The following is a 144,179-nucleotide window of genomic DNA, read 5'->3' on the forward strand; positions in this document are numbered from 1 at the left end:
GCTAGTGCAGCTGTCTGAGATCAAACTGCAAGGCAGCAGTGAGGTGGGGGGAGGGGCATCCGCCACTGCTGAGGCTTGAGTACATAAACAAAGCAGCCAGGAAGCTCGAACTCGGTGGAGGCCACCGCAGCTCAAGGAGGCCTGCCTGCCATAGTCTCCATCTCTGGGGGCAGGGCATGAACAAAAGGCAGCAGAAACTTCTGCATACTTAAAAATCCCAGTCTGACAGCTTTGAAAAGAGTAGTGGTTCTCCCAGCACGGAGTCTGAGATCCGAGAATGGACAGACTGCCTCCTCAAGTGGGTCCCTGACCCCCGAGTAGCCTAACTGGGAGACAGCTCCCAGTGCGGCCGACTGACACCTCATACAGCTGGGTGCCCCTCTGAGACGAAGCTTCCAGAAGAAGGATCAGGCAGCAACATTTATCATTCTGCAATATTTGCTGTTCTGCAGCCTCCGCTGGTGATACCCAGGCAAAGAGGGTCTGGAGTGGACCTCCAGCAAATTCCAACCAACCTGCATCTGAGGGTCCTGACTGTTAGAAAGAAAAGTAACAAACAGAAAGGACATTCACACCAAAACCCCATCTGTAAATCACCATCATAAAAGACCAAAGATAGATAAAACCACAAAGATGGGGAGAAACCTGAGCAGAAAAGTTGAAAATTCTAAAACTCAGAGCACCTCTTCTCCTCCAAAGAAATGCAGCTCCTCACCAGCAATGGAACAAAGCTGGACTGAGAATGACTTTGATGAGTTGACAGAAGTAGGTTTCAGATGATCGGTAATAACAAACTTCTTGGAGCTAAAGGAGGATATTTGAACCCATTGCAAAGAAGCTAAAAACCTTGAAAAAAGATTACATGAATGGCTAACTAGATAGAGAAGACCTTAAATGACCTAATGGAGCTGAAAACCATGGCACAAGAACTACGTGATGCATGCACAAGCTTCAGTAGACGATTTGATCAAGTGGAAGAAAGGGTATCAGTGACTGAAGATCAAATGAATGAAATGAAGTGAGAAGGAAACTTTAGAGAAAAAGGAGTAACAAGAAACAAACAAAACCTCCAAGAAATATGGGACTATGTGAACAGGTCAAATCAACATCTGATTGGTGTACATGAAAGTGATGGGCAGAATGGAACCAAGTTGGAAAACACTCCAGGATATTATCCAGGAGAACTTCCCCAACCTAGCAAGGAAGGCCAACACTCAAATTCAGGAAATACAGAGAATACCACAAAGATACTCCTTGAGAAGAGCAACTCCAAGACACGTAAATGTCAGATTCACCAAAGTTGAAACGAAAGAAAAATGTTAAGGGCAGCCAATGAGAAAGGACAGGTTATCCACAAAGGGAAGCCCATCAGACTAAATAGCGGATCTCTCAGCAGAAACTCTACAAGACAGAAGAGACTGGGGGCCAATATTCAACATTCTTAAAGAAAAGAATTTTAAACCCAGAATTTCATATCCAGCCAAACTAAACTTCATAAGTGAAGGAGAAATAAAATACTTTACAGACAAGCAAATGCTGAGAGATTTTGTCACCACCAGGCTTATCTTACAAGAGCTCCTGAAGGAAGCATTAAACGTGGAAAGGAACAACCGGTACCAGTCACTGCAAAAACACACCAAATTGTAAAGACCATCGATGCTAGGAAGAAATTGCAACAACTAACAGGCAAAATAACCAGATAACATCATAATGACAGGATCAAATTCACACATAACAATACTAACCTTAAATGTAAATGGGCTAAATGCTCCAATTAAAAGACACAGACTGGCAAATTGGATCAAGAGTCAAGACCCATCAGTGTGCTGTATTCAGGAGACCCATCTCACGTGCAGAGACACATATGGACTCAAAATAAAGGGATGGAGGAAGATCTTCCAAGCAAATGGAAAACAAAAAGAAGCAGGGGTTGCAATTCTAGTCTCTGATAAAACAGACTTTCACCCAACAAAGTTCAAAAGAGACAAAGAAGGCCATTCCATAATGGTAAAGGGATCAATTCAATGAGAAGAGCTAACTATCCTAAATATATATGCACCCAATACAGGAGCACCCAGATTCATAAAGCAAGTCCTTAGAGACCTACAAAGACACTTAGACTCCCACAAAATAATAATAAGAAACTTTAACATGCCCTTGTCAACATCAGATAGATCACCGAGACAGAAAGTTACCAGGATATGTAGGAATTGAACTCAGCTCTGAACCAAGCTGACCTAATAGACATCTACAGAACTCTCTACCCCAAATCAACAGAATATACATTCTTCTCAGCACCACACACACTTATTCCAAAGTTGACCACTTAGTTGGAAGTAAAGCATTCCTCAGAAAATGTAAACAAACAGAAATTATAACAAACTGTCAGAACACAGTGCAATCAAATTAGAACTCAGGATTAAGAAACTCACTCAAAACCACACAACTACATGGAAACTGAACAATCTGCTTCTGAATGACTACTGGGTAAATAACGAAATGAAGGTAGAAATAAAGATGTTCTTTGAAACCAGTGAGAACAAAGACACAACATACCAGAATCTCTGGGACACATTTAAAGCAGTGTGTAGAGGGAAATTTAGAGCACTAAATGCCAACAAGAGAAAGCAGGAAAGATCTAAAATTGATACCCTAATATCACAATTAAAAGAACTAGAGAAGTAAGAGCAAACAAATTCAAAAACTAGCAGAAGGCAAGAAATAACTAAGATCAGAGCAGAACTGAAGGAGGTAGAGACACAAAAAACCCTTCAAAAAATCAATGAATCCAGGAGCTGATTTTTTGAAAAGATCAACAAAATTGATAGAACACCAGCAAGACCAAAAAAGCAGAAAAGAGAGAAGAATCAAATAGACACAATAAAAAATGATAAAGGGGATATCACCACCGATCCACAACTACCATCAGAGAATACTATAAACACCTCTACGCAAATAAACTGGAAAACCTAGAAGAAATGGATACATTCCTGGACACATACACCTTCCTAAGACTAAACCAGGAAGAAGTTGAATCCCTGAATAAACCAGTAACAGGCTCTGAAATTGAGGCAATAATTAATAGCCTACCAACCAAAAAAAGTCCAGGACCAGACAGATTCACAGCCAAATTCTACCAGAGGTACAAAGAGGAGCTGGTACCATTCCTTCTGAAACTATACCTATAAATAAAAAAAGAGGGAATCCTCCCTAACTCATCTTACAAGGCCAGCATCATCCTGATACCAAAGCCTGGCAGAGACACAACAAAAAACAGAAAACTTTAGACCAATATCCCTGATGAACATCGATGCAAAAATCCTCAATAAAATACTGACAAACTGAATCCAGCAGCACATTTAAAAGCTTATCCACCACAATCAAGTTGGCCTCATTCCTGGGATGCAAGGCTGGTTCAACATGTGCAAATCAAGAAACGTAATCCATCATATAAACAGAACCAAAGACAAAAACCACATGACTATCCCAATAGATGCAGAAAAGGCCTTCAACAAAATTCAACAGCCCTTCATGCTATAAAAACTCTCAATAAACTAGGTATTGATGGAACATATCTCAAAATCATAAGAGCTATTTATGACAAACCCACAGTCAATATCATACTGAATGGGAAAAAACTGGAAGCATTCCCTTTGAAAACTGGCACAAGACAGGGATGCCCTCTCTCACCACTCCTGTTCAACATAGTGTTGGAAGTTCTGGCCAGGGCAATCAGGCAGGAGAAAGAAATAAAGGGTATTCAATTAGGAAAAAAGGAAGTCAAATTGTCACTGTTGGCAGATGACATGATTGTATATTTAGAAAACCCCATCATCTCAGCTTAAAATCTCCTGAAGCTTATAAGCAACTTCAGCAAAGTCTCAGGACACAAAATCAATGTGCAAAAATCACAAACATTCCTATACACCAATAACAGACAGAGAGCCAAATATGAGTGAACTCCCATTCATAGTTGCTTCAAAGAGAATAAAATATCTAGGAATCCAACTTACAAGGGATGTCAAGGACCTCTTCAAGGAGAACTACAAACCACTGCTCAGTGAAATAAAAGAGGACACAAACAAATGGAAGAGCATTCCATGCTCAAGGGTTGGAAGAATCAATATCGTGAAAATGGCCACACTGCCCAAGGTAATTTATAGATTCAATGCCATCCCCATCAAGCTACCAAGGACTTTTTTCACAGAATTGGAAAAAACTACTTTAAAGTTCATATGGAACCAAAAAAGAGCCCACATAGCCAAGACAACCCTAAGCCAAAAGAACAAAGCTGGAGGCATCACGCTACCTGACTTCAAACTATACTACAAGGCTACAGTAACCAAAACAGCATGGTACTGGTACCAAAACAGAGATATAGACCAATGGAACAGAATAGAGCCCTAGGAAATTATACCACACATCTACAACCATCTGATCTTTGACAATCCTGACAAAAACAAGAAATAGGGAAAGGATTCCCTATGTAATAAATAGTGCTGGGAAAACTGGTTAGCCATATGTAGAAAGATGAAACTGGATCCCTTCCTTACACCTTATACAAAAATGAATTCAAGATGGATTAAAGACTTAAATGTTAGACCTAAAACCATAAAAATCCTAGAAGAAAATGTAGGCAATACCATTCAGGGCATAGGCATGGGCAAAGACTTCATGACTAAAACACCAAAAGCAATGGCAACAAAAGTCAAAAGAGACAAATGGGATCTAATTAAACTAAAGAGCTTCTGCACAGCAAAAGAAACTACCATCAGAGTGAACAGGCAACCTACAGAATGGGAGAAAATTTTTGCAATCTACTCATCTGACAGAGTGCTAATATCCAGAATCTACAAAGAACTTAAACAAATTTACAAGAAAAAAATCAAACAATCCCATCAAAAATAGGCAAAGGATATGAACAGACACCTCTCAAAAGAAGACATTTACACAGTCAACAGACACATGATAAAATGCTCATCATCACTGGCCATCAGAGAAATGTAAATCAAAACCACAATGAGATACCATCTCACACCAAGCAGAATGGCGATCATTAAAAAGTCAGGAAACAACAGGTGCTGGGGAGGATGTGGAGAAATAGGAACACTTTTACACTGTTGGTGGGACTGTAAACTAGTTCAACCATTGTGAAAGACAGCGTGGTGATTCCTCAAGGATCTAGAACTAGAAATACCATTTGACCCAGCCATCCCATTACTTGGTATATACCCAAAGGATTATAAATCATGCTGCTATAAAGACACATGCACATGTATGTTTATTGTGGCACTATTCACAATAGAAAACACTTGAAACCAACCCAAATGTCCATCAATGATAGACTGCATTAAGAAAATGTGGCACATATACACCATGGAATACTATGCAGCCATAAAAAAGGATGAGTTCTTGTCCTTTGTAGGGACATGGATGAAGGTGGAAACCATCATTCTGAGCAAACTATTGCAAGGACAGAAAACCAAACACTGCATGTTCTCACTCATAGTGGGATTTGAACAATGAGAACACTTGAACACAGGGTGGGAAACATCACACACTGGGTCCTGTCATAGGGTTGGGGAGGGGGTGGGATAGCATTAGGAGATATACCTAATGTAAATGACAAGTTAATGGGTGCAGCATACTAACATGGCACATGTATACATATGTAACAAACCTGCATGTTGTGCACATGTACCCTATAACTTAAAGTATAATAATAATTTAAAAAATGCAGGAGCAGGAGTAAGCAGGTGTGCTCAAGAACAGCAAAGTAGCCAGTGTGACCATAACTGAGTAGAAAGAGCAAATAGAAGATGCAGTCTGCGAGGGAGTGAGAGGCCAGACCCTGTATAACCTGGTATAGTATTACACTAATTAGACTTTTACTCTGTGTGGCGTAAAGAACTCATCACCGAGAATCTTAAGTGAAGAGATGACATAAACTGATCTGTTTTAACAAATCACTCGTATGAAGGACAGAAACAGAAAGACCAGGTGAGGGACTAATAATCCAAGCAAGAGATGAAAGTAACTCGGTCTAGAATAGTAGCATAGAGGTAGAAAGCAGAGATTGGATTTTGGATAAATTTTGAAATTAGAGCTAAGAAGATTTGTTGATAGACTGGGTCTAAGAGAGAGAAATAAATCAATAATGACTCAAAAGATTTTTACCTGAACAACAAAAATGATGGAGCTGCCAATGACTAAAATGGAAAACACAGTTTGGAAGATAGATTGGGGAAATAATCAGGAGGATCAACCTAGAATTACAGATTCAATAAAACAAGACTAAACTTCAAGTCAATAGATGTATCATGGCTAATACAGACATGATTGCTCAGAAAGCCATTGAGTCCTTTGGTGTGCTTGGAGTTAAGATGGCTGCTCTACAAGAAACTCACTTGCCTCAAATTCCAATGCCAATTTAATTTAGCCATAGGCATGTTGTCAATAACATAGATTATTACATGATACAGAAAATGAATAATACTCTTAGTTTTGTAAGCTATCTTGTGCAGCTTCTTTGAATCTATTTAAAATAGAAAGCTGATACTGTTCCAGTTTATTTGCATGACAAAAAGTGATGTGCAATAGATATCTTGAATATTTAAGTATCCACAAAAGATAAATGTTGAAGTCAGCTTAAAAATGCTAGAATGATTTTCTTAGTTTCCATAGAGGAAAATATAATCTTCAGTCTCTAAATACTAATCCAAATTTTGGATTGTATATGTAATTTTTCCCTACTTTCAGTATCAGATCTATATAAAGAGATCCTAGAAAACTGTATCCTACTAACTATCTTAAACAAGCTCTATTGTTGGGCTACATAATATTTGAACTATTTGTAATCATTTGTTTCACTATAGAACTGAAAAAAAAATCACAAATGGGAATACTAAATTACTAGTAGAATTATTTGTATATAAACAATTTAAATGACTCCTTCATCCAAACCAAATATATTTTTCTTTTTAGCAGACATCGTGGTTTTTTGGCCACACAAAAGAAGATGAGAAGATAGACTTTAACAGAAATGGAACACAAAGCACAAGTTAATACAAATGTACAAGTATTTCCTAGTGCAAGGTATACCCTTTTTTAGCCATGTTCTTCATGCTCTTTAATCACAATATTTATTAAATACTATAGTAACTATTGAAAAAAAGACTTTCCTGCATCTACTCTCCAACTCATGCTATGAGGTCAGAGTCATCTTGATACCAGAACCTGGCAGAGATGCAACAAAAAAAGAAAACTTCAGGTCAATATCCTCAATGAACATCAATGCAAAAACGCTCAACCAAATACTGGCAAACCAAACCCAGCAGCACATCATCAAGCTTATCCACCGTGATAAACCGTGATCAACCGTGATCAAGTAGGCTTTGTCCCTAGGATGTAAGATTGGTTCAACATACACAAAATTAATAAATGTGATTCATAACATAAACAGAACTAAAAACAAAAATCACATGATTATCTCAATAGATGCAGATTGTTAAGTTTATGTGATTGACTGTAGAGTATGTGCCATGTGGCAATGAGAAAAATGTATATTCTCTTGTTTTGGGGTGGAGAGTTCCATAAATGTCTATCAGTTCCATTTGTCTATCAGTTCCAAGTGCTGAGTTCAGGTCCTGAATATCTTCATTAATTTTCTGTCTTGATGATCTGTCTAATATTGCCAGTAAGGTGTTAAAGTCGCCCACTATTGTTATTATTATTGTTTAGGAATCTCTAAGAACTTGCTTTTATGAATCTGGGTGCTCCTGTGTTGGGTATATACATAGTTAGGACAGTTAGATTTTCTTGTTGAATTGAACCTTTCATTATTATGTAGTGCTTTTGTCTCTCTTCATCTTTGTTAGTTTAAAATCTATTGTGTCAGAAACTAGAATTGCAACATCTGCATTATTCTATTTTTCATTTGCTTGGTAGATTTTCCTTCATTCCTTTATTTTGAGCCTAGGCATGTCATTGCTTGTGAGATGGATCTCTTGAAGACAGCATACAAAATGGGTCTGGGTTCTTTATCTAGCTTGCTACTCTGTGCCTTTTAATTAGATCATATAGTCCTTTTTCATTCAAAGTCAGTATTGATATATGTGGATTTGATCCTGTCATCATGATGTTAGCTATTTTGCAGACTTGATTATACGATTGTTGTGTTGTATTGTGTCACTGGTCCGTGTACTTCAGTTTTTTTGTGTAGTGGCTTGTAATAGTCTTTTCTTTCCATATTTAGTGCCTCCTTCAGAAGCTCTTGTAAAGCAAGTCTGGTGGTAATGAATTTCCTCAGTATTTGCTTGTCTGAAAAGAATCTTATTTCTTCTTTGCCTATGAAACTTAGTTTGGCCAGATATGAAATTCTGGGTTGGAATTTCTTTTAAGAATGTTGAATATTGCCCACCCCAATCTCTTCTGGCTTGTAGGATTTCTACAGAGAGATTCGCTATTAGTCTGATGGACTTCCCTTTGTAGGTGATCTGACCTTTCTCTCTAGCTGTCTTTAATATTTTTTCCTTTCATTTTGACCTTGGATAATCTAATGATTATCTGTCTTGGGGACGTTCATCTTGTTAAGTATCTTACTGGGATTCTCTGCATTTCCTGAATTTGAATGTTGGCCTCTATCTAGGTTGGAGAAGTTCTCATGGATGATATCCTGAAGTATGTTTTCCAAGTTGGTTTCATTATCCCCACCTCTTTCAGGGACACCCATGATTCATAGATTTAATCTCTTTGCATAATTCCATGTTTCTCAGCGGTTTTGTTCATTTCTTCTCGTTTTTTTAAATATTCTTATCTGACTGTCTTGTTTCAGAAAGCCAGTCTTCGGGCTCTAAGATTCTTTCTTCTGCTTGGTCTAGTCTGCTATTAATTCTTGTAATTGCATGAAGAAATTTTTGTAGTGCATTTTTCAGCTCTATCAGGCCAGTTACATTCTTTTCTGTACTGGTTATTTTGCCTGTCACCTCCTACACTGTTTTAACATAATTCTTAGCTTCCTTGAATTGGGCTTCAATGTACTCCTGTTATTCAGTGATCTTCATTCCTATCCATATTCTGAATTCTATTTCTGTCACTTCATCCATCTCTACTCACTTCAGAGACCTTGCTGGAGAAGTGATGCAGTCATTTGGAGGAAATAAGGCACTCTGGCTTTTTGAGTTATCAGAGTTCTTGTGCTCATTCTTACTTATCTTTATGGATTTGTGTTCTTTCAATCTTTGAGGTTACTGACCTCTGGATGGATTGTTTTTTATTTCATCCTATTTGATGACCTTGAGGGTTTGACTGTGGTCTAAGGTGGATTCCGCCAATTGTATTTGTTTCTGGAAGATGTTAGGGGGCCAACGCTCAGCTCCCAACTTCTGAACTGTGTGCTCTAACTCTGGAAGACTTGTCGTGGTTCCTGACTTTGTTCTCTGGGCTTCTCATGTTTGGAACCCACTGCACTCAGGGGAAAGGAGGACAGGGAGTGAGTTGTGGCAGCTGTGGCAAAGTGCTAATGAATACCAAGTTGCCTGCCTCCCTGCAGGCATTCCGCACATGGCAGAGACAATCCAGCTGGGAGTGGGAAGTCCGTGGGGTCCCCTGCTGGAGAGACTGTGCAGTCACACTGGAGGTGGTACTGGCTCAGGGGCGAGGTGCTGGTGGGTGTGGGTCTGGGTGCCTTCTCTGTACCCTGCAAGCAGGAATAATCACTCAGGTTGAGGGAGGATCAACCATTCTCTACACTCACTAAGTTAGCACAATGGCAGAGTACTGGCATGGGTGAGGCTTGTTGACTCTGTGCTTGCCAAGGCCTTGTCTGCAATGTCAGTCAGCAGGGGGAATGACTGCAATGGCAGTCAGCAAGCAGTCAGCAGGGGGAGCAGACTGCACTCCCACACGCGGACGGGGCAAGGAAAGCAAAACCTGTCCACGCAGACATGTACCAGCAAAGTAACGTGACAAGTTGCCATGGGCTCCATGCAAAGCTACAGTATGGGGAGAGACTAGATGAGCTGGTGTGTGGCCACAGGGACCACCTTGCTGGAGCTCTCCACTGTTCAGGCATGGTCTGCCAATGCAGAAGCTATGGTGTGGGGCCCCAAGGCACCCAAGACTACCCTGCAAGCAGGCAATGTCTAGTTGGGGCCCGGGGAGAGGCCAGTCAACCAAGGGGCACTCAGGTTGGACCAGCCCTGTCTGATGGGCAAGACTGCCCTTCAGAAATTAGGTTGAACGGTTTCCCTAAGGCTAAAGTCTCCTACAGGAGCAAGTTGAGCCTAAAGGGGATGGCTGTCCCTGGCCATGCTCCACTACAGAATCCCCTGTATCAAACCCTCTGGGCTGCATATCAGCTAGCTTACCACTCCTACTATTTCTCTAAGCAGCTTTTCCTGCCAATTTGAGCATCTGTGGTCATCAAAGGGCCTTCTCCTACTGGTGTTCCAGAGACTTACGGTGAGAGTGAGTTGCTCCTTGCCAGTTCAACTCACCCATTCTCCTGGAGCTGTTGTGATCCAAAAATTAGTCCCCAGTATTTAGTAGACCTGCACAGGGTTTCTAACTTTCTCCTTCTTCAGCCCAGCTTCTACATCTCCCTCTACCCATTCTCAGTGCCTTCCTTCTCTCTTATCTTATTTAAAAGAGAATTGCATAAAGAAGTGATTTTAAATCTATGTTCATATGCATGCAGTGATAAAGATGTATTTTGTATGAAAATAGCACAAAAAGGGAAGAGAAAACAATTATATGGAAGTACATTTTTGTATATTATTGAAATTAAATTGGTATTAATCCGAACTAGATTGTTAAAATTTAAGATGTTAGTAGTAATCCCCAGGGAAGCCACTAGGAATGTAACTGGAAAATATATATTAAGAGAAATTATAACGAAATTTACTGGTACACTAAATGTATTAGTCCATTTTCATGCTACTGATAAAGATATACTTGAGACTAGGAAGCAAAAGAGGTTTAATTGGACTTAGAGTTCCACATGGCTGGGAAGCCTCAGAATCATAGTGGGAGGTGAAAGGCACTTCTTACATGCTGGTGGCAAGAGAAACTGAGGAATAAGCAAAAGTGGAAACCCCTGATAAACCCATCAGATCTTGTGAGACGTATTCACTATCACAAGAATAGCATGGGAAAGACCAGCCCCCATAATTCAATTACCACTCCTTTGGTCCCTCCCACAACACATGGGAATTCTGGGAGATAAAATTCAAGTTGGTATTTGGGTGCGGACACAGCCAAACCATATCACTAAATAAATGTTTATTTGACATGAAAGAAACCAGGAATGAAGGAAGAGAGGGAAAAACTATATATATATATATATATATATATATAAACTATATATATATATATAGTTTAAGGAAGCTAAAGATAGAATCCCAATCCCTAGGATTTCTGCTGAAAAATCTGCTGTTAATCTAATTTTTTTAAAATAGGTTACTTGATGCTTTTGCCTCACAGCTCTTAAAATTATTTCCTTCATCTTGACTTTAGATAACCTGATGACTATATGCCTAGGTGATAATCTTTTTGCGATGAATTTCACGGGTGTTCTTTGAGCTTCTTGTATTTGAATTTCTAGATTTCCAACAAGATCAGGGAAGTTTTTCTTGATTGCTTCCTCAAATAAGTTTTCCAAACTTTTAGATTTCTCTTCTTCCTCAGGAACACCAATTGTTCTTATGTTTGGTCACTTAACATAAGCCAAATTTCTTGGAGGCTTTATTCATTTTTAAAATTCTTTTTCGTTTATCTTTTTCAGATTGGGTTAATTTGAAAGCCTTGTCTTTGAGTTCTGAAGTTCTTTCTTCTACTTGTTTTATTCCATTGTTAAAATTTTCAATGTATTTTGCATTTCTCTAAGTATGTCTTTCATTTCCAGAGTTTTGATTGTCTTTTCTCTATGATATCTATTTCTCTGGATACTTTTTCATCCACATCCATTTTTTAAATTTCTTTAAGTTGGTTTTTACCTTTCCCTGGTACCTCCTTGAGTAGCTTAAAAATCAACCTTCTGAATTCTTTATCTGACAGTTCAGAAACTTCTCCTTGGTTTGGATTTATTCCTTGGTTTGGATCACAAAGATCCAAAGTGTGATCTTTGGGGGTGCTATAAATCTTGTTTTTGCATATTGCCAGAATTACTTTTCTGGTGCCTTCTCATATGAGTAGACTTTCAGTGAAAAGATATGGAACTCAAGGGCTGCTGTTCAGATTATTTTGTCTCATGGGGTGATCCCTTGAGGTGGTGCTCCCCTCCCCTAGGGATGGCACTTCCTGAGAGCCACACTGCAGTGATTGTTATTGCTCTTCTGGGTCTAGTTACCAAGCAGGCATACCAGGTTCTGGGCTGACACTGGGGAATGTCTGCAAAGAATCCTGTGATGTGATCCATCTTAAGATCTCTCAGCCATGGACCAGCATCTGCTCCAGTGGAGGTGACAGGAGTAAAGTGGGATCTGTGAGAATCCTTGATTGTAGTTTTGTTTAGCATGCTGGTTTCCTTGAATGTTTGTTATGCTATTATTGAAGTTGTCACATGGACAGACTCAAGACCACTGGTTAGCCAGGGTGTTACAGGCAGTGGAATTAGCTATTGTTTTCTCCTTTGGATCATGGTTGTTCTGTTCTGAGTTGCTGTAATGACTTCAGTTGATTGGTCTCCAGCCAGGAGGTGGTGTTTTCAAGAGAGCACAAGCTGTGGTAGTAGGAGGGAGATATAAGTTTGCTCTACATTGGCCAGGATAAGTAGTCACATTTCTCAGGCAATGGGCAGACCCATAGAGCTCCCAAGAGTTTGTCATTTGTCTTCAGCTACCAGGCAGATAGAGAAAAAATATCCAGTTGGGGCAGGGTTAGGCAGGTCTTAGCTCAGACCATCCTTGGGCAAGGTTTGCTGTGGTCACTGTGGGGGGTGGAAAATGGTTCTCAGGCCAATGGAGCTATGTCCCCAGGTGGATTATGGCTGCCTTTGCTGCATCATATAGGTCACCAGGGAAGTGGGGGAAAACCAGCAGTGACAGGCCTTAGCCAGCTCCCATGCAACCAGTAAGGCCACTCTCACTCCTGCTATGCCCCACCAATAGCACTGAGTTTATATCCAAGCAGCTGGTGAGCAAAGCTGAGATCTTGCACCAGGCTACAAGCCTCCCCACTGAGAAAGCAGTGCAACCCACCTGCCCATGCTGTGGGCTGTGGTTTCTGTGTTGGTATCTGTACTTCCCATTCACCCCACAACCCCCAGATTCTACTCAGGAAAATTTGTGTTCAGTCAAAATTATTACAAAGTTTAGCTATAGCTTTCTTAATCCTGTGGCCCCTCCCCAATTCTGCTGGCTGCTTTCCCCATAGACCCCTGTGAGATAAAGCCAGGAATGGCTTCCCTGGACTCAAGTTCAGAACTGAGAGTGCCTACAGGGCTTTTTTCTACTTTTTCTACTTTTATATTTCTCTCAGCTCTCTAAATTCATTTCAGCTCTAGGTAGGGTTAAATCCTTCTCCAATAATCTGGATTTTCAGGCTCCCCAATGGGGATGTGTGTTTGAAGGCGGGCTCTTCCCCACTTACACTTTAAGAACTCACAGTTTTTCAGCTGTCTCATGGAGTCTGTAGTGGCAAGCCACTTCTTTCAAAGGTCTGTGAATTCTTTTAGTTTTCCTACTATGTTCCTGCAGTGGTTCTTGGGGCAAAAGTTCACCGTGTGAGTCTCCACATGCTCTTCTGTCTGTCCAAGTGGGAGCCATACATTAGTCCTGTCTCCTTGATACCATTTTTTCAATATGAACAATTATGTGTCAACAAATTAGATGACCTAGATGAAATGGACAAATTTCTAGAAAAACACAAATTAACAAAACTGACTCAAGAGAGAATATAAATCTGAATAGACCTATAATAAGTAAAGATATTTAATTAGTAATCACAAACTTTGCACAAAGTAATGCACAGAGATGACTCCAGTGATAAATTCTACCAAAATGTTTAAAGAACGTTACTCCCTCATAAACTCTCTCAAAAAATAGAAGAGGATGGAACACTGTCTAATTTATACTATGAAATTGATATTACTCTAATACCAAAACCACACAAAGATATCACAAGAAAACTATGGACTAATATATTTTATGACATAGAGACAAAAATCCTCTGGAAAATACTAGTAAATTGAGTCTAGCAATATATAACAAGGATTATTCACCAAGATCAAGTGAGATTTATTCCAGAAATGCAAACTTTGTTCAACATACAAAAATTAATCAATGAGATATACCATATTAATGGAATAAAAGACAAAAATGACAAGATCATTTCAATTGACACTATGATGGTTAATTTTATATGTCAGCTGGAATGGACAATGAAGTACTCAGACTAAGCATTATTTCTTGGTGCATCTGTGAGGGTGTTTCCTGATGAAATTAACATTTGAATTGGAGGGCTCAGTAAAGTACATTGTTCTCCTAAATGTGGTTGGGTATCATTCAATCCATTGAGGGTCTAAATAGAACAAAAGGCAGAAGAAGGAGGAATCGGCCTCCTTTTTTCGTGCGTCACTGCTCCATCTGGGACATCTCACATCATCTTCTCCTGCCCTTGGACCAGGAGTTACATAATCAACTCCTGGTTCTCAGGCTTTGGCCTTGGACTAAATTACACCAATGGCTTTCCTGGGTCTGCAGGTTGTAGATAGAAGACCATGTGAGTTCTCAACCTCTATAATCTTGGGAGCCAATTCCTTACTATAGATAGATAGATGTTAGATAGATAAATAGATGGATAGATAGATAGATAATATAGATATAGTGTGATACTAGCATAGGGGTACATACATACAATGTGGTACTAGCATATATATATTTCATGCTCTCAAGTACACATTGTTGCACTAGGATAAGGGTAGACATATAGATCTGAAAGTCCATAAATAAACCTCTGTTTCATACTATATGCAAAAGCCAACTCAATATGAATCAAAAACCTAAATGCAAAAGATAAAATTATAAAACTTTCAGGAGAAAACATTGGGGAAAACCCTGAACTTGGATATGGCAATGATTTATTAAAAGTGACACTAAAAGCATAAGCACCCTTTCACCACAAAAAGATAATCTGTACTTCATCAAAATTAAAACTCTTGTGCTCCAAAGGACACTTTTTAAAAACAGCTTTAGGAGTAAAAGTGGTTTCTGGTTACATGGATGAATTGCGTGGTGGCGAAGTCCGGGATTTTAGTGCATCCATCACCCAAATAGTGTACATTGTACCCAATAGGTAGTTTTTCATCATTTACCTCCCAGCTTCCCCTCTTCTGAATCTCAAATATTTATTATACCACTCTGTATGCCTTTGCACACCCATAACTTACCTCCCACTTCTAAGTGAAAACATGTGGCATTTGCTTTTTGATTCCTGAGTTATCTCGCTTAGGATAATGGACTCCAGTTCCATCCAAGTTACTGCAAAAGAAATAATTTTATAAATTTTTATAGCTGAGAAGTATTCCACTGTGTGTGTGTATATATATATACACATATATATCACATTTTCCTTAACCACTTATTAGTTGTTGGGTACTTAGGTTGGTTTCATATGTTTGCAATTGGGAATTGTGTTGTGATAAACATATGCATGCAGGTATCTTTTTAATAGAGTGACTTATTTTCCTTTGGGTAGATACCCAGTAGTGGGATTGCTGGGTTGCATGGTAGATCTATTTTAGTTTTCTCAGAAATATTCATACTGTTTTGCATAGAGGCTGTACTAATTTACATTCTCACCAACAGTATATAAGCGTTCCCTTTTCAGCACATCCACGCCAACATCTATTTTTTTTTTACTTTTTAGTAATAGCCACTTTGGCTGTGGTAAGGTGGTATCTCATTGTGGTTTTTATTTGCATTTCCCTGATGATTAGTGATGTTGAACATTTTCTGATATGTTTGTTAGCCATGTGTGTATCTTCCTTTGAGAAATGTCTATTTGTGTCATTTGCCACTTTTTAATGATTTTTTCTTGCTGATATGTTTGAGTTCCTTGTAGACTCTGGATATTAGTCCTTTGTCAGATGCATAATTTATAAACATTTTCTCCCATTCCATAAGCTGCTGATCTAATCTGATAATTATTTCTTTCACTATGCAGAGCCTTTTTGCTTTAATTAGTTCCCATTTATTTGTTTTTGTTTTGATGCATTTGCTTTTAGGGTCTTAGTCATAAATCATTTGCCTAAGCCAATGTCCAGAAATGTTTTTCAAGGTTTTCTTATAGAATTTTTAGGTTTTAAGACTTAAAGTCTTTAATTCATCTTAAGTTAATTTTGGTATATGGTGAGAGATGGGGATAGTTTCATTTCTCCAATGTGGCTCTCCAATTTTTCCAGTACCATTTGTTGAATAGGAAATCTTTTCCCCAATTTATGTTTCTGTATTGCTTTTTCCAAGATCAGTTGGTTGTAACTATTTGGCTTTATTTATGTGTTCTCTATTCTGTTCCATTAGCCTAGTTATCTGCCTTTATACCAGTACCATGCTGTTTGGGTTACTGTAGCCTTGTAGTATAATTTGAAGTGGGCTAATGCAATGTCTCCAGATTTGTTCTTTTTGCACAGGATTGCTTTCCCTATTTGGGCTCTTTTTTGGTTCCATGTGAATCTTAGGATTCCTTTTTCTAATTCTGTGGAAAATGATGTTAGCATTATGATAGGAATTGCATTGAATCTATAGATGCTTTGGGCAGTGTGGTCATTTTTACAATATTGATTTTTCCAATCCATGTATTTGTGTTATCTATGATTTCTTCAGCAGTGTTTTGTAGTTCTCCTGTTAGACATCTTTCACCTCCTTGATTAAGTATATTCCTGGGTATTTTATTTTGTTTTGTTTTTGTAGCTATTGTATAAAGGATTGAGTTCTTGATTTCATTCTCTGCTTGATCATTGTTGGTGTGTAGCAGTGGTACTAATTCATAAACATATTAATCTTGTAACTTGAGACTTTACTAATTCATTTATCAGACCTAGGAGTCTTTTAGAGGAGTATTTAGGGTTTTCTAGATGTAAGATCATATCATCAGCAAACAGAGATAATTTGACTTCCTGTTTTCCAATTGGGGTGTCATTTATTTCTTGGCCTTGCCTGAATGCTTTGGCTAGGACTCTCCAAAGCACACTATTAAGAAAGTAAAAAGAAAACATACAGAAGAGCTCCCAGCGCGAGTGACACAGAAGACAGGTGATTTCTGCATTATCAACTGAGGTACTGGGTTCATCTCACTGGGGAGTGCTGGACAATCGGTGCTGGTCAGCTGTTGCAGCCTGACCAGCGAGAGCGGAAGCATGGTGAGGCATCCCCTCACCTGGGAAGTGCAAGGGGGAAGGGAATCCATTTTCCTAGCCAGGGGAACTGAGACACACAACACCTGGAAAATCGGGTAACTCCCACCCCAATACTGCGCTTTAAGCAAAAGGGCACACCAGGAGATTATATCCCACACCTCGCCAGGAGGGTCCCACGCCCACAGAGCCTTCCTCATTGCTAGCACAGCAGTCTGCGATCTAACCGCAAGGCAGCAGTGACGCTTGGGGAGGGGCGCCCGCCATTGCTGAGGCTTAAGTAGGTAAACAAAGCCCTGGGAAGATCGAACTGGGTGGAGCTCACAGCAGCTCAAGGAGGCCTGCCAGTCTCTGTAGACTCTACCTCTGGGGACAGGGCACAGCTAAACAACAACAACAACAACAACAACAAAAGCAGCAGAAACCTCTGCAGACGCAAGCAACTCTGTCTAACAGCTTTGAAGAGAGCAGTGAATCTCCCAACGCGGATGTTGAGATCTGAGAAGGGACAGACTGCCTGCTCAAGTGGGTCCCTGACCCCTGAGTAGCCTAACTGGGAGACATTCTCCACTAAGAGGCATACGGACACCCCACACCTCACACGGTGGAGTACACCCCTGAGAGGAAGCTTCCAAAGCAAGAATCAGACAGGTACACTCACTGTTCAGCAGTATTCTATCTTCTGCAGCCTCTGCTGCTGACACCCAGGCAAACAGGGTCTGGAGTGGACCTCAAGCAATCTCCAACAGACCTACAGCTGAGGGTCCTGACTGTTAGAAGGAAAACTAACAAACAGGAAGGACACCCACACCAAAACCCCATCAATACGTCACCATCATCAAAGACCAGAGGCAGATAAAACCACAAAGATGGGGAAAGCAGGGCAGAAAAGCTGGAAATTCAAAAATACATAATATCTCCTCCAAAGGAACGCGCGTGCGCAGCTCATCGCCAGCAAACGGATCAAAGCTGGACAGAGAATGACTTGACAAGATGAGAGAGAAGAGCTCTGTAGTCCATCAAACTTCTCAGGAGCCAAAAGGAGGAATTACATACCCAGTGCAAAGAAACTAAAAATCTTGGAAAAAAAGAGTGGAAGAATGATGCTAACCAGAATAATTAATGCAGAGAAGGCCATAAACAAACAGACAGAAATGAAAACCATGAAAACGAGAAATACGTGATTAAAATGCACACAAGCTTCCAGTAACCTGACTCGGACAACTGAAGAAAGAGACAAAGGATTAGGATCAGATGAATGAAATGAAGCGAGAAGAGAAATCTAAAGCAGCAAAGAAAGAATGAACAAACCCTGCAAGAAGTATGGGATTATGTAAAGTATGGGATTATGTAAAGACATAATCTACGTCTGATTAAAGTCTAAAGTGAGGAGGGAAAATGGAACCAAGTTGGAAGACACCTTCAGGATATCATCCAGGAGAGAACTTCCCCTAACCCAGTAGGGCAGGCCAACATTCAAATCTCGAAATACAGAGAATGCCACAAAGATACCCTCGAGAAGAGCAACCCAAGACACATAATTCGCCAGATTCACCACAGTTCAAATGAAGGAAATCTTAAGGGGCAGCCAGGAGAAAGGTCGGGTTACCTACAAGGGAAGCCCATCAGACTAACAGCAGACTGCAGAAACTCTACAAGCCAGAAGAGAGTGGGGGCCAATATTCAATATTCTTAAAGAAAAGAATTTAAAACCCAGAATTTCATATCCAGCCAAACTAAGTTTCAAGTGAAGGAGAAATAAAAATCCTTTACAGTTAAGCAATGCTTAGGAGATTTTGTCACCACTCAGGCCTGCCTTACAAGAGACCCTGAAGGAAGCACTAAACATGGAAAGGAACAACCGGTACCCAGCCATTGCAAAACATGCCAAAATGTAAAGACCATCGAGGCTAGGAAGAAATGCACCACAACCAAACTAGCAAAAATAACCAGTTAATAACATCATAAATGGCAGGATCAAGTTCACACACAACAATCTTAACCTAAATGTAAATGGACTAAATGCTCCAATGAAAAGACACAGACTGGCAAACTGATAAAGAGTCAAGACCCATCAGTCTGCTGTATTCAGAGACCCATCTCACACTTAGAGACATACATAGCTCAAATAAAGGGATGGAGGAAGATTTACCAAGCAAAATGGAGAACAAAAAAGCAGGGTTGCAATCCTAGTCTCTGATAAACAGACTTTAAACCATCAAAGATCAAAAGAGACAAAAGAAGCCATTACACAATGGTAAAGGGATCAATTCAACAGGAAGAGCTAACCATCCTAAATATATATGCACCCACACAGGAGCACCCAGATTCATAAAGCAAGTCCTTAGAGACTTACAAAGAGACCAGGACTCCCATACAATAATAATGGGAGACTTCAACACTCCACCGTCAACATTAGACAGATCAACAAGACAGAAAGTTAACAAGGATGTCCAGGAATTGAACTCATCTCTGCAGCAAGCAGACCTAATAGACATCTATAGAACTCTCCACCCCAAATCAACAGAATATACATTCTTCAGAGCACCATCGTACTTTACTCCAAATTGACCATATAATTGAAGTAAAGCACCTCGTTAAAATGTACAAGAACAGAAATTATAACAACTGTCTCAGACCAGTGCACCAAACTAGAACTCAGGACTAAGAAACCCAATCAAAACCGCTTCAACTACATGGAAACCGAACAACCTGCCCTGAATGACTACTGGCATACAAACGTAAATGAAGGCAGAAATAAAGCATGTTCTTGAAACCAATGAGAACAAAAGATACAACATACCAGAATCTCTGGGACACATTTAAAGCAGTGTGTAGAGGGGAAATTTATAGCACTAAAATGCCCACAAGAGAAAGCTGGAAAAGACCTAAATTGACACTCTAACATCACAATTAAAAGAACTAGAGAAGCAAGAGCAAAACATACTCAAAAGCCAGCAGAAGGCAAGAAATAACTAAGATCGAGCAGAACTGAAGGAGATAGAGACAAAACCCTCCAAAACATCAATGAATCCAGGAGCTGGTGTTTTCGAAAAGATCAACAAAATTGACAGACCGCTAGCAAGACTATTAATAAAGAAGAAAAAGAGAGAGAAGACCAAATAGACGAATAAAATGATAAAGGGATATCACCACCAGCCCCACAGAAATACACAAACTACCATCAGAGAATACTATCAACACCTCTAACAAATAAACTAGAAAAATCTAGAAGAAAATGGATAATTTCCTGACACTTACACTCTCCCAAGACTAAAACCAGGAAGAAGTTGAATCCCCTGAATAGACCAATAGCAGGCTCTGAAATTGAGGCATTAATTAATAGCCTACCAACCAAAAGCAGGACCAGATGGATTCACAGCCGAATTTAACAGAGGTACAAGGAGGAGCTGGTACCATCCCTTCTGAAAACCATTCCAATCAATCAGAAAAAGAGGGAATCCTCCCTAACTCATTTTATGAAGCCAACATCATCCTGATACCAAAGCCTGGCAGGAGACACAACAAAAAGAGAATTTTAGACCAATATCCCTGATGAACATCGACGAAAAATCTCAATAAAATACTGGCAAACCGATTCAGCAGTACATCAGTGCCATCCACTATGATAAAGTTGGCTTCATCCCTGGGATGCAAGGTTGGCTAACATAATGCGAAATCAATAAACGAATCCAGCATATATAAACAGAATCAAAGACAAAACCCCATGATTATCCTTCAATAGATGCAGAAAGGCCTTGACAAAATTCAACAGTCCTTCATGCTAAAACTCTCAATAAATCTCGTATTGATGGAACGTGATTCAAAATCATAAGAGCTATTTGTATGACAAACTCCACAGCGAATATCATACTGAATGGGCAAAAACTGGAAAAAATTCCTTTGAAAACTGGCACAAGACAGGGGATGCCTCTCACTCCTATTCCACATAGTGTTGGAAGTTCTACAGGGCAATCAGGCAAGAGAAAGAAATCAAGGGTATTCAATTAGGAAAAGAAGAAGTCAAATTTGTCTCGTTTAGGAGATGACAGGATTGTATATTTAGCAAATCCCATTGTCTCAGCCTCCAAATCTCCTTATTAATAAGAAACTTCAGCAAAGTCTCAGGATACAAAATTAATGTGCAAAATCACAAGCATTCTTATACACCAGTAACAGACAAACAGAGAGCCAAATCAGGAATGAACTTCCATTCACAATTGCTTCAAAGAGAATAAAATACCTAGGAATCCAACTTACAAGGGATGTAAAGGACCTCTTCAAGGAGAGAACTACAAACCACCGCTCAGTGAAATAAAAGAGGACATAAAACAAATGGAAGAACATACCATGCTCATGGATAGGAAGAATCATTATCGTGGAAAATGGCCATACCGCCCAAGGTAATTTATAGATTCAATGCCATCCCCATCAAGCTACCAATGAGTTTCTTCACAGAATTGGAAAAAACTGCTTTAAAGTTCATATGGAACCAAAAAAGAGCCCGCATCTCCAAGGCAATCCTAAGTCAAAAGAATAAAGCTAGAGGCATCACGCCACCTGACTTCAAACTATACTACAAGGCTACAGTAACCAAAACAGCATGGTACTGGTACCAAAACAGAGATATAGACCAATGGAACAGAATAGAGTCCTCAGAAATAATACCACACATCTACAGCCATCTGATCTTTGATAAACCTGAGAAAAACAAGAAATGGGGAAAGGATTCCCTATTTAATAAATGGTGCTGGGATAATTGGCTAGCCATAAGTAGAAAGCTGAAACTGGATCTTTTCCTTACTGCTTATATGAAAATTAATTCAAGATGGATTAAAGACTTAAATGTTAGACCTAATACCATAAAAACCCTAGAAGAAAACCTAGGTAATACCATTCAGGACATAGGCATGGGCAAGGACTTCATGTCTAAAACAGTAAAAGCAATGGCAAAAAAAGCCAAAATTGACAAATGGGATCTAATTAAACTAAAGAGCTTCTGCACAGCAAAAGAAACTACCATCAGAGTGAACAGGCAACCTACAGAATGGGAGAAAATTTTTGCAATCTACTCATCTGACAAAGGGCTAATATCCAGAACCTACAAAGAACTCAAACAAATTTACAAGAAAAAAACAAACAACCCCATCAAAAAGTGGGCAAAGAATATGAATAGACATTTCTCAAAAGAGGACATTCATACAGCCAACAGACACATGAAAAAATGCTCATCATCACCAGCCATCAGAGAAATGCAAATCAAAACCACAATGAGATACCATCTCACACCAGTTAGAATGGCGATCATTAAAAAGTCAGGAAACAACAGGTGCTGGAGAGGATGTGGAGAAATAGAAACACTTTTACACTGTTGGTGGGATTGTAAACTAGTTCAACCATTATGGAAAACAGTATGGCGATTCCTCAAGGATCTAGAACTAGAAGTACCATATGACCCAGCCATCCCATTACTGGGTATATACCCAAAGGATTATAAATCATGGTGCTATAAAGACACATGCACACGTATGTTTATTGTGGCACTATTCACAATAGCAAAGACTTGGAATCAACCCAAATGTCCATCAGAGACAGATTGGATTAAGAAAATGTGGCACATATACACCATGGAATACTATGCAGCCATAAAAAAGGATGAGTTTGTGTCCTTTGTAGGGACATGGATGCAGCTGGAAACCATCATTCTCAGCAAACTATCGCAAGAACAGAAAACCAAACACCGCATGTTCTCACTCATAGGTGGCAACTGAACAATGAGATCACTTGGACTCGGGAAGGGGAACATCACACACTGGGGCCTATCATGGGGAGGGCGGGGGGAGGGATTGCATTGGGAGTTATACCTGATGTAAATGATGCGTTGATGCATGCTGACGGGTTGATGGGTGCAGCACACTAACATGGCACAAGCATACATATGTAAGAAACCTGCACGTTATGCACATGTACCCTAGAACTTAAAGTATAATAAAAAAAAAAAAAAGAAAACATACAGAAAGGAATAAAATACGTGCAAATCATGTGTCCAATATAGGTCTGATTTATACTTAAAGAATTCTTTTGACTAAACATTAAAAAGACACCCCCATTTTTCAAATCAGCAAAGTATTTAAATAAATTTTCCCCGAAGAAAATATATAAATCATCAATAAGCACATGAAACTATGCTCAACATCACTGGTCATTAGGGAAAGGCAAATAAAACTAACAGTAAGATACCACTTTACACCCACTAGGATGGCTATAACCAAGAAAACAAATAATAACAAGTGTGTTGCTGAGGATGTAGAGTTTTAAAACCTTTATACATTCCTGATGAAAGTGTAAAATGATGCATCCTTGTAGAAGACAGTTTGGCACTTCCTTAAAACGTTAAACAGAGTTGACATGCAATCCAGCAATTCAACTGGAGGTATCTGCCCATGAGAATTGAAAACATAATGTTTACACAAAAACAGGTACTCAAATGTTCACGGTGTTGGGGCTCAATGTTTCCTTTACATTAGTCAAAGGTGAATTTTGACACTTGCAAAGAACGAACCCTAATAAAAACACTATATATAGTGTTAATATAATAACACCCAGTTTGAATACATGTACCTTTCTCTAAATGCTCTATTCTCACAGAGTAGACTCGTTGATATTTATCATATTAGTTGGCATCATAATTATTAACATATATAATTATGTTTGTTAAACAACTAATCAAAGGTCAAACAACTACTACATGTCAGAGGCAGAAATCCCACACAACCATTCAGCTCCAAGATTGATTCTACAGTTCACTTTGAAGAGGGCAAGGCTGTGGTCAGGAATAAGGGAGAGTGAGAGAGCACATTCTGAGCAAAGGATGAAGCTGTAAAAGCCAAGCCCTATCCACAAGGCCTAGAGCCCTTTACTGTTACGTGAAGCCTCAGAACCGATACGAGCTTCTTCAGATGTGATATTTCTGCTACTTAGATTAAGAATTAGTATTGTACACATTATTGTACATCAATGTACAATGTACATATTATTGTCCACTCATGTTCATAGTAGCATTATTCCCAATAGCCAAAAGGTGGAAACAACTCAACTGTCCCTCAGATAAATGGATAAACAAAATGTTTTATATAATGTTTTATGTGTGTGTGTCTAATGAAATGTTATTCAGCCAAAAGAATGGCATTCTAATATATGCTACATGTATTAGATGAGCCTTGGAAACATAATGCTAAGTGAAATAACACATATGAAAAGAATAAATATTGTATGATGTCACTTATATGAGGTAGATAGAATACTAAAATTCATACAGACAGAAAGTAGAATAGTGGTTACTAGGGGCTGGGAAAAGGAGGTAATGTTGGACCCAGCAGTGGAGCAGGATCCCCAGCACTGAAGGCCACACAGTGTCCTACACCTCAGAGAACAGGCAATTTAACCCACTGGGAGGCTGTTCCTAAAACAAAGGGAAGATAGCATATACTCCCTAGAGTTTAAAAGCTGCCTGCCTGGGTCGATTGCCAATGACTGCAACCTCACCCCACCAGCAGCAGGGCTGCTCTACACTGACATGCATTCTGAGGACAGGTTCTCCCCCAGGCCCACCCAGGCTGGAACTGCTTCCCAAGTACTCAAAAACACCCTTTGAGAGCCTGGGATCATCCCACCTCATCCACCATTGTTGTTATCCATGCATTTCTCCTTGGGGCTTGAGGATGGGCCCACCCGCCTGCCACTACCACCAGTGCCAGCAGTCCACTGGGGCCTGGATTGACCTGCTCAGCCCATTTCAGCCAGCACTAAAACCAGCATGTTCCACCTGGGAGCCCAAGGGTTGTTCTACCATCTGTACTGCCATCTCCCACACCATACATGCTACCCAGAGGCCCAAGCATTCATCCATTTTCCCAGTCCATCACTGGCACTGCCAGCACCTGAGAGAGAGCCTGGAGGCCCAGGAATCAGTATACCTGGACTTCCTAACACCAGTGCTCACAAATGTCATCCAGGCCCCCAAGGACACCCATGCTCAGCCCACTGCTGCCACCACTGGGTTCTGGAGAGAGGCCCATCTGTTGTCCTCATCCCAATAAAGCCTCACCACAGCCTCCACTAACAACTGCAGCCTAAGCCTCTGAAGAAATAACAGACACCACTAAGGCCATTTAGGGCCAAAGAAATTATACAAAGATGACACTGCTGCACACACCCAGAATCAAAGTTAAGCGGCCTACCCAACCAACACTGTAGATGCATTTTCAGGAAAAAGATTTCCTATGTAAAAGTTAATCCAGAAAAATGGAAGAAGTAGCCATTACATGACAGGAGCAGTCAGATATCAATGTAAAGAAACATAAAACATAAACATTACAGAAACAAGAAGCATGAACATTACAGATATTAATGTAAAAACACAAGAAATATGAAAAAGTAAGGGAATATAAAACCTCCAAAAGAACACAATAATTCTCCAGCAACAGATTCTAAGGAAACCAAAATGCATGAAATGCCTGAAAAAGAATTTGAAGTGATAATATCAAAGGAGCTCCATGAGATACAAGAGAACACAGACAAACATTACAACAATGTACAACAAAATCAGAAAAAAAAAATGCTTTCAGATACGAGTGAGAAATTCACCAAAGACATCATTTAAAGAGAACCAAACAAATCCTGAAACTGAAGAATGTAATCGATAATAGACTAGATCAAATGAAAAAACGAATTTCAGAACTTGAAGACAAGTCTTCTGAAATAACTCAGAAAAATAGAAAAAAATGAAGAACATTTATGTGACAAATGAGACACCAGAAAGAAACCCAAATTTTTAATTATGGGTATTCCAGAAGCTGAAGAAAAGCCCAAAGGCATAGAAAATCTATGTAACAAAATGATAGCTAAGAATGTCACAAGTCTAGCAAGAGATTTAGACATCTGAATACAGAAAACTCAGATTCCCAAGTAGATACAATCTAAAAAGGTCTCTCCATAGTACATTACATGAAAACTATCAAAAGTCAAAGACAAAGAAAGAATTCTAAGAACAGCAAGATGAGGATTCCCATAAATGTGACTAGACATTCAGTAACTAACAGCACTAAAGTGACTAAGATCTAGTCACATATAAGGGAGCCCCTCATCAGAATAACAGATTTCTCAGCAGAAATCTTACAGGCCAGAAGAGAATGGGATGAAATATTCAAAATACTAAAAGAAATAAATCTGCTCGCCAAAAATATTATACCCAGCATAATTATCCTTTATAAATGAAGGATAAATAAAGTATTTCCCAGACACGCAAAAACTGAGGGAATTTATCACCACTAGACCAGTTGCACAAGAAATGCCTAAGAAAAGCATACCCTTGGAAGGGAAAAAACAATATCTATCATTACAAAAGCACACAAAAGTATAAAACTTACTGGTAAAACAAACATACAAATGAGGAGGAGAAAGAACTCAAATGTTAATACTACAGAAAAACACAAAACTATAGTGACAATAAGAAAGAAATAACAAAGGATATACAAAACAACCAGAAAGCAATTACCAAAATGACAAAATGACAGGAATAAGAGTTCCCTCACATGTCAATAATAACCTTGAAAGCAAATAGATGAAATATTCTACTTAAAAGATATACAATGGGGTGGCTGGCAAGATAGCCGAATAGGAACAACTCTGGTCTGCAGCTCCCAGAGAGATCAAGGCAGAAGGCAGGTGATTTCTGCATTTCCAACTGAGGTACCTGGCTCATCTCACTGGGACTGGTTAGACAGTGGGCACAGTCCACAGAGGGCGAGCCAAAGAAGGGTGGGGCGTCGCCTCACCCGGGAAGTGCAAGGGATTGGGGAACTCCCTCCCATAGTGAACGGAAGTCTTGTGGGACTGTGCTGTGAGGAATGGTGCATTACAGCCTAGATACTATGCCTTTCCCACAGTCTTTGCAACACACAGCCCAGGAGATTCCCTTGGGTGACTACACCAGCAGTGCCCTGGATTTCAAGCACAAAACTGGGTGGCCATTTGGTCAGACACTGAGCTAGCTGCAGGAATTTTTTTTCTACCCCAGTGGTGCCAGGAACACAAGCAAGACAGAACCATTCCTTCCCCTGGAAAGGGGACAGAAGCCAGGGAGACAAGTAGTCTAGCTCAGTGGATCCCACTACCACGGAGCCCAGAAAGCTAAGATCCACTGGCTTGAAATTCTCACTGCCTAGAAGAAAACCAAGGCAATACCATTCAGGACATAGGCATGGGCAAGGACTTCATGTCTAAAACACCAAAAGCAATGGCAACAAAAGCCAAAATTGACAAATGGGATCTAACTAAACTAAAGAGCTTCTGCACAGCAAAACAAACTACCATCAGAGGGAACAGACAACCTACAGAATGGGAGAAAATTTTTGCTATCTACTCATCTGACAAAAGGCTAATATCCAGAACCTACAAAGAACTCAAATTTACAAGAAAAAAAAAATCCCATCAAAAAGTGGGAAAAGGATATGAACAGACACTTCTCAAAAGAAGACATTTATGCAGCCAACAGACACATGATAAAATGCTCATCATCACCAGCCATCAGACAAATGCAAATCAAAACCACAATGAGATACCATCTCACACCAGTTAGAATGGTGATCATTAAAAAGTCAGAAAACAACATGTGCTGGAGAGGATATGGAGAAATAGGAACACTTTTACACTGTTGGTGGGAGTGTAAACTAGTTCAATCATTGTGGATGACACAGTGGCGAGTCCTCAAGGATCTAGAACTAGAAATACCATCTGATCCAGCCATCCCATTACTGGGTATATACCCAAAGGATTATAAATCATGCTGCTATAAAGACACATGCCCATGTGTGTTTATTACGGCACTATTCACAATAGCAAAGACTTGGAACCAACCTAAATGTCCACCAATGACAGACTGGATTAAGAAATTGTGGCACATATACACCATGGAATACTATGCAGCCATAAAAAAGGATGAGTTCGTGTCCTTTGTTGGGACATGGATGCAGCTGGAAACCATCATTCTCAGCAAACTATCACAAGGACAGAAAACCAAACACCGCATGTTCTCACTCATAGGTGGCAATTGAACAATGAGATCACTTGGACACAGGAAGGGGAACATCACACACACTGGGGCCTCTCGTGGGGTGGGGGGAGGTGGGAGGGATAGCATTAGGAGATATACCTAATGTAAATGACAAGTTAATGGGTGCAGCACACCAACATGGCACATATATACATATGCAACAAACCTGCACATTGTGCACATGTACCCTAGAACATAAACTGTATTTAAAAAAAGAGAAAAGAAAAGAAATTCTCACTGCCAGCACAACAGTCTGAAGTCAAACTGAGATGCTAGAGCTTGGTGTGGGGAGGGACAGCCACCATTACTGAGGCTTGAGTATGCAGTTTTCCTCTCACAGTGTAAACTCGGACTGGTTGGAGCCCACCGCAGCACCGCAAAGCTGCTGTAATCAGACTGCCCCTCAAGATTCCTCCTGTCTGGGCAGGGCATCTCTGAAAGAAAGGAAGTGGCCCCAGTCAGGGGATTATAGATAGAACTCTCATCTCCCTGGGACGGAACACCTGGGGGAAGGGGCAGCTGTGGGCGCAGCTTCAGCAGACCTAAATGTTCCTGCCTGCCAGTTCTGAAGAGAGCAGAAGATCTCCCAGCACTGCGCTCGAGCTCTGCTAAGAAACAGACTGCCTCCTCAAGTGGGTACGTGACCCCTCTACCATATTGCGTAGAGTAATTTATAAATGCAATGCTACCCCCATCAAGCTACCATTTACTTTCTTCACAGAATTAGAAAAAAACTACTTTAAATTTCACATGGAACCAAAAAAGAGCCCTTGTAGCCAAGACGATCCTAAGCAAAAAACAAAGCTAGAGGCATCATGCTACCTGACTTCAAACTATACTACAAGGCTGTAGTACCAAAACAGATATATAGACCAATGGAACAGAACAGAAGCCTCAGAAATAATGTCACACATCTACAACCATCTGATCTTTGACAAACCTGACAAAAATAAGCAATGGGGAAAGGATTCCCTATTTAATAAATAGTGTTGGGAAAACTCACTAGCCATATGCAGAAAACTGAAACTAGATCTCTTCCTTACACAGTATACCAAAATTAACTCAAGATGGATTAAAGACTTAAACTTTAGGACCTAACACCATAAAAACCCTAGAAGAAAACCTAGGCAATACCATTCAGGACATAGGCATGGGCAAAGACTTCATGACTAAAACACGAAAAGCAATGGCAATAAAAGCCAAAATTGACAAATGGGATCTAATTAAACCAAAGAGCTTCTGCACAGCAAAAGAAACTATCATCAGAGTGAACAGGCAACCTACAGAATGGGAGAAAATTTTTACATTGTAGCCATCTGACAAAGGGCTAATATCCAGAATCTAGGAAGAACTTAAACAAACTTACAAGATAAAAACAAATAACTCCATTAAAAACTGGGCAAAGGATATGAACAGACACTTCTCAAAAGAAGACATTTATGCAGCCAACAGACACATGAAAAAATGCTCTTCATCACTGGTCATTAGAGAAATGCAAATCAAAACCACAGTGAGATACCATCTCATGCCAGTTAGAATGGTGATCATTAAAAAGTCAGGAAACAACAGATGCTGGAGAAGATGTGGAGAAACAGGAATGCTTTTACACTGTTGGTGGGAGAGTAAATTAGTTCAACCATTGCGGAAGACAATGTGGCAATTCCTCAAGGGTCTAAAACCAGAAATACATTTGACCCAGCCATCCCATTACTGGGTATATATCCAAAGGATTACAAATCATGCTGCTATAAAGACACATGCACACATATGTTTATTGCAGCACTATTCACAATAGCAAAGACTTGGAACCAACCCAAATGTCCATCAATGACAGACTGGATTAAGAAATTGTGGCACATATACACCATGGAATACTACACAGCCATAAAAAAGGATGAGTTCATGTCCTTTGCAGGGACATGGATGAAGGTGGAAACCATCATTCTCAGCAAGCTAACACAGGAACAGAAAACCAAACACTGCATGTTCTCACTTATAAGTGGGATTTGAACAATGAGAACTTATGGACACAGAGAGGGGATAATCACACACCGGGGCCTGCTGGTGGGTGGGGCAAAATGGGACGGATAGCATTAGGAGAAATGCCTAATGTAGGTGATGGGTTGATGGGTGCAGCAAACCACCATGGCACGTGCATACCTATGTAACAAACCTGCACGTTGTGCACATGTATTCCAGAACTTAAAGTATAATAATTTTTTTAAAAGTTGGAATGAACAACAGCAACAAAAAAGATAGACACTGGCTGAATAGATTTTTTTAAATAACCCAACTAGATGCTGCCTCTAAGAATCTCATCTCACATGTAAAGACATATAAATTGAACATAAAGGGATGGAAAAAGATATTCCACAAAACAAAAACCCAAAGTGAGCAGGAGTAGTTATGCCTATATCAGATAAAGCAGACTTTAAGTCAAAAACAGTAAAAACAGACAAAGTCATTATATAATGATAAAGGAATCCATTAAGCAAAAGGATATAACAATTTAAAATATATATGCACCCAACGCCCAAGCACCCAGATATATAAAGGAAATATTATTAGATCTAAATGGAGAGATAGGCTCCAAAACTATAATAGTTGGAAACTTCAACACCCCACTCTCAGCTTTATACAGATTATCTAGACAGAGAATTAACAAAAAACATTTACTTACTTTTTGTAATTTATTTAACTTTCAAGTCCAGGGGTACATGTGCAGGTTTTTTATATAGGTAAACTTGTATCATGGGGGCTTGTGGTACAGATAATTTTATCATCCAGGTATTAAGCCTAGTACCCATTAGTTATTTTTCCTGGTCCTCTCTCTCGTCCTACCTTCCACCCTCTAATAGAACCCAGTGTGTGTCATTCCCTTCTATGTGTTCATGTGTTGTCATCATTTAGCTCCCAATTAAAAGTGAGATCATGTAGTATGTATGGTTTTCTGTTTCTGTATCAGTTTGCTTAGGATAATGGCCTCCAGCTCCATCCATGTTTTTGCAAAGGACATGATCTCATTATTTTTTATGGCTGCATAGTATTCCATGGTGTATATGTACCACAGTTTATCCAGTCTATCATTCATGGGCTTTTAGGTTGATTCCATGTCACAAAGAAATATTTCATTTAAACTGCACTTTAGATCAAATGGACCTAACAGACATTTACAGAACATTCTATCCAGCAGCTACAACATATATATTATATTCATCAGATGTGGAACATATATGTCAGACCACAAAATACGTCTCAACAAATTTTTAAAACTGAAATCATATCAAGCATGTTTTCAGACCACAGTGCAATAAAACTAAGAGTCAATAACAAGAGGAACTTTGGAAACTATACAAATACATAGAAATTAAACAACATACTCTTGAACAACCATTGAGCAATGAAGAAATTAGAAAAGAAGTAAAAAATGTCTTGAAACAATTGAAAATAAAAACACAACATACGAAAATCTGTGAGCAATAGCAAAAGCAGTGCTAAGAGACAGATGTGGCTGGCACGGTGGCTCACACCTGTAATTCCAGCAGTTTGGGAGGCTGAGGCGGGTGGCTCACGATGTCAAGAGATTGAGACCATCCTGGCCCACATGGTGAAACCTCATCTCTACTAAAAATACAAAAATTAGCTGGGCATGGTGGTGCACACCAGTAGTCCCAACTACTCGGGAGGCTAAGGCAGGAGAATCGCTTGAACCCAGGAGGTGGAGGTTGCAGCGAGCTGAGATCGCACCACTGAACTCCAGCCTGGTGACAGAGCGAGAATTTAAAAAAAAAAAAAAAAAAAGAGGTGTATAGCAATACTTGCCTACATCAGAAAAGTAAAAAGTTTTCAAATAAACAATCTAATGAGTCACCTCAAAGAATTAGAAAAGCAAGCACAAACCAAACCCAAAATTAATAAAAGGAAAGAAATAATAAAGATCAGAGAAAAACTAAGCAAAACAGAAACTAAAAACTCAATACAAAGGATCAATGAAATTAAGTTTGTTTTTTGAAAAAATAAGCAAAATTGATAAACTACTAGCTAAACTAGCCAAGGGAGAAAAGACCCAAATGAACAAAATCAGAAATAAAAAAGGAGACATACAACTGATACCATAGCAATACAGATTATTATAAACAACTACACACTAACAAACTGAAAACCTAGAGGAAATCAATGTATTTGTGGACACATACAATCTACCAACATTAAAACAGGAAAAAAAAAATAAAAACCTGAACAGACTATTAAGGAGTAATGAGTTTGAATCAATAATAAAAAGTCTCCCGACAAGAAAAGCCCAGAACTGAATGGCTTTATTGCTGAATTCTGCAGAACTTTTAAAGAAGAACTAATACCAATTCTCCTCAAGCTATTCCAAAAAATTGAAGAAGAGAGAATTCTTCCTAGTACGTTCTACAAGGCCAGCATTACTCTGATAACAAAACCAGAGAAAACACACACACACACACAAAAGCTTCTTGATTAACATAGACACAAAAATCCTCATCAAAATATTAGCAAACTGAATCAAGTAAGATTTATCCCACGGATGCAAGGATGGCTTAATATATGTAAATCAGTAAATGAGAGACATCACATCAACAGAATAAAGGACAAAATTTATATAATCATCTCAATAGATGCAAAAAAGACATTTGATAAAAATTTAACATTTCTTCATGATAAAAATCTCAAGAAACTACGCATGAAAAGAACATACCCCAATACAATAAAAGCCATGTATGACAAACCCACAGCTAACACCATACTGAATGGAGAAAAGCTGAAAACCTTTCCTCTAAGAACTAGAACAAGACAAGGATGTCCACTTTCACTATTCCTATTGAAAATAGTACCAGAATTCTTAATCAGAGCAATCAGGTAAGAGAAAGAAACAAAAGACATCTAAATTGGAAAAGAAAAATCAAATTGTCCCTTTTTGCAGATGACATATTTCATGTTTAAAAAGATTGAAAACCTCCACCAGAAAATGCTTAGAACTGATAAATAAATTCAGTAAGGTCAAAGAATACAAAATCAACATATAAAAATTCAGTAGTATTTCTAATAATGAACTACCTGAAAAAGAAATAAAAAAGGCAATCTCATTTACAATAACACAAAAAAAATTAAAATATCTAGAAGTAAATATAACCAAGGAGGTGAAAGAAGACCACCACAAGGAAAACTACCAAACATAGATGAAAGAAATTGAAGAGAACACAAATGGAAAGATACCCTATATTCATGAATCAGAAGAAATTAATATTGTTAAACTGACCATGATACACAAAGGAATCTACAGATTCAATGCAATCCATATCAAAATACTAGTGACATTTTTCACAAAAATAGAAAAAAAATTCTAAAATTTGTGGGAAACCAAAAGAGAGCCCAAGTAGCCCAAGCAATCCTGAAAGAGCAAATCTAGGAGGATCACACTACCTGATTTCAAAATATAGTACAAGGCTATAGTAACCAAAGCAGCATAGTACTGGCATAAAAATAGATACAAAGAACATAGATACAAAAAATAGATACAATGGAACAAAATAGAGAAATCAGAAATAAATCCAGATATTCACAGCCAACTGATATTTGACAATGATACCAAGAACATATATTGGGGAAAGGACACCTTCTTCAGTAAATAGTGCTGGTAAACCTGGCTATCCATATGCAGAAGAATTAAACTAGACCCCTAAAATTCCCCATATACAAAAATCAATTCAAGATGGGTTAAAGACCAACATTAGACCCAAAATTATAAAACTACTTAAAAAAATAACATAGGGAAAACACTTCAAGACATCAGCGTAGGTAACAACATCATGAATAAGACCGTAAAAGCACAGGCAATTATAAAAAAAAAATAGACAAATGGGACTATAATAAACTCAAAAGCTTCTGCACAGCATTGGAAACACTCAACAGATGGAAGACACAACATGTTGAATGGGACAAAATGTTTGCAAACTATCCATCTGACAAGGGACTAATATCCAGAATATACAAAGAACTCAAACAACTCAAAAGAAATAAAATGCTACTAAAAAGTGGGCAAAGGACATGAATAGACATTTCCCAAAAGGAGACATAGAAATGGCCAAAAGGTCTATGAAAAAATTCTCAACATCACTAGTCATCAAGGAAATTCAAGTTAAAACCACAGTGAGTGAGGGACAAAAACTACACATTAAGTACAATGCACATAACTCCAGTGACAGGTACACTAAAATTTCAGACTTCACCTCTATAAAACTCATCCATGTAACCAAAACCAAAAACCACTCATACCCCTAAAGCTATAGGAATTAAAAAAAACAAAACAAAACAAAACAAAACAAAAAACCACAATGAGATATCATCTCATCCCAGCGGGAATGGCGATTATCAAAAAGACAAAAAATGACAAATGCTGGCAAGGGTGCTGAGTAAAGGGAATCCTTATGCACTGTTGGAGGGAATGTAAATTTGTATAGCTATTATGGAAGAGAGCATAGAAATTTCTTAAAAAACTAAAAATAGAACTACCATATGATTCAGCAATCCCATTACTGCATATTTATCCAAGGAATGGAAATCAGTATATCAAAGGGATACCTGCGCTCTCTTGTTTATTGCAGTACTATTCACAGTGACAAATATATGGAATCAACCTAGGTGTCCAACAATGAATAAACATAAAGGAAATGTGGTACATATACACAATGGTATACTATGTGGTCATATAAAGGAACGAGATCCTGTCATTTGCAGCAACATGGATGGAACTGGAGGTCACTATGTTAAGTGAAATAAGCCAGGCACAGAAATATAAATATTGTATATTCTCACTCATATATGGAAGCTAAAAATGTTGATCTTATGGAGGTAGGCAGTGGAAAGATAGATACCAGAGGCTGGGAAGGTTGGCGCAGGGGAGTAAAGAAAGTTTAGTTAATGGATACAAACATACAGTTAGATAAGAAGGAATAAGTTCTAATGTTCGAAGGCAGAGTGGGGTGACTATAGCTAACAACAAAAGAGCTAGAAGAGAGGACTTGAAATTTTCCCAACACATAGAAATAATAAATCCTCAAGGTGATGGACACCCTAAATGTGCTGACTTGATCATAATACATTCATTCTGTGCATGTAAAAATATTACACGTACCCCACAAATGCATACAAATATTATTTATCAAAAAAAATTTTTAGAGCATTATCCTTGTCCAGTGTGCCATCTCTTGCTCAGCTTTCCTGTGTAGTACTTCACACTCAGGTCAGCTCTCTTTTCCTGGGGCTAAGAGAAGCTACTGCCAGCTTCCACCTTCATTAGCTTTGCAGGTAGAAATCCCAGCATAAAGACAGGGCCCACAAAAAGTCCTGGAGGGTGTGCTCTATTGGTCAGGTTTGGGATTTGTGAACCAAATACTCAGGGTGTAGGAATGAAATAACCTGATTGACCAACTCAGGTCAACTAGTGGGCTGAGTCATGGACCTACTGCTAGAGCCACAGGGTGAATCTGTACCACCTGAATCGCATGGACTAAGAATGAGGAACCTTCCTCCTGAGAGATACTAGCATACAGTGGAATATGTATAATGTACTTCATTGCCCTGTGTACCTTCCCTCAACCCTCCTTGTTCGATGCAAGCATGAGTATTTAATGCAAGGAGTTTATATTTTCTACTTGAGAACTCTCTCTGGCTGTGGAGCAAGATAGACAGCTTACCAGGGAGGTGGAGTCCACAGGTACAGCTTTCAACTGGTGACGTGAAGTTGTTGAATACTACAACTGCTTCAACTCCTCAAGAGCGACAACCCTGAAGCATGTTCTAGACCCACTCCCAGGGAAGGTAATCCCAGTGAGGGGACCAGTGCAATTGAGCCCCAGGTCTCCACAATGGCAGCCTACTTTTCAGCTCAAGTTTTCTGCTTCACTCCTCCACCCTCCTACCTCAGTTACCTGGAATCACCTCCCAAATAACCTATGGACATTGCAATACCTGTCTGAGGGTCTGATTGTGTGGAAACTCAAATTAAGATAACATAAACATAATGGTTGGTGAATTCATACTGTTTTCTGTTCATTTCATGTGAAGAAAATTTGTAGGGAATGCTTTGGGTATTGTCTCTTTGTTTTCTTCATAAGAACAAGTATATTTGTCTGGACACATATTTGGTACTAAAAAAAGTATTCTAATAGTTCATTTAAATCTAGAGAAAATATTTATTTATCCAGAAAAATATAGCAAGGCATATGTAGACTTGCTAGTATGCTAGGGCTGCCATAACAAAGTACTACAGACTAGGTGACTGAAGCAACAGAAATGTGTTATCTCATGGTGAAAGCTGGAAGTCAGAGTTCAAGGTGTAAGCAGCGTTGATTTCTTCTGAGACCTTTCTCCCTGGCATGTAGATGGCCATCTTCTTCGTGTGTCTTCACATGGCCTTCCCTCTGTATCTCTTCTGACATGGATGCTAGTCTGCTTGCATTAGAGACCAGTCTAATGACCTTATTTTGACTTAATTACCTCTTTGAAGGCCCTGAAACCAAATACAGTCACCTTCTGAGGGACTGAGCGTTAAGATTTCAACATATAAATTTGGGTGAGATACAATTCAACCCATAACAGTGGATGTCTGTGTTTTCTGTCATTTTTGTCTTTAGAGGCGAAATGCTCTGTGAACAGATGATTTATTTGCCATCCGCCTCTCTACAGATTAGAACAATATGGACTACAGAATAGTGTGCTTTTTTAAAACTCAAGGTTCAGCATTGCTGAGTGGGCCTAGATGCCTCTCCCAAAATAAATAAGGGGAAGAAATTTTGAAAACAAGGAAGAACTATAACAGAAAGAAATCTGTGAGCCTCCTGAGTAACATAACCAGGTTCTTGACAAACAGTCCTCCCACAGTACGAACAATGAAAGGCATTCTGATCTGATTTTGAATCTCCACAAGAAACACCAGTCTTCAGCTCTGGTAGTCTTCACCTCATCACCACTGTAGATTTGATATGACAGGCTCACTTTGTATCTCAAGACTGCATTATGCATTTATTTCTCCATGAATTAAATAAGGACACTTGGGGGCCAATGAACAATGCTAGGCTCTCTTTATTCTGCAGATGGATAGGGAAAATGATGATTGGCTCCAAATGATTATAGAGTGTGATGATAGTATGATTTATGACCAGCAGTCCCAATGTGGTTATTATTCAGTGTTATGAATAAACTGAGAAAGATGTTCTCTTATGCCACATCACAAGCCAGTGTCATCTGAACAGCTTGGTGATGTCATGACCCAAGAATCAAGAAAGTATTTCATTGAGGAGATGGGTGGAATGTGAAGACATGAATGCAGTGATTAAAGAGGCAATGAAAATTGCTTATTTCTGCCTAACAAATGACTTGTCAGCTACAGAAACCATCTCCACTCAACTCTGCACCTTTTTGTATTTTGACACAACAGTTCCATCTTTCCTTACCACCGGAATTTTTGGCTTTTTGGGGCCTCCTTCCTACACATAGTTCATAACTCAGAGAGCATGCTAAAATACAGATAGAGATTTCTTGGTTCAGGAAACCAAGCCAAGTTCATTTGCTTCTTGATGCTTGTCACCAGGCCACAGGGTCTTTTAAAGAAATTTTTTTAATACAACTTTCTCTAGGCTTCTGATCTTTCAGAACCATGGCAATCTGGGGCCTGTTTCCTATTCCCCACATGCACTTTCAATTGTGGCCTTTCTCCAATAAATTTCCAGATGTTGTTGCTTATTCATTTTATTTTCAGCACATTTTATCCTTTCCTGAACTCCCACATAATCTTCTTCCATGCCACCCTTTCTTCCCATACCACTCCCTCAACGAGGCAAATTCCTAAACTCTGCTGCAATTACACCAAATTCAATTGGCTCTTCCATACCCCAGCTGACTGTGTCCTGACTCTTAAGACGAAAGAGATGATTGGACTTCAGGAAGAGCCTTTTCAGAATGAACTTCCAGCTGATGGCCAGATGCTGTTGAGGTCTGGGCTGCCTATTGTGTTAAGTCTCTGTAGAGAAAACAAACAAACAAAAAAAAAGTTCATTGGGGTCCTGAAGTACAAACCACAGTTTGTTTTAGAATCTTTTTTTTTTAAATGTCTTTGTGCAAATATAAAACCAGAAAGCCAGAAATGTTGTTTAAATTGTTATCGAACAATATAAAAATTGCAAAGAGGTCTTGGCTTTCTGTAGTACTTCACGCTTTTGGCACTATTTGGAAATGAGCTCTTCCACAAAGGGTTGATTTTTAAGACAATTGAAACATCTTTAAGACAATTGAAACATCTTTAACAATTGAAAATCTGTAAACATTTTTACATAAATCTTTCTAGCATGCATTACACTTTAGAGTGTGTTGAGCATAAGCTAATGTTTTCTGAATGATTCAGAACCAACATTAAGAATACGAGCAGCCATGCCATAGGATCTATATTTGTCTGCTTTTCCTCACATCCAGGTTTCCCAACCTTGGCATTATTGATATTTTGGGTCAGATAATCCTTTGTCGTGGGAGTATGGCCTATACAATGTAGGATGTTTAGCAGCATCCCTGGTCTGTACCTACTAGGTGCCAGTAGCACCATCCCTTCAGCTGTGACAACCAATAACATTTTAAGGGTGAGAATGTATACTATCACATGTTCTGAACATTGTACTGGAGGCCCTAGTCAGTGCAATAAGAAAGAAATAGGGGGGGAAAGTATAAGGATTGAAAAAAAGGGGAAAAATTTTCTTTATTTGCAAATAACATGACTATATACATGGAAAATTCAAAATAATCTCCAAACTGTTGGAATTAATAAAAGTGAATTTAGAGGATAATCAGTAATGAAATTGACACACAAAAACAAATTCTGTTTGGGAGGATGAGGCAGGGAGATCACCTGAGGTCAGGAGTTTGAGACCACCCTGCCCAACAGGGTGAAACCCCATCACTACTAAAAATACAAAAAATTAGCCAGACATGGTGGTGCACACCTGTAGCCCCAGCTACTATGGAGGCTGTGATGGCAGAGGATTGATTGAAATGGGAGGTGGAGGTTGTAGTGAGCCAAGATTGCACCACTGCACTCCAGCCTAGGCAACAGAGTGAGACCCTATGTCTTTAAAAAAATAATAAATTGTGTTTCTATGACTTTAAAAATATTGGAAAATAAAATTTTTTTAAAAACTACAATCTCATCAAGAAAATCAAATAATTAGAAATGAATCTAATCATATGAGCAAAAACTACAAAATATCGAAGAGACATTACCTAAATAAATCAAGAGACACAACACATACTCAAGATTACTAAGGTTTCTTGCCAGCAGTGGTGGTTCACACTTATAATCCCAGCCATTTGGGAGGCCAAGGTGGAAGAATTACTTGAGGCCAGAAGTTTGAGACCAGCCCGGGTAACACAGTAAGACACCATCTCTACTGAGTGTGGTGGTGCATGTCTGCAGTCCCAGCTAGTTGAGAGGCTAAGGCAGAAGGATAAAAAAAGAAAAAAAAAAAAAAGATTTCAATTATCTCAAAATTTATCTGTAGATTCAGTGAAATCCAAAACCAAATCCCAGCAAAGATTTTTTTAATTAAAACATAAATCTAAAATGTATATGAAAATTATAAGGACTTCAAAAGACAATCTTGGCCAAGCATGGTGGCTCACGCCTATAATCCCAGCACTTTGGGAGTCCGAGGTGGGCAGATCACCTGAGGTCAGGAGTTTGAGAACAGCCTGGCCAACATAGTGAAACCCCGTCTCTATTAAAAATTCAAAAATTAGCTGGGCGTGGTGGCGCACATCTGTAATTCCAGCTACTTGGGAGGCTGAGACAGGAGAATCACCTAAACCCAGGAGGTGGAGGTTGCAGTGAGCCAAGATTGCACCACTGCACTCCAACCTTGGTAACAGAGTGAGGCTCTGTCTCAAAAGAAAAACAAAATCTTGAAGTACAATAAATTTGTAGGAATAATACTGTGAATTTGCAAGACCTGTTATAAAGCTACAGTAATTAAGACAGTGTGATGTTGGACAAATGGAATAGAAAAATAGTACTTTTTTTTTTAACTTTTAGATTCAGCAGTATATGTGCAGGTTTGTTATATGGGTAAATTGCATGTCACAGGGGTTTTGTGTACAGATGATTTCATCACCCAGGTGATAAGCATGATACCTGACAGGTAGTTTTGCAATCCTCACCCTCCTCTCACTCTCCACCCTCAAGTAGGCTTTGATGCCTATTGTTTCCTTCTTTGTGTCCATGTGTACTCAATGTTTAGCTCCTACTTATAAGTAAGAATATGTGGTATTTGGTTTTCTGTTCCTGTGTTAGTTTGTTTATAGTAATGGCTTCCAGCTCCATCCATGCTGCTGCAAAAAGCATAATCTCATTCTTTTTATGGTTGCATAGTATTCCATGGCATATATGTACCACATTTTCTTTATCCAGTCTACCATTGATGGGCATTTAGGTTGATTTCATGTCTTTGCTATTGTGAATAGTGCTACATTGAACATACACATAGATGTGTCTTTATGGCAGAACAATTCATATTCCTTTTAGTATATATCCAATAATGAAATTGCTGAATTGAATAGTTCTTTTTTAAGTTCTTTGAGAAATCACCAGACTGCTTTCCACCATGACTGAAATAATTTACATCCCCACCAGCAGTGTGTAAGCATTCCCTTTTTCTCAGAGTCTCACCACTATTTGTTATTTTTTGACTTTTTAATGATAGTCATTCTGATTGCTGTAAGATGGTATCTCATTGTGGTTCTGATTTGTATTTCTCTAATGATTAGTGATGTTGAACATTTCTTCATATGCTTGTTGGCTGCATGGATGTCTTCTTTTGAAGTGTTTGTTTATGTCCTTTGTCCACCTTTTAACGGGGTTGTTTGTTTTCTGTTGGTTAATTTGTTCTTTATAAAATTCTTTATAGATTCTGGATATTAAACCTTTGTCAGATGAGTATCATATTTAGATGCATTCTTACATTGTCAAATGATTGAAAGAAAAGTTGCTACTAAAATTCTGTGGGGAGAAAAGATCATTTTAGTAAATGATGCTGTAACAATTGGGTTTCTATATGGAAAAAAATGAATCTTGATGCCTACATCATCCCATACATAAAAATTTAATTTGAGTTTATCATACACATAAATATAAATGGTAAAACTATAAAAAATGTTTTGAAAAAGTATAGAATATCTTCATGACTAATGTGAAAAGTACTAAATGTAAATTTTAAAATGTTAAATTGGATTTAATTAATCTTAAGAATTTCTCTTCATCACCATAAGATATATTAAGAGAGTCAAAAAAGAAGCCACAGAGTGGGAGAAGATGCTGGCAACATAATATTCAGCAAAGGAATATATACAGAATATATTTTTAAAAAACAATTTTTAAGTTGGATAAAAGACATGCCCAGAATTATTATAAAAGAAGATATACAAATGGCCAATAAATAAATGAGAAGGAATGCAAAATCATTACTCCTCAGGGATAGCAAATTTAAACCACAGATATCATCACACACCCAAAAGAATGGCTAAAATTGAAATAGTTGGCAATATCAAGTGTTAACAAGAATGTGGAACAACAGGATTGCTGGTGAAAGTGTAAATTGGTACAACCTGTTTGGAAAACTATTTGGCAGTACCTCATAAAGCTAAATATCTACCCACGTCATTGCCCAGCAATTACAGTTCTAAGTACATATTTAAGAGAAATAAATACATATCTACTTTAAAAAGACATAAGAACATGAACAAGAATGATCACACCAGTTCCATTCATGATAACAAAAGACTCCAAATAACTACATAAAAAAGATCGTGAATAAATAACAGTGTAAAAATTTATAGTGTATTGCTGTGTGGGGAATACTCACACAGCAATAAAAAAGAATAAACTACTGCAGTGGTAAACATTTAACAACTACCTCTCCAGCAAGGGAAAAAGTCCTGATTGGTAGCATTTCCTGATTTTTGTGGTATAAATACTCCCACCATGGCCATTTTCAAGTTACGAACATGAAGTCACAGAATGCAGCATTGAAAAGAAATGTGCACAACTGCAAGCTGTGTGAGCCAGCTTCAGCCCACTGCTGCATTACTAATACATGCAACAATATTGAGAAATCTCTCACACCCTATGCTGAGCAAAATAAGTCAGAAAGTAAAGAGTGCCCAGTTATTGCTTTTATATTAATTAGAAGGATAAGAAAAAATATTTGATGATGATAGAAGTCAGAAAAGAGGTTACTATGGAAAATTGGTCTTGATAGGAAAGCAGGACAAAAAAACGTGTCTAGGACATTTGAAATATTTTATATCTAACTTTACTCAGTGATTACACAGCAATATATATCTCATATCTCGACAGAGTTATATAAAAATTCATCAAGCTGTAAAGACAAAATTAGTGTGCTGTATATGCTTTACTGTATATATGTAATATGTGATTTTTTAAATTTTCAAGTAGGATAATGTTGAGTAAATGTAGCTAATTAAGCACAGATTGTTTTGGTTCATTTTGAAATCTGATTAAAGGAACAGAACTTTTTTAAGGCAAAGACCCATCAGAATGGGGCAAATAGGAGAGGAGACCACAAAATATTTGAAGCTAGAAAAACACTGGACAAGAGAAAATTACTAGTCTGAGAAAACTAAATCCTAAGCTACCATTGGAGAAGGCCAATACCAACATAGTTTACACCACAGATTCTCCAAGAAATTCACAAATCAATGCAGAAGTTATCACTAAAAACAAAAGCAGGGGAATGGTGCTAAAACAAGGAAGTTTGGTTGACAGCTTCCAGATGCGAAAAAAACAAGTCAAATATTAAAATTCAGTAATTAGAATGCCCTCCGAGTTTTCATAAGCAACAATGGACTCTAGAAGACAGTAGAGAAATATTTTTTCAAAATTATTAAGAAGATTTACAACCTGGACATATATATCCAAAGAAGTTATCAATCAAGTGTGAAAATAGACTAAAGAGTATTTTAGACATGCAAGAACTCATAAATTTTTCTCTCACAAATCCTTTCTCTGGAAGTTATTAGAAATTATATTCTACCAAACTGAAAGAGTAAACTCAGATGGAGGATTCTGGCAACAGGAAATCCAGAGTCAAAGGGAGGCCTAAACCGATGGTAGCAGTGATCCTAGAATGATCTCTCTTAATAGTAATAGGGAGGAACCTGCCCATGTGGGAAACTGTAAAAGGCTTAGAGAAATTTCTTCACAAGGATGAAATTGATAGAGTACCTAATATGTCTGAACATCTGAAGATGTTCAGTTAGCAATGTTTGAAGCCGGTCATGTTATTCCTAGAAAGTCAAGCAAATGACACCCTCTGCCCCTTCCCCACCCAAAAGAAAGGTATTACTTCAGGGAACATGAATATTTGTCATAGGTTGCTTCATAGTATTCTTAAAAATTACAATAACCAAAGCAATAAATAACTATAAAACTATGCTGAGAAATTATATTGAGAATAGAAAGTGCGTGCCTATGTATTTGGCATAGGAAGAGAAAAGATAATCAAACCCTCATCCTCCATGAAGGAAGTTGAATAGATAATGCCTAAACTGAGAATCGAGAAGTAGCAATACAGCATGCTATTCAGATATATAAAAACTGAATGAAAGAAGTAGCTAAAAAAAATAATTTTTTTGTGAATAGTAGGAACGTGAGACGGGAGGCAGGATCCAGCTATTATTTTCCTATAACAAGCTTTGGAGAATCATTTGATTCTTTATACTACACAAACGTATAATTTTGATATACATGGTTTTTAAAAAGTAGAAAAGTTTGAAAAAGTAATGTTCAGATGAAGACTATAAGAGGCAGATATTGGCAGGGTGCAGTGGCTCATGCCTGTAATCCCAGTATTCTGGGACGCCGAGGCAGGCGAATCACCTGAGGTCAGGAATTCAGGACCAGTCTGGCCAACATGGTCAAACCCCATCTCCACAAAAAGACAAAAATTAGTCAGGCATGATGGCAGGTGCCTGTAATCCCAGTTACTCTGGACGCTGAGGCAGGAGAATTGCTTGAACCTGGGAGGCAGAGGTTGCAGTAAGCTGAGATCGCGCCGTTGCACTCCAGCCTGGGTGACGGAGCAAGACTCCATCTCAAAAAAACCAATAATAAAATAAAATAAAAAAGAAGCAGATATTTAAAAATTAGAGATCTTGGAAATTAAATATATAATTATTGACATTTTTAAAAACTCTATAAATGCCCACGCATAGACAATTGGTTTTCAACAAAGGTATAAAGGGGATTGAGTGGACAAAAGACAGTTTTTCTGACAAATCATGGTGGGCCAAGTCAATGTTCATATTTACAAAAAATGAATCTTTGATCTATACTTTTCACCATATGCAAAAATTAAGTCAGTCACAATGGATCACAGATCTAAAGGAAAAACCTAAAAGAAAGACAGTCTACATGACTTTGGCTCAAGTAAATATTTTGTATATATGACACCTCAAGCACAATTCATAAATAAATAAATTGATAAATTGGGTTTCATCACAATTTAAAATTTCTACTCTCTGAACAACACTGTGAAGAGTATGAAAAAAACAAGCCAGAGGCTGGAAGAAAATATTTACAAAACATACGACTAAGAATGTACTTGAATCCAGGATATATAAAGAACTCCCAAAACTCAATTATAGGAAAACAAATGACACAACAACAAAAAAGGGGTAAAATATTTGAACAAACAACCCAAGAAATACAGGTGACAAATAAGTATATTTTAAAATGCTCAATATCTCTAGTCATCAGGGAAATGTAAATTTAAACTGCAATAGCATCCCCCTATACACTTATTTAAAGGTTTAAAATGTAAAAGATTGACCCCACCAAGTGTTGGCAAGGATGTGGAGAAACAGGAAATCTCATAAACTACTGGAGAAAATATAAAATAGTACAACCACTTTAGAAAACAGTTTAGCAGTTTTCTTAAATAGTTAAATACACATCTATCAAATGATCTAGACATTCCACTTCTATGTATTCATTTAAGAGAAAGAAAAGTATATGTCCATAGAAAGACTTGTGCAGGAATGTCCATGGCAACTTATTTATTTATTGAGACAGAGTCTACCTCTGTTGCCCAGGCTGGAGTGCAATGGTGTGATCTTGGCTCACTGCAATCTCTGCCTCCTGGGCTCAGGTGATCACCCTGCTTCAGCCGCCCGAGTAGCTGGGACTACAGGTGCAAGCCACCATGCCTGACTAATTTTTGTACTTTTTGTAGAGATGGGGTTTTGCCATGTTGCCCAGGCTGGTCTCGAACTCTCGGGCTCAAGCAATCTGCCTCCTTCTGCCCTTCTGCCCCCCAAAGTGCTGGGACTACAGGTTTGAACTGAGTTGAGGCTCAGCCTCAACTTTAATTTTAATGACCAAACACTAGGACCAACCCCAATGTCCATTAACAGATGGATATATATTCACAAACTAATGATGTAGCTGTACAAAAAAAATTCAGCAATAAAAAGGAATGAACTATTGATACAAACTGCAACATGAATGAACCTCAATATAATTATGCTGAGAGAAATAAGCTAGACAAAAAGAAGCACTTGCTGTATAATTCCACTTACATAAATTTCTAGAAAATTAAAGCAAATATAAAATGACAACCAGCATGGTGGCTCATGTCTGTAATCCCAGCTACTCAGGGGGCTGAGGCAGATGGGTCACTTGAGGCCAGGAGGTCAAGACAAGTCTGGGCAACATAGTGAGAAGTCAGCTCTAAAAGAAATAAAAAATAAAATCATAATCATTTTTTAAATTGACAAAAAGCAGATCAGTGGTTGCCAGGGGATATGAGGTGGAGAGAACAATAGGAAGAAATTCCAAAAAGCACAAGAAACCTTTGAAGAGAAATAGATACGTTCATTATCTTGACTGTGGTGATAGTTTCACAGATGCATATTCATTTGCCAAAATGTATCAAATTATCCATTTTAAATATGTACAACATTAAATTATTGTATGTTAATTATACTCCAGCAATGCTATTTTTAAAATATCAAGGCCATAAGAGACAAGGAAAGATTGAAGAATGGTCATAGATTGAAGGACAATAAGGAGACATGATAACTAAATGGAATGTGAGATCTTGGACCAAATAAAGTCTGTATTTTAGTTTAATTGGGTTGTACCAGTGCTAATTTCTTAGTTTATAATTGTATTATATTTTGTACCAGTGCTAATATCTTGGTTTATAATTGTACTGTATTATGTAAGATGTTAACATTAAGAAAAGTTAGTGAAAGTATGTGGGAACCATTTTCAAAACACTATATACCTTTAATAATTTAAAAATAAAATATATTTTCTAAAAAATCTATAGAAGGGATAACTCTCAATAGGACAAAGTTAAAGAACAATCAAATTAGAAAGTATAACTGAGGAATTCTAGCACATGGAAAAATAGATTTTTTTAAATAAAAAATTTGAATGACATGGAGAATAGATGCAGAAGTACTAACATTAGTAGTACATTCAAAAGTCTATAGAAACTGTCGGAGAGGCAAGAACTTAAGTAACAACAGCAAAAAAAAAAAATTCCCAGAACTTAAGGTTAGCATGAGTCTTCAAATAGAAAAAGCCATCATATTGCCAAGCAGGAAAAGATGCTTTTAAAAGCTATACTTCAAGTCCTGGCACCAAAATTTTAGAACACCAAAAATAAATAGTAAATCTTAAAAGCTACCAGAAAGACAGATGACCTGGAATGGAAGGAGAATCAGAATCAAATTTATGTCAGATATCCCAAAAGTAATATTGGTAACTATACAACAAATGGAGTGATATCTTTAAAGGTCTAAGTGGAAATTTATGTTTCAAATCTAACTTGAAACATAAAGTTATCTATTCAGACAAACTATCATTCAACAGTAAGAAAAATATAAAAATATAATCAGATATATAAAAATCCTAATGTATACCAGCTCTAATGTTGCACAACTCCAAGTACATGTACATGGTTTTCCCGAGAGTTGAGCAGCACACAGCCTAGTGTAGTGTATGTGCAGTAAACCAAATTCATAGATCCTTCTTGAAAGAATTAAATTCAAGGGCAATCACTAGAATAATAGGATATATTTCAAACAAATATAACAAAAGTATGGAACCAAGAAAATTTTATAGCTGAAAAAGACGGGAAGAATAAAACATGTATGAATAAAAAGTATGGTAATAGAAAACAAAAATATCATAAAAAGGCTATGAGAATTACCCTCCCACTGTAAATAACCACAAAACTGAACAAAATATGAAACGCTTCTAAGATATTCAACAATAGGCTCGTGACACTTGAGAAGCAGGAAGCGCACAAGATGAAACCTATGATTTTCCTGGCTTTCTGCCAGGTGGTAGTTTTACACAGCTCAAGAAGGGGATTATACATTCTCTTTCTTTCCTCCTGAGGTGAGAAGAGATTGGAATTCAGGGAGGTCAAAATGACTAGAGTTTATGGAACAGAATTCCAAAGATGGGGAAACTGTAAAACAACAGCTCTACATTCTGCAAAGCAATCTTCTGGAGTGTTTGGAAGAGTATACTAACCTACACATCCATGAAATAAAACTCCTTGAGACTGAGAGCAGGAAATCAGTAGGCTGAACTATTCCCAGAATGAGTCTAGGAATAGTTGACAAATCAGAGTACAGAAACTCCATAATATGCAGAACATTTGGAAGAAACCTCAGAAAGGTTAGACACCAGTAGTGGGACTAACCTAGGACTAAAGCCTGCTCTAAACCCACTTGAGCAAAATTTAAAAGAACCAAAAGGGCTTGACAAAACAAACTACAACACTCTTTAAAGGAATAAAATGAAATCAGGTACTCAACAATATAAAATTTACTGTGTGGAATCTAATTTTAAAATGACCAAGCGTGCAAAGAAGCTGTTATGAACTGAAAGTTTATTCCTCCCCTAAATTCACATGTTGAAACCCACTTATGTGATAGTATTAGGAGGTGGGGCCTTTGGGAGGTAATTTGGTTTAGAAGAGGTCGTGAGAGTAGAGTCTTCATGATGAGATTAGTGTCCTTGCAAGAAGAGAAACAGACCAGTGCTCACTCACTCTCTCCACCATGTGAAGATGCAGCAAGAAGGCAACCATCTGTAAATCAAAAAGACACCATGCACCTTAATCTTGAACTTTACAGCCCCCAGAACTGTGAGAAATAAATGTTTGTTATTTAGGCTACCCAGTCTATGAGGTATTTTGTTATAGCAACCTGAGCAGACTACAAAACAAACATAAAAATGTTACAGATAAGCAAAAGAAAAATCAATAGATAGAAAAACAAATGATACAGACGATGAAATTATTGAAGACTTTAAATCAAAGTGTATTAATATTATACTGAAAAATTTAAAGAAAAATATCAGCATAATGAGAATGAAAGACAAAAATGATACAAGTGGAACTTTCAGAGATGAAAAAAATACACAGAATAGGATTAACAGAAGAAAAGATTAGTGAACAAAAAGCTATAGCAAGAGAAACTATCCAAAATAATACACAAAAGAGATAATTTTTAAAACATTGAATAAGGCCCTAATGACCTGTGGGACATTATCAAGCACACTAACATACACATAATCATACTCTCAGTAGGAGGGAATGTAAGGGGATGGAAATACAGAAAAAATATTTGAATAACTACTGGATGAAAACTTTCCAAATTTGATCAAAATTCTAAACACAAAAGTCCAAGAAGTTTAACAAACCTCAAGCAAAATAACACAAAGATTATTCCTACCAAAGCACATTATAACAATGTTCGAAAAACAGTGATAAAGAAAATCTTAAGGTCATAAAAAGAGACATATTACACACAAAAGTACAATGACAGAGGTTGTATCATTTCTGATAAGGCACTTTTTGTCAGAAACTATACAAACTAGAAAACTGAAAAAAAATCAATCTAAAATTCTATACCCAGTAAAATATGTTACAAAATGAAGGCAAAATAAAAACTTTTCAGGCAAACAATGGCTTAGGAAATATATCACCAGCAGAACTGCACTGGAAGAAAAGACATTCTTCAAACAGAAAGAAAGTGGTACCTGATAGAAATTTGGAACTACCCAATGAAGTAATCAGCATCAGAAATGGTAAATATGCAGGTAAATATGAAAGAAATTTTTACTGAGTTTTAATTAAAAGATCATTGACTCCAACCAGGCACAGTGGCTCACTGGGGGAGACCGAGGCGGGTGGATTGCTTGAGGTCAGGAGTTCAAGACCAACCTGACCAACATGGTAAAACCCGGTCTCCACTAAAAATACAAAATTTGCCAGGAGTGGTGCTGCATTCCTACAATCCCAGTTACTTGGGAAGCTGAGGCAGGAGAATCACTTGAACTCAGGAGGCAGAGGTTGCAGTGAACTAAGATCACGCCATTGCACTCCAGCCTGGGCAACAAGAGTGAAACTTCATCTCAAAAAAAAAAAAAAAAAAAAAAAAACCATTGACTTCTTACAGCAAAATAATAACATGAGTTAGACACTACTATCTCCACCTTATAGATGAGAAACTGAAGCACACCTTGGTTAAGTAACTTTCCCAAGGCCACACAAAGTGATAGAGCTTCTATTTGAACCTAGATGGTCTGAACATTTGGCCCCTACATTATAACATTATACAATAAAAAAAATTATTTTTTCTCTATAGACAGGGTCTCTCTGTCACCTAGGCTGGAGTATAGTAGTATGATCATAGCTCACTGCAATCTTGAACTCTTGGGCTCAAGCAATCCTCCTGCATCAGTCTCCCGAGTAGCAGGGACTACAGGTGCACACCACCATACCCGGCTAATTTTTTTTTTAGTTTTTATAGAGACAGGGTCTTGTTGTGTTTCCCAGGCTGGTCTTGAACTCTGAGTGATCTTCCCACCTCAGCCTCCCAAAGTGTTGGGCTTATAGGTGTGAGCCACCATGCCTGGCAAAACATCAAATATTTATAAAATAAAATATTATAGACCCAATTAAATAAAATAAGTATGAACTTTATGTATTAAAATAGATGGGTCTCAAAATACTGTTAGGCAAAATTAGCAAATTACAGAAAGATACATATAATATGAAACCATTTATGATAAAAACAAAGGCAAACATAAAAACAACATTGTGAATTTCACAAGGGCATATATATCTATGAAAAATATTTTTTAAAATATGAAAATATTCATGCTAAATACAATAATAGTCATTAGTTAGGAGAAGGAAAAGGACCTGAATTTGAGAGTGTTGATCAAAGAAAACTTTAGTTTTATCTGTAATGTCTTAATTTTTGAAAAGTAGAATATATTCATATAATACAGTTACCAAGCTAAAAGTTTGTTATTGATTCTACTGGACCAGTAATATCAATATGATTAATAATAATCAGTGTCAGTAGTATCAATGACAATATCAGCAGTATCAATGACAGTATCAGCAGTATCAATAACAAACTCTTAGCTCGATAGCCCCAAAAGTGGATGATTTAGTCTATTTTAAGTACACAAAGTCATATGCAAATAATGAGAGTTTTATGCATGTTTCTTGGAGGAGCATTTTAAAAGAGACCACTATTTTTATGAATAAACCTAAAACACAGAAGAGGTTATTGTAACTAGCATTTATATAATCACTTCAGAGATAATTATCAATTTGTGAATATATTCTATCATTTTTCCAGATTTATTGATATAACTGACAAATAAAAATTGTATCTATTATAATGTAAATTGATGTTTTGATATATGTATGCACTGTGAAATGATTAGCAGTCAAGCTAATATATTCATCAACTCACAGTTATCATGTGTGTGAGAAGAACATTTAAGATCTACTCTCTTAGCAATTCTCAAGTACACAATACATTATTATTAACTCTACTTACCATGCTATATAATAGATCTCCAGAGTTTATCCTATAAAACTAAAACTTTTAATCTTTAAACCATATCTCCCTATCCCCCCTCCCACCCAGCCCCTGATAACCACCATTCTACTCTCTGCTTCTATGAGTCTGACCTTTTTAGATTCCACATATAAATGAGATAATGTGTCATTTGTTCCTTCATGACTGGCTTACTTCACTTAACCTAATGTCCTCCAGGTTCATTTGTGTTGCTGCAAATGACAGAATTTCCTTCTTTTTTGAGATTGAATAGCGTTTCATTTTTTATATATACCACCTTTTCTTTATCAATTAATCTGTTGATTCTATATCATGGCTATTGTGAATAATGCTGCAATGAACACGAGAGTGTGGTCATCTCTTCAACATACTGATTTTATTTCCTTTGGATACATACAAAGAAGTAAGATTGCTGGATTTTATGATAGCCTTATTTTAAATTTTTTGAGGAATCTCCATACTGTTTTCCATCATGGCTCTAATAGTTTATATTCCTACCCTCAGTGCACACAGATTCCCTTTTCTCTACATTACCACAAACACTTGTTGTCTCTTGTCTTTTTGATAGTAGCATCCTAACATGTATGAGGTGATATCTCATTGTGGTTTCAATTTGCATTTCCGTGCTGATGAGCTTTTTTTATATATATCTGTTGTCCATTTGTATGCCTTCTTTTGAGAAATGTCTATTCAGGTTGTATGACCATTTTAAATTGGGTTATTTGCTTTCTTGCTATTGCATTCTTTAAGACCGTTATATATTTTTAATACTTACCCCTTTTCAGATGTATGGTTTTGAAATATTTTCTTTCATTTTGTAGATTGTAGCTTCACTCTTGTTTGATGTGTGTGTGTGTGCACACGTGTGTGTCTATTTGTCCCTTTGTTTTGCTGTGCAAAACTTTTTTAGTATGACGGAATTCCATTCTTTTATTTTTGTTTTGTGTCCTGTGCTTTGGGGGTCATATTCAGAAAGCTATTGCTCAGATCAGTTTCACAAAGCTTTTTCCACAAAACTGTTAAAAAATAACTATAGCTAGAGAAGTTCTTTCCAAGATAGTCGAATAGGAACAGCTCCAGTTTGCAGCTCCCAGCATGATTGATGCAGAAGACAGTGATTTCTGCATTTCCAACTGAGGTATCCCCGTTCATCTCATTGCAACTGGTTGGACAGTGGGTGCAGCCTATGGAGGGTGAGCTGAAGAAGGGCAGGGCATAGCCTCACCCAGAATGTGCAAGGGGTCAGGGGATTTTCCTTTCCTAGCCAAGGGAAGCCGTCACAGACTGTACCTGGAAAATCGGGACACTCTTACCCAAATACTGTGCTTTTCCAATGGTCTTAGCAAATGGCACACCAGGAGAGTATATCCCATGCCTGGCTCAGTGGGTCACATGCCCATGGAGCCTTCGTAACTGCTAGTGCAGCAGTCTGAGATCAACCTATGAGACAGCAGCCTGGCAGAGGGAGGGGCATCCACCATTGCTGAGGCTTAAGTAGGTAAACAAAGCAGCCGGGAAGCTCGAACTAGGCAGAACCCACTGCAGCTCTGCAAGACCTGCTACCTCTGTAAACCCCACCTCTGGAGGCAGGGCATAGCGGAACAAAAGGCAGCAGAAACTTCTGCAGACTTAAACATCCCTGTCTGACAGCTCTGAAGAGAGCAGTGGTTCTCCCAGCATGGTGTTTGAGCTCTGAGAATGAAAAGACTGCCTCCTCAAGTGGGTCTCTGGCTCCCATGTAACCTAACTGGGATACTCCACCCAGTAGGGACTGACTGAGACCTCATACAGGTGGGTACCCCTATGGGACGAAGCTTCCAGAGGAAGGATCAGGCAGCAATATTTGCTGTTCTGAAATATTTGCTGTTCTGCAGCCTCTACCATGATACCCAGGCAAACAGGGTCTGGAGTGGACCTCCAGCAAGCTCCAACAGACCTGCAGCTAAGAGACCTGGCTCTCAGAAGGAAAACTAACAAACAGAAAGGAATAGCATCAACATCAACAAAAAGGACATCCACACCAAAACACCATCAGTAGGTCACCAACATCAAAGACCAAAGGCAGATAAAACCACAAAGATGGGGAGAAACCAGAGAAGAAAAACTGAAAATTCTAGAAACCAGAGTGCCTTTTCTCCTCCAAAGGATCACAGCTCCTTGTCAGCAATGGAACAAAGATGAACAGAGAATGACTTTGACAAGCTGACAGAAGTAGGCTTTAGAAGGTCTCCAAGCTAAAGAAGGATGTTTGAATCCATCGCAAGGAAGCTAAAAACCTTGAAAAAAGATTAGATGAATGACTAACTAGAATAAACAGTGTAGAGAAGACTTTACATGACCTGATGGAGCTGAAAACCATGGTACAAGAACTTCATGATACATGCACAAGCTTCAATAGCCGATAAGATCATGTGGAAAAAAGAGTATCAGTGATTGAAGATCAAATTAATGAAATAAAGCAAGAAAACAAGATTAGAGACAAAAAAGTAAAAAGAAATAAACAAAGCCTCCAAGAAATATGGGACTATGTGTAAAGACCAAATCTATGTTTGATTGGTGTACTTGAAAGTGATAAGGAGAATGGAACCAAGTTGGAAAATACTCTTCAGGATATTATCCAGGAGAACTTCCCCACCTAGCAAGACAGGCCAATATTCAAATTCAGGAGATACGGAGGTCACCACAAAGATACTCCTCAAGAAGAGCAACCCCAAGACACAAAATTGTCAGATTCTCCAAGGCTGAAATGAGGAAAAAATGTTAAGGACAGTCAGAGAGAAAGGCTGGGTTACCCACAAAGCGAAGCCCATTAGACTAACAGCAGAACTCTCGGCAGAAACTCTACAAGCCAAAAGAGAGTGAGGGCCAATATTCAACATTCTTAAAGAAAAGAATTTTCAACCCAGAATTTCATATCCAGCCAAACTAAACTTCATAAGTGAAGGAGAAATAAAATCCTTTACAGACAAGCAAATGCTGAGAGATTTTGTCACCACCAGGCCTGACTTACAAGAGCTCCTGAAGGAAGCACTAAACATAGAAGGGAACAACTGTTACCAGCCACTGCAAAAACATGCCAAATAGTAAAGACCATTGATGCTAAGACAAAATTCCATCAAAGAACGGGCAAAATAACCAGCTAACATCATAATAACAGGATCAAATTCACACATAACAATATTAACTTTAAATGTAAATGGGCTGAATGCCCCAATTAAAAGACACAGACTGGCAAATTGGATCAAGAGTCAAGACTCATCAGTGTCTGTATTCAGGAGACCCAGCTCACATGCAGAGACATACATAGGCTCAAAATAAAGGGATGGAGGAAGATCTACCAAGCAAACGGAAAGCAAAAAGAAAAAAAAAAAAAAGCAGGGGTTGCAATCCTAGTCTCTGATAAAACAGACTTTCACCCAACAAAGATCAAGAGAGACAAAGAAGGCCATTACATAATGGTAAAGGGATCAATTCAACAAGAAGAGCTAACTATCCTAAATATATATGCACCCAATACAGGAGCACCCAGATTCCTAAAGCAAGTCCTTAGAGACTTACAAAGAGACTTAGACTCCCACACAATAATAAAGGGAGACTTTAACACCCCAATGTCAATATTAAACAGATCAATGAGACAGAAGGTTAACAAGCATATCCAGGACTTGAACTCAGCTCTGCACCAAGCTGACCTAATAGATATCTACAGAACTCTCCACCCCAAATCAACAGAATATACATTCTTCTCAGCACCACACACACTTATTCCAAAACTGACCACATAGTTGGAAGTAAAGCACTCCTCAGCAAATGTAAAATAACAGATATCACAACAAACTGTCTCTCAGACCACAATGCAATCAAGTTAGAACTCAGGATTAAGATACTCACTCAAAACCGCACAACTACATGGAAACTGAACCACCTGCTTCTGAATGACTACTGGGTAAATAACGAAATGAAGGTGGAAATAAAGATGTTCTTTGAAACCAATGAGAACAAAGACACAACACACCAGAATCTCCAGGACACATTTAAAGTAATGTGTAGAGAGAAATTTAGAGCACTAAATGCCCACAAGAGAAAGCAGGAAAGATCTAAAATGGAAACCCTAGTATCACAATTAAAAGAACCAGAGAAGCAAGAGCAAACAAATTCAAAAGCTAGCAAAAGACAAGAAATAATCAAGATCAGAGCAGAACTGAAAGAGATAGAGACCCAAAAAAACCCCTCAAAAAATCAATGAATCCAGGAGCTGGTGTTTTGAAAAGATCAACCAAATTGATAGACCACTAGCAAGACTAATAAAGAAGAAAAGAGACAAGAATCAGATAGATGCAGCAAAAAATTATAAAGGGGATGATATCACCACTGATACCACAGAAATACAAACTACCATCAGAGAATACTATAAACACCTCTACGCAAATAAACTAGAAAATCTAGAAGAAAGGGATAAATTCCTGGACACATGCACCCTCCCAAGACAAAACCAGGAAGAAGGTGAATATCTGAATAGACCAATAACAGGCTCTGAAATTGAGGCAATAATTAATAGCCTACCAACCAAAAAAAGTCCAGGACCAGACAGATTCACAGCCGAATTCTACCAGAGGTACAAAACGGAGCTGGTAGCATTCCTTCTGAAACTATTCCAATCAATAGAAAAAGAGGGAATCCTCCCTAACTCATTTTATGAGGCCAGCATCATCCTGATACCAAAGCCTGGCAGAGACACAACAAAAAAAGAAAACTTTAGACCAATATCCCTAATGAACATCGATGCAAAAATCCTCAATGAAATACCGGCAAACCGAATCCAGTAGCACATCAAAAAGCTTATCCACCACAATCGAGTCAGCTTCAGCCCTGGGAGGCAAGACTAGGTCAACATATGCAAATTGATAAACAGAATCTATCTGGTAAACAGAACCAACGACAAAAACCACATGATTATCTCAATAGATGCAGGAAAGGCTGACAAAATTCAACAGCCCTTCATGCTAAAAACTCTCAATAAACTACATATTGATGGAACATATCTCAAAATAATAAGAGCTATTTATGACAAACCAACAGCCAATATCACACTGAACGGGCAAAAACTGGAAACATTCCCTTTGAAAACTGGTACAAGACAGGATGCCCTCTCTCACCACTCCTATTCAACATATTGTTGAAAGTTCTGACCAGGGCAATCAGGCAAGAGAAATAAATAAAGGGTGTTCAATTAGGAAAAGAGGAAGTTCAACTGTCCCTGTTTGCAGATGACATGATTATATATTTAGAAGACCCCATCATCTCAGCCCAAAATCTCCTTAAGCTGATAAGCAACTACAACAAAGCCTCAGGATATAAAATCAATGTGCAAAAATCACAAGCATTCCTATACACCAATAACAGACAAACAGAGAGCCAAATCATGAGTGAATTCCCATTCACAATTTCAACAAAGAGATAAAATACCTAGGAACTGAACTTACAAGGGATGTGAAGGACCTCTTCAATGAGAACTACAAACCAGTGCTCAACCAAATAAGAGGACACAAACAAATGGAAGAACATTCCATGCCCATGGATAGGAAGAATCAATATCATGAAAATGGCCATATGGCCCAAGGTAATTTATAGATTCAATGCCATTCCCATCAAGCTACCAATGACTTTCTTCACAGTATTGGAAAAAACTACTTTAAAGTTCATATGGAATCAAAAAAGAGCCTGCATTACCAAGACAATCCTAAGCAAAAAGAACAAAGCTGGAGGCATCACGCTACCTGAATTCAAACTATACTACAAAGTGACAGTAGCCAAAACAGCATGATACTGGTACTAAAACAGAGATATAGACCAATGTAACAGAAAAGAGGCCTTGGAAATAACACCACACATCTACAATCATTTGACCTTTGACAAACCTGACAAAAACAAGAAATGGGGAAAGGATTCCCTATTTAATAAATGGTGCTGGGAAAACTGGCTAACCATACGTAGAAAGCTGAAACTGGATCCCTTCCTTACACCTTATGCAAAAATTAATTCAAAATGGAATAAAGACTTAAATGTTAGACCTAAAACCTAGGTCTAACATTTTATGTAATGTTAGACATAAAATTCCTAGGAGAAAACCTAGGCAATACCTTTCAGGACATAGGCATGGACAAAGACTTCATGACTAAAACACCAAAAGCAATGGCAACAAAAGCCAGAATTGACACATGGGATCTAATTAAACTGAGGAGCTTCTGCACATCAAAAGAAACTACCATCAGAGTGAACAGGCAACCTACAGAATGGGAGAAAATTTTTGCAATCTACCCATCTGACAAAGGGCTAATATCCAGAATCTACAAAGAACTTAAACAAATTTACAAGAAAATAAACAAACAACCCCATCAAAAAGTGGGCAAATGATATGAACAGACACTTCTCAAAAGAAGACATTAATGCAGCCAACAGACACATGAAAAAATGCTCTTCATCACTGGTCATCAGAGAAATGCAAATCAAAATCACAATGAAATACCATTTCATACCAGTTAGAATGGCGATCATTAAAAAGTCAGGAAACAATATGTGCTGGAGAGGATGTGGAGAAATAGGAACACGTTTACACTGTTAGTGGGAGTGTACACTAGTTCAACCATTTTGGAAGACTGTATGGTGATTCCTCCAGGATCTGGAACCTAGTTCAACCATTATGGAAAACAGTATGGCGATTCCTCAAAGATCTAGAACTAGATGTACCATATGACCCAGCCATCCCACTACTGGGTATACACCCAAAGGATTACAAATCATGCTACTGTAAAGACACACGCACATATATGTTTATTCCGGCACTATTCACAATAGCAAAGACTTGGAACCAACCCAAATGTCCATCAATGATAGACTGCATTAAGAAAATGTGGCACATATACACCATGGAATACTATGCAGCCATAAAAAACAATGAGTTCATGTCCTTTGCAGGGACATGGATGAAGCTGGGAACCATCATTCTGAGCAAACTCTCACAAGGACAAAAAACCAAACACCACATGTTCTCACTCATAGGTGGAAATTGAACAATGAGAACACTTGGACACAGGGTAGGGAACATCACACATGGGGGCCTGTCATAGGGTGGAGAGCAGGGGGATGGGTACATTAGGAAAAATACCTAATGTAAATGATGAGTTAATGGGTGCAGCAAACCAACAAGGCACATGTATACCTATGTAATAAACCTGCACGTTGTGCACATGTACCCTAGAACTTAAAGTAAAATTAAAAAATAAATAAGTAACTATAGCTACAATCATTTGTTAAGAGATACAGTTTACAAAAGGATGTAAATTATGACATGAGATACATTAAGTATAAGTGGGGGAAGTAAAAATGTAGCTTTTGTAGGCAAAGTTAACTGGTTATCAGCTTAAAATCATCTGTTATAACTATAAGATGTTTCATGCAAGTCTAGTGGTAACCACAAAGCAAAAACCTACAGTAGATACACAAAATATAAAAATAAATATTCAAAACACACCACCATAGAAACTCATCACCATCAAACCATGAAGAAAAACAACAAGAAAGGAAAAAAATGAACAAAAGATCTATAAAACAAACAAAAAAAGAGTAACAAAATGGTAATAGTATATCGTTACCTATAAATAATTACTTTAAATGTAAATGGATTATATTCTTCAATCAGAAGCTGTAGAGTGGCTGAATAGATTTTTTAGAGACCAAGGCACAACTATATGCTGCCTACAAGAAACTCACTCCACCTTCATGGACACAAATGGACTGAAAGTGAAGCGATGGAAAAGGATATTCTACTAAATGGAAACCAAAAGAGATCAGGAGTAGCTATACTTAGACAAAATATCATTTAAGTCAAAAACTATAATAAGAAGCAAAGAAGGTTATTATGTAATGATAAAGGGGTCAGTTCTTCAAAAGGACATAAGAATTATAAATATATACACCCAGTATCAGCACACCTACATATATAAAGCAAATATTAAATGATCTGAGGGGAGAGAGAGACTACAATACAATAACAGTAAGGTACATCAATACTTTACTTTCACTATGGACAGATTATTCAGACAGATAATCAATAAGAAAACTTTGGACTTGAACTACACTTTAAACCAAATAAACCTAACAGACATATGTAGAACATTCCATCTGAAAGCAACATAATACACATTCTTCTCACATGCGCATAAAACATTCTTCAGGATAATTTGTTAGGTCATAAAACAAATCTTAACAAATGTAATAAGATTTAAATTATAGGAAGTATCTTTTTTCACCACAATGGTATAAAACTAGAGATCAATAAATAGCATAAACAATCTCAAAAATGTATAAATATGTAGAAATTTAAAAACATGATCATAAATAACCAATAGGTCAAAGGAGAAATTAAAAGGTAAATTTTAAAATATCCTCACACAAACAAAAATAAAAACACAACATCCCAAAACTTCTGGGATGCAGCCAAAGCAGTTTTAAAAGGTAAGTTTACAGCAAAAAAACACCTACATCAAAAAAGAAGAAAGATCTCAAATAAACAACCTCACATTATACATCATGGAACTAGGGAAAAAAACACTAAGTGCAAAGTCAGCAGAAGAAAGGAAATAATAAAAGTCAGAACAGAAATAAATGACATAAAAACTAAAAAAGAATCAACAAAACTACAAGATTTTTTAAAAAACTTTGTTACACTAAAAGAAAGAAAGAAAGAAAGACTCAAAGAAAATCAGAAATGAAAGAGGCAACACTACAACTCATATCATAGAAATACAAAGGATCATAAGAAACTATTATGAATAATTCTGTGTCAACACATTAACTAACCTAGAATAAATGGATAAATTCCTAGAAATATATAACCTACCAAGACTGAACCATAAAGAAACAGAAAATCTGAATAGACCAACAACAAGTAGAAAGCTTGAATTACTAACAAAAAAGCCCAGAACCAGATAGCCTCATGGCAAATTCTTCCAAACATTTAAAGAAAAACTAATACAATTTCTTCTTAAACTCCCTTTAAAACTTGAAAATGAGTGAACACTTCCAAACACATTTTATGAGACCAGCTTCACCCTGACGCCAAAGCCAGAAAAGGGCATTGCAAGAAAAGAAAATTACAGACCAAATATCTCTGATAAACACAGATGCAAAAATCCTGAAAAGAATACTGGAAAACCAAGTTCAATAGCACATTTAAAAAATAATATTTCACAATCAAGTAGGATTTATCCCCATCCTAGCAAGGATGATTGAACATACTCAAGTCAATAAATGTGATACACCACATTAACAGAATAAAATACAAAAATTATATGACTATCTCAGTACATGCAGAGAAAGCATTTGACAAAATTCATAATCCTTTTATGTTAAAAACTGTCAGTAAACTATGTGTAGAAGGAAGGTACCTCAATATAATAAAAGACATATAGGACAAGCCCACAGCTAACATCACCCTCAATGGTGAAAAGCTGAAAGCTTTTCCAGTAAGATCAGAAAAAGACAAAGTTGCCCACTTTCAGCACTTCTATTCAATATTTGATTATTTAAACTCTTTATGAAAGACGGCTATTAATTCAATGTTCAGCAAAACTGTAGTAAGTCCCAACCAAGGTGTAAGGCACTATTATAATAAATAAGAATACAGTAATAATAAGAAATACACGTTGCTCTAGCCTTTATAAAACATGTAGTTCAAAGTAGAAGAAAGGACTTTTAATTAGTTATTAGGCAAATAGGACAATGAAACAAAAGACATAGCTCAGAAACAAATATATACTTCCCTCACTGACCGCCGACCACCTGCCTCACCAAGCACACAACCTGTTGCCGCCCCGCAGAAATGCTTCGTCTACCCACAGTCTTTTGCCAGATGAGACCGGTGTCCAGGGTACTGGCTCCTCATCTCACTTGGGCTTATGCCAAAGATAATTTTGGTGCAGATGCCTGAGCCTTAATGCTTCAAGGTATAGAACTTTTAGCTAATGCTGTAGCCATTACAATGGGGCCAAAGGGAAGAACAGTGATTATTGAGCAGAGCTGGGGAAGTCCTAAAGTAACAAAAGATGGTGTGACTGTTGCAAAGCCAATTGACTTAAAGGATAAATATAAAATATACTGGAGCTAAATTTGTTCAAGATGTTGCCAATAGCACAAATAAAGAAGCTGTGGATGGCACTACCACTGTTACTGCACTGGCACACTCTATTGCCAAGGAAGGCTTAGAGAAGATTAGCAAAGGGGCTAATCCAGTGGAAATCAGGAGAGGTGTGATGTTAGCTGTTGATGCTATAATAGCTGAGCTTAAAGATCAGTCTAAACCTCTGACCACCCCTGAAGAAACTGCACGGATTGCTACAGTTTCTGCAAATGGAGACAAAGAAATTGGTAATATCATCTCTGATGCAGTGAAAAAGGTTGGAAGAAAGGGTATCATCACAGTAAAGAATGGAAAAACACTGAATGATGAATTAGAAATTATTGCAGGCATGAAGGTTGATCGAGGATATATTTCTCCATACTTAACTAATATATCAAAAGATCAGAAATGTGAATTCCGGCCGGGCGCGGTGGCTCAAGCCTGTAATCCCAGCACTTTGGGAGGCCGAGACGGGTGGATCACGAGGTCAGGAGATCGAGACCATCCTGGCTAAAACGGTGAAACCCCGTCTCTACTGAAAAATACAAAAAAAAAAACACTAGCCGGGCGAGGTGGTGGGCGCCTGTAGTCCCAGCTACTCCGGAGGCTGAGGCAGGAGAATGGCGTAAACCCGGGAGGCGGAGCTTGCAGTGAGCTGAGATCCGGCCACTGCACTCCAGCCTGGGCGACAGAGAGAGACTCCGTCTCAAAAAAAAAAAGAAATGTGAATTCCAGGATGCCTATATTCTGCTGAGTGAAAAGAAAATTTCTAGTGTCCAGTCCATTGTACCTGCTCTTGAAATTGCCAATGCTCACTGTAAGCCTTTGGTCATAATCACTGAAGAGTTAATGGAGAAGCTCTAAGTACACTCGTCTTGAATAGGCTAACGGTTAGTCTTCAGGTTGTGGCAGTCAAGGCTCCAGGGTTTGGTGACAATAGAAACAACCAGCTTAAAGATATGGCTATTGCTACTGGTGGTGCAGTGTTTGGAGAAGAGGGGTTGACCCTAAATCTTGAAGACGTTCAGCCTCATGACTTAGGAAAAGTTGGAGAGGTCGTTGTGACCAAAGATGATGCCATGCTCTTAAAAGGAAAAGGTGACAAGGCTCAAATTGAAAAATGTGTTCAAAAAATCATTGCGCAGTTAGATGTCACAACTAGTGAATATGAAAAAGAAAACCTGAATGAAGTGCTGGCAAAACTTTCAGATGGAGTAGCTGTGCTGAAGGTTGGTGAGACAAGTGATGCTGAAGTGAATGAAAAGAAAGACGGAGTTACAGATGCCCTTCATGCTACAAGAGCTGCTGTTGAAGAAGACATTGTTTTGGGAGGGGGTTGTGCCCTGCTTTGGTGCAATTCAGCCTTGGACTCATTGACTCCAGCTAATGAAGATCAAAACATTGGTATAGAAATTATCAAAAGAACACTCAAAATTCTAGCAATGACCATTGCTAAGAAAGCAGGTGTTGAAGTATCTTTGATAGTTGAGAAAATTATGCAAAGTTCCTCAGAAGTTGGTTATGATGTTATGGTCGGAGATTTTGTGAATATGCTGCAAAAAGGAATTACTGACCCAACAAAGCTTGTGAGAACTGCTTTATTGGATGCTTCTGGTGTGGCCTCTCTGTTAATTACAGCAGAAGTTGTAGTCACAGAAATTCCTAAAGAAGAGAAGGATCCTGGAATGGGTGCAATGGATGGAATGGGAGGTGGTATGGGAGGTGGCATGTTCTAACTCCTAGAGCAGTGCTTTATCTTTATTAATAAACTGTGACAGGAAGCCCAAGGCAGTGTTCCTCACCAATAACTTCAGAGAAGACAGTTGGAGAAAATGAAGAAAAGCCTGGCTGATGTTAAGGAAATCACAAAAACCATCAGTTACTGGTTTCAGTTGACAAAATATATAATGGTTTACTGCTGTCATTGTCCATGCCCACAGATAATTTAGTTTGTATTTTTGAATAAAAAGACATTTATACATTCCTGATGCTGGGTAAAAGAGCCATGTACCAATGTACTGCTTTCAACTTAAATCACTGAGGCATTTGTACTACTGTTCTGTTAAAATGAGGATTTCAGTGCTTGCCACCACCAGATGAGAAGTTAAGCAGCCATTCTGTGGAGAGTGAGAATAATTGTGTACAAAGTAGAGAAATATCCAGTTATGTGACTATCTTTGTGTAACAAAAATTTGTTTAAAGTTAAAAAAAAGAAACAAATATATACCTGATTTATGATAAAATTAACACATGGTAAGGATGATGGTCTTTTCAATAAACTGGATATTAAAGATACATATCTTGATGTACTCATTTTATAACATAAACAAAAATCACTTTTACATGAATAGTATAAAACAATAAGCTTCTAGGAAAGAAAAAAACAAGAGAATAAAGTCATGATTTGGGGGTAGATAACAATTTCTTAAATAAGACAGAAAATCCACAAAGAAAAATCTTGACAAATTATACCTTATTAAAATTGAGAACTTCTGTTCTTCAGAAGGTTCTGTGAAAGGTAAGCCAAAGACTAGGAGATGATATTAGCAATGCACACATATTCAACAACAGACAAATATACAAAATAGATTACAAAAAGAATATAAAACAAACCTCTAACATATCAATGGAGTGTGGTAGGGGAGGCAGCCCAATAACAAAGTGAGCAAAGACTTGAACAGGAATTTTACAAAAGAAGATATATAAATGGCCGATATATAAATAGCCAATAAAAAGACATTCATCCTCATTAGTCACCATTATGGAGATGCAATTTGTAAAAACACAATGAAGATACCACTATACACACATCACAAAGAATAAATAAAATATTGGAAATACCAAATGTTGACAAGAATGCAAATTCACTAAAATTTTCATACACTCATGGTGGGAGTTTATTTTTTATTTATTTAATTTTTAATTTTTAATTTCTGTGAACACATAGTAGGTATATATATTCATGGGGCTGGTGGGAGTTTAAATTACTAGAACCCATTTAGGAAACTGCTTGACAGTGTCTACTAACACCGAACATATGCCTACCCATGACCCTGCAAATTTACTCCCAGAAATACACCTAATAGAAATACATAAATCTTTCAGAAATAAAAAGCAGATACAAGCATAAAAGAATGTTCATTACAGCAGCAGCAGCCATGATAGCCAGAAATTAAAAATGACACAAATGACAATGAACATTAGAATGGATTAAACACATCGCGGTATATTCATTCAAAGAAACAGGAAAGAAAGACCACTGCCATTCACACCATGAATTTTACAAACGTAATATCGAGTCAAAGAAGACTCCAAGAAATACAGACTGTATGGTTTCATTTAAGTGAAGTTCAAGAAAATACAAACTAATCTGTGGCACTAGAAGTCAAGATATTGGTTACCTTGAAGGAGCTTATTACTGGAAGAGGGAACAAAGGGGTTTTTGGAGTGCTGGTAATATATTTTTTTATCTGAATAGGTGATAACATGTATGTGCACATTTTATGAAAATTCATCTCTCTCTCTCTCTCTCTCTCTATATATATATATATATACACTCATGATTTGTTCACATTTTTGTGTGATGCTGTACTTCAATTAAAAGTTTATTTAAATGAAAAGAAAATTAGAAGTTTGATGAGAGTTTTGGAAATTAACAGGATGATATGCAAGTATATCACAGAAGACAGATAAAGTCAGGACAGGCATCCTAAAGGACATACTATTTAAATTGAACTATAGGAATTATCCAGGAAAAAGTAGGTGTGGTGTCAGTGGCAGGGAACAGGTAGAGTAGAGATGGAGAGACTCTTTGGGGAAAGAAAGGATTTGAGCAGAAACCTGGACACATGAAAAGGGCATAGCTCATTCAAGATATGGAAGGAAGCCTAATGCAAGTAAAAAGATCTAGGGTAGGAGTGGCACGAAATGAGGCTGAAGACATAGGCAAGGTCTAGGCCAGACAGGGCCTTACCTGCCATATCAAGGGTTTCGAGTTCTATCTTAAATGCAATGGGAAGTTATAGATAGACTTTTAGTACAGGCCTGACATGACCTGGTTTTATTGTTAGAAGATGGCTACAGCATGGAGAATTGATTAGAGGGAAGAAAGACTGGAATTGGAGAGACTGTTTAAGAGACTGTCACAGTACCCCGGGTAGGAGATGAAGATGGATTCCATTAGCCTGGACAGAGGGAATAGACAGAAAGAAATGTAGGATGTAAATTGATGATGGGATATAAGCTATAAAGAAAAGGTACAAGTCAGGGAGGTTTCCCAGAGGTCTTTCCAGACAATTGGGTGGATGATAATACCAGGTATTGAGATAAGGAATCCTAGGGAATGGTTAGATCAAAGCAAAAGGATGTGTTCCATTTTAGACATATTGACCTTGAGATCTTCTGCAGGACATCCAAGAGGAGGTCTTAAGTAAGCATTTGACACATAAGTCGCAAATTCAGGACAGAGGCCTGAATTGAAGGCATAAGTCATTAGTGATTCTACTTCTTGTTGGCAATAGAATGTGTGACAGAATTATTTTTCAATATTAACATATGCTCTGTTTTTGTCCAAAAATTATTTTACCCTATAAACTACCCCCATTCAGGCAACAAAACTTTACCATATTAATTGTATCCAAAAAAAGGGCCAAATTCTAGACTTCTAAGTCAAAGCTCTGAAGGACTTGAGGCCCAAATTTTGCATCATAAACAACAGATTCAAAATAATACATAATCAGTTAGAATTAGTTTTCCTGCCCCAGAAAAGATAAAGGGTTTGAGGGCTGGGACAGAAAAGAGTTGAAGAAGTGACAAAAATCTACACTTAGGTGGTTTTTCTGATAAGGGGCCCTATTTATTACCCCTCTACCCATAACTGCCCTGGGCTGACTCTTAGGAAAGGGAGAGAAAACAATGGACACCTCAGATATGCAATCAGCTTAAATATGGAGGAAGCTATGTCTCAGTTCTCATGTGAATCCCAGGGAGTTGATAGGGTCTTCAGAGGGCAGGGTAACTAAGCTATAGCAGACCGGTCCCAGACAGCCTGAGTGTTCCATGCTCCAGTGAGGCATGTGAAAATAACAGAAGTTGCTGAGAGAGAGAAGTGAGCGCTAAAGACCTATTGGTCAATATGAGAAAAACGTAACAGCCATTTCAATGGACTGATGAGCAAAAAGAAGATGGAACAAAGATGTACCAAACAATACAAAAGTCTTATTAAAATACTATTACCTTGCCCCAAATCTACACATGTTAGATGCTAGCTCTTGCTAGAAAAATGCTGCATTAACAAATTATCCCAAACTCAGTGTCTTAAAATAATAGCTATTTAGCAAATGTGTCTGCAGGTTTGCTGGGAGTTAGCTGATCTAGGCTGATGTGATGGTGGGTAAATTCTGCTGGACATGTCTCTCACCCTTTTTCTAGGACTGGTGGACTAGTTGAGGCTTGTTTCTCTTATGGTGCCAGTGAAGGTACAAAGGTCAGCATATCCAAATCTGCATATGTTTCAAACCTCTAATCACATTACACCTGATAATATCCTATTGATATATGCTTGCTAATATCCCGCTAAGTCCCGTGGCTGAATCTGGAGTCAAGAGCTCAGAATAGCCTTGTCCAAAGTTATTCAGTAAAGAGAAAGGTGAAGAATTGGGGCTATTTTTTTTTTTTTTTTTTTTTTTTTGAGACTGAGTCTGGCTCTGTCGCCCAGGCTGGAGTGCAGTGGCCGGATCTCAGCTCACTGCAAGCTCCGCCTCCCGGGTTTACGCCATTCTCCTGCCTCAGCCTCCGGAGTAGCTGGGACCACAGGCGCCCGCCACCTCGCCCGGCTAGTTTTTTGTATTTTTTAGTAGAGACGGGGTTTCACCGTGTTAGCCAGGATGGTCTCGATCTCCTGACCTTGTGATCCGCCCATCTCAGCCTCCCAAAGTGCTGGGATTACAGGCTTGAGCCACCGCGCCCGGCCAGAATTGGGGCTATTGATTCTGTGTCTACCACATCCATACTTAGATGAAATCCCTGGAAGTGGAGGAAGGAAATATCTATGATTTAACCACCAAAGATACAAATTAGTGACAGAAAAATAAAATCACATTGCTTGCATACCCAGGATTTTGAATTGGGATTTGATAGGAATATTACAATAGGGGCATAAACAAAATGCAAAAAGAACCCAAAGGAAAAATCTCATTCTGACATCAGAATGACATCACAAATAAGGTGACATTTGATGAATGTCCTACGAAAGATGATTAGAATTTTGAACAACTGAGGTTAAGCAAAAGCACAGAATCATGAAAATTATTCTTTGAAATGGCAAAGATTTCTGTGGCTGGATCATGGGATTTATTGAGTGGAGCGATTTCTCCTCAGGAGACCAGACACATGTGAGCTACGCGAATCCACAGAAGTGTTGTTATCTTTCTATTTTTTCCTCGCTTATATGAAGGACTATAGGTCAGGAACTGTGCAAGAGGAGGAATGTGCATATGTTGGGGTGGGGATAGATAGGGGAGGTCTGGAAGGGATAATTCATTTCAAACTCAAAAGAGCAGACTGAGAGAAGACATAGGGAGAACAGACAGAGAAACCAGTAAAGCTGGAAAAAGATTCTTAGCAAACTATCACAAGAACAGAAAACCAAACACCGCATGTTCTCACTCATAAGTGGGAACTGAACAATGAGATCACTTGGACTCGGGAAGGGGAACATCACACACCGGGGCCTATCATGGGGAGGGGGGAGGGGGGAGGGGGGAGGGATTGCATTGGGAGTTATACCTGATGTAAATGACGAGTTGTTGGGTGCTGACAAGTTGATGGGTGCAGCACAGCAACAGGGCACAAGTATACATATGTAACAAACCTGCACGTTATGCACATGTACCCTAGAACTTAAAGTATAATAATAAAAAATAATTTAAAAAAATAAAAAATAAAAAATAAAAATAAAAATAAAAATGCTTAAGATGGTAAACTTAAAAAAAAAAAAAAAAAAAAGAGAAAACCACAACAAGACCTGTTTAACCCTAATTTCTGTGGCTTTTCTGATGAAGATGTAGTATTAATTGTTTCAGAGTTCATCAGAGATCCACGTATCTTAAATCTGAGATATAAGCCAGTTGAAAACAAACATTCCACTTGAGTGGCATTTTAATGACACAAAGGCTAAAGGGGGGGGGGGGGACATTTGCATAGCAATAACTATTATTGTTTTAAAACTGCATAGAGTTTTCAGAGCCCGGAACAACCACCAAATCAGGAATTCAAACTGCACCCTGGGAAGACTGGACTTCCTTTTGTTAAAAAGAAAAACGAAAGATCTCTGAGGTTAGTTACCAGGCAGTAAAAATCAAAAGTCCAAACTCCCCTCTAACCACTGGAATATTTGCCATGTGGACCCACACCCACCTAGGACATTGCCAAAACCCCAAAAAAGTACCATGACTAAGATCCATGTCTTTCTCTGGGTACTATTTCCACAGAAAGCTTCTTATGTCTCTTCCCTGACATTTCACAAAATAGAGAAAAAGGAAAAGAAAAAAAATATCCCTGAGGAAAGGCCAAGTATAAAGAAGAATTTGATTTTGGCATTGCTTTGAAAGATTCCACTTACTTCGTCAACCCATGGAATGCTTATTGTTGAACCAACACCGTAAGAAGGACATGGCTTCAGCTTCAATAAGACTGCACTGTATGCAAAAATATTGAATAAATGGATAAATAATAATTATTGAACTCCTATTGTGTGCCAGAAATGGTAGTGAGAATTCTACATGTGACTCAAAGATCCTGACAAAGATTTCAGAAAGTAAATATTTTTATTATCCCCGTTTTATAGATGAGAAAGCTGAGGCAGAAATAGATTGTGTATCTTTTCCAAGGTTGACATGATAAGAAAGTAGCCAAGTGAGGATTCAGTCCGAGCACTCTGATTCCGGGGTTCATCTGCTCGTGTGCTATGTTCACTGACTCCTAGAGAAGAAATTAGAAATAACACCACCCTTACATTAAACTTTCCAAAGAATATAAAAAGAGAGAACACTTTCCAACTCATTTTATGAGACCAGAATATCCTTCACTAAAAGCTGACATGGATATAATAAAAAAGGAAAATTACAGACCAATCTGTCTTGGGAAGGTAGAAGCAAAAAAAAATGGTATACCAAAATACCAACAAATTGGTTTCAGAGAATTCATATAAACAAATAAGAAAACGATAACCCAAAGAAAAATGAGATTTCACAAAAGAAGATATCCCAATGGTTTAAAAAAAAAAAAAAAAAGGGAAAAAGCCACATATTTTTTTAAGTGCTCAATGTCATTAGTCATCAGGGAAATGCAAATTAATGACACGACGTGTCCACCCGAATGATTACAAGTAAAAAGACTGACAAGACAAGGAGCTGGCAAGTATATAAAACAAGACGAACTCTTGGTACAGTCACTTTGGAGAAAAGTCTAGAAGTATCTACCATAGGTGAACACATAAAATGCCCTATGAACCATACATTCAACTCCTAGGTTTTTACTCAGCAGAAATTCACATATGTGCACCAAAAGACATGTATAAAAATGTGTTTGTGACACTTTTATTCGTAAGAGCCCAAAACTGGCAACAACCTAAGTAACTATTAACAGTGTAATGGAAAAATTATGATATATTTATACTAGGGAGTACAATACAGCAATAAAAATGATCTACTGCTATACACAATAATTTGAATAAATCTCACAAATTACAACGTTGAGTAAGAAAAAAGCCAGGCATGAAAGTGGGCATACCCTCTATTTCCATTTACATACTGTTTTAAAATAGGCAAAACCGACCTATGGTGACAGAAGTCAGAAAAATACTTACTTTCTGGGAAGTGTTTGTAGCGATTGGTAAGAGAAGAAGGATGCTGGGAATGCTTTATTTGTTGATCAGGGCATTGCTTACATGGTTGTGTCCACTTAATGTTTCAAGTATAGTTCCAGAAGTAACACCTTGGTGAGAGAGAAGGTAATCCAAATTCATGGTATGTGTACCTTAAGTGAAAGTGGTTCAACCAGGTAGAAGAACATTAAGCAGATTAAATTTCAAAATCAGCTAAATATCCACAGCATCATTTATTGAGTATCTAAAATATGCATGAAACAAATGTTAAGTCCTGAGAATAAAAAGATGAAAAGACCAACTTGCTATTAGGAAATTGTTCACAATCAAGCTTTTTTGAAAAGGAGGTATAAAAATAATCTATTTCAAAACAAAGTCTGCTCTCTCGGAATTAGGCAAATAGTTTTGAGAGTTTAGGGGAGTGGGGGAAGGCCCTCCAGAAGTGGCAACACTTAAATCTTGTAAGTTTTGCAGGGGAAAGGGCTTTATCAGCCCTTCATCAGCCCATCCATCAGGTGGGAGAGGGAGGGGGTCTGGGCAAAGGTATTTGAAACAGTTGACTGCATTTGCAGAAGAGGACACTGAGAGAAAGCATTGTGAATTACAGGAACATTAGGTAGGTAGGTATAACTAGAGCTGAAAATGCAAGACAGAAATAGAGGTGAGAGTGGGCAAGGAAGGGTCTCTTATTCCATTTTGGATTTTTATCCTGTGGGACACTGGAGCTATTGGAGCTATTGAAGAATTTGTATTTAATCTAATGTGAAGGGTAGATGGGAGGAAGGTAAGACTGGGAAGATGAGGTAGAAGGTTTTATAAAAATTCAGGAATATAGTCAGGTTTTATTAAACAATTCAAAATCTTAGTGGTTTACAACAGCAAACATTTGCTTCTTACTGACAGGTCTGTGGGTCAGTCATGGTCAGTTTTAGCTTGGCTGGGTTGGGCCAGGCTTGGCTTGGCTCCACACTACATAGGCAGACTCCTGTGTGCTCCATGGGTTTTCCATTTCAAAATTCATGATGAAGGAGCAGTGTCTTCTCTGTTCTTCTATTGGTGGATGGCAGGAGTGCAGGGAGGTAGTGGAGTGGGAAGAAACAGGCAGTATCTCCTAAAGCCTCTACTCACAGCTAGCATAGTATCCCTTCTATCCACCTGCCACCAGCCAGTCTCATGGCCAACCTCAGTGTCTATAGGACACAGTAGGATTCTCTACCCATAGGGTGAGGAAAGAGAGAATGAACACTTGTTGAACATATTAGCTCAAACTACCACACCAGGCAAAAGATTATGAACCCCTAAACTAAGGCAGACAGAGTAGGAATAAACAAGAGAGGATTAAGAAACCTAGACTAACCAGTTTCTGGTATCCTAGCTATTCTGGCTGAACAGAGATGAACTGTCTTGTGAGGAAACTAGGAAATTAAACCAGAAGTTTTAACTCAAGGAAGTACCTGATTAGAATTGGGTAGTCAATCTAAATCAATTAACGAATTTGAAAACATTAGCCCAAGATGAGAAATTCAAGGGCAAAGCCTCTCAAAGGGAGATAATAAGAGAGAAGAATTTAAATTAGTAGGAGGTGGGGTCAGTAACAATCTTGAGCTTATTCCAGTCCTTGAGGTAATGAGCATCCTGGGAGCTCTCAAAAAGCAGCCCCAGAACAGAGAAAGAATGACAGAAAGGAAGTAGTAGGAATGGGAGAGTTTAGGATGACTCCTAGCTGGGCAGGCTAACAAATTAGGTAAATACTAGGGTCCTGCTGAATTATGAAACATAGAAGAAGAGATTTTCAGAAAAAAGCTAGTACGTTCAATTTGGCATGATTTTTAAATCTGAGCCATCTAGGTGAGCATGCCTCCTACTGAGTTGACAATTAGGCCATAGAGTTCCTTCCTTTCATATTGTTTTCACATTCTAGAATTCCCTTTCTCTCCTCCGTCATCCATCCAAAGTCTAAAATTTTCATGATCATTTAAACTTCCAATGCTGTCTTCCTTCTCTGAGCTACTTACATTTGAAATTAGCATACTTCATTTAACATAGGCCACTTGTGTTATATCTACACATGCACACATGTATGCACACATAACAATTTTGTACCCACAAGTAAACTGTAAGTTACATAATGACAAGGCCTTATGTGACTTTTGCATCTCCTTCAGAACTTTAGCACAGTACTAGAAAAATTTTGAAACCTAACGAAAAAATGCTTTGGATAATTAACTATTTCGTAGTACTTTTATGACCTAGTTTGAACATTTGAGATAATTCTTATTCTTTAAACACTTGTCCTGGTGTGTATCTCCATGACTAGATCTTTGTGCGATAAAAAAATTGTTGAAGTTTTAACCTTGATTCATACTAAGTGGCAGACAAAAGTTAACCTGGTTTAAAAATTAGGCCATAATAATCAATAATCAAGAGTCTCAAGAGTTGACAGGTTTTTTTTTTTCCAAGATGGTCGATTAGAGGCTTTTAGCACACCTAGGTTACTTGAAAATAGCAATATAGTACACAAAGATCAACTTTGTGAGCTTTAATTCACAAAGAAAAACAAGAATCCATCAGAATTAATTATGAAGGACACCCCAGATCCCAGAGAGGAGGACACTGGCAAAGAGCCCCCATGATAGCATCGGACTGGTAAAAATGAGTGAATCCCCAGTAGGTAAGAGAGGCAGAGAGCCTTTCTCCATGACTCATCTTTCCACTGCGGATCTGAGCAACCCAGGCCAAGGGAGAACACTTTGTTTCCCCTAGGTCCTGGAGCTAACTTGGGGAGAGGCTTGGAGACACTGTAAGGGAAAGATACGAGGAAAAGCTGCAGACATTTTCCTAGACTTGTAACTGAGAGCAGAATGCCATTTTTAATGGCATTGGTAGGAATGTAAATTAGTTCAGCCACTTTGGAAGGTAATCTGGAGATTTTTCAAAAGAATTTAAAACAGAACTACGATTTGACACAGCAATTCCATTACTGGATATATACCCAAAAGAAAGCAAATCTTTCTACCAAAAAGACATACACACTTGCATGTTCATCACGGCACTATTCACAATAGCAAAGACATGGAATCAACTTAGGTGGCCATCAGCAGTGGATTGGATTTTTAAAATCTAGTACATATACACCATAGAATACTACACAGCCATAAAAAAGAACAAAATCATGTCCTTTGCAGCTACATGGATGAAGCTGGAATTCATTATCCTAAGTGAATTAACATAGGAACAGGAAGTCACATACTGCATGTTCTCACTTATAAGTGAGAGCTAAACATCAGGTACTGATGGACAAAAAGATGGCAACAACAAAAACCAGGGACTACTAGAATGGGGAGGGGGGAGTGGGGCAAGAATTGAAAGACTAAGTATTGGGTACTATGCTCAATACCTGGGTGACAGAATCAATTGTACCCAAACCTCAGCATCATGCAATATACTCAGGTAACAAACCTGCTCATGTACCCCCTGAATTTAAAATAAAAAATGGAAAAAAAAGAGTTGACAAGACTGAATGGTCAACTACTTGGTGGTTTCTTTCCAAGCAGATGCCAATCAAAAGAAATAATACATGTTACAAATGTAAAAGCAACCAGAAAATCTAAGTATTTTCTCATAAGTGGTTTTGGTTTTTTATATACTTTACATTTAAGTTACCACTCATTCTATGAGAGAAGGAAGTATAGAGAGCAAATGATAAGCTCAAACTTATACAACTTTTTGTTTGGAGGCAGGAATAGAAGACAGGTCTCTAACTTTCAGACCAGAGCACTAAGACGAAGTGAGTGTAAACTCCTAATCAGCTGCTTGACCCCAGTAGGGCAGGAATAAAAGATACAATTGGGGCAGCTAAAGAGAATGTTTTAAAATTTTTTAGTTCCTTTTTTAAAGGTAGGCTTTGAAAAACTTCATTTTGTGAGGTGTTCAATGGGGACCTGGAAAACTGCTCTTAGCATTTTAACATAAATTAAAAATCATTTAAGCAGACCTCTATTCAGCTCTTGCCAACTGCACATTTATTTTTCTGGTAAAGGAGGCTTTGCTGTTGCAAATGAAGGGGAAATGAAGGCATTAGAGTTTGGGCATATCAGTGAAAAAAAAAAGAGTTAATGTGGATGTTGGATTAAGTTGCTCTCATGGCTGCAATTTCATTTATCTGGGCAAGGAATTTGCCCCCCAACAAAATACTCTTTAAAACATTCTCTGAAAACTTAAGTCACTGTGTAGAATCTGGAGTTGCTGCAGGTGTTTCTTAAAAGCTCATTAGCCCTCCAGAGAACTATGAAAATAAAATCACTCCAGACCTAATGAGAGTCAGAGAGCAAGGTGGTCAGGGAAGAGCTAAGTTAGGAGGGAGCTGTTTCAATTGCACCTGTATTGAGGGGTGGGTGACCTCCAAGAAGCCTGTAAGCTTAGTTCCATTTTGGATAAGCAACTGAAAAAGTGGGGGATGGGAATGGGGAAATGAAGGATAAAACACTGCTTGCTAATTCTAAACATATGTAGCCAGCACATTGGTGAGTTGAGGTTGGCAAAGGGTAAAACAAAATCTTGCTGCACTGCTTTCCTCAGTGACAGCTATATTTGTTGATTTTTCCATTGGCACCAAGCTTTTTGAGTCTCCACTTTCTTAATTCTGAAACAACAGAGGGCAGTCATCTCTCACGGCTGAATACAACACTTGACATCTATGTTTTCATATAGAGAAGATCATCCTCTGTGGGCCTGCAAAACATCAGTCTCACTCAGGCCTACAGAGTAGAGAAATTTATATATCCACAGTCTGCTGGGTTCAGAGACCACAGACTACACCTCTTCCTTTCCTTCTTGGCTTCTTCCATTTCCTAAAGCATAACCAGTATCTGAATAGAATATGGCACATAAGGTTCTTCTCCACCCATTTTCTCCTATTAATAGAACATGGCAAAGGAAAAATCCCATGAATGTCAACAGCTAACTCAATTAAAGATAGCCCACCTGGAGTGAAAATTAATCAGTAGTCTCCTCTTTTAGAAGGTGAAAGAGAAGGCAGGAAGGGATGTCACAAGTTACCATATCATGGAACGTGAGAATAACATGAACCAGGAAGCTGCATGTTCTGCAGGGACTAAGAAGACAAGGTATATTCTATGGTAAGTAATGTAGCCAAAAAGCTTCTTTTTGACGGTGCTTAAGCTAGGACTGGCTGGGAAATAAAGCAGCTTTGTGAATATTTTATTAGTTCTTTCTTATTGGTGAAGTACTTCTTGTAGCAAAACCTTTATTAATTAAAAATGAGCTTTATAAGAATAAGTTTCCTTACTACTACCTACATTTCTCCTGCCAAATCTTATCCCAGTAGGCTCACTAACTGTGGTCCCATTTAAAGTATTATAAACTTTGTCCTCTTTGAAGGTACAGAGCTGAAATATTGTCTAATGTGAGCAGTCTGTAAGCTCCTTGAGAGTGAGTACCATCCATATTCATCTCAATATTTAGCACAACACCTACCATTGTCTGTGAATATATTTCAATTCATATCAACTAATATTTATAGAGAATACATATTGTCTAAAACATTTTATTAGCATGACATGAGATAAAAAGGTAATTAAGAAATTTATCCCTATTCCCAAGGTCTTTCTACAATAGAAGAAGGTGATCAGAGATGTAAAAATATTACAGTAATGCCAGGTGAAATAAGAGAAGTATGGTGAAAGAAGTACAAATCATGAAAGAATTTTAAAGGAGAGAAAAAGCCTCTCTTTCTGGAGATATCCGATATGGTTTGGTTCTGTGTTCCCACCCAAATCTCATATCGAACTGTAATCCCCAGTGTTGGAGGAGGGGCCTGGTGGGAGGTGACTGAATCATGGGGGTTGTTTCTAACGGTTTAGCACAATCCTCCTAGTGCTGTCTTGTGATAGAGTTCCCAGAAGATCTGATTGTTTGAAAGTGTGTAGCACTTTCTGCTTTGTTCTCTCTCCTGCCAGTCATGTGAAGATGTACCTGCTTCCCCTTTGCCTTCTGCCATAATTGTTAGCTCCCTGAGGCCTCCCTAGAAGCAGAACTCTGCACACCCTGCAGAATCATTAGCTGCTTAAACCTCTTTTCTTTACAAATTACCCAGTCTCAATTATGTCTTTATAGCACTGTGAGAACAGACTAATACAGTATCCATGAAAGCTAACTAGAGCCAATGATTTTTGAGATAACCCTGACAGATAAACAGGATTTAAATAGGCAGAGCTGAAAAAAGAAAACTGCTTAGTGTGATATGCATACAGAGAAGAATGATTCTGTTTGACCAAGGAAAAGGACACATAAAGAAAAGTGAATGTTAAGGCTGGAAAGGTGGATTCAGTCTAGCAGTGTTTTCTCAAGTTGCAGGTTATGAATGGATAAATATTGTCTGTTGGTATTTGGTATCTATTCATGGCTCTTTCTATTCTATATTCTGGTCCCATATGTCAAGCTCTAGAAAGCTCAATATTACATGTGCAAGACTCTTTTGCAGCTTAGGTTTTATATATTATTTAGAATCTGACAATCAGATGTATTCCTATAGAGTTTGGAGGGCAAAAAGGAGATGTGAGCCAGTGGTGTGCAGCAGTGTCAGCTAAAAAGATTGAAAATTTGGAAGACATTTCAGAGAGCATTCCAGGAGCCTAATTTTCTGAGGTTATGCCGGGAAATCTCCAAAGTTGAAAGATAAGACACTGTGCCTTGAACACCCTACAACTATGAAAAAGGCAGTATTTGGTAGTGTCTTTCCATTCAGAAGGCAATGTGTATGAATGCGGCATCTGAGTGTGCTCCTCCTATCCAACCACCAATTGTATCAGTTATCTATCACCTTAATAATGCTATAAAACAAACCACTTCAAAATATAGTGGCTTCAAATGAAACTCATTTATTATTTTTATATCAGTCAACTGGGGACTTACTATTCTGGGATAGTCCCAGCTGGGAAAACTCAGCTCTTTCACACATGGCGTCATATCTTCCAGCAACCCAATACTGTACAGGATTTGGAAAAAGATACAAACACACAGCACCTTTTTCAGCTTCTTCTTCAGTCAAGTTATCTGTTATCCCATTGACCAATGCAAGCCTCATTGCTACGCCCAACAACAGATAGAAAGGGACTATAAAGTTACAAGTCAAAGTGTATAGATACATGGCAGCCATTAAGTGGGGCCATTAATGCAATCATCTACCAAACTGAGTACATGTTAAAACTGCCAGTTTTGAGTAGGGCCCAGAATAAGAGAAGGCTCTGCAGCAGTCTAGGCTGCAGTTCAAGAAGCTCTGGCTTTATGACCCAGTATATCTAATGATTTTTACATTGTTACAGATGCAGATACTATACAGGCACTCCAGCAAGTGTTGATAGGAAAATCCTAAAATTATCAGAGCAAGCTATTTCCCTCTTGGGAAATACGTATTTAACAAATACTCTTGCTACATTGCAAATTCGCCACACACTAATACACATGGCCTTATGAGGAGTTCCCTATAACTAGTCAATTGAAAAAGAAGAAAAAAATGTCAGCCTGGTTTGTAGCTGACACCAGCCAAAACTGAACTGCTGCATATTAAAACCCCAATTGTAAGTAGCCCAATACAAGGACAATCAGAAAAAGCAATATGTTCAATGAGCAAAATTTTATGCATTTTTTTGTCTTTTTTTTTCTTAAGAGCCAATTTTAGTTGAAAGAAAAAGCAGAGGAAGGATTAAAGGTCACTTAAGTTGGTAGAAACAGATATAAACCTCAGAGAATATCTGCACGGGAGCCCACACCTTTGCTGCCGCACAAAGGCAGAGAACCACAGTGCATGAATAACAGGAAATGTATGTTTAAGAAGTCACGTGGCATGCAACGTGAAAACTAGGACGCCGACTTGCCCTCTAGGTGGAAGGTCCAGCATCGGCTTTCCACTAGGAAAGTATCCAAGTCATGACACCAAATATGTTAGCGGTGGAAGAGATCGGAGTCACACCAAGTTACCAGTGGCCTATCTATGGGTCCATAGCAACTTCAATTCTTGCCTCCTCAGAAGACAGAATTCGACTGAGTGGCATAAGGCAGAATTAGAGACTGAGGCAAGCTTCAAAGCAGGAGTGAACGTTTATTAAAAAGCTTTAGAAGAGAAAGGAAAGGCGGGGAGAGAGAAGAAGGAAAGTGCCGCTTGGAAGAGGGCCAAGCAGGCAACTTGAGAAAGCAAGTGCACCCAATGAGCAAACTTAAATAGTGCATCTGGCTCTACACTTTCCCTGAGAAGAGAGAGAGAAGGGTTTCAATCTACAGTCCCTGGGAAAGAGCTAATGGCTTGGCCAGTCATGGATGGGAAAGAAAAAAGATTAGAGAATTCGTTATGCGAAAGTCTGGAAAAAAGACCTATTGCTGGACTCCTCAGAATGGCAGAGTAGGAGAACATTTGCGTTCCATTGAATTCTCACCACAGGGCTGGCTTCTCCACTGAGGAGAATCCTACCTAGTGAGGAGAAGAAAACCTGTTCTGTGGATTTCATTTAGCCTTTTTCACTGGCTACCCTACGGCTTGGTCAATAAGCATAGAAACTTACTGGCATGATAGCAGAGATGGAAGTGATGCATGACTCAGCAATATGAACTTTCTCTCACCAAAGAAGATGCAGAAAATGATACTAATGAATATCTGCTACATCAAGGAAACAGCAGAAAACACAAACGCCACGTGTACACAAACACACACACATGAGAGATGTGAGAATATTGTATCCATAAAATAGAACAGGTATGGTATTGAAAAAGGTAAAATTATTTTAGAAATAATTAGAAGTTTAAAATATAACTCGATTTAAATAATTAAATATATAGACTAGATAGAAGAATGGAAAAATATAAATATCAAATAACTAAGCTTGAAAATTGAGATAAAAAAATTATCCCAAAACACAGTAGTAACACAGTACAAAGATATGTGAGTAGAAAACTGGAGACATAAAATGTGGATGTAAGAATTCTCATATTCAAAAAAGAGTCCAAATAACCAAAACAATCCTAAACAAAAAGAACACAGCTGGAGGCATCACACTACCCGACTTTAAACTGCACTACAAGGCTATAGGAGCTTAAATAGCATGGTACTTGTACAAAAACAGAGGCACAGACAAATGGAATAGGTTAGAGAATCCAGAAATAATGGTAGTACACTTACAACTATCTGATCTTTGACAAACCTGACAAAAACAAGCAATAGGGAAAGGACACCCTATTCAGTAAATGCTACTGGGATAACTGGCTAGCCATATGCAGAAGATTGAAACTGGACCTATTCCTTATACCATATATAAAAATCAACTCAAGATGGATTAAACATTTGAATGTAAAACCCAAAACTATAAAAATCCTAGAAGATAATCTAGGAAATACCATTTTGGACATAGGACGTGTCAAAGATTTCATGACAAAAATGCCAAAAGCAATTGCAACAAAAACAAAAATTGACAAATGGTATCTAATTAAGCTAAAAAACTGCTGCACAGCAAAAGAAACTGTCAACAGTATAAACAGACAACCTATAGAAAGGAAGAAAATATTTGCAAACTATGCATCTGACAAAGGTCTAATATCCAGAATCTATAAGGAACTTAAATTAACAAGCCAAAAAACACCACCATTAAAAAGTGAGCAAAGGACATAAACACTTTTCAAAAGAAGACACACATGGAGCCAACAAGCATATGAAAAAATGCTCAACACTGCTAATTATTATAGAAATGCAAATCAAAACCACAATGAGATACCATCTCCCACCAGTCAGAATGGCTATCACTGAAAAGTAAAAAACAACAGCTGTTGGTAAGGTTGCAGAGAAAAGGGAACCCTTATACACTGCTGATGGGAATGTGAATTAGTTCAGCCATTTTGGAAAGCAGTTTGGCAATTTCTCAAAGAACGTAAAACAGAATTGCCATTCTGCCAAGCATTCCCATTATTGTGTATGTACCAAATGAAATATAAATTATTCTACCTTAAAGATACATGCACGTGTATGTTCATCATGGCACTATTCACAATAACAAAGACATGGGATCAAACCTAAATGCCCATCAGTGATAAACTGGATAAAGAAAATGTGGCACATACATACCGCAGAATATATCCAGTTGTAAAAAAGAATGAAATCATCTCATATGCAGTAACATGGATGAAACTGGAGGGCATTATCGTAAGCAAACTAATGTAGGAACAGAAAAGCAAATACCACATGCTCTCATTTATAAATGAGAGTGGGAGCTAGCCATTGAGTACACATGGACACAAAGAATGGAACAACAGACACTGGGGCCTTCTTTACAGTGGAGGGAGGGAGGAAGGTGAGGATCCAAACACTACCTATTGGTACTGTGCTTTTTACCTCGGTGACAAAATAATCTGTATGCCAAACCCCTATGACACCCAATTTACCAACATAACAAACCTACACATGTACCCCTGAACCTAAAATAAATAAATAAATAAATAAAATGATGTGGGAAAAAGGTTTAATCATAAGAACTCAAATACAAGTTTATGCCAAACAAATCTGAAAATTAGTTGAAATCGATAATGTAGTAGAAAAAACTGAGTAAGCAAAGTTGACTCAAAAATGAGCTGACACCCTGAAAAACCCAATAACTATAAAAGAAATTAAGAAGAAATCAAAACTCTAGAAAGAACAAAATTCCCAGACAATCTTCTGGGCACATTGTATTAAACTTACAAAGAACAGATAATTCCTGTATTATTCACACTCTTACAGAACATAGAAAAAAATGGAATGTTTTCAGCTCATTCTACAAATTTAACATCACAGTGTACCATAACCAGATAAAAATAGAAAGAAAGAAACCCACAAAAAAAAAATCAAAAAACCCAAAGACAACTAGAGGCAAAAATCTCCCCCAAAATATTGGAATTTTTTATATTATACTTTAAGTTTTGGGATACATGTGCAGAAGGTGCAGGGTTATTACATAGGTATACATGTGCTATGGTGGTTTGCTGCACCCATCAACCCATCATCTACATTAGGTATTTCTCCTAATGCTATTCCTCCTCTAGCCTTCCAACTCCCAACAGGCCCCATTGGGTGATGTTCCCCTCCCTGTGTCCATATATTCTCATTGTTCAACTCCCACTTATGAGTGAAAACATGTGGTGTTTGGTTTTCTGTTCCTGTGTTAGTTTGCTGAGAATGATGATTTCCAGGTTCATACATGTTCCTGCAAAAGACATTAACTCATCCTTTCTTATGGCTGCATAGTGTATACGTGCCATTGTGTATATGTGCCACATTTTCTTTATCCAGTCTAACATGATGGGCATTTGGGTTGGTTCCAAGTCTTTGCTATTGAGAATAGTGCTGTAATAAACATACATGTGCATGTGTCTTCATAGCAGAATGATTTATAATCCTTTGGGTATATACCCAGTAATGGGATTGCTGGGTCAAATGATATTTCTGCTTCTAGATCCTTGAGGAATCACCACACTGTCTTTCACAATGGGTTGAACTAATTTACATTCCCACCAACAGTGTAACAGCATTCCTGTTTCTCCACATCCTCTCCAGCATCTGTTGTTTCGTGACTTTTTAATGATTGCCATTCTAACTAGCATGAGATGATATCTCATTGTGGTTTTGATTTGCATTTCTCTAATGACCAGTGATGGTGAGCTCTTTTACATATGTTTGTTGGCTGCATAAATGTCTTCTTTTGAGAAGTATCTGTTCATATCCTTTGCCCACTTTTTGATGGGGTTGTGTGTTTTTTTTTCTTGTACATTTGTTTAAGTTCCTTGTAGATTCTGGATATTAGCCCTTTGTCAGATGGCTAAACTGCAAAAATTTTCTCCCATTCTATAGGTTGCCTGTTCACTCTGATGATAGTTTCTTTTGCTGTGCAGAAGCCCTTCAGTTTAATTAGATTCCGTTTGTCGATTTTGGCTTTTATTGCCATTGCTTTTGGTGTTTCAGTCAAGAAGTCTTTGCCCATGCCTATGTCCTGAATGGTATTGCCTAGGTTTTCCTCTGGGTTTTTATGGTTTTATGTCTTACATTTAAGCCTTTAATCCCTCTTGAGTTAATTTTTGTATAATGTTTACACATTGAAGGGGTCCAGTTTCAGTTTTCTGCATAGTCTAGTCAGTTTTCCCAACACTATTTATTAAATAGAATCCTTTCCCCATTGTTGTTTGTGCCAGGTTTGTCAAAGATCAGATGGCTGTAGATGTATGGCATTATTTCTGAGGCCTCTGTTCTGTTCCATTGGTCTATATATCTGCTTTGGTGCAAGTACCAGGCTGCTTTTGTTACTGTAGCCTTGTAGTAGAGTTGAAAGTCAGATAGCATGATGCCTCTAGCTCTGTTCTTTGTGCTCAGGATTGTCTTGGTCATACGGGCTCTTTTTTGGTTCCATATGAAATTTAAAGTAGTTTTTTCTAATTCTAAGAAGAAAGTCAATGGCAGCTTGATGGGGATGGCATTGAGTCTATAAATTACTTTGGGCAGTATAGCCATTTTCATAATATTGATTCTTCCTGTCCATGAGCATGGAATGTTTTTCCATTTGTTTCTGTCCTCTCTTATTTCCTTGAGCAGTGGTTTGTAGTTTTCCTTGAAGAGGTCCTTCACATCCCTTGTAAGTTGTATCCCTAGGTATTTTATTCTCTTTCTAGGACATAAACTATCGCATAAATAGAACCAATGACAAAAAGCACATGATTATCTCAACAGATGCAGAAAAGGCCTTCAATAAAATTCAACAGCCCTTCATGCTAAAAACTCTCAATAAACGGTATTGATGGAATGTATCTCAAAATAATAAGAGCTATTTATGACAAACCCACAGCCAATATCATACTGAATGGGCAAAAGCTGGAAGCATTTCCTTTGAAAATCGGCACAAGACAAGGATGCCCTCTCTCACTGCTCCTATTCAGCATAGTATTGGACATTCTGGCCAGGGCAATCAGGCAAGAGAAAGAAAGAAAGCGTATTCAAATAGGAAGAAAGGAAGTCAAATTGTCTCTGTTTGCAGATGACATGATTGTATATTTAGAAAATCCCATCATCTCAGCCCAAAACCTTCTTAAGCTAATAAGCAACTTCAGCAAAGTCTCAGGATACAAAATCAATGTGCAAAACTAACAATCAGAGAGCCAAATATTGACATTTTAGCTCAGTAGTGCATTAAGAGAATTATAGCATGAACTTGCAGTCTTTTTCACAGGAATGCTAGGATAGATTAACATTAGTCTGTCATTTAGTGTAATTCACTACACCAAGAGCTTAAAAAAGAAAAATTACATTATTACCTAAATACACACGAAAAGGCACTTACTAAAGCTTAATGGTCCCTCTTGATAAGAAAAGATTTTCTTCAGCAAACGGACAGAAGCTACCACCAGAAACCTATATGATACTTCTGATGAATCATAAAGACCACTTTCATTGAAGTTTAAAATAAGTGGAAGATTCTGTTCTCCCTCAGTGGGAACAAACTCCAAAAAAGCAAGGTAGTAAATCAAGAAACAGAAAGATATGGGATCCAGGAAGCAGGAGATACAACACAGAAGAGAGGCAAAGGAAATCTCTGGGATTACTGTGAAGGAAAATCCAGAATGATAAATGTGCAGAAGATCTAGAAAGTAAGGTACAGAAGGTTGAATGACTACTGGAAGGATAATTCAAAAAAAATTAAAAAAATTAAATTGACAGGACAGTGGTTTTTTTTTTTTTTTTTTTTTTGAGACGGAGTCTCGCGCTGTCGCCCAGGCTGGAGTGCAGTGGCGCGATCTCGGCTCACTGCAAGCTCCGCCTCTTGGGTTCACGCCATTCTCCTGCCTCAGCCTCCCGAGTAGCTGGGACTACAGGCGCCCACCACCGCGCCCGGCTAATTTTTTGTATTTTTAGTAGAGACGGGGTTTCACTGTGGTCTCGATCTCCTGACCTTGTGATCCGCCCGCCTCGGCCTCCCAAAGTGCTGGGATTACAGGTGTGAGCCACCGCGCCCGGCGACAGGACAGTGTTAAAATTCATTGCGACAATATGTAGACTTTGGGCAGAGAGTTTGCATAGAAATTAGTAATCCATTTACAAAAACTAAGCAAAGAAAAAATGAATTAATGATTAATCCTGGACAGGGAGACTTAAGAAAAATAAATATAGTATTCTATATGACTCAGTTGAAAATACTATTTATAATCATTGGGCTGGGAACAGTGGCTTATGCCTGTAATCCCAGCACTTTGGGAGGCCGAGGCAGGTGGATCACTTAAAGTCAGGAGTTCGAGACCAGCCTGGCCAACATGGTGAAACACCATCTCTACTAAAAATATAAAAATTACCCCTGCATGGTGGTGGGTGCCTGTAATTCCAGCTACTCAGGAGGCTGGGACAGGAGAATCACTTGAACCTGGCAGGCAGAGGTTACAGCAAGCCGAGATCATGCCACTGCACTCCAGCGTGGGTGACAAGAGTGAGACTCCATCTAAAATAAAAAACAAAATAAAAAATATAGCCACAATAATATATAATATGTAAACTGAATACTGATTTAACCAAAACTGTGATGTAAATCATTTGGGAATATGGGGGAGGGCATATATTAGAGAGCTCTAATCTTCCATAATAGTAAGTCAATGAATAATATTTAAAATTGAAAAAATTTAAAAGTATTAATATAAGCATGATATTTAGAAATATAAGTATTTAAAAAAAAACAGAAGAAATAGCTATGAGAATTGAAAGTGGTTGCTACTGAGGAATGACAGAGGTGGAGAAGGATGAAGCGAGGACTGTCAGTTTCTATGTCGTGTAAAACTAATTTACTTATCTAAAATACTTTCATATATTCCTTTAGTAAAAATTAAAACTAAATTCAGATTTTAAAAAAGACTGACAGTATCCAGTGAGGATGTAGAGAAACATATGTAATCTTAGACCTGATAGCTAAGAGAATAACTTAGTACAGGCTTTCTAGAGAGTATGTTGGCAGTAATATCAAAATTTCGAATATCCTTATTATCTAATCCAACAATTCCTCCTCTGGCAAATTATTTTAAGAAAACAACAGGGCAGATGTAAAGATTTACCTAAAAGGGTGTTCACAGGATCATACTTTAAAATACTGGAACATTCTGACTATTGATAAGGACTGATTTAGTACATTATATACTTCCATACAGGGGAATACCTGCAGACTTTTACAATATTGACATAAAGTAGTGGTTTCAAATCATGTTTTTGGAAGTCTATATTCATTTCTCTAGGGCTGCCATAACAAAGTACCAAAATCTAGGTGGCTTAGAAAAACAGAAATCTATTGTCTTATGGTTGTTGGCTAGAACTCTTAGATCAAGGTGTCAGCAGTGCTGGTTCCATCTGAGGGCTGTAAGGGAGAATTTCTTTCATGCTTCTCTCCTACTTCTTGCATTTGCTGGCAATCTTTGGGGTTCCTTGGCTTGTGGATGCACCACTCTGATCTCAGCCTTTATCTTCACATGGCAGTCTTCCTATGCCATGTACCTGTGTCTGCGTCCAGATTTCCCTTTTTTGTAGGGACATCAATCATGTTGGATTAGGGTCCACCCTGGTAACCTCATCTTAACTTGATCATCTGTAAATACCCTGTAAGCATTTGGTCACATTCAAAGGAACTTGGGGGGTAGGACTTCAACATCTTTTTACAGAATACATTCAACCCATAACAGAATTGTGGGGTCTCTGAGGGGTGCCTCAAAAACTATTGCAATTAACTGTAGGTCTTGAGCCAGTGAGCTCTAGACTTCCCTTGTCCACTTTAACTAGAAAAGTTCCTATTTTTATAAATTAATATTCTGAAAGTTCATATGAAGAAAAGCTTCCACAATTTAAAATGTTTAAAAGCAACCAACATAAAACTATATTTATATATGTCCCAAATATATTGCTAATTAACAAAAGCAGTTTGCAAGCATGTGAATATGTTCCCAGTTCTATATAAGTTTTAAAAAGTCACGATCTATAGCTACAGTGCTTATATTTAGATCAATACCATTTTTGGTACAACATATCCACAAAATATTTACAGTATTAACATGGCTATAATTTTTCAAGTTCCCTTTATATATGTCTTCATATTTTTCTATATTGTCTAGTTTTTTGCAGTGCTATATCTTGTAATTAAAAAAGACTATATTATTAAAGATATAAAAAGGTGGCCAAGTGTGGTGGCTCATGCCTGTAATCCTAGGATTTCAGGAGGCTAAGGCAGGCAGATGGCTTGAGCCCAGCAGTTCACAATCAGCTCAGGCAACATGGCAAAACCCTATCTCTAAAAAATAAAAATAGAAAAAGACATGATATTCAGTAAATACATGTTGGTAAATTGATCAATATAATTTTATTAGTCTGGCTTGGCTTATAAGAATTTCAAACTGCATCCATGTCCCTACAGACCATCATTCTTAGCAAACTATCACAAGAACAGAAAACCAAACACCGCATGTTCTCACTCATAGGTGGGAACTGAACAATGAGATCACTTGGACTCGGGAAGGGGAACATCACACACCGGGGCCTATCATGGGGAGGGGAGAGTGGGGAGGGATTGCACTGGGAGTTATACCTGATGTAAATGACGAGTTGATGGGTGCTGACGAGTTGATGGGTGCAGCACAGCAACATGGCACAAGTATACATATGTAACAAACCTGCATGTTATGCACATGTACCCTAGAACTTAAAGTATAATAATAATAAAAATTAAAATTAAAAAATTAAAAAAAAGAATTTCAAACTGAGAGAATTTGCGTAATTATTCAAGTTCTACTTTTCAGAACATCAATCCTTGCCATTCAAATCCTACTGATGCCCTCTGATAAAAGTGAGTCTGAAAACCCAAGTCTATTCACGGATGAACAAACAAAATGTGGTACAAACATACAATGCAATATTATTCAGCCTTTAAAAACAAGAAAATTCTGACACATAGTACAACATGGGTGAGCCTTGAAGACATTATGTTAAGTGAAGTAAGATAGTCACAAAAGGACAAATGCTGTGCGATTCCACTTACATGAGGTATTTAGAGTAGTCTAATTCATAGACACCAAAAGTAAAATGGTAGTTACTAGGGACTGGAGGCAGGGGTAAATGAGGACTTATTGAATGAGTATGGAGTTTCAGTTTTGCAAGAACAAAAATTGTTCTGGAGATGGGTGGTGGTGATGGTTGCACAACAGTGTGAGTGTGCTGAATACCACTGAACTGTACACTTAAAAATGGTTAAAATGGGCCGGCTGAGGTGGCTCACGCCTGGAGGCTGAAGTGAGTGGATCACCTGAGGTTTGGAGTTCGAGACCAGCCTGGCCAACATGGTGAAACCCTGCCTCTACTAATAATAACAAAAAACTTAGCCGAGCTTGGTGGTGCACACTTGTAATCCCAGCTACTCGGGAGGCTGAGGCAGGAGAATCGCTTGAACCCAGAAGGCGGAGATTGCAGTGAGCCGAGGTTTCAGTGAGCTGAGACCATGCCATTGCACTCCAGCGAAACTCCATCTCAAAAAAAAAGTTAAAATGATGACTCTTGTACATAGTTTACCACAATTAAAAAATAAACAATAAAAAAATATTTTGATCTTAAAACACTTCAAGGTAATGTGTACCTAGCTGACATTCATTTTTAATATCATAAGCTCATTTACTTATTATTTTTCATTAATGAATCATCATAACATAATCACCATTTTCATCATCCCTATCAGCATCAAAGTACTGCAAAAATCAGCTGTATGCTTTATTCTAAAGATCACTTTTCATTTTCTTTATACAGGCAGCATAAATACTTTTTGGAGAAAAACACTATGAGGAGCATTGAGAAAGTCCTTATTTGGAATACTTAGCTGGACTTACCTAAACTGAACTTTCCCTTCCTTGACCCAGGGCAACCTCTGCCAAGCCCACTACCCTCCATCTCCCACGCCATGAAACATCGAAGAAGATAATCAGAAAAGCCACCCAAGAAAAGGAAAAGGGAGAATCAGTTACATATCCAGCAAGCCAGAAAACAAGAAAACCCAAATCTGTTCCAGTTCTCTAGTTTCACCTTAAAGGCAAAGAACTGTAGATGCTTGTGAGGAGCTCTTCAAAGCCTAAATTCATAGCCTCTCTACGCGGGAGGTTACCAGCATCTGAAGAAAAACAACCACTACCAGAAAAGCTCTTCTTTGTTTTCATTCTTTGCAGTCCTTCAGGAAACTCTTGATAATGTGAAATGTTATTACTGCAAATGTTGGCTCAGGCAAGTTTACTCTAGAGTCTGACTATCACTGACTTGTTCGCAAAATAAAATCATTTTTAAAGCCTACGAGGAAAGCCAAGAGCAAACCACAAATCAGAAAACCACCAAGGCGGGCTGGCCTCATTGCCAGAGTTTAATGTGATCTAATGGGAGGACAACGAGATGTGAGAATTTGATTTTACGATGCTCCATGTAACATTTGGCAATACGGAGGGGTTGGGCCCAACTTCCCCATTCTTAAGCAAACATTTGAAGTAATGTTTCACTTTCTCATCAGTTTTAATTCTGTCAACGAGAGGGTAGAAATTCAGCCTGCCCTGCTGATTTTAAAAGTGCCGTCTGCTTCGGATGCTCATAGATTTGCTTAATATCCATTTGTATAAGATGAAGATGGGCAGGTGGGGAAGGGGCCAGGAAAATAGGATGAAACTATTTAGTGGCAGTGTACCAACTGGACTGCCACTCTCTTCTGCACTGGTGATTTATTCCATGGGTGGGAAGGCAGGAATAGGGCTAACTTAAGCAACATTCTTTCGCAAGCAAAAACTAACCCCAATGAGAAAGAGTCAGATCTGGGCTGAATCACATTGCCCAGTCTCACAGCAAATGGGATTGGAACTCAGGTGGAGCTCTACTTCCCATCACTCATTCTTTAAAAAAGAAATAAAATGGTAGCAACACAGAAACGCTTTGCATATGTCAAATTAACAGCAGAGGACCCTATGGAATAGAGAAAGTCAGTCAGGAAATCCCATAAAAGGGCACATGAGCAATGAAAAATACATTAAAGTTACATATTTCATGCAGCTTTTATTTCTGTTGCCAGGACAATGGAATGAGAATCAGATCTCTTTTTTCCTTCTTACGGAAGAATGCAACCCTACCAATGCCAAACTCCTACTTACACTGTCATTTTATAGCAATTACAAAGTTGGCCCAGTGAAGAAATGTAAAACTCATAGAGTCAAGTTTCTTGAAGCAATAGTTTGCTAAAGGAAGTGTAACAAATCCAAGGGTCTAGGAAAAATTTACTAGAACTTCTATTTCTATTGACTTTTAAGCTATTAACACTAAGAAGGAAAGAAAGCCTCACTAAGAGTTAAAATCTGGATGACACCAGGTGTCCACACCAGGTGACAGTCACCTCTCACCCGCCACCTGTGGACTGTGAGTCTTCCTGAAAGAAGGTTGAGAGCTCAAAGTGCTGAGGGTATGATAGGGGTAGCATCAGTTCAGGCAGGCTGGGCTGCAGTAACATATAGACCAAGCAGATAACGGCTCAACACAATAGAAAGTTAGTTTTTGCTTAGGTAGCCATTCTGGTGATGAGATCAGCAGGACAGCTCAAGCCATGCCATCACTCAGATGAGGCTCTGCCAACTTCCACTTATGGTTAGCATAGCCATCTGCATTGCTTCCTGCAGGAAGAAGGAAGAACCATGGAGAATCACTTCTAGGAGGCTTTTTATGGGACCAGACTGGAAGTGGTACGTATTATTGAAGTTCATCCTCCATTGGCCATGACTTAGAGCCACACTTAACTACAAGGGAAGCCAGGAAATGTAGCCTGGTTATGTGCTCAAGAAGAAGAAACAAATTATGGCTAAAAGTCAGCAGTTTCTACCATAGGAGTCCTCATCCATTCAGTGGATTGCAGTGTATTGCAATCAACATGTTCCCCTCACACAGATTTAACCATTTTAATAAAATGTAACCTCATGAAATGAACAGGTAGCTGAAAAATATTCCTACTACAAAGTTAAAAATTGAAGATAATATTAATAATACGAATATAAGCCAACCACAAGAAAAGAACAGAGCTAAAGCCTCATATTTTAAACTCTTTGTCAATAATAATGTGAGGTTTTTTTTAAAAAGACTATTAAATTACTTCTGGAAAGAAGTCAAACCAAATATTTTTTAAAATTTTAAGTTTATTTGAAATACAGATTTATATCCACTTTTATAATAATGAACCTTATATTCCATATATACCTGAAACATGACTAATAAGAATGTGAACATATCAAAATTAGCAAAAAATTTAAGTAGTCATAAAATAAACATGGAGAAAAGCTTCTGTAATTTTATGTGCAGTTTAAAGTCATGTTATACTTAATCTATTATTTTGAAAAATTTTACTAAGCTTGATGAGAGATATTTAGAGGTCTCCTTTGAGATTTCTCATTAAATAATAAAGTACAAAAAGAAACATACCATTGGGTTCTCATTTTTTCTTCACCCCATAATTTAAAATTGCAAAATAACATATGTAAAACAATCTGGCAGTAGGCTGGGCGTGGTGGCTCACGCCTGTAATCCCAGCACTTTGGGAGGCCAAGGTGAGCAGATCACTTGATGCCAGGAGTTCGAGACCAGTCTGTGAAATGTAGCAAACCCCGTCTCTACTAAAAATTAGCTGGACATGGTGGCATACACCTATAATCCCAGTTACTCAGGTGGCTGAGGCACAAGAATCACTTGAACCTCAGAGGCGGAGGTTGCAGCGAGCTGAGATTGCACCACTGCACTCCAGCCTGGGCAAAAGAGTGAGACTCTGTCTCAGGAAAAAAAAAAAAAAAAAATCTGGCAACAAAATTGTATTCCTCTGTTAATATATAAAAAAAAAAGCTGAAGTTTTAAGAAATAATTAAAATATGTTTTGTAGTGTTGGGAGGTTGATTTACAGATCAATGAAAGTACAGGTTTCTAATGTATCTCAGCTTATGGTATTTTCTAGATCCTGTTTCAATGGTTAAATATATAACTATTTGTGCATGTGTGTGTGCATACATATACCTGTGCATGTACCACAGAAAGATATGTACTAAAGAATGTGTCTTCTCAAAAATCACTCAACTAATATTTATAGTGCACCTGCTCCTTATCCTGATGCAGTTTTCATTACAGCAGCAATACTCAATCTAGCAAAAACAATATTTTGAAAGAAAATTGTGTAAGTGTATCAGTGATGGAGCAACTACTTCGATGAAATGTTTTAAAAGGTTTTGGGAATAAGTTTACTGAGGCAGCATTAATGAAATCTTTTTGCTTCACCATTCATAGGCAAGCTATTGTAACAAAATGCTACAAAATGTCACTCATAAGTTTAATTTTAGAAAAACTAGAACCTTCAAATAAAGGGAAGTCAAATACCCAATACCCATTAGGATGACTACTATCAAAAAACGAAACAGAAAATAGCGAGTATTGGCAAGGATCTGGAGTTAGTATATTCTTGTGCACTATTGGTGGGAATATAAAATGGTATAGTTGTTATGGGAAACAAAATGGTAGTTCCTCAAAAAATTAAAAATTGAATTACTATAAGATGCACACATTCTACTTCTGGGTATATACCCAAAATAACTGAAAGCTGGGTCCTGAAGAGATATCTGTACACCCATGTTCATAGCACCATCATTCACAAAAGCCAAAAGGTGGAAGCAACCCAGTGTCCATCAGCAGAAGAACAGATAAGCAAAATGTGATTCAGATATACATACAATGAAATAGTGTTCTGCCTTTAAAAAGAAGGAAATTCTCACAAATGCCATAATATGGATGAGCCTCAAGGACATTATGCTAAATGAAATAAGCCAATAACAAAAAATAGTGTATAATGTCACTTATATGAGTACCTATAGTAGTGAAATGCATAGAGACAGAAAATGAAAGGGTAGTTATTAGAGACTAGGGAGAAGGAGGGATGGACAGTTGCTTAAGAGGTATAGAGTATCAGTTTTGCAAGATCCATATAATTCTGGAGATTGGTTATCCAACAATGTGAATGTACTTAACATTAATGAACTATACATTTAAAAAATGATAAAATGGTAAATGTGTATTATGAGTATTTTACTATAATTAATTGTTTTAATGTAGAGGAGTCTACACTTGGATATTGAGATATGGAGCAATGATGAAAATATTTTCTATAACTCAGAGTTTGCTGACTTTTAAAACACAAGAAACACACACACACCATCTACTTTCAAGGTAAAGATGATATTTTCACAATGAATTTAAAGTAACTGTTCTTTGAAAGAAATTCAAGCTATGCTGAGAACATTTTGAAAACATATTTGAAGTGTTTCCATCACTATGTGTGTTGTTGCTGATAATTATACAAATGCAGCCCTATAAAAATTTTCCTAACTGAACACTTACACTTAGAAATGGAACATTTAAGCTATTTAATAATTTATCAAAGAGTTTTAATGGTTTTGAATTCAGTTGGTAAACCAGTAACAAGCAACTCCCAATTATTTGTAAGAACAAGTGGTTAACATCAGAGAAGATAAAAAATTTTATCCAAATTTCAACAAAAGTTTCTGCATAATTGAAATATAGACTAGAGAAATGACCATCATGATTTAGTAAGCCTAGTCAATGATGGGTTCCATCCACTCCTTCATTCCTTCCATTTGTAGATTCCATTCAGATCTAAAAATACTTCCAAGGGATCTTTCTAAGATACGGCAATCGAAATTCAAAAATTGTCAGATTGTGAATTCGTTAAAATCGAGTTTTAAACTAGGATTTTAAAAACATATTGAAGCATATTAAATCATACAACTCTCACAAATAAGAGCAAAAAGAGCTAGGTATCATAAGCAAAAATAAGTAAAACAATTTTTAGAGTATTCTTTCTTTCATCTATTTTAAGCCTATGTTATTTTCTATCTTACAAATGTCTTATAAAGTGCATAATATATTGGTACATAGCATATGCATATAACTCACAAACAAATTAATTTTGTTCATACATAAAAATGTTTATTAATATGGATATAAAATGTCTTGGAAACCAGTTAGGGAGAAATCTATAAACTTTGGTTTAAAAAGCAAATGGTCTAAATCTGCAACATGGAAGACCAAGGTTATATATGAGAAAGGCTTTTCTTTATAGTAGAAGCAAGAAGCCACAAGAGTAATTCTCATCCATTGAAATTATGTAGGTATAGTTCTTCCTTAGAGTAATGAGATCAATTCATTTTATTCATAGGAATATTACGTAGCTCTACTGTCCTTAAGTGCCATCCAGGAGATAATTCTAAGTATGTATCTACAGTCAAGAATAACATTTTGATAGTGAAGTAACGCTGTACACATAGATTTTCTCTTAGAATATTTAAAGTACTTATGCTTTCATCACTAAGTTTTCTTGAATCTGTTTTGGAATGTGATGGGACACATTTAAGTAAACAAACAATCACATACATAAACACTGTATTAATCTTTTTGTCATTTGATCCCTCCCTTCATGTAAAACCACTGCAGAAGGAAAAAAATTTTTATCACAAAATAGCTACATCATTCCCATTATTTAGAATGTCTTTCCTTTCTTCTTTCATTTTATCTGAGTTTTCTCTGTAATTTGGAGTTCACTTCCAAAAACTTGTATTCAACAACTATTTGAGTATACTACATGCTTCTATGGCAGATTGATTGCAAAAATGGCCCTGTTTTCTATATCGACATGCTCTTTGCAAAGTGGCTTTGTAGTTCCTCTTATTAGAAAGTGAAGTATATTTTCCCATCTCTTGAATATGGACTAACTTTGGCACTTTTTTTTGGCCAATAAAACATGGCAGAGGTGATAATGTGTCAGTTCCAGTCTAGGTCTACTTCCACCATATGTCCTTGAAAACTCACTAACCCACAGAATAAGTCCAGGATGGGTATGAGACTACATGCAAGAGAGCTGAGGTGTTCTAGATGATTACTAATGAATGTCCCAGGCGGGGCATGGTGGCTCATGCCTGTAATCCCAGCACTTTGGGAGGCCGAGCAGGTGGATCACTTGAGGTCAGGAGTTCAAGACCAGCCTGGCCAACATGGAGTAACCCCATCTCTACTAAAAATACAAAAATTAGCCAGGTGTGGTGGTACATGCCTGTAGTCCCAGCTACTTGGGAGGCTGAGGCAGGAGAATCGCTTGAACCCAGGAGGTGGAAGTTGCAGTGAGCTGAGATTGTACCATTGCACTCTGGCCTGGGCAAGAAGAGTGAAATCCCGTCCCACCCCACCCCTCCCCCAAAAAATGTCCTGAACAGAGTTGCCTAATCTGCATGTGGCTAACAGCAGATGCATGTAGAGGTCCAGCCAAAGGCAGAAGAGCCACCCAACTGAGCCCAGACCAGATTAGCAGCTCATAGAATTTTGAGCTAAATGAATGGTTACAATTTTAAGCAGTTAAGTTTTGGGCTGGTTTGTTAAGCAGTATTATTGTGATAACTGTTAACAATCCTTACTAGGCATACTAAAAAGATGGAAACAATGTGGTCCTTTCTGCCCTTGAAGGACTCATCTTCTGTATAAGGTCTTTTAATCTGGGGCCCACAGATGGACTTTAAAGAGATCTTAAATTATTTTAAATTATATGTGAGATTTAACATGTCTTCTCAAGTGTTTTTCCTCTGGGGAAGTGGAGTTTATAGTTTTTATCAGATTCTTAAATAAGTTGATCTCTCACCAAAAGGTTAATACAGCACAGTTGTGAAGATACTGATGTAGTTATAAAAAGTATAATACATCAAATCCAATAATAGAGGTATGTGACAGGTAGTATGGCAATACAGAAGAAAACTTTTAAATCTCCTGAGGAATTCTAAGGCTTTCTCAAAGAAATTATTCTTCTCAAGTGTCTCCACAGACACAAAGAACCTTTCAGGCAATGGGATAGCAGGTCCAATAACATGGAAAAGTAAAACTGCCTGGTTTGTTTACGGAAAAGAAATTGTACATGTAGCAAGATACATAGTTAAGGTATGGAAGATAAAACTGAAGAAGGCTGAGGTCAAGATGTAGTCCATGCCAGGGAATTTGTTTTTTAAAACTGTAAGGATCTGCCACTAAAAGTTTTTAAGCAAAGAAAAAACATTGTGAAAAATCGCATTTTAGAAGTCCTGGTGGCAGAGAATAGAACAGCTTGCTTGGAGAAATGACTGGTGCAAGCTGGCAACAGTACAGGCAAGAAATGATGGAAGTCTGAATTCAGGGAGTGGCACAGGGTGTAGAGGACAGAGGTGAGGTTTGAAAGTAGAATCATCAGGAGCTATTGACTGATTAGGTATAAAAGTGAGAAAGCAATCTGGGATTAGTATTTCTTGATTGCACAAATGGAGATGGTGATAAAAATCACTGAGGAGAGAATGCCAAAGGAGCATCACGGAGAGAGAAATTTTTTAAATCCCATTTTGAACATGTTCAATTACAGATTGTGCAGCAGGCCTAGAACTCAAACAAATAGTGAAGGATGAAGACTTAGAAGTTACTGACTATAAATTCTGAGGAATTTGAGGAGTCAAGAAAATGCAGCATGTAGGAAAAAATTGAGGGAAATACATATGTTCTAAACATGAAAATACATATGCCTTGGTCAAAGGCACTTAAAGAATTGCCAGCCCAGGGCAAAAATGACTCTTCTGTGACTGGCTCTTGAAAAGATAAAAAAAAAAAAAAAAGAGAGAGGACAAAAACAGAGAGAGAAAATACCAACCTTTCCTCAGTACGTGGAGCAGCAGGTCAAGTCCTGTGAGCTAAAGCTGGGGTTGAGGTCAGTGCTCTACCCTTGAACTGCAAATGCACACAAGTCTCCAGTCCATGCTGTCTATATCCTGCATACACTTCTTGCAGATCAGCTCCACATATTTGTCACTTGAACCAACACTTCCTAAGAGCAGGAAGTTATAACAGCACAGAGAGCGAGAGATATTTTCAAAAGCTTTGGATAAATTAGCATCAAATTCAGATTTTATAAAGTTTTTATGTACAAACGCTGACTTATCCCAAAACAAAAACAAAGCAAAATAAAAACCTCCAGAAAATGTTTAAGAGGATACCTAATAAATGCAGAGCCCATGACAAAGTACTGTGGGAATGAAAATATGAATAGAGCATAAAATCTGATCTTAAAGGAAAAATCAGCTACCATCCATGGTGACTGTGAGATACGTAATTTGCAAGTTATAGGTATAAAGCCCATGAGAATGGATAAGGCCAACCAGAAGGTGGGGGAAATGCAGTACTCACAAATGGTAGCCTGTTTTTCCCAGAGTTTTATTTGGCCTGTACAGTATTTTTTAAAATGATGTTATCTGCCAATATTTAAAAATTGGGAGATTTCACCCCAAAAAAATCAAATTCAACTTCTCTTGGAAAATTAATTAAAAGAAATTGCAACACTGGGCTCATGTTGCCACTCAGCAATAACTGGAGCTGAAAAGCAGTGGCTACCTTTAGAATGACCACGTGTCCTTCAATTAGCCACCTTTCTCATTGTCTTCACTAATTGTATTTACCTGCCTGCTCCTTGTAGGCATCTGAATTTGTGACCGTCTGTGTAGAATCAGAAAAGAATTCTAAGAAAGGAAAACTGAATCATGTGCATCCAGCTATGGCTGTTTATAAGCCAGTGTCTCTTCCCCACTAAAAATTAGCTGTTTAAGATCAGACTTGATGCTCCATTCATCTTTTCATTCCATTACTCTTCCACGGGCTCTGCACATACGAGGTATCCTCCAAGCATTTTCTGCAAGTTTTTGTTTTGTATTGTTTGTTTTTGGTTTGGGATAAGTCAGCATTTATATATATAAACTTAAACTTATAAAACCTGAATTTGATGCTAATTTACCCAAAGGCATATTCATTATTCATTTTCCCTATTCACTGTCATTACCCTAAACATTCGCTCTGATCAAATAAGGGTCTTATTGAAGCTTTATGACCTTCTGTGGTCAGTAGCTAGAGTTGCACATCCAGAGTTAAGTAATATAGTTAGTTCTGTATCATACAAAGGATACAATAAGAATATAATAAAACCTCAAGAAATATGAAAAAATTATTTTCAGTTTATTGGGCTACTTTTTAATTTTTCATGCCATTCTTCATTTAGAAAGATCAAAGAGAAGGACTTGAGATCACATACTTTTATGACTGCAACACTAAGGGAAGGAGAAAGGGGAAAAGTTTACATTCTTAAAAAGAAGAAAAAAATCAATGTGCTAGTTAGAATTGTATCAGAATCCAACAAAGTTTCACAGGCTTGTGGCAATAAGTTCCTACTGCCAATTAGGAATATAAAAGAATTAACTGTATTATCAAGATCAAATAAATATTAGAGCCACTTATCTGCATACTCTCAATCCCAAGGTTTTGCTTTATTTTAATTTTCTCACCTTTTTCCTGCTAAGTAAAGAAAGTGAGCTATTAGCTCATATTTAAAAAAAAAGATATAGTAACTATGACATGAAAGTTAGATCAATGTAGCTGTAGGGACCCGGAGCATACAGACCTCGCTGGCTTCCCTCTTACTTCGGTGTCTGCTGCACCCTCCGCTTCCTCTCCTAGGCCATGAGACCCAGCGGCTAGAAATTCACCATGTCTATTCTCAAGGTCCATGCCAGGGAGATCTTTGACTCTCCTGGGAATCCCACTGTTGAGGTTGACCTCTTCACCTCAAAAAGTCTCTTCAGAGCTGCTGTGCTCAGTGATGCTTCAACTGGTATCTATGAGGCCCTAGAGCTCCGGGACAGTGATAAGACTCGCTACATGGGGAAGGGTATCTCAAAGGCTGTTGAGCACATGGTTAAAACTATTGCGCCTGCCCTGGTTAGCAAGAAACTGAACGTCACAGAACAAGAGAAGATTGACAAACTGCTGATCGAGATGGATGGAACAGAAAATAAATCCAAGTTTGGTGCAAACGCCATTCTGGGGGTGTCCCTCGCCATCTGCAAAGCCAGTGCCATTGAGAAGGGGGTTCCCCTGTACCGCCACATCGCTGACTTGGCTGGCAACTCTGAAGTCATCCTGCCAATCCCGGCTTTCAATATCATCAATGGCGGTTCTCATGCCGGCAACAAGCTGGCCATGCAGAAGTTCATGATCCTCCCAGTTGGTGCAGCAAACTTCAGGGAAGCCATGCGCATTGGAGCCGAGGTTTACCACAACCTGAAGAATGTCATCAGGAAGAAATACGGGAAAGATGCCACCAATGTGGGGGATGAACACGAAGTATCTGAAAGATGTCACTTTACAGAAACAGTGTGTACCATTCTGACATTACAATGGTGGAGTTGGCAGGTGTGCCCAGGCCAAGCAGTGGGGCTGGACAAAAGGTCCGTGGCCCAAAAAAAGTGCTGAATTTTTGCTGCACATGCTTAAAAATGCAGACAGTAATGCTGAACTTAAGGGTTTAGATGTAGATTCTCTGGTCATTGAGCATATCCAAGTGAACAAAGCACCTAAGATGCGCGGACGGATCTACAGAGCTCATGGTCGGGTTAACCCATACACGAGCTCTCCCTGCCACATTGAGGTGATTCTTACTGAAAAGGAACAGATTGTTCCTAAACCAGAAGAGGAGGTTGCCCAGAAGAAAAAGATATCCCAGAAGAAACTGAAGAAACAAAAATTTATGGCACAGGAGTAAATTCAGCATTAAAATAAATGTAATTAGAAGAAGAAAAAAAAAGAAAGTTAGATCAATGATAAAGATTTACAGTCTAAGGTTTACTCTCATTATCAATAGTTCCCCCAAACTAAAGGTGATAAAAATACATTTTATGTAATCACATTAGCTCATTAATCACCTAAAGGCCTGGCTGTTGACCCTTCACCTTTCCCAATGGGACTGAGGAAGTCAATCAACTGATAAAGTCTCCATCAGACTTTAAAAAGAAAAAACCCTTTTTAATGATTATGAAAAATATATATGTGAGATTCAGGTTAACTTCCCAAAATTTACATCGAGAAAAGAATCAAGAACATTCACTATACCAAAAAATAAATAAATAAATAAAAATAAATGGGATTTTTGCAATCTCTTTTTAAAAGTGAAAGAGAGAGGGAGAATAGATTTTAATGAGCTTCCCTGTTCACCTTGATTAAATCAGAACTTTAGAGAAAGTAACCTAGCAGAACTTCAGAAATGTGAAGTTCAAGTTCAACTAATGAAGGAACAAAGACTTTAATTTTAGCTGAACGATCTTCCCATGTCTATGTCAGTTTCACACTCTATTAGATTCTCTGGAACAAAAGGCCCAGACCCTCCCACTGGGAATCTTTCTCTGGAGCCCTAGGCACTATTGTTGATTTTATCTTAAAGGGCTTGGGAACACATTTTATAAACATGAAAACAGAGAGCAAGTAAGTGTGAGAAACATCCAGTGAAAGAAGGTCAATGCTGTCAAAGCCCCACTGAATTTCTTTTAAAATGATGTAGGTAGATGCATTTCTGGTTGGTGTGTTTAGTCAGACAGAGGTTTGAAAATGATATTCATTTGTCCCTTTTCTTACATGTGAAAATAATCACAATTTCTCAGGGAAGAATCTCCTGCTGGGTTACCAACTGCTGGGCTCATCCTCTCATACAACCAAATACCTTATTTTCAGTCTGAGACTTGGGGATGCTTTCTTTGGACAAATCAACATTGGCGTCATATATGGAAATTCTCCTTCCTAAGGTTACCCATTGCAAGTGAAACCATGGAATTCCATGACACCTGTAAACCATTTCTCCTCTTCTGACTGGATTTGGCACAGCTAAGCATGGAATCAGAACCAGAAAGCCAGAGACCTACCTGCCAAATGAATGCTATTTCAGGATGTCTTCAATGTTGTTGTTTTCCTTTTAAATAAAAATGAAATGAAATCACATAATAACACCACAATAAATTCTGCACATGCTAAAATATAAAAGAGAGGACATTATTTTTTCACCTTTCAATATATGTGAAACACATTTTGTATTGGAATAAACAACTTGAAAATGTATTATATGCACAAATGGCATGTGAATGGAACAGTTGCTTATGAGACTGGGAAAGAAGAGAAACTCTATTCATTGACAGAGGGCTGCCAAAATTAGATATTAAAAACCCCAAACCTTTCTCAGTTTAAGGAATAAAATTGGTCTCTTAGAGATCCTACTCCTAAATCAAAAGATGAAAATTACCAAGCTTTAGTACACAACCACATGAATAATTCAGCCTATGAAAGCCACTATTATCCAGCATGGAATCGCTAATATGCAATAGAAAGTTTTCTCAGAATCTCAGAGGAGTTCCAAGATTGAATTTCTCATGACAAATAGTGGTTCTGACAAATGAAAATTCTACCATGAAATATAAAGTCGACATTAAACTAACAATCTATTTAGTCAGCAATCATTCAGTAACTATGAACCAGCTGGAAAAGACACACCCAATACAAATCTATATCTGTTCTGTCATCTATTCAGGACATATTTATTGAGGACCTACCACATGCTCAGCACCATGCTGGGAGCTGGGGTGTCAGCAAGATAGACATAGTGTTTTTCCCATGGATAGAAATAAAGAGTCCCACTTTCTACTACTGGGCATGCCAAACTATAAGTGATAGCAACCACTCAGATTGAAAAGGTGCTGTTATTGGTGGCAGAATGATAAAACTCTTAGATCTAATTCTCTCAAGGCCAAAAAATTGATGGGGTTACATATAGTTAGATATAGATATTTAGATCTATAGTTAAAAAATTTACATAAAGTCTATGTGAATTGATTTGTTTTGTTTTGCTCTTGTTGTTATTCTTCTGTTTTCTCTCCTTGTAGATCAAATTATGGGTGGATTGAAGTAGGATTAATGTTACCAGCACAGAATACTGACTCTCATTTAGAGCCTTTGGCAGTGAACTGATCCAGAGAGATATCACCAGCATCAACATCATCATCATTATCATCAAGAGGCTTGCAAGGCCTACTTTATCAATCTTATTTATTATATCCATGGAACATGTGTTATCACCAAAATGACACCAGGGACTTACAGAACATGTCTCAATTCATATCTCCGTTTACTGAATAGCAAATGGATTAAGTATTTTAGAAATTGCAAATAGGCTAGCAAATGCAGATGGGCTGGGATTATAAGAAAATGTAATAAACTTCTAATAAAACATTTGAGCAAACTCACACATCTGTGGACAGATGGGAGGCATTATGTAATCAAGTCATTGCTACAGCAAGCTCTAACCGCACCCCCCCCCTTCAACCCCGCCAACCCATCCCTACCCCCAGCCCCGCCCCACTGCTGCTGTTGGGCCAAGGTTGAGGGTAAAGGGCCTCTGTGAGTTTTCCTTCTCTGTCAGCATCCAGAGAAAGTATTTTTAATCTTTCTAAGATGAACTATTAAAATAGACAGCCTTTGACCCACACCCACAAAAACACACACAAAAAAACTCAAATCCTTGACCCAGGAAGCAAGGTTTCACTGCTTATATTTGTTTGTTTTTGAAAACATAATATTTCCATGAATACACTTAGCTACTTGCCAGAAGTTTTTGTCTCTGACAATTTCACTAGATGGTAATGTTTGAGGTGGGCTCCTTAATGTAGCTTTGGGGAGTAATTTCCGAAGTGATCAATCAGCTGTAGAAACCGCAAAACGGAATGAGAGATAGATTGGGAGTTTTTTAAAGGCTATATTCACCAGACTAAGTGAATAATATGAAATTAACACTTAGAAGTTCTCCTTTTGAAGATAATGTGAATGTGTGTGGGTGTGTATAAATGTTACTGAATTCCAGAGTAACATTAGAATTTTCTCTTTACAACAACTGACTAACCTTCAACTTGATATTCTGGAATGACTTTCCTCCCTTGATCAAAAGTATATCTCCTGGGGTATCAAACACTTGAGGTGCAAAAATCTGGGGTGAGGCATAGGGGAAAAGAGGAAAAGGAGAAAACACTTCTACAGCATCTGAGAGAGAAGTTATCACAGAGAACTGAAGCAAGTATATTTTAGAGATGAAACATTGACACAAGCTCTGGAGTCAGCTAAACCAGGATTCAGCCTTATCACTTTTTTGGCCATGTGACCTTATAGTACGTTTTTCTAATTGGTAAAATGGAGACAAAAATACTGTTGCAGTAGGTAGCTAGTCAGGCATGAGCAGGACAGGAGTAGGCTCCCCCATTCTCCAAACACATAACAGAAGTGTCAGGCTACCATCAGGTGATGGTCAGGTGGTTGTCAGCTGTCTCTCTAAAATAGTAATTGGTCACAGCTGGCACCAGAGAAGGCTGTCTCCTAATAGATAGAAAACACCTGAAACTGGTGATCAGCAGCTTCCCAATAAGATCTTAGGAGTTGGGCGAGTGGGCTCAAGCATGTGCACTAAGAGGCAAAATGGTAGGGTTTAACTACCATTTTGGTAAGAGGCAAAATGGTAGGATATATTACTTTCCTTTGGGAATGCAAGACTGGTAAGGGAAGAATGCCTGAAGTAAGCATGCATGTAATTCCAGTAAACACACTGCATATGCAGCCCCTCCCAAGTGCTGACCAGCCACTGTGCATAGCCCACCCCAAGGGAAGAATCAAAGAAGTAAAACAAGACCCCAGAAGCATGCCAACATACAAAACCCCAAGTCATGCATTTGATCTCTCAAGTCACTCGCTTGGCCCTCTTCCAAGTGTACTTTACTTTCTTTCATTCCTGTTCTAAAGCTTTCTAATAACTTCCACTCCTACTCTAAAACTTGCCTGTCTTCTTCTGCCTTATACCTCCTCCATCAAATTCTTTCTTCTGAGGAGGCAAGAACTGAGGTTGCTGCAGACCCCCTATGTATATGGATTTGTCCCAATGACAATAGTACCTAAAATAGAGATAAAACTAGCGTTTAAAGTTACTGTAAGGTTTAAATGAAGTATGTATATAAGGCACTTAGAACAATGCCCAGCACACAGTAAGTACTCAATAAATGTTAGTAACAAATATTGTATTTCAGACCAAAGTGCTAAAAAAAAATCAACTAAAAAACATACTGTTCAACTATTGGGATCCTGAGTTTTAGCAGTAATGACAGCAGAAATCAAAGACCTCAAACTGTTTAGTAAATGTATAATAAGTTCTTCAAATTTTCCATTAGAAGCTAGATCATTATCATACACTTATGATTAACTCTCTGAGATTCTTCTGGTCCATCATTGCCAACAAATTGTTAAAATGAAGATCATCACTCAAGAAAAAAAGTGTGTGACTGTCTTCCAGCATGGGAGCCTAAGAACAAGAGATGTAAAGTAGAACTTGACTATCAAATTCTTAGGTTTGAGAAACGATATTTCCAAGATCACAAGTGAAAGGATTTCATAGATGGAAATTGGAATTTCATATGTCAACTCATAGAATATTTTATTATAAAAACTTTAAAGTATACAAATGTGTAGAGAATATCATAATAAACACTGGTATCCCCAGCTTTAAAAATTAAACCATTATGAGGACACTCAGAGCTGCCATGTTGAACAAAGGCACTGTTCTTTGAGTAGAAAGTGAATGATCTCCATGGAGGATAACACACTGTATTCTACGTAGTTGGAACCCCACCCCCTACCCCAGGATGGAGCTATGTAGCTTTCCACCTAGACACAACCAAAGAGCTCCAGTAAAAACTTCCTGATATCATTCAGACTCCACAATCCTGAATCTGATTATTATTCCTAGTCCCGTTTCTATACTTTTATTATAGATGTATCTATTTGTATGGATTTTCTGTTTTGAACTTATATGAACAGTTATTCTTTATGAATCCCTCTGCAACTCGCTTTTTGTGAACTTGATATTATACTTCTAAAATATATTCCTCTTGATGTCTATAACTTTAGTTCATTCGCTTTAACTGCTGAATTTCATTATTTCAATACTGTATTATTGAAATACTGAATTATTTCAATTCAGTTTTTCATTATATGAATATATTGGCTTATTTATCCATTCTCCTTTTTTTTTTTTTTTTTTGAGACGGAGTCTCGCTCTGTTGCCCAGGCTGGAGTGCAGTGGCCAGATCTCAGCTCACTGCAAGCTCCGTCTCCTGGGTTCACACCATTCTCCTGCCTCAGCCTCCCGAGTAGCTGGGACTACAGGCGCCTGCCACCTCGCCCGGCTAGTTTTTTTGTATTTTTAGTAGAGACGGGGTTTCACCATGTTAGCCAGGATGGTCTCGATCTCCTGACCTCGTGATCCGCCCGTCTCGGCCTCCCAAAGTGCTGGGATTACAGGCTTGAGCCACCGCGCCCGGCCCTCCATTCTCCTTTTGATAAAGAATTGGAAGTTGTTTTTCTTTCCACATTTTTTGGATGAGAGCCTTGTATTCAATAAATGTTAGCAATAACTTTTTTGTTTGTTTGTTTTTGTTTTGAGATGGAGTCTTGCTCTGTCGCCCAGGCTAGAGTGCAGTGGCGTGATCTTGGCTCATTGTAACTTCTGCCTCCCAGTTTCAAACAATTCTCCTGGCTCAGCCTCCCAAGTAGCTGGAATTACAGGTGCACGCCACCACACCTGGCTAATTTTTGTATTTTTAGTAGAGACAGGGTTTCACCATGTTGGCCAGGCTGGTCTCAAACTCCTGACCTCAAGATCCACCCGCCTCAGCATCCCAAAGTACTGGGATTACGGGTGTGAGCCACTGCGCCCAGCCTGTTAGTCATAATATCATGTCTTATTTTGCACTCAGTTCCTTGATGAGCAGTATCTACTCTACACTCCTTATGTGACTTCTGTAAATTGGTATCTAAAAAGCTAAAAGTTGTGTTTATCAAATTCCCTCACAGTAAGAGATCCACATATGATTTTGGTTTGACCAAAGACAAGCATGAAAGGTTTTCAGCCTGAAAATAAGATAGACACTGCACTCCTGCCATTTCTGCTGCTGTGGTTGATAAGCACGATCACAGAGGTATTGATATTGTTGGCAGTAGTCCTAATGTCCACTCACTCACAGGTTTGAGAGGCAAGGCATAGTGTATCCATTTGTCATTGTGAATTGTTGCAGACCTGCTGTGGGTCTGGAACTGGCAGCAGCAGCAACAACTTTCCTAATGATGTGATGGTTTCCTAATTGTAGCAGCTTCCTGCTCATGGTAGTGGGTGGTTTAGGTCTATGGCTGGCAGCTTCCAGATCATAAAAAAGATGGCCTCAGGCCATGCGCTGTGGCTCATGCCTATAATCCCAGCACTTTGGGAGGCCCAGGAGGGCGGGTCACTTGAGGCCAGATTCAAGACCAGCCTCGTCAATATGGTGAAATCCTGTCTCTACTAAAAATACAAAAATTAGTTGGTGTGGTGCTGTGTACCAGCAGTCCCAGCTTCTCGGGAGGCTGAGGCTGGAGAACCGCTTGAACCCGGGAGGCGGAGGTTGCAGTGTGCCCCGAGATGGCACCACTGTACTGCAGCCTGGGTGACAGAGCGAGACTCCATCTCAAAAAAAAAAAAAAAAAAAGATGGCCTCAGTAGTCCACTCTGTAGTGCAGCTTTAGAAGTCATACTTGAAAGCTGAACTGAAAGTCTATTTTTCTATCCTCTAATGATTTCATTTAATACCCTATAATTAAAGATAGATTTACCATGACGTTATTAAAGCTTAAGATTTCAGAGACCCTCATTGCACGAGCCAATGACTGCTTATGTATTTTTATAAAAATTGCAAAACATATTTTAATTGCTACAAATGAAGGCTATTGTCTCTTTCCACTAGCACTTCCCCTCAATTATATTTTCCAGTGTTGATGGAGTGGCCTCAGGCATTTTCAGGTTGCAGTTAAGGAAAAACTGAGTTGGGCATATAATTAGATTGGATTAGCAAATATATTTTTTGTGTTTGCAATCAATCACTCCTAGTGCTCACTGTGTGGAATCACCCAACTTCATGACATGAGGGGACAAATCGAGAGATCACATTGCATCAGGAGAGTGAGTAGTGAAGAGGCAACAAAGTTTAATATTGACAGAACCAGAAGTTAATCTGTGGAAAACTTCTCCAAATCTTATGCTTCACATAAAAAAGAAATTTGACACAGCTTTTCCAATTTTGGCAATAATTCTAAAAATTTACATGGTGTTGTCAATAATGAGTTGTAAAGATGAAAGAAATTTTATAAACTGTTAATAATAACAAATTTCGGTCACCCACAAAAAAATGATACTACAAACTCATTTATCAAATAAAGTCAATCAAAGGACGTATGATGCAATATATAGAGAAAAATGCTGTAAAGGTTTATCCATTTGATTAATAAAATTATACATATTATTGTTCTTGATTTGTGATGTTTGTGGTAAATATAAGCTTTTTAAAAGTTGTAATTTGTTGTAATTTATTTTCTCATTAATAAGTTTAAATTCATACCTAATTTTGCATTTGTAATATAATATTCCTTTTCCTGAAGAAGGTCCCAAATTTTGTATTAAATTTGTGTCCCCAAACAATTAGGTCCTTCTCTGCCAGTAATAAATCAATTCTTAAGCCAAAGTGGATTCTGCCCTCTGCCAATGGAATTCTAAATTAATAAATTATGTAATTAGTATCAAGTGTGGTTGCATGCAACACAGTTTCAAGGAAACTGACCTCTGGAGTTGGTTATCTCTTTTAGGTGGGTTTGAAAATAGTGATAATCTTATTAGCAACAGATAATAACCTCTGCCTGGCTGGAATGAAGTACCTATGAAATACAAGGTTTTGTCAGACCAGCTGGCTGATTTACACCCCTTATGGTGAAAATGAGAAATCAAAGAAATATGGGTGGAGTTGGCTAATTCTAAATGCATTGGAAAAATTTTTAAAAGAAAACATGAAGCTCTACATTTTAAATTCTTAGCTCAGTCCACAGGAGACCAGAGAATTTTAGAATTTTCCTAAAATAATGACTCTCAAACTTCAACTTGCATAAGAATCCCCTGAAAAAGACTTGTTCATGTACAAACTACTGGGTCCCCAACCTCTAGAGTTTCTGAATCTAGTAGATCTAAGGTGAACCCTGAAATTTACATTTCCAATTAGTTTCAAGGTGATGCTAATGTTGGTCCAGGGACACTTTGAGAACTACTGCCCTCAATGAATGTCTTCTTTTGTACCTTCAAGGTAGATATAACTATAATCAGATGCAACAGGTGACTGAAATACAACTTAAATTCACAGCCTCACTTGGTCTCTTACGTGAAAGTTTGCACACTAATTGAGAAAGCATGGGATATCGTGAGTTGGAATGGGAACATTTGAGTGGATTTAGATGACTCTGAGTACCTGAACCTCCAAGCCCCACTGAGACTGAAAAAAGCAAATGTAGCCCCTCCCATTTCTGTCAGATAAATTTGTCATATTAAAAGATCCAGTGTGATTGCACCTGCAGTAATTACCTTGCAAAAAGATGCCAAGTCTCCTTATGCTCCAACCTACCACCTTTCATCCACTCCAAATATAAAGTCAGGTCCCAGCAGCCCCCAGGGATATAAGTACATAGTCTGGCCGAGAAAAAGCTTTACACAACAGAATAGCCTTAAGATTTTGCTAAGTTGTGTTGGCAGGTTTGTGTGTTGAGTAACCATAGAGGTGCAGTGCGGTATATACATGGCTGACTGAGATTCACATGTGCAGAGGATAGAAGGCTAAAACAATATCCCTCCTCTTTCACAGACAGTTTCTGGCAGTGATTTAGACTGTGCAAATCAGACAAATTTAACAAGATTTTGGAGATAGAAGTGAGACAGAGACTGCACTTCTGCTCTTTCTGTGCTCTCTACTGGCAAGAAGGATCATGGAGTCAGTGCTGGCTGAGTTGCAGTTTCTAGTCATGAGCTTTGTAGGTGTCGAGAGCCAGGGCAGGGTCTGTGTTGTTGGTGTGGATCATAGCACGCATGGCACTGATCTGGATCCAGCAGCAGTAGCAACAGTTTTCTGATCCTGGCAGTTTCTGGACTATGACAGTAACTTGGTGTGACAATGTACTGCCCTTGGCAATGGCAATGTGGTTCTGGAGCCAGTGGCTTCCTGCTCATACAGGAGGCAGTAGCTCCTTTATTGGCCCAGTTCTGTGATTGGAGTCATTCCTAAAATCACAACCTACAGTTTTCAGCCTTCCCAATAATGCTAAAGTCATTGAATAACTTATAGAAAATGCCATCCCACTTAACTAGCTAGAGTAGATTCTGTTCCTCACAAATGAACCCCAGCTGATACAGAGCACATGTGTAAAAGTGTCTCCAGGGTATATCCCCAGGAGTGAAATTGTTGAGCATAAGATTGGGCCACATTTTTCACTTGATTGGGTATTGCCAAATTGTCCTCCAAACTGTTGTGCCAATTTACATTGAAAAATTGGAGAAAATTCACCAAAATTTGTGATTATGACATTTTTAATTTTTGCTAAATTGATGGATGCGAAAAAAGATCTCATTTTAATTTGCAATTCCCTGATTACAGATTGTTTGTACATTGATTAGTTATTAAGTTTCCTTTTGCAGTAAATTGCCTGGTCATATAATTTGTTCATTTTATGTCGACTTGCTTATCTCTTTATTGATTTTTATGAATTCTTTATTCTGGATACTAAATCTTTGCAATTGCAAATATCTTCTATTCTAGCTAATGGTATGCCTTCTCACTTTACTAATATAATTTTACAATATAAAAATGTCTCACATCAATGTAATTATCAATCATCTCCTTTGTTGTTCATGCTTTTTGTGTCTCATCTAAGAAATCTACCCTTCTTATATGGCATAAGAGATATTCTCCCATATCTTTTAAAAGTTTTGAACTTTTTTCGTTTTTACCTCTGCAATAAATCTAGAATTTATTTTTGTAGATAAATGTAATATAATTTTATTTTTTACGTATGAATAATTAATTGTTTCGGCACTGTTTGTTAAGTATTTTACCCCACTGATTTTTAAAAATTCATTAATTTATTTTTTATTATACATACTTAAGGTGTACAATATGGTGTTTTAATATGCACAGTGAAATAATGACTATAGCTAAGCAAATTAACATATCCATCACCTTCCACGGTTACCTCTTTGTGTGCGTGGTAAAAGCACCTAAAATCATTCTCTTAGCACATTTTAGATATATAATATAATATTATTAACTATAGTCCTCAAGCTAAACATTAGATCTTCAGAGTTATTCATCCTGCATAAGTGCAAGTTTGTACCCTCTGACCTACATATCCCCATTTCTTCTCCCTCCCTGTCCCTGGTAACCAACTCTACTCTCTATGTATTTGACTTTTCTTTTAGATTCCACATATAAATGAGATTATGTTGTACATTTCTTTCTGCGTCTTGCTTATTTCACTTAGTATAATGTTCTCTAGGTTCATCCATATTCCATTGTGTGTGCGTGTGTGTGTGTGCAAAGAGAGACAGAGAGAAACCACGTGCACAATTTCTATACTCATTCATTGGTCAGTGGACACAGGTTGTTTCCATATCTTGGCCATTTTACCCCCACTGATTTAATGCTACCTCTGTCCTATTCCAGGCTTCTATAGGTCCAATGGTCATTTTCTGAGTCATCAAGTCTCTTCCATTGTTTATGTCTATAGTTGCAGCAGTACCACATTGTCAAAAATTTTATATTGATAATCTGGTAGGGTAAGTTTCACAACACTCACGTTAAAAAATTGTTTTGGCTATTCTAGCAGGCAAAAAGCTATAGCTGTAGACCAGAAGAAAGAAGGCTACCCAATACAGACAAATTAGGGGGTGCCATATAACTAGTGAACAAAAAATACTGTATTCTAGAGTATCAATATGTTTTCTCTGGACTAAATCTATTACTTCAAATTTTTTACCTTCAGCTTCAATAACCTATTCACTCTGTTTAGTAAGTAGTTAATTACACTCATCTACAAATCATGGAATTTCTTTTTTAAACTCATGTTTTAATGACCATATCATTCAGTCTTAAAGAATAAATTGTATTAGAAAATAATATTTTTAATCCATTTGTCTCTATGAGTCTGCTAATTTCTTTCAGTACTAAAAAATAAGAGGTAATGGATGTACTTGTACATATCCAACTCATTTTGCTATTTGCTTTAGCTCCCTAATAACCTATTTTAAGAGTAAGTCTGTTTTTCTCTTAAATTCAAAGCATTTCATAAGAACTGAGGCATTTAATTCTCACAACAGCCATATGAAGCAGTTACTATTAAATCATGCCCATGATACAGAAGAGGAAAATAAGACACAGAGATCCTAAGTAACAGGGACAGGTGTCCTCTTGCTAGTAAATGACAGAACCAAGGCTTGAACCCAGGCAACGTGGCTTCATCACTCTCCCATTTATTTAACTTCTGCAGCTCTCCTGCCTCTCAATAAACTGAAAATCACAGAAATTTATAGTTACAACCTATGACAAATACTTTTGAAGGAGAAGGACAAAGATCTATAAGAACATGTCACAAGAAAATATGACCTACTACTTACTTAGTTCTTCCTATACCTACATTCTCTCACTCTCTCACCTTATCAATTATCAAAGTATTTTTCTAATAGAGTTCTTTTTAAGGAATTTTGGTGAATAATATTTTCTTTATATTAGTATGTAAATATTTCAAAATCATCTAGTTATAAATATCAGCTACTAATATCAACATTATAGTTGATATTAGTATTATCATTATTAGTTGATAATGATATTATTATCATTCATTGCTGTAGAATATTGTTTCTTAGTATGTCAAAAAACATTACTTTAACCCTATATTTAGATTTTCCTTAAAGCAGAATCATCCACTTGTCAGAGTGCCTCTAATCCAAACCAGAGGATGACTGTACTAATTAGCTTTATTGTAGAAACAATGAACCTCGAATGATAATGGCTTCCTAAAAAAGGAAATTTTTTTAAATTGACATTTCACGTGGGCTCTAGGTCAGCTGCAGATGTGGTTTTGGCAGTGAGTAGGCTGTAGCTCTTCTTTATATGTCTTGACATTCTAGAACACAGGCTGAAGATGCAGCCTCCATGTGGGACATGCTATTCTCACAGCAGATGGAAAGGAGAGCTAGAGTCAAGCAGACAACGGCTTTTCAACCTTCTGCTCAAACATGGTGTCTATCATGTCCACCCACTACTGGTCAAAGAAGTCCCTGCTAGTCAAAGAGGCTCAATGTCAGTGAGACAAAGGAGAGAGACTAAATATACAGATGGATAGTGGCTGGACCTAGGCAATAGAACTCTGACTCACAACCTCTGCAGCGACCAGCCTAGGAAGCCAAACCACAACCTCTGTGGCAATCAGCCCAGAACAGTCAGGACTTCATCAGTGACTCCTGAGTTCCCTCCTTTTTGCCCCTGCTTTCAACTTAGGCTCAACCAGAGAAAGTAAAACATGCTCTCCTAACCAATCACATAACATGCCACACTTCAAGTTAGCCTGCCTACAGTGTTACCAAACCAGGCCTCGTTTGCCTGTGATGCAGTATGCCAATCACTGAGATGATGAATTTTGCAGCAGAGAAAGGGTTTATTCATGAGTCAGCCAAAGCAAAAAGATAGGAAAATCTGTCTCAAATACATACTTTCCCCCACTAAAGATGAGATTTTAGGGGTATTTATGGCATAGAGGGGCAAGGTGGTTCAAGGCATAGGGAAAGGTGACTGGGGATCAGGAATTGTGGGGCAATCAGTGATCTGCACAAGTGTAGTCAAGCTTCATAGCTCTTCATAGGATGCACAGTAACAAAATGGCATCAGCAGCATGATCTGAGGGTGGAGTTTTTGCCCCTCTGACATCAAAAGATCAGCCACTGGATCCTCATGCAGACCCAGTTGAAGTGTTGGTGGTCTTGGCCTGCTGGAATTGGACAAGAGCTGACTCTAAGTTCCTGAAAAATAACTTAGGCAAACCATGGTGGCCTATATATTAGAGATGTTATTTCTAAGGAAGGTAGTGGGAATTTAGATATATATAGTTTAGCTGTGTGACTTTTAGCTATATGGCTTTTAAAACCAACTAAAAGCAAGTGACTAAAAACAAGTGAGGCAATTTAAGTTTGGTGTGCCTAGTCGTTAGCCCTTGGTTTGGCAGCTTTCCCATGCCAATATCCTCCAATCAGAACACACCTTAAGTCTTCCCTATAGTTTTCACTATAAACTTTCCTATTCTGTCTGCCTGCCTTTGAATTTCCTGTAAGTGCAAGTGATAGTGGCTGACTCCCTTGCTATATAGCGAATTCTGAATAAATAGCTTCTGTTTGTTTCATTTGGGTGGTCTTTGCTTATTTTCCACAAAATATACCCCACCTATGGTAGCAGGGTGAGGTGGGGAGGGTTATAGTAAATTACAGTAACCTGGGTGAGAATTCCCTGGGTGAGAATGAGTAATCTTCTTTGAAGGAAGAGGAGAATAAATAGAAAAGGACGATAATACAATCAGCTATTGTTCACCCTTGGGATCATGAAGTTGCTTTCCTCCTCTTCACATGCGAAATTCTATCCAGCTGTGACAGTATGCTTGAAGACCAGCATTTCTTGATAGTCTCTATTTCAGGTCTGGATATCTCTACTCTTTCTTCAGAAACATCTGGACTAAAACACAAGTTATATACCCAAGATATAATAGTGGCTCAGGAACAAGACAATAGTACCAAACACTTTTTAGAAAGGAGAGTTGAAGATGCACAACAATCAGTCATCTAAAATTTTCCTGGGCAAATGTTACAAAGGCTTCTTCTTCTGTGTGGAGAAAATGCTCTTCTATTGGACTCCAGTTCTTCCTGGAAGTAGTTCTACAGTCCATTTTTCTCTTGGCTCTACACTCTGGGAAGTCTTTCTTTTTTCATTATCCTTTTTGGCTACATCTAAAGAGGTCACTATAGAGTATGCTCTCCTTTGTACCTGAGCATCTTACTCATCTGCTTCCTGCCTATTGAAAATTGGGGACCCAACAGTTTGCTTTTGTATTGAACAGCCTGACGCGCGCACTCTCTCTCTTTCTCTCTCTCTCATAGGCACACAACACACATGCGCACACACACACATACACACACATATGCACATGTGCACACACCACTATTGGCTTTATATCTATTTGATTCCAGTTAGATCCATGTATGCTATGGTTTGAATGTGTCCCCCAGTGTTCAGGTGTTGGAAACTTAATCCCTAATGGAACAGTGTTGAGAAGTGGGGCCTTTAAGATATGCTTAGATAGTGAGGGCTCCTCCCTCATTAATGGATTAATGTGCGTTAGTTATCTTGGGTATAGGTTCCTACCAAAAGTTCAACTGCTTTCCAGTCTCTTTTGTGCTCTTTTGTCCTTCAATCTTTCACCATGGGATGACAGAGCAGGAAGGCCCTCACCAGATGCAGCCCCTTGATGCTGGACTTCCCAGCCTCCAGAACCCAATAAATTTCTATTGTTGATAAATTAGCCGGTCAGGGATTCTGCTATAGCAACACAAAATGGACTAAGACAATGTGCCAAAAGCCATAGTACAATTTTTGTCAAGATCCTCTCTCTAACAAGCTTATCAGTGTTTTATAGAATAGACATGCCCTCATCATCTCCTTTCCCTGAGCCATCTGTCCAGATGAAAGGATTTATTTTGAAGGGAGTGTCATCGTTTTAGAGATTTTAACTAGTGATGTAGTAGCCACATCCCTCAATTGATTCTTGTTTGAACATTGAGATTTAGTTGGCCCCTGTTGCGCAGAGGATGTCTAAATTTTATCTTCTACTGTTAGATAAGAAAAATAGTTGCATGTTTCCAACCCTGGAAGTCTCAACATTTCCAAATTTTCCTTTTCTTTTCCTTATCCTTGGTCAGTTCTTTTCTGAGCTCATCTCTTCTTTATAGTTTCTTGTCAAATGCATCTAACAACAACTATGGTACTCTGGTGACATTCTGTTTTACTACATCTTAACCCAAATCACAAGTATATTAATATACTATCTGCCTTCAAATTTTTGTGGACAGCAGTTATAACAAATGTTCACTACTCCACATCACAGACTGGCATTTTTGTCTGTCTTTAAAGTTTCCTTGTTACACATTGGCCAGGTGCTAATGCTACACCTTTTAGGGGTTTTGCTATGCAGTATTCCACTCCTGGTGCCATTTTTTTCATATTAGGCAACTGTGCTGTAATAGCAAATGATCCCCCAGTTTCTTGGGCTTATGAAATAAAGATTCATTGAGTATATGTGTTACATGTAGGCTGCAGATAGGCTGTGACTCTACTCCACACAGCTTCTCATTTTCAGACCCAGGCTGGAGAAGCAGCCCCTGCTTGGAACATGTCTTTCTCATGGTAGATGGAAAACAGTGTCATAGCCAAACATTTAATGGCATTTATTACAACTGCTGAAATATGATTGGTCAAACAACGTCACATGGTCAAGCCCAATACCAAATGGGACAAGAAAGAATATTTCTCCATAGGAAGGAATTGCAATGGGTTAAAATGTACAATCTCGTCACAATGAAAGGGGAATAAAATAGAGAAATAATCAAGTTGACCATTATGATAAATAATAGAATTACTTGGAGAATATATGTTTCTCTCTTAATATGGACAAAGAAAGAGAATTTAAAAAATGAGTTTAAAATCCTTACTAAAACTTTTTGTTGTTGTTTGTTCATTCATTTACAATCATAGCTCCTAATGATTTTAATTCCTATTAGCAAGAAACTAGTTTTGTTATCTCCTGGGAACGGTGATGATCCCCATCTCTAGCTGGGTGCAGTTATTGGTTATACTGCCTTATGTTTGTTCCTGCTAAACTTTGATAAGAAGAAGGAAAAAAAATACTATATGTGTGATTTGCTTTCACTCTTGGTTGCTTTGTTTTCACTCTCTCACTCTAGTCATACCTGAATTTGTAATATCACATGTAGAATAAAAGAAAAATTTTTCCTCATCAACTCTGCTCACTGCCCGTTCCTAAGAACACCAATACAAGAAACACTGGGTGGCAATGGAAGGGTAGGACTATAAATTCCACCCTTCTGGGATATAAAACTATTGCTCCCTCTGGCAGCTTAACTTTCACCAACAGACTAGGCCAATTTTGAGAATAGCATGAAGATAGTAAGGCCATATCTATTCCAATAATAAAAGTACTCAAAATATAAGAGTAATCTGCCCTATATATTAGTAAGTAAATGACCAATTTCCCTCTGTGCCAGCCTTTTACTCTGGTCCAGTGTTGGGAGCAGAGACTCAATCTTACATCTTGAACAGGGCTTTTGCTAGCTTGTATGAGCCTTTGTTCCAAATAGAAAAAAGGTGTCCTGGCTGGGTGCCATGGCTCACGTCTATAATCCCAGCACTTTGGGAGGCCAAGGTGGGCAGATCATTCGAGGCCAGGAGCTCGAGACCAGCCTGGCCCAACATGGTGAAACCCCATCTCTACTAAAAATACAAAAAGTTAGCCTGGCATGGTGGCAGGTGCCTGTAATCCCAGCTACTCGGGAGGCCGAGGCAGAGGAATTGCTAGAACCCGGGAGGCGGAGGTTGCAGTGAGCCAAGATCACACCACTGTACTCCAGCGTGGGTGACAGAGAGGAACTCTTGTCTCCAAAAAAAAAAGAAAAGAAAAGAAAAGAAAAGAAAAGAAAAGAAAAGAAAAGAAAAATGGTGTCTCTTCTAGGTAGATGAATTAGAGAAAGCACCCTCACCACCATGCATAAATTGTTTTTAATGTACCCCCCCAACTTTTGTGAATTAGAAGATGCCCCCCATAGCCCCACCGAGCTAGAGCACATGGCTTAAATAAATAAAGCAGCTTTATGGAAAGAAAAAATGCAACCTCCACTTCCAGCAAATACAGCCCTTAGTCAGGGTTTTGGTTTGGTAAATGCTGTGTGGCTTCAATGGCAGCCCCCACTCACCCCTTGGACCAGGTGCCTTTGTTCAGTGCACAAAAGCACAATTATGGGTGACAGCCTTGCATTTGACATTAAGCATGGGATGCAAAAAATTCTCATGTAAAACTTGTCCAAATGTATATTTTCCCCCAATAAATTTCATTCTCAGCTTCTGCGGACCAGTGTTGAGTGGTTTAATTAAACTCCACACTGACGTGAGCCAGTCACTTGTGTCCATTCTCTATTGAAAAAGGAGCCTTAGGGAACTTAGTGGTCTGTGTACAATAAGACCTTTCTCTTCCATGTAGGCAATATGTCATGTTTAGTGCCCTCCAATGGAGTTTTTTATATACTTGCTTAATGCAAAAACAAGCTGCTGGGCTCCAGCTTGAGGGCGTTCTCTTTCTCTCTCTTTCACTATCATTTTGCATTTTATTCTCCTTTCTGGTTCAATCCTCCACATCCAGATCCTTACCTTTTCCTGCCAATTGCCAGTAACAGTATACTTAAAAATGTTTGCAGGATTTTCTCCAGACACCTGCTGTCAACTACCACATGTAGGAGACTTATATAGTAAATGGCTCTCATTAGAAAGATTTGCCATATGCTATCATAAAGAAGCCATTCTTCAACTCTTGTGCTTCACACAACATTATGCTCAGCAATTGCAAATTTCACAGCATTCACAAATAGAGTTTTAACAACAACAAAAATATGGTCAACAAACTAACATTATTTACTTTTGGGAAAAGCCAATGTCAAAGCATTGCAGCAGCCTGAGCTATAATGTGGGCTTCAATTTTTCACATTTGTACAACATTCATTCTGGCAATGTGTGTGTGTGTGTTCAAAGTGAGAAAAGAGTGGCTGGTGACTTGGTTTTTTTTTTCATATACCTACTCACAGTAGAAGCAGTCATGAATAACATATGACCACTCATCAGAAGCCATATGAAGTTCATAAAGTAGAAGATGAAAACAAATACACCAGTGTTTTTTTTAAAAAAAACTTGCTCAGCTCTAATATTTGTCAGTGTCATTTGAAAGTTGATATTAAGTAATAATTTTTTTAAAAATTGAAAAAGAAATTTATTCACCTAACAGGAGAATCAATGTGGTTGGCCATTACAGTGTAACCAAACTGAATTTATAAAGCTTTAATAAGATGGTTTATAAATTTTCATTGCATTATGATCCTCCTAAGGATTCTAACATCAGCTAATCCAGTAATGAATGTACTCTAGGTCTTGTCCTTTTCAACCTTAATTGGTGGGAAGATAAAAGAAAGATGTTTTCAACTGCAGCTAACAGAGATCTCAAATCAAGCTAATCAGAATAATTTTTAAAAATAAATTATTTCAGGCCGGGCGCGGTGGCTCAAGCCTGTAATCCCAGCACTTTGGGAGGCCGAGACGGGCGGATCATGAGGTCAGGAGATCGAGACCATCCTGGCTAATACGGTGAAACCCCGTCTCTACTAAAAAATACAAAAACTAGCCGGGCGAAGTGGCGGGTGCCTGTAGTCCCAGCTACTCGGGAGGCTGAGGCAGGAGAATGGCGTGAACCCGAGAGGAGGAGCTTGCAGTGAGCTGAGATCCGGCCACTGCACTCCAGCCTGGGCGACAGAGCAAGACTCCGTTTCAAAAAATAAATAAATAAATAAATAAATTATTTCACATAAGAGGTCTAGAAGTAGGGAGGGCTATAGGATTGGTTAGATCAGCAGCTAATGATACTATCAGTTCTATCTTTCCTTCCACTATTGTTGGCTTTATTCTCAGGCTGGTTACAAGATGACTTTGGGAGTCCTCGAGCTCAGGTCCTACTAAACTACAGACGATGAACTTTCTCTTCTGTGGTTCTCTTTTAGAAGCAAGAAAATGTGTTCTAGAAGCTCTCCCAGAAGCTTCCACATCTCTTTACTAAACCACCAGCAGCAAAAAAAAAAAAAAAAAAAAAAAGACAGGGGGGTGGATTATCCTGTAATAAAGTAGACTCCCTGTTGGAGCTGGGCAGGTGCTAGTTATCCTTAGGCAGATGGCTGCATGCTGTTAGAGGTATACTTTCACAAAACTGGGTTTCTGATTGATGAAAAGAAAGAGAAAGTGAATGTTGAATGAGGACCAATATGATCCTCTCAGACAGCTAAATCTGCAAGTAGTTTAATAACTGTTAGTAAGTTTCTCTAAAATTACTACTGAAATCCTGACTATAAAAACAAAAGATTCTTCCTTTTTCAAGAGATTAACCATTTTCTTCATTAGGTCTATTATTTAAAAAAAAAAAAAAAAAAAAAAACCTATACATTCTTAGGAATGCACTTACTGAATCCATTCAATCTCAAAACTAAGACATAAGACATTTCTCATTAACTATTTTTAAAGTAGATTTTTGGCTTCTTTTGATTGCTAATACTCACTATAGAGAAAGATAAGTGGATTCATGGTCAATATGAAGACTTACTAACAGCCTAAAACATGTAGATCTTCTCAAAAGATAAGGGAAACATTTTCAGCTTACTGTCATCTATTTTTTTTTCTGATGTTATAGCTACTGATTCACCTTTTCGGATTCCATATAAGTATTCTACATGTTTTTTACGTAGTCTAACACCTTATAGTCCTTGGACCAGCAGCATCAGTGTCATCTGGGAGCTTGTTAGAAATACAAAAATCTCAGGCCCACACCAAACCTACAAAATCTGCATTTTAACAAGATTCCCAGGAGATTCATTTGCACGTTAAAGTTTGAGCAGCACTACTGTAAGATATATGCAGTCACTACCTTGTCTCCTGGTGCTGGAGAGATATATGTACAATATGAAATCTAGAAATGACCTACAGTGCTCATGTTACTCATGTTACTTTAAGTAACTCATGTTACTTTAGCTTGGAACTTGAAGAATTAAGTGGATATCATGGAGTCAGAGAACAAAATTTCTGCTCATCTTTCATCACTGTTCCATTAATGCAATTATCACGATTTTACTTAAACTCACTGACTTAGACATAAGGGATACCAGATCAGAATAATGTCTGATTCCTTCTTCTGATCTTGTTAAATCAGTCTGGATATTTGCATATGGGTTTGGGGGTACACAGTGGGAAAACTCAAGATCAGAATTTGCCTGGAGACATTTAGATAAATGCTTGTATTATTTCTACCAAGTATGGACTCAGGGCGATATGGAGGTCAAAACATGGCTGTGCTCTGTAAATATCCATGTGAATTTTTTAAAGTGATAATAAGGCTGAAGTTACAGACTGAAATTTGTTCCTATAGTCTGATCATTTGGACAAGTACAGTATGTTCAGAGGCTTATCTACCCCACATTTAGCATACTCCCCTTCTTGGCATTTCTCTCATTTCCTCGAAAAGCCTTTTCTAGAGAAATTTCAGATCGGCAGCCAAAGAAAATTCAGCTCAATTTGCCCTGCTCCCCATGGAGCTCCCAATGACTGAAGGCTTTCATTCCCTTCTCTCCCACATTAATTCTGGATGTGCATTAGTCACCATCTGTGTTTCTCCAGGCTTCATGATGAAAAAGTGGTGAATTTGCTGGGCCAGTCTACACTATGTTAGTAGGCTGCTGCTTCATCTTCATAGCAGTTGTTTCGCTTTATTTTATTTGTTCTTGAAGTTTTTTGTTTTACTGCATACTATTAAAGTGAAATACAAAGATTTATAAAGTTATGGTAAAATCTACAATGTATGATCTACAAATATGTAGTTCCCAACACCTTAGCTCCCCATTTGCTATGTAACAGTTCTTTGTCATTTGTCCTCCCACACCCATGGCTTTGCAGCATTTCCTCAATTTTCTCCTACATTCAGCTCTGTCCTCACTGCTCTTCCTTGAACCAATAACCTTGCCTCTTGCTTTATTGAGAGATATGTGGCTTGCAGGTGAAAAGTCTTTGCTCTGAACTTCCAATTCCAATTTCTACACACACCTATCTTATCCTCATTTCCCCATTCTTGAGGGGGAAGATCCCTTATCCAGTTCTAGACACATCCCTTTACCTTCACTCTTGATCCCATCCATACTGTGTTGAAGGGCAGTCCCTAAAAAGATGGATTCACATTCTAATCCCTGGAACCTGAGAATGTTACTTTATTTGGAAAAAGGGTCTTTGCAAATATGATTAAGTTAAGGATCTTAAAATAAGATCATCCTGGATTATTCAGCTCGGCCCTAAGATCAATAACAAGTGTCCTTATAGAGAAAGGCAAAGGGAAAACAGAAGAGAACAGGACAAAAACACATAGAAAAAAAGGTGATATGAAGATGAAGGCAAAGATTGAGGTGATCACACCACAAGTCAAGGAGTACCAGCAACCACCAGAAGTTACAAGAGGCAAGGAAGGGGTCTTGCCATCAGCCAGGCTCCAGAGGGAACATGGCCCTGCTGACACCTTGATTTCAGACTTCTGGCCTCTAGACTGTGAAAGAATAAATTGTTGTTGTTTTAAGGCAAAAAGTTTTTGATAATTTGTTATGACAACCATAGGAAACTAATAAACCTTCCTTAGCAGAGGAAGATCTTGCTCTATCAATTCTTTCTCCTACATTTTCAGTTTCTCTACTGCTTCTTTTCCCTCAGCAATATATTCTTGCAATTTTCTTCCATCATAAAATGTGTTGTTGTTTTTTAACCCAGTAACACTTTCTCTTTCCTTTACAGGTAAGCATTTTAAAAAAAGATCCTGCATGCTTAGCTCCCTGTTCATTAGCTTCCTCCCACATTCCAAACTGCTGCAATCGAACTTCTCTGCATACCACTCCACTGAAATGCTCTGGCAAAGGTCACCTATGTCCTCAAAGTGCTAAAGCCAATGGAAGGTCTTCAACTTTCATCTTTTTTGACCTCATGGTTGCATTTGACAATACTACCAACTCCCTTGAAATATTTCCTTCTCTTGAATTGTAAGGTGTCACTCTCTCCTAATTCTCTCACCCCTTTAACCATTCCTTCTTAAACTCCTTCTGTTGCTCCTATGTTTCTAGTCATGAAAATATTCCTAATACTCAAGCTTCTTTCTATTCATGTCTTTTTTCTCTTTCATTTATATGCTTTCTGTGTAACTTCCTCTTGTCCTATGGCTTTATGCCACCTGTAGAGATGAAAATCTAATAGATTTCTTGATAAAAGCACTTCTCTGGAGCACTATGTACATATAGCCAACTGCTGAATGTATCTACCTTAACACCCCATTAACACCTCAAATTTAATATTTCAAAATTAAACTCTAAACTCTAATTTCACCATCAAAATTGGCAAATATGGGAGCTATTGTTGGGAGGCAATTCTCCATAGCATTTCTACCTACGTATCTCAGATTATCTTTCAAGGATGTTAGTATAGCAAACAACCTTGGAACATACAGGGTGCAATGAAGTGAATGTTTGTGTCCCCCTGAAAATTTATATGTTGGAATCCTAACCCCCAATGTGATGATATTAGAAGATGGGGCTTTGGGGAGATAATTAGGTCATGAAGGTGAAACCATCACAAATGGGATTGGCACTTATACAAAAAAGATCCCAGGAGCTCTCTGTTCCCCTTTCTGACATGGAAAAAACACAACGAGAAGTCAGCAGTCCGCAATTTGGAAAAGGGCTTTTGTCAGACAGAACCTGACCATAATGGCACCTGATCTCAGACTTACAGCCTCCAGAAATCTAAGAAATAAGTTTCTATTGTTTATAAGCCACCTAATCTATGGAATTTTGTTATAGCAGCCTGAACAGACTAAGACAGGTAGTGTCTTCCTCTGAGTCACGGGGCAAATATGTTTCCTGATTAGGATAACAAAGATAATTTTTTCCTTCATGAGCAAAGGTTGGGCAGCTTTGCTAACAGACCCTTTAAAAGATTGGGGGTTCCTCTGTGCATGATTCCTCAGCTCTGAGACCACTGTAGGTCAGCATTCACCTGGGTCTGCTTCCGAATAAGGGGAACCAGTACAAACATGAATCTCATACTGCCTGCTGTCCCGAGAGTAAGCAACTGTCTAAATCTGTTTTGGCTGACTGTTTCCTTATCAGCTGAATTTATGGAAGTGTGACCAGCCAGCCTAGCAGCTGCAGTAGTCGCTGCTGCTTAGAGACTGCTGGTCCACTTGACAGCTACATGCCTACACAAGGAAGGAAAGGGGAAAATGGCCAAGATAGTGCATAAAAAAATCGACATTGAGTTAGTAGAGGCTGGAGATGGAAATGTTTGGGCCAAGTGGAAGACTAAGGACTTCAACTGGTGGGTTGTCAAAAGCAGAGGTAGAAAACCCTAGATACCTCTTTAGGTACTTCAATCTGAAGAAGTCACCAGTTGTGTATCTCAAAATGCAGAGCAGAAATCCATCTGCCACATGTGCACTTCAAAGGTCTGACTCACATATATTGGACACTGGCTTCCTGCTGCCCACAGTGGAGAAACTCACTGGCTAACAAGGTATGCCACTTGTACTGGACATAAGAAAACACTCAGGATTAATCAACAAATAAACAAAAATTATATTCCTTTAGTGTTCTACGTCTCAGTTCAAGGTACTCTTTACCATTCCCCAAGTCAAAAACTTGAGAATCGTTTCCTACTCTTCCCTTCCTTTTATCTTCTCTCCTAATCTATTCCATCATATTGATGACTAAGTCCTGACAATTCCATCTCTGTTACATATCTTCTTTCAGTCTCTTTATCACCATCCCACTTCTAGAGCTTTACTTCAGGCTATCATCACTTTGCATCTGGACTCTTCCTATAGTCATCTAACCTATCTCTTTGTCTCAAGTATTGCTTTCTTCAAATATTTATCTATTCTGCTGCTAAACTGATCACACTGGTTCCCCACCTAGAACTCTTTTGGGTTTCCAGACTGCCTGAAGGTGAAGTCCATACTGAAAAATGGCATATAAAGCCTAAAATAATCTGGCGAATGCCCTTTCTTCGCTTCCTGGTAAACATCTTACTCAGTTTTCAGGATAGTTTTCATAGATGTGACCTCTTCTCTTAAGTTTTCTTGATACTCTTTGCCCTATTACACTGGAGTTCTAACTATATTTTGTACACAGTTCAGTCAAAGCACTGGTATGCTTTATTATATTTGTGAGTTTACATATCTATTCCCTTCATACTGGATTATTAAATAAGTGAAGAAATGATATCCCTTCTTTATCCCTAGCACTCTGCACAGTGCAGAACACAGAGTAAGCACTAAAAAAATGCTAGCTAAATATGTTAATGAATGGGTAGATGAAGAACATTAATATCATCTGCTGACTTAGAATCATGTTGGTTGTACCGAACTGGAACAGAAAAAAAACATGGCATCAATTTTATACACAGTAATTACTTTAAAACATATTAAATTAAAATGAGCAAGGACTTATGAATCAGAGTATAAATGTTTATTAATATTTAAGGTAAAGTGTTTAAAGAAAGTTTGAATATGACTTGGACTACTTTGGGCTAACGCCCAGATTGCCCCAGGGCAGACAAAATTAGTGTTCATATTCTCTACCACTGAGGGGGTACTTTAGTGTAAAAGTTTCCAAAGTAATGTTAGAATATTGCATTTATTGTAAGTCATAATATTTAACTCACAATAGAGATATTATTAGCTAGAAACAGTTTACATAAAAGGGGTATAAAGCTGCTATGGTGTAATATTGGTGTCCCCCTGCACATTCATATGTTAAAATCTAATACCCGATATGATAGTATTAAGAGGTGGGGCCTTTGGAAAGAGATTAAGTCATAAGGGCCCTTATAAAAGAGGGCCAAGTAAGTTCATTTGCCCGCTTCCACAATGTGAGGATGCAGCAAAAAGTGGTGAGCGAGCCCTCAACAGACACCAAATCTTCTGGTACCTTGATCTTGGACTTCCCGTCCTCCAGAGCTGTAAGCAATAAATTTCTATTGTTTATAAATTATCTGGTCTAAGGCATTTTGTTATACTAGCCTGACTGGACTAAGACAATCACTTAAACCAACAATACAGGAAGGTCTGCATTTATATCCAAAATATATTCTTAGATAATTCTTTACATAAAAAAATTTAACATGGAATTCTTTTAAATATCAAATTCTCAAAAAAAAAAAAAAATATCAAATTCTCCTATGGCATTTAAAATACTGTTCAAATTATAAATATGTGACCCTCCCTCAACTTTTCAGGAAGACAAAAATTCTTACATCCTGGATTTCATATCAAGTTTAGTCCATGATAACAATTTAGAGGGAAGATTTAAGCTTGTACTGCAGACTCCAGCTTTAGTCTGCACTCCTGCCTGTAATCTATAGATAATGTCACATAAACTAAGGAAGAAGTTGAACTCCAATGCTTCTGCAAATCTTTAGTTGAAATAGAGATTAAGTAATTTTTAGAAATAGTTGACCACATTTTCACAGCACAAAATATTTTTAAGCAAAGGTTATCAAGGTTCATCTACTGCTGACATTTTTTAAGTTATTTTTGTTAAAGAAAGAAACTGTCAAAACAAGTTTATCTACAATAGGCCAACTATAGATTCTCTTCCAGTCTCTTAGAATTTACTTAGAAAAAAAATTTTGTGTGAGTGTATATGGATACATATGTATGTGTGTCAGTAATTATGTGTACCTAGCAGGTAACTTTGCTGCTTTATGACACTTCTTGAACCACTAGTAAATAACTAAGTGGCTATAAGTGTTAAGAAAATAAAAGCAATCCAAAAACAGAGGGTGGAGGCAGCTGAAACTTTGTAAGTTGCTCAAAAGACTATCTTGGGTCAATGCAAGAGGAAAATCTGAGAACATTTCCTTTAAAAGAAAAAAAATAATAAAACAGAGCATGTAACTTCAGAGTTCAACTTGTGCCTAATCTCTTTGTGTGGGATTTTTTCATTCCAACATGTATCTCCCAGGACAGGCACAACAGCAATCCCTAAATCATGTTCATCCTCTGAGAATAGTATGTAATAAACACAACCTTCCTTAAGGAGATATGTGGGTCAGGGTAAAACACTTTATCTCCCATCCTACAAATCCGCAATATTTATACAGATAGTATCTAGTAAAAACAAATACTAATGGCCACTTTGCTGGGGGAAAAGAACAGATGCAGATTTAACAAAAGAACATGTGCCTTAGTAAATATGGAAGGGGAAGGGATTCTCACAATCACTTGAGCATTGTATGAAGTTTATGTATACTTCATTTCTTTTGTTTAACACTGGGTTGTAGGCACCACCTCCTTGGCACACTATAACTACATCACTGAACCAGTTTCTGGTACTCACAGCTTTAAATATGAGCCCAGCAGATGGTCAAGTCCTTGTTAACAATAATGTCAGAAACTATTTTCATGACAAATATGGTATCTGAAGGATACCTCAGATTTCTATTCCTATTCCATTCTACATCTTTGGGTGACAAAATCTATAATCTGGCAGATGCATATAGAGTAAATAATGTTGTCTTTGAAAAAGCATATTCAAATATCTAGAACATCAATCTTTTGTATATTGCCTTACCCTCCTTTTTACCTTTTTATATGCATTTCAAGGTAACTTTAGAGCGAAACACATAAAAGAAAAGACAAAGAACAGATAGAAACTTCACTTCCCAGCCACTCAGTATTTATAGCAGCCATTCTGAAGTATTTTGGATACACTCTTCATGTGGTATGTATTCTAAACTGTAAGGAGCAAGTGCTGGAGAAAATAGTGAAATGACCTGTTATTCCATGAAAAGAAAAGAGGTATTTCTTTGGAACCACCACTACACCTGCTAAGCTTTACTGAAATTCAACCCCTACATTGCTCAATTACTGACACCTGGGAGCTGGCTAGCAAAAACATGGTTGGGCCGGGTGTGGGGAAAGTGTTCAAATACATCCATCTTGGTTCCTGGGTAAATAGCTTTTGCAAATGCCTATGGTTTTCTGGTATAACTGAATTTGGGTTTAATATATGGTGAAAAAATCCAAACACTTGTGTTTTGATACACACACATACACCCAAAAAAATTTTTTAAAGATATTTGGCAAGGCATTTTGTTTTTAACATTTGTGAAATGCAGCCTAACAGTGTTCTTACTGTAGTCCTGCCCAAAAGTGATCACTTTTCTGTACTTTTCCTATGACAAATTTATTTTCCCTATATGCTTTTGTTGGCTAGCAGCTTTGGCATGACCTGACTGACAATGAGCCAGAAGATCTGAGCCGGGGGAAAATGCATGGCTCTCAAGTCTTGGCACAGTGGTGGATAAGAGCAGAGCAAATGCCACGCATTCAAGCAGGGCCCTGTGTGTTGGCTCATCAGCTCACCAAAGGACACCATGGAGAGCAGATGAAGATGATATACCCTACAACCTCAGAAATAGAAAGTCAATTTTTAAAAATTGGGTTTTCAATGTTAATTAAACAATTGCCAAAACCTCAGTTAGCTTAGTAAGCTAAACGGTGGGTCATATGTTACAGGCTTTGGTTCATTGCTGCCCTATCTAGAACTTGAGAAAGACCCCCTCTCGTGGCTTACCTTTTCCCTGTGAAGGAGAAAGGGAGGCTGTCAGCTCAGAGTGAGGATGGAAGTGGCAGAGTTGAAAGAGGTCATCCTAAACCATGAATTGTAAAGGTATTTTAAGAGCAAATTCTTCAAAGAACATACATATATCTGCAGTGGCAATCTGATTAGGGTATCAGCATTTGAAATTAATCTTTAATCTACTACTCTAGCACTTAATTTTAAGCAACATACATAAATGTTAAATACTATGTACTAGGTGATATCAAGGTATGTTAGCTTATTATCTAGAAAAGATAATCCAAAGATTTCCAAATTAACTGACCGAAGAACACATTGGCGAGCACACATACACACAGGAAAGAAATTTTTTTTTTTTTTTTTTGAGACAGAGTCTTGCTCTGTCACCCAGGCTGGAGTGCAGTGGCATGATCTCAGCTCACTGCAATCTCCGCCTCCCGGGTTCACGCCATTCTCCTGCCTCAGCCTGAGTAGCTGGGACTACAGGCGCCCAGCGCCACGTCCAGGTAATTTTTTTTGTGTTTTTAGTAGAGACAGGGTTTCACCGTGTTAGCCAGGATGGTCTCGATCTCCTGACCTCATGATCCACCTGCCTCGGCCTCCCAAAGTGCTGGGGTTACAGGTGTGAGCCACCGCGCCCGGCCCAAGAAAGAAAACTTTTAACTCTCACTCTAACAAAAACTTATCTTCATCAGAATCTGAGTAGTTTAATTCAATAAGTGAATGGGTATGATATCTGGCATGTGATTAACCCTATCACTAAACAAATAAGGCAATGATTTGTAAAACTTTTCTGTACCACAGAAAAGTTAATGCTAAAAGCTAGAAGTTATTCCCAAAAAAACATGCATACACATCAAATTTTACAAATAATTTCAGAGAGTTCACAGACCTCCATAAAATCTATTGCATCAGTTAGCCTTTGCTGTATAAAAAACCACCACAAATGTTATAGTTGAAAACAACATTATTTACCTCAAAATTTTAGGGGTCAACAATTTAGGCTGAACCCAGCTGGGCAGTTCTTCAGGTCATGTCTGTGTTCCCTCATACATCTATGGTGAGACATAGGTCAAGTAGTTAGATCTGCTTCTGGGTGTTGGCTCTCAGAGGCTAGAACATTTTGGCTCAGTTCCATGTGATCTGTGATCTTCTAGCAAGTTGCCCAGATTTGTTATCATGGTGGAAGTAGGTGCCTGAAGGAGAATGGAAATACACAAAGCCTCTTGAGGACTAATAAGAGAATTGGTGTTACTGCCTAGTTCTTTTGACCAAAGCAAATCACAAGGCCTTCCCACATTCAGGGGGCTGGAAAATAGTCTCTACCTCTTATGTAAGGTGTTATAAAATTACATTGCAAGGGACATTATTACAGGGAGGAATAAAAATTAAGACCAATTTTTCAACTGATTTACCATACCCACCATGAACCCAGGTTAATTTTCTACAATGAAAATGAAGTCATATGGTTTAAAAAATAAAGTTTATTTTTATAAACATGCAAGTACAGAAATTAATCATTGTTTGCATTTCAGAACATGTCCTTGTACTGTCAAGTCCAGACCCAATAGAACACTGTGGGGAAATAAATATGCCCCACATAACTTACAGTTTCCATTTTGTTAGAACATCATGGATTGCACATATTTTTGGTGGAATGAATGTTAGCGATATTGATGGGTCAGCTGAAGAAAGTGACACAGGATATTATAAATGTCTATGTCAGTTTCTATACCCAACTCCATTGAAGTGACACAGGACTTCAAGACTTTCCATGTGTCTCATTCCTTTGTGATCCTATAGTAAATAATACTAACATTTCCTACTAAACCAGAATCCTAGAAGGCAGCATTTTTACAAAAAATAAGAAAACTTCAGGACAAGGAAAGTCCAAACAGGAAATATCGAATGGTGTGTAATGATTTACCCAGTGATTGCAATAGCATTATCAAAAGTCAGCTGTCAATAGATTTGAGTACCATCATGTTTTCCTTTTTGTGGAAAGAACAGAAAAATAAAAACTGACTGTAGAAATCTCGGTAAATAATTGGCAATCAGTGACTGAATTTAGGCAAAATGTATGTCCTTAATTTGGGTACATTTAGTTCACATCATTTCTGACTTTGCCATTACCAAAGAGTATACATGTCTAGTTAGATTTTCTTTGATATCCTAATGTGGTAATTCTTCTTACATGCTTTTTATTTTTAATTACAATAGAATGGATGCAATGACTGAATCCACAGGAATGAATCATCCATCTCACCCCAACTCCCTCTCTATAATCTTCTATTAGTTTCCTACTGCTGCTATAAAAAATTGCCACAAATTAGGTATCTTAAAACAACACTGATTTATTATCTTATAGTTCTGGAGGCCAGACATCTGAAATGAATCTCAGTAAGCTAAAGTCAGTGTGTCAACAGGCTGCATTCCTTTGTGGAGGCTCTAAGGAGCCTCCATTTTCTTGCCTTTTTCAGCTCCTGCAGGCTGCCAGAATTTCTTAGTTCATGTCCTCCCACTTCCACTTTTAAGGACTCTTGTGATTACATTGGATCCACCCAGATAACCTGGAATAATTTCCCCATTTTAAAGTCAGATGACTGCAAATCTTAACTCTATCTTCTACCTTAATTCCCCTTTGTCATGCAACAACATATTCACAGGTTCCAGGGATTAGGACATGGACATATTTGGGAGCCATAATTGTGCCTGCCACAAACCCAAGCCCATACCACTTCTTTTCTCAGCTTACCCTAAATATTGATGACTAGCGGTATGAACCAATTCTTCCCAAGAGAGGCTCTATAGTACATGTTCATATTAAGCAGAGGTTCTTTATGAAGGCAAATGGCATTTTCCCAATGCAAACTCTAGAAATGTTAACTATATTACCATTGAAATGTAAAAGAATGTATCATGGTTTTATCAGCCATAAGAAGGGTCACTTGAAAGAGTAGATTTCAGATATTTTTATACACTATGGATGAACTATACTCAGAGACAATTAAATGCATCATGCTTAATTATTGATAGGTTCCTTGATTTATTACAGACCTGCAAGTCTACTGCTTATTTTTACCACTTCTTTTGCAAAATGTTCGATAATAATTGCTTCTTACTTTGAGGTAGGGATCAATATCATGAGTTAATTTTTTTAAACTACTAAATAAAGGTAAGCAAGATTAGTCTTCGTTCTCAACTTCAAATAAACTAGTAAAAAAAAAGATTCTGCCCATCTACAAACAGACATGAGACTTATTTAAATCCTGTTATTTAATTCTTTATACTCCCAGAGAACAAGCATGGTCTAATTCAGTGTATAATGAAATATGACAGGCTGAAGACAGGAGTTCTAAAGCCAGAGAAAAAGAATAACCAACTAGAAAATACTAAATGAGGAAAGAAAAAAGACCTGGGAAGAAAGGAGAGAGTAGCTATTGCAATAAGAAGGGAGAGGGCATTAATTTCCTTGGGGATTAAACAGTGGTTAAATAGTAGTTGCCTTGTTTTTTACTTGATATGACTTAATTTAAAATATTGATACAAAATGTACAATGTTATATTTGAAAGCATAAGGAAATATGAGAATAAATAAATGCTGACTTGGAAGTTGACTATATGAGGCAGCAGCTCTTTTGCTATGTATTCCATTTATAAAAACTACCTTTGTCTCCATTAAGAAATGTTCACTCAAAAAATGATGTGGGATGTGTAGATATTCCCATTACCAGTAGAAATTTGGGGGGAAAAAAATAGTCATGAGCTACTTACTAGCTCACTGTTTATATAGTTAATGAACACTAACTATATTCAGATAAATCTCGGTGTACTAGTCAGGGTTCCCTAGAAGGACAGAACTAATAGGATAGAGATAGATAGATGGATGGATAGATAGATAGATAGATAGATAGATAGATAGATGGATAGATAGATAGATAGATAGATAGATAGATAGATAGATAGATAGATAGAGATAGATAGATATGCAAATGGGAGTTTATTAAATATTAACTTACATGATCACAAGGTCCCACAATAGGCTGGCTGCAAGCTTGAGAAGCAAACAGAGCCAGTCCAACCCCCAAAACTGAAGAAATTGAAGTCTGATGTTTGAGGGCAAGAAGCATCCAACATGGGAGAAAGATGTAAGCTGGGAGGCTAGGCCCGTCTTGTCTTTTCACATTTGTCTGCCCACTTTATATTTGCTGGAAGCTAGTTAGATTGTGCCTACCACATTAAGTGTAGGTCTGCCTTTACCAGCCCACTGACTCAAACATTAATCTCCTTTGACAACACCCTCACAGACACACCCAGGATCAAGACTTTGCATCCTTCAATCTAATCAAGTTGAAACTCAGTATTAACCATCACAAGTCCACTCCTAGTCAATGTGAACCCATACACATCTCCTGAGATTATAATTTTCAAATAAAGACAATAATGAGGTCATAATTATATCTTACATAATACAAGTATCCTTCATACAATCAGAAACTCACTAATCCCCAACCCAAATACTATTACATAAAGTCAACTATACTTAAATGCTGACATGAAGTCAATAAATCTTATGTTACATGATAAAGGAAAAGGAAATAAAATGAAGATATTTTCTTAGTACAATTGTATACATGCACAAACAAGTTTTTAACAAAAGAAGGGGGAAATACTTATGACAGTTACAGTCCTCGTTTCTGCAGCTGGTCACGTGATCGTAGCTGGTATTGATCACTACCTTCTTCTACTACCCATTCTGTATTCCCTTTGCCTTCAGCAAGCACCTCAGCAGGTCATGGGTTTTTTCCTGGTAGAGTGACTCAAACCTTCATTCCTGAAGGGTCTTGACCATTTGTAGACCTGCCTGAATTGGGCTATTGTAGTTTCCCATTGACCTTAATCACAGGGCATGGTAACACTAAGAGATGCGCTAATGGATCTCCTGTGTTCCATGCGTACTCTTCCTTACTTGAGTTATGGAGTAGTAGACTGATTTCTGGATCATTCTCAGCATACTCCATTTTCACGGAACAGCAGAGACTACACACTGCTGTCCTGTGTAATTCAAGAATGGTTCTACTTAATCACTAACAAGCAACCAATGTGACTGTGAGAAGAAGACATTTTGAGAGACAGAATTAATTTGCTTCTACAAAAGAGATAGGGGTAAGTAGAAAAGTAATCTCTCTTAATTTCAATAAGGTTTTCTCAGTATCTCACAAAACAATGTTAAAGACATTTAGAAAAGCAAGTTTTGGGACAAGCTGATTCACAAGGATTAACCCTCGATCACATCACATTTTAAATCTTTACTAGTTGGCCGGGCGCGGTGGCTCAAGCCTGTAATCCCAGCACTTTGGGAGGCCGAGACGGGCGGATCACGAGGTCAGGAGATCGAGACCATCCTGGCTAACACGGTGAAACCCCGTCTCTACTAAGAAATACAAAAAATAGCCGGGCGAGGTGGCAGCGCCTGTAGTCCCAGCTACTCGGGAGGCTGAGGCAGGAGAATGGCGTGAACCCGGGAGGCGGAGCTTGCAGTGAGCTGAGATCCGGCCACTGCACACCAGCCTGGGCGGCAGAGCGAGACTCCGCCTCAAAATAAATAAATAAATAAATAAATAAATAAATAAATCTTTACTAGTCTTCAGAATAAAGTAATTAAAATATGAAGTTTACTATGTATGTATATTAAGTATCTGCTTGTGTTCTGTAAGACATAATGAATTCCAAATGACTTTGATAAAATAACTACATTTTCTATAAAATGAGATTAAAACAGAGATCAAAAATATGCACATTTAGAAACCAAAATAAATCATTCAAATGTTTCTCTTGTGAAACAACTGGGAACTAAGTGGCAAGACTACGTTTGACCAGAAGCTGAATGATTTAGCAACATAATACCCTAACCTGGTGGTTTTCAGTCAAGGGTACTTTGGCCCCCAGGGCATATTTGGCAGTGTCTGGAGACATTTTTGATGGTCACAATTGGGAGGATGCTATCAGCATCTACTGGTTAGAAGACAGAGATATTGCTGAACATCCCACACACAGCAAAGGCTACTCACAAAAAAGAATTACCTTGTTCAAAGTTTCAACTGTGCTGAGACTGAGAAAAAAATTAACAAATTATGTGATACAGGAATTTATTAAAATAAATACTATTAGCATCTAAAGTTTCCCTTCAACCACATTCTGTCCTAAATCTTTATTAGAATATTATGTTCCATTTTAGGGTATTACCCTTCAGAATGTATAGATTTAAATGATTGTAAATAGACTATTATGATTGTCCATGTCTTTGTCTTCTGCTTATACAGTAACATTTAGTTATTGCTCTGTCTTTCACTTATTTAGAAGACCTGAAAATAATTTATGCCTTTTTTGAAGGTAGGTTCTGTGTCGTGGGTATCTAAGATACTTGGATTTTTTTTTAATGCCTTACAAATACACTGTCTGATAAACAGGTTAAAAAAGAAAGCTAAATAAAGATTACATTGAATGTTTTAGAGAATTAAGTCAGTTCTCAATTATGTGTTAAAAGAAAATTTCTAAAAGTTAAAACACATAGAAAAATATCCAATGTACCAAAAATACAAATACCACAAAACTCTAAATGAACGAGCCAAAACTCTTACATTACCAACATCAAACTATCCCAAAGGCTGAAAATGTTTTAATAATATGCATTTTATAGTTAGAAATGTGGTAAAAAATAAAGAATGAAGAATTTCAAAGCAAAATAAACAAATCTTCAACTCACTTAAAGTAGACAACAGTTAGAAAGGAGAAAAGGTGCTGGAAATGAAGTTAGAAGTGATTATTTTAAAGAGCGGGAACGACAAGAAAGTTTTTGTGGTGAGAAGAGTTTGTTTTCACAAGGCCACATTGAACAAAATGACACAGTGGAACCATTTTGTGTGGTCCTGTTCATATTTCCAGTGGATAGACACTGTACTGATTCTACCATATGCTTTGCAGCCAAATATGACAAAATGTAAACTTAAGCAAAAAAATGTATATAATATTGTTTGTTATTTAAATTTCAAAACAAGTATTATTTTCAGAACAAGAACCACACAGCAGTTAAGTATTATGAAACATACTCTATGTATGAGCATAGCTTCAGCCCATTTTCTAAATGTTCTTTGATAAGATTTAATTTAAAATATCTTTTAATTTATTAACCTGTTCTATTTCACAAATGAAATAAATGCTACTTTGATAATGTATTATCTGATAACTAAAAGTACATAATTTGTATTATTTTAAAGTAATGTGACCTGGAAATGGGGAAAATGTGGAAAATCCTCAGAAAAGTCCTTTATCTAATAGCTAGTAGTTTCAACCTCTTTACCAACAAAATATCTTCCCAATAAAATACCAATACAAAATTAAGGATCTTCTTAGAATTTCTTTCCCTAGAATGTAAGGAGAAGCAAAACCCAACTGCATCAACTCTTTAATAATTAGGGATTAACCATGGTCAGCATGTTTCCAAATCAATGCCTTTCTCAAATCTAGAAAATTCTCTGCCATTGTTTCTTTAAATATGGCAACTGTCATTCCTCCCTAGTCCTCCCTATCCTATCCTGGATCTCCTCATGAAACAAACGTTAGACCTCTTCAATTTACTTTCCATGTTTTTTTAACCCCTCCTTTCTACTTTTATTTTTTTTCCTCTGTGCTGCATTCATTTTATCTCCTCAGACCTTCCATCTCACTAATTCTTTCTTCAACTGTGTCTAACATACAGCATAACTTATTGTTTTAGTCAGGGCTCATAACAGAGAAACAGAGAAACAGAACCAACAGGAGAGAGATTGATATCGATATAGATATTTATTCTAGAAATTGCTCACGTAATGATGGAGGCTGAGAAGTCTCATGATCTGACATCTTCAAGCTGGGAAATCAGAAAAGCCAGCAGTGTAAGTCAGTTAAGGTTTACTAGCCTGAGAATTGGTATAGGAGTCAATGGTGTAAGTAACATTCCAAATCCAAAGGCTCAAAAACCAAGAGTACCAATGTCCTACAGCAAGAGAAGATGGATGCCCCCACTCAAACAAAGATTAAATTTTTCCTTCCTCCACTTTTTTGTTCTATTTGGAGCCTCAATGGATTGGATGATACTCACCCAAATTGATAAAGTTTATCTTTACTCAGTCTACTGATTCAAATGCTAATCTCTTCTGGGAACAGCTTCACAGACACACCCAGAAATAATGTTTTACTAGCTATCTGAGTAGCCCTTAGCCCAGTCAATATGACACATAAAATTAAACATCACACCTATCCACTGAGCTCTGTATCTCCAGTGATTGTATATTGCATTTCTAGAAGTTCTCCAGTTATTTCCCAAATCTAACTTTTCTTTATTGATAGAAAAGTTGGCTTTATTTTTTATTCATTCTTTCATGTCCTTATTTATTTTAAAATATTAGTTGATGATTTTTGTTTACCATTTAAATCATGAAAGAACAAAATTCCAGCTAATTAAGTGGATCATGCTATTATGGGACATTGCCTCCTCACTTCAAACAGATACCTATGCAGAATAAAATAGTACAAAGAAAATTAAATTGCTGAGTTATAAATTAAGAGAAATTTGCAGGTGCTACAAATAAAGAGGAAACATGAAGAGTGGGGTTAGGAGTCAAATTGTGTCCCTACGAAACTCACACATTGAAGTCTTAACTCTCAGTGCCTCAGAATGTGGCCTGATTTAGAAATAGGTCTATTGTAATGTAATTAGTAGTTACGATAAGGTCATCATGGAGCAAGGTGAGACCCTACTTCAATAGGACTGGTATTTTTTAGGAGGGGGAAATTTGGACAAAGGCACACACGTGCAGGAGAATACCATGTGAAGATGAAGGCAGGGATTATGCTTCTACACACCATGGAACACCAGAGATTGCTAACGAAGGACCAGAAGCTAGAGGGGAGGCATTGAAAAGATTCTTCCTCGTAGCCCACATAAGAAACCAACTTTACCAATTAGCTTGATCTCAGGCTTCTAACCTCTAGAACTGTGAGACAATAATTTTTTTTGCTTTTTAAGCTACTTAGTCTGTGGCACTTTGTTATGGCAACACTAGCAAACTAATACAAATGGTAAACTGAGAGGCCGAAGCCATTGGGCTCACTGGATCATCAGGACAAGTGATACTAATCACCTCAGAAGCACTGAAGGATTGGAGATAAAAAGTCTGAATACCTGAAGAGATACAGCAATTAGACTGCCAGTAGCCATCTTAAAAGTAATAATGGAACCACAAGATGGGAGAGTAATACTTTTGAAATAATGATAAAAAAAATGTAACTGCTAGTCTAGAACTGTATATCAAACTAAACTGTCATATTGGCTCTCTGTGGCCATTGAGGACTAAACAAGAGGAAATGAACATCAATAAAACATCAATAATTTAATACTAAATTTCCCATTTATTACTATTGCCTGGTATTTAATAGTTTTCCAACCCTTCATTTTTTTTTGCATAATTTTGTTTGAAAGGCATCTGTTGTGAATAGCAGATAGCTGATTTTATTTTTAGTTTTTAGATAATATTCTCTTGTATTGTAATCAGCTAATTTAATCTATTTACATTTATGCAAATTTATGATATATTTGGAATTACTTATAATACCTTTTTATTTTTTTATTCACCATTATTTTTAATTATCTTTTCCTTTCACATATTTGGAAGTACACATAACTTCTATTATTTAAGTGGTTACCTTGAAGTTTCAAAAATATATTTATATTTGATTTGTTAATTTAAAGTTAATAGGCATCTTTAGTTTCCTCACAAGGAAGAATTCCTGGTCTGATTCTCCTTTTTATCTTATGTATTATTGTTGCTAGTTTTTTTACTCTCTATATTAAATGCCTTAAATGTTATTATTCTTTTAGATAATGTTTTAAAAATTAATCTTTTTTGCTCATTATTTCTTCTTTCATTTTAAGCTGTCCTTCAGAAACAATTTTCTTACTTCCTGAAGTACATCTTCCAAAGTTCTCTTTTTAAAGGTCTGTCACTGGTAAACTCCCTTAGTCATTATTAATCTGAAAAGATATTTATTTTACTTTTGTCTTTGAATGATAGTCTGCTGATATGATATAGCATATTGATTAATTTGCATATGTTGAACGATCTTTTTGTTACTGAGATAAATTCCATTTGGTTTTAAAGAATAATTGTCTAATTGTTGTTGAATTCAGTTTACTAGGCTTTTGTTGAAGATTTTTACACCAATGTTATAAGGGATATTGGCCTATAATTTTGTCTTTTTGTTGTGTGATATAGTTTGGCTCTGTGTCCCCATCCAAGTATCATCTCAGATTGTAATTCTCACATGTCAGGGGCGGGGCCTGATGGGAGGTGAGTGAATCATGAGGCAGACTTCTCCCTTGCTGCTCTTGTGATAGTGAGTGAGTTCTCAGGAAAGATGGTTGTTTGAAAGTGTGTGGCATTTCCCCCTTTGTTCTCTCTCACACTCTTCTGCCACCATGGTAAGACATGCTTGCTTCCCCTTCGCCTTCTACTGTTGTTGTAAGTTTCCTGAGGCCTCCCAGTCATGCTTCCTATTAAGCCTGCTGAACTGTGAGTCAGTGAAACCTCTTTTCTTCGTAAACTACCCAGTCTCAAGTAGTTCTTTATAGCAGTGTGAAAACAGACTAATACAATCTCTGGTTATGTTATCAGGGTAATACTCACATTACCGAATGAGTTTGGAAGTGCGCCCTCCTTCTCTATTTCTTGGAATAGTTTGGTATTAGCTCTTGTTAAATATTTGGTGAACTTCAGGAGTGAAGCCATCAGGTCCCTGGTTTTTCTTTGCTGGGAGAAATTTTATTACAGCTTCAATCTCATTACTTGTTACTGGTCTGTTCAAGTTTTGGATTTCTTTACAGTTCAATCTTGGTAAGTTAAATATATCTAGGAATTTCTCCATTTATTCTAGGTTTTCCAACTTATTGGCATAGAATTGCTCATAGTAGTCTCTAATGATGCTTTGAATGTCTGCAGTATCAGCTGTAATGATGTCTTTTTCATCTCTGATTTTACTTATTTGGGTCTTCTCTTTTTTTCTTAGTCTGGCTAAAATGTTTGTCAATGTTTTTATCTTTTCAAAAAAACAACTTTTTATTTTATTGATTTTTTGTATTTTTTAATTTCAAATTTAACTTTTAAGTTAAGGGGTACATGTGCAGATTTTTTATATAGGTAAACTCATGTCATGGGGGTTTATTTTACAGATTATGTCATCACCCAGGTATTAAGCCTAATATCCATTAGAGGACCTTTTTCTTGATCCTCTTCCTGCCCCCACCCTCCACCCCACCGCTGATAGACTCCAGTGTCTGCTGTTCCCCTCTATGTATCCATGTGTTCTCATCATTAGCTCCTACATATAAGTGAGAATATGTGGTATTTGGTTTTCTGTTCCAGTGTTAGTTTGCTAAGGATAATGGCATCCAGCTCCATTCATGTTGCTGCAGAGGAAATGATCTCATTCTCTTTTAAGGATGCATAGTATGTCATGTTGTATATGTACCACATTTTCTTTATCCAGTCTACTCTTGATGGGCATTTAGGTTGATTCTATGTCTTTGCTATTGTGAATAGTGCTGCAATGAACATACATGTGCATATGTCTTTATGGTAAAACTACTTATATTCCTTTGAGTATATACCCAGTATTGGGATTGCTGGGTCCAGTGGTATTTCTGGTCTTTGAGGAATCATCACACTGCCTTCCACAGTGGATGGATTAATATACACTCCCACCAACAGTGTAAAAGTGTTCGTTTTTCTCCAAATTTCACCAGCATCTGTTAATTTTTGACTTTTTAATAATAGTTGTTGGTATTTCTGTTTTTAGGTCTTAGCGGAATTGTCACACCGCCTTTCACAATGGATGAACTAATTTGCACTCCCACCAACAGTATAAGAGCATTCCGTTTTCTCCACAAGTTCACCCACATCTGTTATGTTTTGACTTTTTTATAGCCATTCTGACTGGTGTGAGATGATATGCCATTGTGGTTTTGATTTGCATTTCTCTAATGATCAGTGATATGAAAAAAGTTTCATATAATTTTTAGCCAGATGTATGCCTTCTTTTGAGATGTGTCTGTTCATGTCCTTTGCCCATTTTTTAATGGGGTTGCTTGTTTTGTTCTTATAAATTTGTTTAAGTTCCTTATAGATATTATATATTAGACCTTTGTCAGATGGATAGCTTACAAAAATTTGCTCTCATTCTCTGTTGTCTGTTTACTCTATTGCTAGTTTCTTTTGCTGTGCAAAATTTATTTAATTTAATTAGATTCCATTTGTCAATTTTTTCTTTGGTTGCAATTGCTTTCAGCATCTTTGTCATGAAATCTTCGCCCATTCCTTTGTCCAGAATAGTATTGCCTAGATTGTCTTCCAGGGTAGTTATAGTTTTGGGTTTTACATTTAAGTCTTTAATCCATCTTGAGCTAATTTTCGTACATGGTATTAGGAAGGGGTATAGTTTCAATCTTCTGCATATGGCTAGCCAGCTATCCCAGCACCACTGATTAAATAGGGAGTCCTTTCCCCATTGCTTATGTTTATCAGGTTTGTCAAAGATCAGATAGCCGTAAGTATGCAGCCTTATTTCTGGGTTCTCTAACCTGTTCCATTGGGCTATATGTCTGGTTTTGTACCACTAGCATGTTGTTTTGGTTACTATAGGCTTGTAGTATAGTTTGAAGTTGGGTAGCATGATACTTCCAGCTCTGTTCTATTTGTTTAGAATTGCCTTGGCTATTCAGTCTTTATTTTTTTTTTGTTTCGTGAATTTTAAAATAGTTTCTTCTAGTTCTGTTAAGAATATCATTGGTAGTTGAATAAGAACAACTTTGAATCTATAAATTGCTTTGGGCAGTATGGCCATTTTAACGATATTGATCCTTCCTAGCCATGTGCATGTAATATTTTTCCATTTGTTTGTGTCCTAATTTCTTTCAGCAGTGTTTTGCAGTTCTCCTTGTAGAGATCTTTCTCCTCCCTGGTTAGCTGTATTCGTAGGTATTTTTGTGCTTTTGTGACAATTGTGAATGGAATTATGTTCCTGATTTGGCTCTCACTTGGACTGTTTTATTGGTTTATAGGAGTGCTAGTAATTTCTGCACATTGATTTTGTATCTTAAGACTTTACTGAAGTTCTTTTATCAGCTTAAGAATCCTTTGGGCCAAGACAATGGGGTTTTCTATGTACAGGATCATGTCACCTGTAAACAGGGATAGTTTAACTTCCTCTTTTCCTATTTGGATTCCCTTTATTTGTTTCTCTTGCCTGATTGCCCTAGCCAGGAATTCCAACACTATGTTCAATAAGAGTGGTGAAGGGGGCATCCTTGTCTTCTGCCAGTTTTCAAGGGGAATGCTTCCAGCTTTTGCCCATTCAGTGGTGGCTGTGGGCTTGTCATAGATGGCTCTTATTATTTTGAGGTATGTTCCTTCAATGCTACATTTATTGAGAGTTGTTAACAGGAAGTGTGTTTAATTTTATCAAAAGTCTTTTCTGCAACTGTTGAGATAATCATGGAGTCTTTGTCTTCAGTTCTGTTTATGTGATGAATCATATTTATCAATTTGTGTACGTTGAAACAACCTTGCATCCTAGGGATAAAATCTACTTGATTGTGCTGGATTAGCTTTTTGATGGGCTGCTGGATTTGGTTTGCAAATATTTTGTTGACCATTTTGGCATCAACATTTATCAAGGATATTCACCCGAATTTTTGTTGTTGTGTCTCTGCCAGGTTTTGGTATCAAGATGATGCTGGTCTCATAGAATGAGTTGGGGAGGAGTCCATCTTCTTCAATTTTGTGGAATAGTTCCAGTAGGTATGGTACCAGCTTTTCTTTGTATATCTGGTAGAACTCAGTTGTGAATCCATCCGGTCCTGGGGTTTTTGGTAAACTATTACTGGCTCAATTTCAGAGCTTATTATTGCTCTGTTCAGGGATTTAATTTCTTTCTGGCTCAGTCTTGGGAGGGCGTAGGTGCCCAGGAATGTATCCATTTCTTCTATAGTTTCTAGTTTATGTGCATACAGGTGTTTTTCATATTCGCTGATGGTTATTTCTATCTTTTGGGGTCAGTGGTAATGACCCCTTGTAGTTTCTGATTGTGTTTATTTGAATTGTCTCTCATTTCTTCATTATTAGTCTAGCTATCAGTCTATTTTATTAATTTTTTCAGAAAAACAGATCCTGAATTTGTTGATCTTTTTAACGGTTTTTCATGTCTCAATCTCCTTCAGTTCGGCTCTGATTTTGGTTATTTCTTGACATCTGCTAGCTTTGGAATTTGTTTGCTCTTGGTTCTCTAGTTCTTTTAGTTATGACGTTAGGTTGTTAAATTGAAATCTTTCTAAATTTTTGATTCAGGCATTTAGTGCTAGAAGTTTCCCAGTCAACACTGACATAGCTGTGTCCCAGAGATTCTCGTATGTTGTATCTTTTTCCTCATTAGTTTCAAAGAATTTCTTGATTTCTGCCTTAACTTCATTATTTACCCTAAAGTCATTCAAGAGCAGATTATTCAATTTCCATGTAACTGTATGGTTTTGAGTGAATTTCTTTGTCTTGATTTCTAATTTGATTTTGCTGTGGTCTGAGAGATTGTTTGTTATGATTTCAGTTCTTTTTCATTTGCTGAGGAGTGTCTTACTTCCAATTATGTGATTGATTTTGGAGTATGTGCCATGTGGCAATGAGAAGAATGTATATTCTGTTGTTTTGGAGTGGAGAGTTCTCTAAATGTCTATATCAGGTCCATTTTACCCAGTACTTAGTTCAGGTCCTGAATATCTTTGTTAACTGTCTGTCTCAATGATATGTCTAATATTGTCAGTGGGGTGTTAAAGTCTCCTGCTATTATTGTGTGGAAGTCTAAATCTCTTTGAAGGTCTCTAAGAACTTGTTTTATGAATCTGGTTGCTCCTCCATTGGGTACCTATATATTTGGGATAGTTAAATCTTCTTTAATTGACCACTTTACCATCATGTAATGCCCTTCTTTGCGTTTTTTTACCTTTGTTGATTTAAAGTCTGTTTTTTCTGAAACTAGTATTGCAATCCCTGCTTTTTTCTGTTTTCCATTTGCTCAGTAGACATTCCTCTATTCCTTTATTTTGAGCCTATGTGTGTCATTGCCTGTGAGATGAGTTTCTTGAAGACAGCATACCAATTGGTCTTGGCTCATTATGCAGCTTGCCACTTAGTGCCTTTTAATTGGGGCATTTAGTCCATTTACTTTCAACAATAGTATTGACATGTGAGGATTTGATTCCATCATGATGATGTTAACTGGTTATTTTGCAAACTTGTTTATACAGTTGCTTTATAATGTCACTGGTTTGCATATTTCAGTGTGTTTTTGTAGTGGCCAGTAATGGTCTTTCCTTTCCATATTTAGCGTTTCCTTCAGGAGCTCATGTATAGCAGGTCTGGTCATAATGAATTCCCTCAGCATTTGCTTGTCTGAAAAGGATTTTATTTCTCCTTCACTTATGAAGGTTAGTTTGGCCAAACATGAAATTCTGAGTTGGAATTTATTTTCTTTAAGAATGTTGAATATTGGCCCCCAGTCTCTTCTGGCTTATAGGATTGTTGCTCAGAGGTTCACTGTTAGTCTAATGGGCTTCCATTTTAAGTGACCTGACCTTTCTCTCTAGCTGCTGTTAACATTTTTTCTTGCATTTTGACTTTGGAGAACCTGATGTCTTGGGGATGATCTTCTTATGAAGTTTCTTACTGGGGTTCTCTACATTTCTTGAATTTGAATGTTGGCCTCTGTCTAGGTTGGGGAAGTTCTCATGGATAATATCCTGAAATCTGTTTTCTGAGTTGGTTCCATTCTCCCCATCTCTTTCAGGGACATCAATAATTTGTTGATTTAGCCTCTTTACATAATCCCATATTTCTCAGAGGTTTTGTTCATTTCTTTTCATTCCTTTTACTCTATTTTTGACTGTCTTATTTCAGAAGGCCAGTCTTCAGGCTCTGAGACTCTTTCCTCTGCTTGGTTTATTCTGCTATTAATCCTTGTGATTGCATTATGAAATTCTGGTAATGTGTTTTTCAGCTCTATCAGATCACTTACATTCTTTTCTATCCTAGTTATTTTGTCTGTCAGCTCCTGCACTGTTTTATCATAATTCTTAGCTTCCTTGGATTGGGTTTCAATGTACTCCTATAGCACAATGATCTTTGTCTCTATCTATATTCTGAATTATATTTCTGTCATTTCAACCATGTCAGCTCCGTTCAGAACCCTTGCTGGAGAAGTAATGCAATCATTTGAAGGAAAGGAGGCACTCTGGGTTTTTGAGTTGTCAGGATTCTTGTGCTGGTTCTTTCCCGTCTTTGTAGGCTTATGTTCCTTCAGTCTTTGAGATTACTGACCTTTGGATGGGTTGTTTTTTCGTATATTCTATTTGATGACCTTCAGGGTTTGATTGTGGTCTAAGATGGATTCAGATAACTGGCTTCATTTCTGGAAGATTTTAGGGGATTGACACTCAGCTCCCAACTCTTTGACTGTGTGCTCTATCTCTGAAGGAATTTTATTGGGCCCCAACTTTGTTCTGTGGTTCCTCAAGGTTAGTAATCCACTGTGCTGGAGAGGTCAAGGTGCTCTCAGATTGCTGGTCACTACAATTCTATGGGTGGTCTCAGCTTAAGCATTTTATAGTGTGGTGACAGTAGTAGCTGTCCTCATTTGCAAGTGCCAGCAGCAGCAGTAGTGGTAGCTGCAGCGGGGTGCTAATGTATGCCAGGGGGCCTGCTTCCCTGTGGGCATTCACCACAGTGGCAGAGGTAATGCAGTTGGGGTGTGGGCAGAGAGCCCCTGCTAGCAACTGTGTGCACAGTGTTGCTGTTGTTGGTGTTGGTTCAGGTACAGGATGCTGGTGGGCCCAAGTCTGTGTGCCTTCTACGTGTCCTGCAAGCAGAAGTGGTCACTCAGAGTAGGGGAGGATCCACTGTTCTGTCTAGTTTCACTCCCACAGTAGTGTTAGTGCAAGGGCAGGGTGCTGGTACAGACAAGCTGGCTGCCTCTGTGCTCACTAAGTCTCCATCTGCAATGGCAGACTGCAAGAATATGGGGAACAGACTGCAATTCTGCCACTGATGGCAAAATAA

The 144,179-nt window shown here is 37.8% G+C and overlaps 1 protein-coding gene, 3 long non-coding RNA genes and 1 pseudogene across 5 annotated transcripts; 3 read left to right on the plus strand and 2 right to left on the minus strand.

Annotated features, from left to right (window-relative positions):
- Nucleotides 1-14,328: 14,328 nt before the first annotated feature.
- On the minus strand, nucleotides 14,329-39,891 carry LOC108586107. Its single transcript, XR_002522231.2, has 3 exons — nucleotides 39,785-39,891; nucleotides 38,380-38,508; nucleotides 14,329-15,476 (listed from the first exon to the last, which is right to left on the minus strand). It is a non-coding gene; the product is annotated as an uncharacterized LOC108586107 (long non-coding RNA).
- Nucleotides 39,892-61,329: 21,438 nt separating this feature from the next.
- LOC101013925 lies at nucleotides 61,330-63,362 on the plus strand (annotated as a pseudogene). The gene is made up of 2 exons (XR_004182670.1): nucleotides 61,330-62,056; nucleotides 62,347-63,362. The product of XR_004182670.1 is annotated as a 60 kDa heat shock protein, mitochondrial-like (transcript).
- A 4,450-nt stretch (nucleotides 63,363-67,812) lies between these two features.
- On the plus strand, nucleotides 67,813-91,023 carry LOC103884669. The gene is made up of 3 exons (XR_647346.4): nucleotides 67,813-68,018; nucleotides 75,530-75,648; nucleotides 88,347-91,023. It is a non-coding gene; the product is annotated as an uncharacterized LOC103884669 (long non-coding RNA).
- A 7,064-nt stretch (nucleotides 91,024-98,087) lies between these two features.
- Nucleotides 98,088-99,282, plus strand: LOC101014750 (alpha-enolase-like). The gene has a single exon (XM_009207638.3). It carries the CDS (start codon nucleotides 98,199-98,201, stop codon nucleotides 98,961-98,963), a length of 765 nt encoding a protein of 254 aa, XP_009205902.2. The 5' UTR covers nucleotides 98,088-98,198; the 3' UTR covers nucleotides 98,964-99,282.
- A 6,789-nt stretch (nucleotides 99,283-106,071) lies between these two features.
- Nucleotides 106,072-130,887, minus strand: LOC116274140. Its single transcript, XR_004182671.1, has 3 exons — nucleotides 127,960-130,887; nucleotides 126,979-127,054; nucleotides 106,072-113,179 (listed from the first exon to the last, which is right to left on the minus strand). It is a non-coding gene; the product is annotated as an uncharacterized LOC116274140 (long non-coding RNA).
- Between the last annotated feature and the right edge of the window lie 13,292 nt (nucleotides 130,888-144,179).

The sequence above is a fragment of the Papio anubis genome, chromosome 3 (assembly GCF_008728515.1).
Source record: "Papio anubis isolate 15944 chromosome 3, Panubis1.0, whole genome shotgun sequence".
NCBI classification, from domain to species: Eukaryota; Metazoa; Chordata; class Mammalia; order Primates; family Cercopithecidae; genus Papio; species Papio anubis.

What these genes read in the sequence shown, in the direction of transcription:
- LOC101014750 (XM_009207638.3), top strand. Translation starts at nt 98,199, where the DNA reads ATGTCTATTCTCAAGGTCCATGCCAGGGAGATCTTTGACTCTCCTGGG.